This window comes from Gymnoscopelus microlampas, assembly GCF_963454915.1.
Source record: "Gymnoscopelus microlampas genome assembly, chromosome: 4".
In the NCBI taxonomy this organism is placed as follows: domain Eukaryota; kingdom Metazoa; phylum Chordata; class Actinopteri; order Myctophiformes; family Myctophidae; genus Gymnoscopelus; species Gymnoscopelus microlampas.
The window spans coordinates 10,152,337-10,291,882 of NC_139941.1; the positions used below are offsets into that span (position 1 = coordinate 10,152,337).

At 41.4% G+C, this 139,546-nt stretch overlaps 6 protein-coding genes across 6 annotated transcripts; 1 reads left to right on the forward strand and 5 right to left on the reverse strand.

The window, feature by feature from the left end:
• Nucleotides 1-7,553: 7,553 nt before the first annotated feature.
• LOC311044349 (myosin heavy chain, fast skeletal muscle-like) lies at nucleotides 7,554-22,107 on the reverse strand. Its single transcript, XM_084055848.1, has 41 exons — nucleotides 22,085-22,107; nucleotides 21,135-21,176; nucleotides 20,785-21,003; nucleotides 20,551-20,694; nucleotides 20,146-20,302; nucleotides 20,021-20,048; nucleotides 19,815-19,923; nucleotides 19,612-19,704; nucleotides 19,461-19,524; nucleotides 19,223-19,321; nucleotides 19,036-19,139; nucleotides 18,437-18,575; nucleotides 17,585-17,703; nucleotides 16,660-16,809; nucleotides 16,396-16,566; nucleotides 15,931-16,234; nucleotides 15,567-15,631; nucleotides 15,149-15,236; nucleotides 14,813-14,930; nucleotides 14,568-14,691; nucleotides 14,326-14,462; nucleotides 13,690-13,945; nucleotides 13,316-13,558; nucleotides 13,012-13,188; nucleotides 12,777-12,922; nucleotides 12,567-12,657; nucleotides 12,095-12,484; nucleotides 11,869-11,995; nucleotides 11,644-11,762; nucleotides 11,345-11,541; nucleotides 11,069-11,252; nucleotides 10,814-10,979; nucleotides 10,551-10,675; nucleotides 10,110-10,418; nucleotides 9,803-10,006; nucleotides 9,596-9,721; nucleotides 8,888-9,058; nucleotides 8,698-8,802; nucleotides 8,508-8,603; nucleotides 7,751-7,879; nucleotides 7,554-7,646 (listed from the first exon to the last, which is right to left on the reverse strand). Exons 3-41 carry the CDS (start codon nucleotides 20,989-20,991, stop codon nucleotides 7,626-7,628), a joined length of 5,802 nt encoding a protein of 1,933 aa, XP_083911974.1. The 5' UTR covers nucleotides 20,992-21,003; nucleotides 21,135-21,176; nucleotides 22,085-22,107; the 3' UTR covers nucleotides 7,554-7,625.
• Nucleotides 22,108-30,053: 7,946 nt separating this feature from the next.
• On the forward strand, nucleotides 30,054-47,488 carry LOC311044347 (myosin heavy chain, fast skeletal muscle-like). Its single transcript, XM_084055846.1, has 41 exons — nucleotides 30,054-30,076; nucleotides 32,067-32,108; nucleotides 32,237-32,455; nucleotides 32,546-32,689; nucleotides 32,938-33,094; nucleotides 33,193-33,220; nucleotides 33,318-33,426; nucleotides 33,531-33,623; nucleotides 33,711-33,774; nucleotides 33,911-34,009; nucleotides 34,093-34,196; nucleotides 34,658-34,796; nucleotides 36,268-36,386; nucleotides 37,167-37,316; nucleotides 37,410-37,580; nucleotides 38,528-38,831; nucleotides 39,166-39,230; nucleotides 39,563-39,650; nucleotides 39,835-39,952; nucleotides 40,076-40,199; nucleotides 40,305-40,441; nucleotides 40,825-41,080; nucleotides 41,524-41,766; nucleotides 41,894-42,070; nucleotides 42,160-42,305; nucleotides 42,428-42,518; nucleotides 42,600-42,989; nucleotides 43,083-43,209; nucleotides 43,303-43,421; nucleotides 43,524-43,720; nucleotides 43,812-43,995; nucleotides 44,086-44,251; nucleotides 44,399-44,523; nucleotides 44,661-44,969; nucleotides 45,078-45,281; nucleotides 45,363-45,488; nucleotides 46,071-46,241; nucleotides 46,327-46,431; nucleotides 46,527-46,622; nucleotides 47,160-47,288; nucleotides 47,393-47,488. The coding sequence occupies exons 3-41, from the start codon at nucleotides 32,249-32,251 to the stop codon at nucleotides 47,411-47,413; spliced, it is 5,802 nt and encodes a 1,933-aa protein (XP_083911972.1). The 5' UTR covers nucleotides 30,054-30,076; nucleotides 32,067-32,108; nucleotides 32,237-32,248; the 3' UTR covers nucleotides 47,414-47,488.
• Nucleotides 47,489-50,323: 2,835 nt separating this feature from the next.
• On the reverse strand, nucleotides 50,324-67,102 carry LOC311044348 (myosin heavy chain, fast skeletal muscle-like). The gene is made up of 41 exons (XM_084055847.1): nucleotides 67,080-67,102; nucleotides 65,086-65,127; nucleotides 64,750-64,968; nucleotides 64,515-64,658; nucleotides 64,110-64,266; nucleotides 63,984-64,011; nucleotides 63,778-63,886; nucleotides 63,575-63,667; nucleotides 63,424-63,487; nucleotides 63,186-63,284; nucleotides 62,999-63,102; nucleotides 62,399-62,537; nucleotides 61,538-61,656; nucleotides 60,608-60,757; nucleotides 60,344-60,514; nucleotides 59,102-59,405; nucleotides 58,746-58,810; nucleotides 58,326-58,413; nucleotides 58,023-58,140; nucleotides 57,776-57,899; nucleotides 57,534-57,670; nucleotides 56,895-57,150; nucleotides 56,211-56,453; nucleotides 55,907-56,083; nucleotides 55,672-55,817; nucleotides 55,444-55,534; nucleotides 54,973-55,362; nucleotides 54,753-54,879; nucleotides 54,541-54,659; nucleotides 54,242-54,438; nucleotides 53,967-54,150; nucleotides 53,711-53,876; nucleotides 53,441-53,565; nucleotides 52,995-53,303; nucleotides 52,685-52,888; nucleotides 52,478-52,603; nucleotides 51,724-51,894; nucleotides 51,534-51,638; nucleotides 51,339-51,434; nucleotides 50,524-50,652; nucleotides 50,324-50,419 (listed from the first exon to the last, which is right to left on the reverse strand). The coding sequence occupies exons 3-41, from the start codon at nucleotides 64,954-64,956 to the stop codon at nucleotides 50,399-50,401; spliced, it is 5,802 nt and encodes a 1,933-aa protein (XP_083911973.1). The 5' UTR covers nucleotides 64,957-64,968; nucleotides 65,086-65,127; nucleotides 67,080-67,102; the 3' UTR covers nucleotides 50,324-50,398.
• A 9,223-nt stretch (nucleotides 67,103-76,325) lies between these two features.
• LOC311044346 (myosin heavy chain, fast skeletal muscle-like) lies at nucleotides 76,326-92,939 on the reverse strand. Its single transcript, XM_084055845.1, has 41 exons — nucleotides 92,917-92,939; nucleotides 90,926-90,967; nucleotides 90,584-90,802; nucleotides 90,350-90,493; nucleotides 89,945-90,101; nucleotides 89,819-89,846; nucleotides 89,613-89,721; nucleotides 89,410-89,502; nucleotides 89,259-89,322; nucleotides 88,985-89,083; nucleotides 88,798-88,901; nucleotides 88,195-88,333; nucleotides 87,362-87,480; nucleotides 86,435-86,584; nucleotides 86,171-86,341; nucleotides 84,920-85,223; nucleotides 84,557-84,621; nucleotides 84,143-84,230; nucleotides 83,806-83,923; nucleotides 83,561-83,684; nucleotides 83,319-83,455; nucleotides 82,684-82,939; nucleotides 82,310-82,552; nucleotides 82,006-82,182; nucleotides 81,771-81,916; nucleotides 81,557-81,647; nucleotides 81,086-81,475; nucleotides 80,867-80,993; nucleotides 80,648-80,766; nucleotides 80,349-80,545; nucleotides 80,074-80,257; nucleotides 79,818-79,983; nucleotides 79,548-79,672; nucleotides 79,102-79,410; nucleotides 78,795-78,998; nucleotides 78,588-78,713; nucleotides 77,834-78,004; nucleotides 77,644-77,748; nucleotides 77,453-77,548; nucleotides 76,510-76,638; nucleotides 76,326-76,403 (listed from the first exon to the last, which is right to left on the reverse strand). Exons 3-41 carry the CDS (start codon nucleotides 90,788-90,790, stop codon nucleotides 76,383-76,385), a joined length of 5,802 nt encoding a protein of 1,933 aa, XP_083911971.1. The 5' UTR covers nucleotides 90,791-90,802; nucleotides 90,926-90,967; nucleotides 92,917-92,939; the 3' UTR covers nucleotides 76,326-76,382.
• Nucleotides 92,940-103,916: 10,977 nt separating this feature from the next.
• On the reverse strand, nucleotides 103,917-106,845 carry LOC311044469 (uncharacterized protein). Its single transcript, XM_084056078.1, has 3 exons — nucleotides 106,607-106,845; nucleotides 106,018-106,135; nucleotides 103,917-104,881 (listed from the first exon to the last, which is right to left on the reverse strand). Exons 1-3 carry the CDS (start codon nucleotides 106,671-106,673, stop codon nucleotides 104,152-104,154), a joined length of 915 nt encoding a protein of 304 aa, XP_083912204.1. The 5' UTR covers nucleotides 106,674-106,845; the 3' UTR covers nucleotides 103,917-104,151.
• Nucleotides 106,846-115,072: 8,227 nt separating this feature from the next.
• LOC311043928 (uncharacterized protein) lies at nucleotides 115,073-121,219 on the reverse strand (the record flags this gene model as incomplete). Its single annotated transcript, XM_084055352.1, has 4 exons — nucleotides 121,070-121,219; nucleotides 120,597-120,711; nucleotides 115,782-116,095; nucleotides 115,073-115,242 (listed from the first exon to the last, which is right to left on the reverse strand). The coding sequence occupies exons 1-4, from the start codon at nucleotides 121,134-121,136 to the stop codon at nucleotides 115,073-115,075; spliced, it is 666 nt and encodes a 221-aa protein (XP_083911478.1). The 5' UTR covers nucleotides 121,137-121,219.
• Between the last annotated feature and the right edge of the window lie 18,327 nt (nucleotides 121,220-139,546).

The window sequence follows — 139,546 nt, forward strand, 5'->3', positions numbered from 1 at the left end:
ATTTGAATCCTAGAAAGTAACAGTTTTGGACATATGAGGTTTCCACCCGACAGAGACGATATTGAGTCTGTAATTACGAGCACCCCGGAAAGTTTCTGTTCACGAAAACATTTTACAAAATATCTTTAAAATATATTTTTTAATTTCCATTTCTGCTGAAGCAGCAAGCTTAGATCTGCTTCGACTGATTTGATTTTACAGGAATTATTTAATACGACTGCGAAGAGGACACGGACGTTGGGACGAGGTGGACAGAAGAGACTCTGACGGACGCATTTTAAAATTGTGGGAGGCAACTAGTCTCTTCTCAAGAGACTGATAACGTTTGACTTCAGGAACCTTCAAGAAATGTTTAAATCCATAATAGTATCTTACAATAATGCCTGTCCCGTTCGATGTAAGACCGGATAGGTTGCTGTACTGTAGCAGCAGCCGGTAGCCTCTGAGAAGACGAAGAATCCCTCTATGTCACTGGAAGAGTGATGGCTGCCGCTGTACTCTAGTGAACTCTGTTATGAAAATGTTACAAACCTACCAGACCACTAGATGGAGGCTTAAAAGGGGTTTTCACTAATAGAGCTCAACCTTTTCCCCCCGGATCAGGGCCCACTTGAAAATCTCTAAAAGCGTTCACGGCCCACCCGTCTGACCACTTAACACGGCAGCCTTTCGGCTGCCGTGTTAAGTGGTCATTTGTGTGGGAAAACTTTTTTTCCTCCTTTTTTTAAAGAAAAAAATACCATGACATTTTTGGGGTGTGACATCTTTTTCATATTAATGTAATGTTATCATTAAAATCTTAGTGTTTTGCCAAGTATTTGGGGGCTCATTTGCAATACCCTCACGGCCCACAGGTTGGGAACCACTGATCTACCAAGCCAACAAGGCCTCACATCACTCAAACATCAGTTCTCCTGTCTCGTCTGCAAAGCTACACTGTGGTTCTACAGAGTATGAATGATAAAGAGCCGTACACACCGGGAGCGATTTTATTTTTGTGCGATAAATTCAGATTAATTTAAACATGCTGTTTGTGTTATGCGTGGGCCTACGTGCACACTGAACGCCATTAGAAGAAGGCGATGAACCGACGCAATTATGTTTCAAAACATGGTCTATTTTTCAACATGGATAAAATCTTCAACCTTGTATGAATGAGACATTACCGAAATAAAAGTTTGTTGTGACGTAATTGCGTCGCTTCTTTGTATGGTGTATTCGCTCCCAATCTGGGAACCCATTTGTTGAAAAAAAAGAGGAAACAAAAAAAATGTTTTCGTTCGTTTTTGCCTCTGGTGGCGGGCACCACCTCTTTCATTGCGTCGAAACAGGAACTCGGTTTGACTCCTCCCCTTTCTCGTCCACTTCCTCCCGGGTGCTTCTGTGTTTATTCCTACTTAACAACAACACTACGTGTTAAGGGCAGTGGTGCTGACAGATTCTGCTGCTAGCGGAATCTATCTTCAGAGATTAATTCGCTCCTGGTGTGTAACGACATTTAGGCCTCTCTCTCCGGTATGAGTCGAGGTATTTCTGTGTCTAAAAACTTGATTGTATCTTCAGTTTCTTCCACAACATGTGTTACAGAATCCTTGTGAAGGGATTCAGAGACTTGCTTTCATGTGAACGAGTATTATGCTCATGAAATACACTGTCACATACAGAGGATAGTTATTAAAGGAGCACTTCACCCATTTATCTAAATATAATTGGTCCTCACTAATGCTCATTATAAGATGCCATCATTTCTGTCAACTCGCTCAGTTCAGAAACCTGCCTACCAATGACATTATTGGTTGGCAGGTTTGGTCATTTCAAACAAGATTTCTACTCTTGTTTTTGTTTTTCCTTTTTTTCCCCAATTCAGCATGCTAACTTTCCAGGAGCTTGGAATTCCCATTGATGTCATTGGTAGGCAGGTTTCTGAACTCTCCACAGCCCACCAATAAGACACAGAGTGAGTAGACAGCAATGGTGCCTATCTTAATAAGCGTTATGAGGACCACTTACTGTATATGAAGTTGAAAATGAGTGAAGTGCTCCTTTAATGAATTATGTCCACGTAAGTTTTTTTTTCTTTTTTTTCCTGTGGAATTACACCTTACAACACCAAATCAAATAAACTGTATTTAACTTAACGGTCGTGCTGTCTTTATTTGGACAAAAGGGACAGTGTTGCCAAGTCTGCTTATTATAAGCGACTTCAGGCTTGTTTTTCTGTAGAGTCACTTGTACATATTGGTAGTTGTGGGATGTTTTTTTTGGGGCTTGTTTCTGAAGTGTAGTTGCTTATTTGCCTGCTTACTATTGTGGTTCTCAAACATTTTCATGCCAAGGACCCCCAAATGAACATGTACGTATTTGTCCGCGGAACCCCATCTGAAAATATTTTGTGCCAGGTAATGGGATTTAAGATTTGTGTATTTAAATTGTTTCAAAAATATTCCAAATAGGCCTACTTATCTTTGTTTTTCAAGATTCTTTGAAAATAGCAGGCATTCCACATTTTGGTAGAACAAATTCAACCCCATGTTTGTGCCGAATCTGGGTTGAATGAGATCAGTGGAGCTCCCTCTGGTGTTGTGCCTGTGTGCGTTTACTTTATTGAAGTAGTTTGACAGGTACATGGGTGTCTCTGTAGTCTTGAGTATCTTGAAGACCAGGCCCATTGCAAGTTGCTGTGCTCTGTCCTCTGGAATAGGTGAGTTCTAGGTGTGTGGCCAAGTTTGTTTTGAGAGGTCTGAAGCCTTGTTTTTGTGGTGCTATAGTACCATTAGGTGCATGCATAATCAAAATGACATTGGATGAGTGCTTCAGCCCAGCTAGTGTCCTCAGTGTATTCTTACTGACCAACAAGGAGATCCTGCTCAAAAATCTTGTTCTTTGGTTGACTTTCCTGATTGCTTTTGTTTCCATTTTTTCAATGGAAAGATTGTCCTCTAGAATACAACCCAGGTAATTTCTTCTTTCCTTGTGATAACATTGTCACCCACTTTGACCTTGAAGTCAAAGAGGGTAATTCTGGACCCAAAAAGAATGGTTCAGTTTTGCCCAGCTTTAAACATCACAATTCATATGACTAACCCACGCAGTCCTTAACCCATTAAGACCTGGAACGCATCTGTGTCACTTAAGATTTCTTTGGCTATTCAAAAATAGCAGATATACAAGCTCATGGCGCGGCACCGAGGGCTGCGCCATGAGCTTGTAGATCTGCTATTTTTGAAAAATCTTGATTATTATTTTTTTTCCAAAAACTGTTAGGATTTAGAATTTATTTAAGAATCGCCTCAGGTCTCAATGGGTTGTCCTTATACATATTGTGGAGTGTCGCTTGGGGCCCGAGCTAACTGACGTCTCCACCAAGGCGAGCAGAGGGCTGAGGAGAGGTTTCAGCACCAGAGACAGTGCAGAGCACTTGGGCAAGTAGTGGAAGGAAGGTATGTGCCTGTTTTCATCCTCACTCAACTTGATATGATGACACCTCAGGTCTGATTGATTGCCAGAGTGGTGACAGCCTGGTCTGATCAGCCCAACCCTATAAATGTTTGCTGAACCTCACCTCAGATGAAACTCACTCCCTTGGTGAATGGACGCAGGCTCGGGCGGTAAGCTAAAACACACTCCAACATTTGTCCTTATATGGCTTGTTAAGACTGAATAAGACGAATTATGGTTTCTGCTCTCTTCCTAGGCACCATAGGGCACTTCATGGACTAGAGAACTGTTATTGAAATACCCCAATCCGGGAGGAATTTGTGTTATTGTTTTCCCCTACCTGCCTTTGTTAAAGTTTCCCCCCAATAATAGACTGCTGTTTATGTAAATAATGGATTTTATTTATAACGCACTTTACATTTGCAAGAAATCTCAAAGTGCTACAGAAGGCAATTGCATAAGAACAGAAACATCACACCAATAAAAGAAAACAACAACTAGGAAACCAAAAAAAATGTTTTACCTTTAGGCATAAAGCCTAGAGGTACATTACAACCAGCAAAAAATGCTTTGCTAAAAGGTCTTTAGTCCTCTCTTAAAGGAGTCAACCGACTGTGGTGCTCTCAGGTGGACAGGGAGGGCGTTCCACAGTTCGGGGGCAGATTCTCTGAATCTGCTAGTGTGAGTGTGGGGCGGAGTTTTGAAATGTTTCTGAGGTGGAAAAATGAAGTTTTGCAGATATGTTTGATGTGGGATTCAAAGTTCAGATGGGGGTCCATTTTTACTCCCAGGTTAGTGACCACTGATGAGAGGGGAAGTTCCTGTCCGGAGAAGCTGATGCTGGTTATGGGTGATGTTTTTATCTGGTGTGGGGTGCCTATTAGGATTACTAGAAGTTCGGCCGGCTGCGCCGGCCTCACATCTAGCGCCCACGCCCACGTAGCGTCCACGCCCACGTAGCGCCCACGCCCACGTAGAGACCACTTGGCAGCGCCGATCACTGGCGTAGCGTCATGAGGGCTAGTGGGGCCATGGCCCGGTCAGTGAAGATTTGCCAGGAAAATGAATTCTGCTCCGACAACAATAGACACAGCCGCCGGCCGCCAGTGACGTTACTGAAGTGATACATTGGCTGGCCCATTCACACCTTTTACAAAGCTAAAGCTGCCTACTCCTGCCTATCAATGGTCCAAGTGTGACCTGTAAAGTAGCCTAGCGTAGTCTGTAGGAGACATAAGCATGTCCTAAGAGGAGTCCAAAAGAGAATGGATCCTGGGAGTCATGAATTAAATTACAGAGGTGAGTAAATAACTACATGTGCTCAAGTACTGCACTTTACTGGATATCTATCTATCTATCTCTCTATCTCTATCTATCTCTCTCTCTATATATATATATATACATATCTAAATGGCGAAATGGCTGGGGGGAAATGGGCAATATATTATTTAATATTGTTATTTTATTATGAGTATTAATAAGTTCTGATGATTAATTATATCATATGATTATAATATTTGATTAAGATATATGATCTTATAATAATCATGGGGCATGTATAATCATTATCTAATAATCAAATAATAATACAATGAGTCATCACATCTTGTCGGTGGCGGGTGTTATACGGAAATGTGTGACCCTGTACAATCTGGTCAAAATGGCGGCCGTTTGTGTGTTGTTGCGCTCGTACACACACACACACACACACACACACACACACACACACACACACACACACAAGGAATGTGTGTGGAGATGGCGGCTGTTTTTGTGTGTTTGCACAACAGTGCATGTGGACACACGAATGGTGAGTTGGATGCGTCTTTTAATAATCAGAAGACGCACAGTACTGCACACACACACACACACGCACGCACGCACGCACGCACGCACGCACGCACGCGCGCGCGCGCGCGCGCGCGTTGAAGTAATTTCCGTGTGCGCGCGCACACACACACATCTACAAACGGATACGGCGTGTATTGAAATGGGGGCAGCCGGCAGAGGTTCTGAATTGGCATCCAGGGAGTGTGTGCACAGTTTCGCTGCGAGCAAGGCAACGATGCGGGAGATTAGCTATCCACAGACGGACGGACAGGGGGTAAAACATACTCTGGCGCCATGCCTTTCGGCCTGGCGGAGACAATGAAAAAGCTAAAGTAAAGGAAAAGACCATTACTGCAACAAAAGTAGTCAACAAACTATACTATAAAACATTGGGCACATTGTCAAATAATATAAGAAAGAGGCAAACATGTTGAAAATAGCCGATCTGCAAGCTCACAACGCCTCTCAACGTGAGGGTTGTGAGCTTGTAGATCTGCTATTTTCACAATATTGACTTGTGGAACGGAGTCAAACAAAATGGGGGGGTCCCCAGTTCAAATATGATGTGGGGGGGGGGGGGACAGCCACTGCCCTAGTCGGACCGAAATTATCTGAAATTACAACATAATGCAGCCTAAACGTGCGTTGCACGGGGCGGTCCTGCCATTACGTTACATACCACAACATACATCATCTACAATGGACTAACGGAGCAGCAATAATAACATTCACCACACGAATATTGTTGACAAAGTGATTGCACAGCCGCTGCAGGTATGACAACCACGTTAGCGTTAGCTACATGGCAACTATCACAGCGCCCTGTCTGTCGTCGCTGCGACTGACTGATGGCTACAGCCATAGATATATGTAAACACTACAGCAAGCTCTCTGCGATGCCATTGTCTGGAAACTGCTCTTAGCGTGACAGGACCAATGAGAGTGAGCGCTTTCGTTGTTGCTAAGATACGGTGCATGGCACACGGCGTCTCTACCCCATAGCTTGTAGATCTCTCACACATGATTGGCGTAGGCTGCGTTGCCAGGTCTGACTTTGTGTCTAAGCAATGGTCGGCTTATTTTTGCGCGCCTTTGGGCTCGTTCGCATAGTGCGCACGGCAGCGCTTGTTTAGCGTACGTCAGCGCGACGTGGCAACGGACGTGGCAACGTGAAAGGGTGGTCACTTATGATTGGCTGATGAAAAGAAACACCCGGACGTGAATTTTGAGGTGGCGAAGTGATTTGCATAAGTATTGGAGCATAATGCGTTTGATATTAATTGTACATCCTGCAAGTACAGTGATGGGATGCGAAGCAGCTGGTTTGACAGGCAGAATATTGAGGAATTTTAGGGGAAAATGTGGAGTTAGTTGGGCCATGTGTCTGCTTGGCCATTGAGGCGATACACTCGTGTACACTCCATGACTGTGGCCGTCAATTATGGTAGCAAGATTTCGGTTTTTGAACTGTTTAGCTGCAGAAAGTTGTTTTTCATGCACGCCTTTATCTCCTCCATGCAGGTGGTGAGGGTGGATAAGGGCGGTGGTGGAGGTGAGGCTGAGGATGATGATGACGACGACAGAGTGGCAGAGGAGGTTTGGTTGTTTTTTATATACAGTTGTGTGTCATCAGCATAGCAGTGGAAAGATATTCCATGCCTGCTGATTACACGGCCAAGGGGTAGCAGGTACCGGGTGAACAGGGTGGGGCCGAGGACAGATCCCTGGGGGACGCCGCAGGTGACAGGCTGGGTGCGGGATTTTGAACCTCCCAGGGAGACGTATTCTGTCCTGTCGGAAAGGTAGGATTTGAACTAGGGAGGGTTTTTTGAGGAGGGGTGTGAGAATGGCAGTTTTTAGAGCGGAAGGAATGTGGCCGGTCCGGAGGGAAAGGTTGATGATCTTAGTGATGAGGGGACTTATTGCACAGATGCTGGGTTTGACTAGGGTGGTGGGAAGGGGGTCCAGGGCACAGGTAGAGGGCTTCATCCTTCTAACTATGTCCTCAACCTCTTGCTGTGTGGTGTTGGTGAAGCAAGAGAGCGGGTGGGAAATCCCAGACTGTGGAATGGCAGTTGGGACAGGTGAAGTGACGGGCCGGAGAGGAGAGAGCGGATGTTGTCAAGTGACTCTGTGGTTGGTTTTGGTCAGCACTCCTCACAATGTTTATTTGTTTGTGTTTATAAAATGGTATAGTGGACATGCGAGTTGGACCCAGAATTCAAACCTCACAATAAAAAGTATTGAAAAGACAAAGTAATGAATACAAGAAACAGCTAAAAGACTTTTGTTGGCACCTTTATTGAATACAATGGGTCATATTTTATGACTTTGTACGGTGACTTGAATTGGAGAACTTATTCAGCAGCGTCTTTTCCCTGTAACAATAGAAATATCATTTTAGATATTCAACATGACTCTTTAGTTAAATCTTAGTTAAAGATAGTCAACATAATGAACCTTCATATTGAACATGGATTACCTTGGAGTCACGACTTTTAGCTCTCATCTTGTTGACCTGGCCTTCAGCGATGTCTGCACGCTCTTCAGCCTCCTCCAGCTCATTCTGAACCTTTCTGCACTTGGACAGGTGAACGTTGGCTGCTTCCTCCTACAATATGATAGAGATGGTTCAAAGCCTCAATATTTGAAAAGAGAATCTTACAATGATATAGTCGAAACAAGACAATTTCAGGCAATTGTAATGCGTGGTTGTGGCTAATACAGTGGCCCATGCAGCATGTTTATGAGTGAGCCCTGACAGGTTCTCATTGGAACGGCACAATCATGGCTGTTTTCTTGTTCTTCTTTGGCACCCTGAGCCATAAATTGCAGCTTATAGGAAACCAAATCTATTGCTTTCTGTAGTCCATTTTGTACCATTATGCCTGAAACACACTGCCTACATGTGTCTGCAGTATGTGTGCATTGTGGAGCAGCATGCCTTTCCTTTCAGCATCCATCTTACAGTAACAGGTCAGAGCTTCCACAACGCCCATGTGCGCAGTGCAGTGCAGTTCCGCTGTGTGCATGCCATACTGCAGAAACATGGCAAGCTAGAGATTCCATGTGCCGCTTGTGGAAAGCAGCAAGATGGACACTGAAAGATGCTCTGCTGTTGGTCATATTGACATTACATAAATGATTCCTATTATTCATTTGAGTTATTCCATTAGTTAAACTATGACAACAACACTATGCACATGGCGACCACAAAAAAATGTGTATATTTGTCTTACCGCTTCCTCAGCCTGCCTCTTGTAGCCCTTCACCTTCATCTGCAGTTTGTCTACCAGATCCTGAAGCCTGCTAAGATTCTTCTTGTCCTCTTCAGTCTGAAGTGAGAGTGAATTTATAACATTAGTTATGTTCATGCAATCTATTCATTTAGATGATGATGGTTATTTAAGTGAACATGATATACAGTACCTGGTATGTCAGCTCCTTCACTCTCCTCTCGTACTTGCGGACACCTTTAATAGCGTCTGCACCGCCTCTCTGTGCAGATTCAACCTCTCCCTCCAGATCCCGCACCTTCACAATGGAATTATGCACTGTGAAATAATGTCCTCTTATTTCATTGACTATAATCCGTGTTGAAGTGAACTACGTATCTTACCCTAGACTCCAGTTTCTGGAGCTGCTTCTTGCCTCCCTTCATAGCCAGGTTCTCAGCCTCATCCAGGCGGTGCTGCAGGTCCTTGACTGTGACCTCCAGGTTCTTCTTCATCCTCTCCAAGTGAGAACTAGTGTCCTGCTCCTTCTTAAGCTCCTCGGCCATCATAGCAGCCTGGAAAGTATTTTTTGTATAATATTAGATGAAATATACTTATAATATAATATATACTAAAATTATGCTGCATCACACAACATACTTGCCAAGAAAATCACAATATACAAACATGGTACATAGATTAAAATAGCTCATTAAAATTATATTAAACAGGCAATAAACAGACACTAGTGTCATAAGACCAGAAGGAAACAAACTAAGTAAATATCTTTATGGAGGATGGAATGAATAGATTCTTGTACCAGTTCAGTCTGCACTGTAGCATTCTGAACCATCTGCCTGAAGCCAGCACCTCAGAATGCTGGGTTCAGAATGTACTTTGTCTCCCTGAGCACATATTTCTGATATAAAGAAAATAGTGATGTTCCTTTTTCCCTATGATCTTCATCATGGCTGTTTGAATAAGATAAGTTTAGTATTTAATTCTAAAATACATCCTCTGTTGTAGCCTATAGAGCAAAGGTGTTCAACATCTGCATGCCATGAGTGAAATGTATTGTATTGTATTGTATTGGGGCGGTCATCGTAACTTACATCAGTGATGGCTTTCTTGGCCTTCTCCTCAGCATTCCTTGCTTCTGAAACACTGTCATCCACTTCGCCTTGGACCTGGATCAGGTCAGCTTCAAGTTTCTTCTTGGTGCCCATAAGGCTTGTGTTCTAAAATAAAGATGCAGTTTAGCAATGCAAGTATGCATTACTTGTATGTTAAATATGTTGAGAGTTTTTCCATTGACTTACCTGGGAGTGCAACAGGCCAGCACGTTCACTAGCATCTACTAGTTCTTGTTCAGCCACTTTGCGGCCTCTCTCTGTCTGTTCCAGAGCCACTCTCAGCTCATCGATCTCAGAAACCATGAGGCCGTTCCTACGCTCCACCATGGCAGCTTGCTCCTTCATATCTTCTTGGCCTCTGAGAGCATCGTCAAGGTGCAGTTGGGCATCCTAAAATAAATCACATTTGAGGTGGTCACGTTAAGAGAAACAGAATGTGACTTGTTCAGAGCAGTTCCATTATATGAATGTGTCTAACTACTATGTTTTGCACCTTAAGCGTTCCCTGGACGTTCCTCAGCTGCTTCTGGGCCTCAGCAGCCTGGCGGTTGGAGTGACTCAGCTGAACCTCCATCTCGTTCAGGTCTCCCTCCATCTTCTTCTTGATTCTCAGGGCATCGTTTCTGCTCCTGACCTCAGAGTCCAGAGTGCCCTGCATGGAGTCAATCACCCTCTGGCTGTTCCTCTTGATCCCCTCCATCTCTTCATCCTTCTCTGCCAGCTTTCTGTCGACCTCGCCCTTGATCTGGTTGAGTTCCAGCTGGACACGAAGAATCTTGGACTCCTCGTGCTCCAGAGTACCCTAAAATGAAATACAGGATCAAAAGGTTGTAGGACCTTTTAATGTAACATCGATCATACTGCTACACGGTCTGAATATAAAACTTATTGGAAGAAATCTAAAATATAGACTTGTAGAACATAGAAGATTTACCTCAGCTTCCTCCAGGGCTGTCTGGATCTCTGACTTCTCTGTCTCCGTCTGTTTCTTGGATTTCTCCAGCTCATGGATGCTCTTTCCAGTCTCACCAATCTGTTCAGTCAGGTCTGAGATCTCCTCTGCAGTTGATTGAAAATAATGAATGAGGAACTTTCCAATCAGCAACTATTTTGTATTTGAATTTGAATAAAGTTGTAGCTTGATCTTGAATACTTAATTATTTCAATTTTTTCCTGTTATTGAAAGATAAAACTCACGTTGCAGGTTCTTGTTCTCACGCTTCATGGTCTCCAGGTGGTCCAGAGACTCCTCATAGGAATTCTTCATTTTAAACATCTCAGTGCTGAGAGAACGAGCCTCTTTCTGAGCTCCCTCCAGCTCGGCCTGGCCCTCTTCATATTTCTGCTTCCAATCTGCCAAGACCTGCACAGCATTTGTAATGAAATGTGTCATTTACCCCACTTAAAGGAGGCAAGAATTATTTTGTTTTCGAATAATGTATGTCAAAGCACCTTATCAAAGTTCCTCTGTTTCTTGTCAAGGTTGGCAGCCAAACCATTGGCCCTCTCAACATCAATCATGAGGTCTTCCACTTCACCCTGGAGTCTCTGTTTGGTTTTCTCCAGAGAGGCGCACTTGGAATTCGTAGCCTCGATTTGCTCCTCAGCTTCCTGAAGACGCTGGGCGAGCTTCTTCCTGTTGATCAGTTTTGAATGGAATCAAATTATTGTGAGCAATATTTTCTATAGTGACTGGTACCTGATGGTGTAAAAACACTGATCACTTACTTAGCTTCCTCCAGCTCCTCAGTGCGTTGGACAGCATCAGTCTCATACTTGCTCCTCCACTGACACACCTCAGCGTTGGCCTTGGACATTCCACGCTGCAGCTCCGCCTTGGCCTCCTGCTCCTCCTCAAACTGCTCCCTCAGAAGGTCACAGTCATGGCGAGCTGATTGCACACCATGAGCAAGGGCATTCTTTGCCTGTCAAAAGGAAAATGCCAAAATAATGTCAGCTGGATACAATTACAAAAAGACAATTACAAGCCTATTTGTAAAAAATAAAATAAAAAAGCTGTTCCTTACCTTAACCTCCTCTTCAACGTGTCTCTTCAACTCCTCAATCTGTTGGGTGAAGGCCTGCTTGCCTCTGGTGAGCTGAGAGACGAGAGCTTCTTTCTCCTCAAGTTGACGACCAAACTCACCTAGTTAGAAATTTGAATATTAGTTTAATCAAAGCATTATCTCTAATTATGGAATTATGGAAATGGAAAGTATCATTGGCTAGTAGACTTTACGATGAACATTTACCATTTTCCGTCAACAGTCTTGCTCTCTGAGCTCCAATATCATTTATCTGGCGAACATTCTCATCACTCTTGGCCTTGATTTCACTGAGTTGGTCTTCAAGGGTGCGGCACATCTTCTCAAGATTTCCCTGTTGATTAACATTAGACATATTCAGTCACTGTGTTTTTCTGATTGCTTCATTGAACAATTATTTTGTCTAGAATTACACACAAGCATTCTATTCTACCTTTGCCTTAGCAACCGCTTCCATGTTGCTGGACAGGTCATCGATCTCCATCTTGTATTCACTCTTCTCCTTCTCCAGTTTCTGCTTGACACGCTGGAGGTTGTCTATCTGTTCACCCAGTTCAGCCACGCTGTCGGCCTGTTTCTTACGGAGGCCAGAGGCGGTGGCCTCATGCTGCAGGGTGGACTCTTCGAGGTCACGACGCAGCTTCTGGAACTCAGCCTCGCGCTTCTTATTCATCTCGATCTGAGCAGAGGTGGCTCCACCGGCCTCCTCCAGCCTCTCGCTGATCTCCTCAAGTTCCCTGGAGAGGTCAGCTCTCTGCTTCTCAACCTTGGCACGAGCGGCACGCTCTGCCTCGATCTCCTCCTCCAGTTCTTCAATACGAGCCTTTCAAATGAATGAACATAATTATTAAAATCCTGATTTACTTATCATCAATGATTTTAAATAAGATGAAAAAAAGAAATACCTGGAGTTCTTTGATCTTCTTCTGCAGCTGGGCCCCCAAAGATTGCTCATCCTCAATCTTACTCAGAAGCTGGCTTACTTCAAAGTCCTTCCTGTGGAATACAGTACATGATATTTTAGTGGTAGTTTTTCTCTGTGGCATTCCATATTATTATTAATATGTATTATTATTATTATTATTATTAATTATTCATAACGTGGTCCACATTACTTCTTTATCTTCTCATCAGACTGCTGCTTGTCATTCTCCAGATCCATGATGGATTCCTGGGCCAGTTTCAGATCACCCTCAAGCTTTCTCTTGGCTCTCTCAAGGTCCATGCGGAGCTTCTTCTCTTGCTCCAGAGAACCCTCCAACTGCACAACAATATATTTTTCTTATTACTCAGAACAACAATAAACATAAGGTATAAGTTCAAAACATCCAATTGACTTGATGAACTCACATCGTCAACTTGCTGCTCCAGCTTGGTCTTGGCCTTGGTCAGAGTGTTGACTTTGTCTTCCTCTGCCTGCAGGTCATCAAGAGTCTGCTGATGTGCCTCTTGGAGGGCTTTCTTTTCCTTGGTCAGCTTAGCAAGACCTTCATCCTGAGAGGCCATCTCCTCAGTCAGGTTCTTCACCTGAATGACAAGAATGAATGGATCATTATAGTTATATAACTTGATAAGACGGCTAGAGTGTATAATCGTGAATGGATCATTATTGTTCTATAACTTGATAAGACGGCTAGAGTGTATAATGTTGAACCTTGTTTTCAGTGGCGTGTTTCTCCTTCTCCACTTTGGCCAAGGTGAGCTCCAGGTCATCAATGTCCTTCTTGAGCTCAGAGCATTCATCTTCCAGCTTCCTCTTCTTGGCAGTCAGCTCCGCATTGATCTCCTCCTCGTCCTCCAGTCTCTCGGTTGTCTCTTTGACCTTTGCCTCCAACTGGATCTTACTTTTAATAAGACCCTCACATCTCTCCTCAGCATCATTCAATGCTTCATCTCCCTGTTTGTCAATGAAAGTTAGGGAACATGTCGGCATTTGTTAACATTAACACAAGGGACATTAACTAACTGAACAAGCTGGTGAAAAAGGCAGCCCTTATCATTGTTTCCTGTACAAGTGTAGCTACTTACTGATGCCGCTGACTGTTGAAGGTTATTTTTCTCCTGCACCACAGCCACCAGTTTCTCTTCCAGTGTCTTCTTTGTGGCCAGGGCAGCAGCCAGGTCAACCTTCATCTTCTCATAGTTCTCCTTCATGTTCTGCAGCTCCTTCTCAGTCTCAGCGCTTTGCAGGAGAGGCTTGATCTTGAAGTACAGCGACATCCATGGCCAGTTCTTCACATTGCAGAATGAGCGCACGTTGAACTGGATGGTGAAAATGGCCTCTCTGTGGAAAACAGTTTCAATGGATCATGATTGAGCTGCAGATCGAGGGTTTCCATGTAATATGACTGCAGGCTGTTATTATAGCTGTTATTATTGTGTCATAGTTGTCACTATTGTTGTCGTTATTATTGCTGTTGGTGTTATTGTTGTTGCCCCCCCGGCAAGGTAAATGCAGATGGCCGCCCACCCGCCTGGTTCTGCTCGAGGTTTCTTCTCCTGTTTAAGGGGAGTTTTTTCCTTGCCACCGTCACCAAAAGCTTGTTCGGCACCTTTTGCTATTTTATTCTAGTGATTTGACACTTTACATTTCTTTTATTCAACAGAAATGACAACGTTTACTCACAAATTGTATTTAATATTGAATTGATGTTTTCAAAGTACCTCCTAGCCATCATCTTGACAAACTCCTTCCTCATGACGTAAGCTCGTGCGAGAGCCTGAGTCATGGTGACCAGAGAAAACAGCTTTTCATCTCGCATCTCCTCCAGCGTACCCAGCAGACCAGCTTTGAAGAACACCTGAATACAATGTTACAAACACTGAGCATTGAGCAACTAAACAACCGTAAAATCTACTTTTAGTCCTCTCTGGATAATGTTAAACCAGATTGGGAGTGTGTTTACCTTGGTGTGTCCAAACTTGAACTCATCTTGAGGTACGTCAATGGACCCAAGCAGCTTCTCAGAGGCTTTCTTGTTGTCCATGAACGCGCCATCGGGACATGCGCTGGCATTCAGTACTTTGTACCTGTTTTGTAAAAGTTCATGGTAATTTTGTGCTGACGTTCAGTACTTTGTACCTGTTTTGTAAAAGTGTCATTTTGTGTTAATAGGTGTAACTAAAAGCTGCTGGAAAAAGGAATGAATACCTCTGCTTGAAGTCAGCATAGGGGATTCTGCTGGGGAAGCCCTTTCTACAAATCCTGATGCCTTCCAGCACACCGTTACACCTCAGCTGGTGGATGACCAGGAAGTTCTCCATCAGGCCTGTAAAGATGTTGCTTCATTATTATTTTTTATTTTTTTGCGTACATTTTTATCCTAAGATTTTGTAACCCCATTTTTTACACCCAGTGCCAATTTTCTATGTAATCCTGGGCACTACCTCTTCATTATTATTAGGACAAAATAGTTACACACTGGCCAAAGTTGCATTAAATGACCACCTCACAATCATTGTTTAAATATTTATTTTCTGTATTTACCTGGAGTCTTGGACTCGTTGGGAATCAGGCAACGCACAAAGTGAGGATGAGTGCTCCTCAGGTTGGTCATCAGCATCCCCAAGTTCGCCTATTGAGTAAGGAGACATAAAAGAGCCAATTAGGCTTATTATTAGTCAAAAGTTATACAATATTGTACTTTTTCCTCCACTACAATTATTTGAACTCTAGATAATAGTTACTTTACATATTTAGATTTGTCTAAAACATACATTAACCACTTAAGCCCTATCTTAAACTTCAGCCATTCAAAGATATCTACAAGCTCACAACTATGTTTAATTGTTTAATACCAACATGAAAAGACATGTCTATTTCTTACATGTACATAATGTTGATAATAATAATGCTTAATTCTTACAGGAATATAATATTGATAATAATGAATAAATATTCTTACCCTGAAAGCACTAGACACAGTCTGCATGGAACCACCCTTCTTCTTGCCTCCCTTCTTGTTGGGGTCTGTTTATATTCGTTAGAATCATCAAATCAAAGTTTATCTATATAGCACATTTTCAACGACCAAGGTCAAACCAAAGTGCTGAACAAGAACATTTAAAAAGCAGGCAAACAGAGCAGAGGAAAACAAATGAAAGCAAAAGAAAATAATTAAAGGAAGGCAAACTAATTAAACAAACAGTTTTACAGAATGAAAACGCCTCCCTTCTTTCTGTTTATACTAAGTATTGATATAACAATACCCTCAGGCTCAGGAGGGGGATAGAACACATTATATTATATTATTATATTAATAAACATACCTTCAGGCTCAGGGGGAGGATAGAACACAGCCAGCAGTTTAACTGTAGACTTCTGGTACAGCTGAATGACTGAGTCGTTCAGGGGATCCTTGTTCTTCTCAAGCCAGCCTGTGATGCTGTAGTCCACAGTTCCAGCGTAGTGAACCAGGGAGAAGTGGGACTCGCCCTTGCCTTTGCCAGGCTTGGGCTTCTCAAAGGCTTTACACTTTCCAAGATGTGTGCCATGCAACTTGTCGTTGAAAGTCTTGTCTGAAGCCTTTGGGAACATGCACTCCTCTTCAAGGATGGAGAAGATGCCCAAGGGCTATGTAAAGGAGACAAAAGAGTCAAAATTTAAATATGGTGCCAATGACCCAAAAAATATTATCATCAGTCATTATCCAGAAATAACACACCGCTGAATTCAGTGATTGATCAATCAGAATCAAGCATTCAACCAAGCCGTGTAATAAAATATAACAATACCTTCTCAATGAGCTCAATGCAGACAGCCAAGTCCATGCCGAAGTCAATGAGATCCCAGGGAATTCCTTCCTTCTTGTACTCTTCTTGCTCCAGAACAAACATGGTATGGTTGAAAAACTGTTGCAGTTTCTCATTGGTGAAGTTGATACACAGCTGCTCCAGGGTGTTGAACTGTGAGTGGAAATATCATTAGCCCAATCTCTTGTAATAGTGTAATTGTGACAAAAATAATGAGTCTCCCATTTAGAACAAGTCCATGCTTACATCAAAGATTTCAAAACCAGCGATGTCCAGCACACCAATGTAGTAGTTTCTCTGCTGCTTGGTGTCCAACATCTCGTTGATCCTAATGACCATCCACAAGAACTCCTTCTCATAGATGGACTTGGCCAAGGCACCGACTGAGTTCATTACCTAAGGGAATAGGAACGTTATTAGTAGGGGTGTGAATTATACAATTTACAATTTAGGCATTTAGCAGGCGCTCTTAATCCAGAGTGATTTACAGTAAGCAAGGAAAACACAAGGTAATACATCAAATGCATAGCAATATTAATCTAGGATCATAGGTAAACCAAGAAACTATCATCAGTCTAAACAGTATAATAAAAAAATGCAATCATCTGTAAATTGAAACTATACATACACACCATAGAATGCCAGGTCTACAAATAAACCTGGTATCTGTCTACATAACATGCTATCTAAATTACATAGTCTTTGGATAAACCTGCAAGGTCGTCAAGGCTAGGGCAACTGCTACGGCAAGGGCTACAGCAAGTGCAACAGGCTAAGGTGGAGTCTGAAGAGGTGAGTCTTCAGATTACGGCGGAAGATTGGGAGTGAGTCTGCCGTTCTGACTGCAATGGGGAGTTTGTTCCACAGTTTGGGAGCCAGAAGGGAGAAGAGTCTGTCCCGGGTGTTTTAGAGAAGATTCTGACAGTTTCCCTGTGTTAGCTAATCTGAGTGAGCGGGAGGGGTTGTATGGTTGGATACACAATGTGTAGTGTTTTTTTTTTTACAGGTACTGTATAACAATAATGTTCAAATAATATGTCAGCGGTGCATCGATATTTTTTGTAGGATCTTCATATATTAAATAAGTAAATAGAAATTAAACTGAATAATGTTGGAGGATCATTTTAATTTCAGAAGATGTTTTAACATGGAAATAATGTAATGTACTCACCTGTGGCACAGTCTGTCCCTTAGTGACATACTCGTTTCCAACCTTCACTCTGGGGTAGCAATACGCCTTAAGCATCTCTGCTGAGTTTATGCCCAACAGGTAGCAAATCTTGTCAGCCTCTGAAATGTCCATACAATTTGCAATTTTCAATTTAGGCATTTAGCAGACGCTCTTAATCCAGAGACCGATTTACAGTAAGCAAGGTAAACACGAGGTAATACGTCAAATGCATAGAGATAGTAATCTAAGATCATAGGTAAACCGAATAATCATCACTCTAAACGGTATAATATATATATATTTTTTTTTATCCCACGATTTTTTAAACCAGTGCCAAATTTCTAAGATGTAAACCTGGGCCCAGTAGGACGTAGCGCGTGGAAGGAACACGTTATTCTAACCTGTTCCTTTCCCCTCCATCAGGCCCGACTGACCAGGGGAAGGCAGTATAGAGACCAGGACTACTGCATGTTTTTTGTGAGGGTGTCTAGCCTAGGGGGACACGGGGAGAACATGCAAACTCCATACAGAAAGGCCCTTTAGCCCAACCCCACTAGGGTATGGGCAATGGAGGAGAGGACACGCACGCCCCCCCCTCCCCCCTCGAACCCAGGAACTTCTAGCTGTGAGGCGAAAGCACTACAGACTGCGCCACCGTAAGTATAATATAAATAAATAAAATAATGGAAATATATTGGAAATATACTTAGCTTAGTTCATTTTGAATATAAGTAAATACAATACTTCCGACAAAGTATGCATTATTTTCATTTACATTTTCCTTAGTTGAAGATTTAGCTCACCCTCTGTGATAAGGAATAATAATAATAATAATAATAAATATCAGCTCACCCTCTGTGCCGTCAGGTTCTGCCTGTTCTTCACGCTGCTTCTGTTTGAACTTCAAGACCCCATGATGCATCACTGCACCGGTGAGCTTGTAGATTAACTGTTTTTCCTCACCGTTGAAGCCCAGGATGTCAATAGCCTCCTGATGTTTTCAAAAGATTGAGATTAAACATTAGATTAACAAACATAATTTAAAACTATGTACAACTCAACAGTTAACAATCCAACCTACAGTATAAGTGTATACATTGTATCTGCTCATTTCTAAAGTGACAACTTAGGACTTTTAAGACCTATAAAATAAATAATTTCAAGACCATTACTGCGTCCAAAATAATCAACCAAACTATTCTATACAAATTGTCAAACATTGGCCAAATTGTCGAACATTATCTAAGAAAGAGGTAAAGAATGTGAAAACATGTACTGTAGATCGGCTATTTTCACAATATGTATCTGTGGAACCGAGTCAAACTAAATGTAATGCCTCAACTACAATTCCAAAGTGCTTGTCAACCACTGCTTTATAAAAAAAATTTGCAGAGCAACTGACTGCAGTGCACAGTGAGTATTATTAGAAAGATTAAAATATGTTCACTAACATCAGTAGCTTCCAGCTCCACTTTGTCATCAATGCTGGCCACAGTGATCACACCCATGCTGATCAATGGGAAGTCGTAGGGGTTGGAGGTGATCAGACACATTTCTTAAAAGGGATTAAAAAAGGGTGAACATGTGTTTTTATTCATTCATTTATGTACTCACTGCATCAACAGTAATTCCACTTACCAATAATCTCAGGTTTGTGGTTGGTCATCATCTGGAAAAAGATGTGGTAACCTCTCTCTGCAGAAAGCTGGTAGGTCACTCTAGACTTCTCCAGCAGATCTATATGGGTTGTACATAACTCATAATAATAATAATAATAATAATAATAATAACATTTATATGGGTTGTACATAACTCAAAATGTAATCCTCAAATGATTGCATACTGTACATAATTCTTCTGTGAACTTCATACTTACATGTCTCAATATCAGCACTGGCCAGTTTACCCGTTGTGCCGAAATGGATTCTGATGAATTTACCCTGTTTGATAAAGCACAATTTGTTTCATCCCTCTACATTGTGGAATCATTTCAGGTTTTCTCATAAAATGTCATTATTTATACTTACAAAGCGAGAGGAGTTGTCATTCCTAATAGTCTTGGCATTACCATAGGACTCCAGCAAGGGATTGGCTGCAATAATCTGATCCTCCAGTGACCCCTAGAATGTTTTAGACATCGCCCAATTTAAAATTTGGTCAGAATAATGTTTTATTGAATTGCTATATTGTATATAAATGCTTCATGATCAAAAACATTTGCTGCAAATACCTTGATTTTACCGCTATCGGCCGCACATTTTTCTCCACCAGAACTAGCTGTTGCAAAGTACTGGATGACACGCTTGGTGTTCACAGTCTTTCCAGCACCGGATTCTCCACTGGTTATAAATGCATACATTCAGAGAAATGCAGTTAGTGAATTTGTACACAATGTTCCTTTTTTAATGTCTAGTAGATGGGCTTGATGAAACTTACGTGATCAGGACAGACTGGTTCTCTTTATCTGTAAAATGTAAAGCAAACTTTTAGTCACGGATACAGCACAAAACCATTATACTGTAGTTATATATATTTTTAAAATTTTCCTGACTAGTACGTACCCATCAGCATGAACTGATAGGCGTTGTCAGAGACAGAGAAGATGTGGGGTGGAGCCTCAATACGCTTCTTGCCTCTGTAGGCATTTACAACCTCCTGGTCGTACACTGGGAGCCACTTGTAGGGGTTCACAGTTGCACAAAACAAGCCAGAGTAGGTCTGAAGGGGAGAAGAGAGAGAACCTTAACATCATACAACACTGAGCATGCCACATATCTGGGACAACGGATCACTAGAGCTGGGATTACAGTCACGAGTTGCAAGTGGCATCAACTGATGAGCAAGTTAACTTCAGAAGAGTTTTACTATGGTTTTCTCTTGATGATATAACTTGTACTCTGTATTTTTCTTTCTTTGCTATCGACAGGTGCAATACCGTACTGTTCTCAGTTTGTGGAAAACCTTACATAGATCATCCATGCTGCATAACGCTCTTTGAGGTTATACAGGACGGTGGCTTCAGTGAGGTGGGTCATCATGGCCATGTCCTCAATTTTGTCGTACTTGGGAGGGTTCATAGGGGTGACATCAGCCTCAGGCACAGTTCTTTCCTAAAAAAGAAAAAAAAGCACAACTTCAGAATGTATTGTGATAACAGTGGTACTGTTCCACTATTTGATTTTAAATACACCTCTACTTACCACCTTATCCAAGAGCGTTTCCACGGTGACTTTGGCACCGTCCTTCTTTATAATTTTACACTTGAGGTACAGCTCAGCCTTATCGGCCACATATGCTGCCGTTTTGGCATCAAAGGGCGCACTTTGAGACTCCATTCTCTCCTTCTCTGGCTTACGGAGATAAATGGCGGCCTTGCCATACTGCTCCATCTCTGCGTCCGTACTCATGGTGGCGGCTTTCTGTAGACAGACAGATACAGTAGATGGTGTTGATGCCTTTGCGGACTTCAGATCTGAGCAGATAATTGTAGGACAGAATTCTTATGGTTATAGCTTATTGTAGGTTTATTATAAAAATTATGAACACTCACTTTTCCCCTCTACCAGTAGCAGTGGAACCTTGTGTGCAACCCCTAAGAGTGAAAACAACACATCAATTTGAGGACATTGGCATGAGTTGAATGATTGAATACAATTTATAATCATGAATTAAATTAGATTATATGAATCCTAATGTTCATTCTGGCCACACATCACTTCATAAGAGAGACATTTAAAAATGTCTCATAAGTTCCACATCTGAAAACAGTGATCCACTTCAATATTATTGCATGCATTGAAATGAGATGATGCTTGCCCATTCAGTTCTTTTCGTTTGTTTGTTTGTTATTTGCTTATTCCTAATTTCACCCAAGTAATCTTTTTGTCATTACAGCCATGTTTCTTGTTTTTATTTATTTATACTGAAGCAATGCTAGATTTATTTCTTACACTTTAATTCCATGGTATGAATTAAGGTTACATTTGTAAGTGGGCAGACTAGCCAAACTGTACTCAATAAAAAATATTGTTACTTTAAAATAATAACTCTAGTAGATGTAAAAGTACTCTTCCAAATAATTATTAAGAGTAAGAAAGTATCTGGTAAAACACATACAGTGCAAATTATTATTTGAATAATCATAACATAATTGAAATGTCTAAATAAAAATGAATGAACACAATTAATTTCCAATCTGGCCTAAACCATATCACTAGGATATAAATAAAATAAAACACAATCAATCATTTAAATCTGTACTGTACAATATAACATCAATTATTCTCTCCACTCATGATTTGGCGTCTGTAACCTCGGACCATGTCTGTAGCTATGTGGCACCACTGCATGTAGGTAGTCATTTTAAAAATGAATAGCTTTGTCTAATAAATGTATATGACTATGAATAGCTAACACCTCTAAAACATTTATACGACTATGAATAGCTAACATCTCTAAAACATTTATATGACTATGAAGGAGAGATGAAGTCTCACTCACCAACAAATAGAACTCTGAACTCCTCTGCAATGGGTCCATGTCAACCATCTCAGCATGCCTTATATTAGGTGTTAATTGCATGCTACGCAGAAAGTAAAAGTAGGATCTGCCTTTCAAGGTCCTTTCATTCCTGTTGTAGCCATTAAAAATCTATCTATTAAATCTATTAATACATTTGTAAAATTATACTTCCAAACTCACATGATACTGTTAGTGCTTAGTGCTTACATACTGTACATAGTGGTTTATTTCCATGTCAGTGGCAATGGTATAAAAATAGTATAATTGGCAGGGTGGTGGGTGCTGGGTTTCATTACAGCATATGTTTTCAGATACATTATTTGGAACATATTAATATTCTGTGAGGAAAGCAAAAGTAAATACTCAAATACTGTCCTTGTGTATAATTTTGAGTTGTCATTTCCATTGTATGCTACTTCATACTTCCACTCCACTCATTTTGAGGAGGACACTTCACACAATTTGACAGCTTTAGTTACTTTATGGGGCTTTTGATGTTTTTGTAGTCAGGGTCACAGTTCAAATGTTTATGAGTTGTTATGAAGTAGTTCACCCACAAAATTGCTTATTTTCTATCAATTACACACCCCATGAAGCCTTGAATTCATGCCATTTTTTTTTTATCTTGTCGCATCCCTGAGCCAATTTGATGACAAATTATTGGCTTGACAAATATGGCACTGGCGTAACAGGTTAAGTAGGGCCACTGTCACTTAATCCGTAACCGGCCCATAAAAAAGTGTCTCGCTTAACATTATTTCCATTCCTTGTACTCATCACATTTCATTTCTCCATTACATTTCACCATAAATACATTCATTAACAGACTCTGCCCTGGATAATTGCACACACAGCTTCTCTCTTCTCTCACACAGCTGATACAGTCCAAGTTTGTTGTCACAGCTTGCCTATCAAATCCAGCAGTAGTAGCTAAAACCCAAATCTAGTGGGTTTAATGAATAGACTATAGTCAGGGCTGAGCACAGAACTAGCTGGGCCCCTAAAAAAGGTGAAAAGTGACTGAGCCTACCGCCTAGGGGTAGTTAACCCAAAAAACTCAAAGGACAACTTTGTTTTTTTACAACAAGGGTTATTTTATTAGTTTGTAATGATAATAATTAAAAGATGAGTGTTAAAAGAAAATCATGTATTGCTTTCTATCGTTTTTTAATGATTTAGTGATTTCTAACTGGGGGGCGGGGGCATTTGATCCATTTGTAAATAGTCATGAACGCAGCCGCCAACTTTGTACGCACAGCCCCACTAGGACAAGGAAGAGATGCCACCCTACATTTTTCTAATCAGCCTCAGATTCACATTTTGGCCTATTTATAGGCCTATACCTATTTATAGGCCTATTTATAGGCCAAAACGTGAATCTGCTATGTGTGAATCTTACTATGTATTTTTCATTATTATTATGTTATTTTCAAAAGGCAGACAATTAATGTCAACAAGGTCCAATGACCTCGTTGACATTTGTGAAACCACACAGTGCAACCCTCAGTGATTAGCACCCATCAGGGGATCGATTATACTGGAGATAAATATTCTGTGACTACTTGAAAAAGGTATAAGAAACTTGAAAAATTGCTGGCACAGTTCGCACTGAATGTTGTTTCAATGTTGCTTCAGTTGCAACTTTTTTTACTGCTGCCAAACAGCGCTCCCATGTAAAATATATCTTGAATCTCAATGGGACTCAATAATATTAATAACTAGGAAAAAGTGCTAGGATCAGTTACTGTAGGTTATTGTGGCCTCCTGGTGGCGCTATAATAGGCCAATATGAAAAGGGTGCAATTTCTTCCTCTGCCTTTCATGGCAATCGGACGCTGCGTTCATGATTTGAGGCATTTTGTTCAAAACGAGCCACTCGTAGGCCTACTTTAGATGGCAATCTCAGCCAATCAGGATGGAATATGAAAAATCAGATAGATCCGTCTTGATCACATGACTATAGAGATAATGTGTACCGATTTGCGTGATTTTTGTACAAAATCTGTAGGCGCAATATAAACAAAATGTTTTGCAAAAGTCTGCCTCCTGGTGGCGCTAAAATGCTATTTTGAAAAATGTGGAGCAGAGGTTTTGTTCTGACATCCATTGAGTGTGCATGCACAGTTTCGCTTCGATCGGGCCAACGGTTAGCTGTTCACGGAACCGGGTCAGGATTTCACTTGGCCTGTCTGTGGCAGACAGTGTGCATCCCGCATTGCACTATACTGTACAGTCGTCAAAGGACCCACAAATAGTAGCAGAAGACTTCTGCTACTGTGTGTGTGTGTGTGTGTGTGTGTGTGTGTGTGGGCGTGTGTGCGTGCGTGCGTGCGTGCGCACGCGATTACATGACAGAGTCTGTATGGTGAAATGTAATGTGATGAGTACAAGGAATGGAAATAACGTTGGGTGAGACACTTTTTATGGGCCAGTCAAGGATTAAGTGACAGTGGCCCCACTTAACCTATTAAGCCAGTGCCATAATATTTGTTTTTGTCGCATTCCTAAATTATTGGCTCAGGAATGTGACAAAAACAAAATAAATCCTTCAAAAAGCATTGTGTTTATGTGTGAATGATTTCAAAAGTGGGTTCAGTTCTATCAAATAAGTATTTTTTAATTCTTATTTATTTATCATTATTCAAAACTAGAAAAAGTGCTCCTCGGAGCATAGATCTCCGCCAGGTCACTGCAATCAGGCGCTGCGTTCATGATTTGCGGCACTTTGTTCAAAACGGGCCACTTCTGCAAACTTTAGATGTCAATCTTAGCCAATCAGGATGGGATATGAAAAATCAAATCAGATTTGTCTTGATCACAAGACTAGAGATCATGTGTACCGATTTGCGTGACATTTGGATAAAATGTGAAGGAGTAACTATGTGTTTTACATAAGTTGGCCTCCTGGTGGTGCTATAAAAGGCGGATGTGCAAAATGCAGGTCAAAGTTCTTCCTTGGCACATATAAAGTTTTACACAGATCGATGCAGGTAAAAACACAAATCGGCCTGATATAGCACCACCATGAGGCTGATCCTCGACCAATCCTGCAAACTTTGGAAGCCAATCTTAGCCAATCAGGATGAAATATGGAAAATGGGACAGATCTGTGTTAATCACGTGGTTATAGAGATACTGTGTACCGATTTGCGTGATTTTTGGACAAAATCTGTAGGAGCAATATAAAAAAGTCAAAAATCTGCCTCATGGTGGTGCTATGACAGGCTGATCTGAAAAATGTGGGGCAGAGGTTCGGAATTGGCATCCAGGGAGTGTGTGCACAGTGTCAGTGCGATTAGGCCAACGCTGCCGGAGATTATCTGCTCACAGACAGACGGACACACGAACGGACAGGGTGCAAAACATAGTCTCTGCCATGCCATGGCAATCTTATCCAATCAGAAGAGAGAACTCACACAGGATGCGAATTAAACAAGTGGAGTTGGAAGTGATGAAACTTAAACTGGAACACTATAACGTTGAAGCTGATAAATGGGCATTCTCTTCATTTGGTCAGAATTTATTGGTCAGAATTTATTAGAGAGAATAGCCCCTTGAGATGAAGCATCTCGTTTTAGAGGGGGTCCTATACACATACACATACATAAAACATTACTGACATACAGTACAAGTACACAATACAGTACAAGTACACACAAATGCTGAAATTGGCAACCCACCTGCAGTGACACAATACTTTTTGAAGGTTTTGTTTTTGCCATCCGTGTGTCAGATCATCAACAACTGCCAAATAAATAAATCCACAAGCTTCATCATCATCATCATCACTTGTTGATGATGATGAAGCTTGTGGATGTTGAAGCTGAAAAACGAAAAGACAAATAATACTGACCAAGGAATATCTAAACTGTCTGAATTAGACACATATTGTGTTCTTTACTTTAGTAAAGTTTGCACAACCTTTCTGTTATTGTTGACTCTCATTATGTCACTGTCAAAACGCAGAGCGCTCATTCTCCCAATTAACAATTAAAATGAATTAAAACCTCATGGGACAGGATAGACTAAATGTTTGGATAATGTTATGCATTGAAGTTTATACATATAGGACACGTTTAGAACACTTTTACAGTTTTATAAGTATTTTAGATATTGATCATTTACAGTAGATATTGATAATACATGGTAGGTATTGATTACTGGATGTATTGATCATTAGTCAAATCAGAATCCAAAAATAAGAACTGAACTCTGTGTTGATGATATTATTGATGAGAATGTTCCTTGTTTGTGATCGCCCCCCCCCCCCTAAATTGTAATAAGATCTGCTCCCCTGCTCATGATTACATATAAATCATTACTTAGTATAAATGATTGCATGTCATCAGTGTTTCCCATTCATTTCATAGACTGTGGCAGCCCACCATTGTCTAATTTGGGTGGACCCGGGTCCACCCATCACCTCAGACCACCACAGAGGGTTTAGGTCCACCCATCACCTCAGACCCCCCTATAGGGTCTAGGTCCACCCATCACCTCAGATCACCCTAGGGTCCAGGTCCACCCATCACAGGGACACAGTGATGTCATAATGATTGTAACACATTCATTATCACACATTATAAATGATTACATAAAAAAACTAGAAAAAGTGCTCCTTGGAGCACAGGTCTCCGCCAGGTCAGGTAGGTTATTGTGGCCTCCTGGTGGCACTATAATAGGCCAATGTTTAAAGGGTGCCATTTGTTCTTAGGCCTTGCACGACAATCGGACACTGCATTCATGATTTGAGGCATTTTGTGGGGGAAAAAAATGTTTTGCTAAATTAGACCTGCTGGTGGTGCTATGACAGGCCAATGTTAAAAGGGTGGCATTTGTTCCTCAACATAGTGTGAGTGTGTGTGCAAAGTTTGACCGCAATCGGACTTTTGTTCAAAACAAGCCACTACTGCAAACTTTAGATGTCAATCTTAGCCAATGAGGATGGAATATGAAAAATCAAACACATTCGTCTTGATAACATGACTATGGACATCATGTGTACCGATTTGCGTGAAATTTGGATAAAATCTGAAGGAGTAATATAAAAAGTATTGTTTTACTTAAGTGGGCCTCCTGGTGGCGCTATTAAAGGCAAATGTAAAAAATGCAGGGCAAAGGTTTTTCCTTGACCTCTAGGGAGTGCGCATACAATGTTTTACACAGATCGGTGCAGTTATAGGGAAAAACATGAATCGGCCTGTTATAGCGCCACCATGAGGCTGATTTGAAAATGTTCAAGTGGCATTTCTTCCTCTGCATAGTGGTAATATGCGTGCAAAATTTCACGGAAATGACATGCTGTGTTCATGATTTGAGGCATTTTGTTGAAAACGGAGCACTCCTGCAAACTTTGGAAGCCATTTTTAGCCAATCAGGATGGAATATGAAACATCTGAAAGATCAGTTTTGTTTAATGACTATAGAGATACTGTGTACCGATTTGCGAGATTTTTGGACAAAATCTGTAGGAGTACTGTCAAAAAAATATGTTTTGCACAAATCGGCCTCCTGGTGGCGCTATAAAAAGCCCATGTGAAAAATTTGGGGCAGAAGTTCGGAATTGGCATCCAGGGAGTGTGTGTGCACAGTTTCGCTGCGATCAAGCCAACGGTGGCGGAGATTAGTTGGTCACAGACGGACACACGGACGGACGGAGAAATTACTTATTTTCTATCAGTTACATGCCCCATGAAGCCTTGAATTCATAGCATTGTTTTAGTTTTTGTCGCGTTCCTGAGCCAATAATTTAGCAATGCGACAAAAACAAATAGTATGGCACTGGTTAAACGGGTTAACTAGGGGCACTGTCACTTAATCCTTGACTGGCCCATAAAAAAAGTGTCTCACCCAACGTTATTTCCATTCCTTGTACTCATCACATTACATTTCACCATAAATACAGACTCTGCCATGTATAATTGCACACGGACACACACACACACACACACACACACACACACACACACACACACACACACACACACACACACACACACACACACACACACACACACACACACACACACACACACACACACACACACAGCTTGCCTAAGGTAGTCCATCATGACCAAGGATGACTTCTGCTACTATTTGTGGGTCCTTTGACGACTGTACAGTATAGTGCAAAGCGGGATGCACACTGTCTGTCACAGACAGGCCAAGTGAAATCCTGACCCGGTGGGGCCTGGTGCCGACTTGGTCAACTTCCTTCCTCTGACTTCAAGGAGTCAACTTGCCAGTTGGACTCCCTGTTGGCAGAGTCCACACCAGGAGGAGCGGTCGACAGTGGCATCCTCAAGGATGCAGGCTTGATTCCACACTTCTTTAGGACACACACACACACATGTGTGCATGCGTCGGTGCGTCTACAGATTTTGTACAAACATCACGCAAATTGGTACACATTATCTCTATTGTCATATGATCAAGACGGATCTGTCCGATTTTTCATATTCCATCCTGATTGGCTAAGATTGCCATCTAAATTACGAGTGGCTCGGTTTGAACAAAATGCCTCAAATCATGAACGCAGCGTCCGATTGCCATGAAAGGCAGAGGAAAAAATTGCACCCTTTTCATATTGGCCTATTATAGCGCCACCAGGAGGCCACAATAACCTAACTGACCTGGTGGAGACCTGTGCTTTGAGGAGCACTTTTTCTAGTTATTATTATTATTGAGTACCATTGAGATTCAAGATATATTTTACATAGGAGCCCTGTTTGGGGAGCAGCAGTAAAAAAAAAAATTGCAACTGAAACAACATGGTGTGTGCATATAAGATAATCCTATAAAATAATCTGATTAATAAAGAAGTGTGTGAGGCAACCAGATTTCCAAATGCTCTAAATTCTTGCTCTAAAACTCCTGTCTGGAGCCAGCTTAAAGATATAGCTCACCCACTTTTTTTTTTCTTTTTTCTATCAATTGCTAACCCCATAAAATCATGGAGAATTTGTTTTTGTTGCATTCCTGATCCATTGACCAATATTACAATATTTATAAGTATTTAAAGTAAATAGGAGGCCAATCTTAACAAGAGCATTACTATATTTAAACGATTTGCTTATAACCTGGACAGTAGTAGGTATCCCAGAGAAATGTTTTGGAGTTTATACTTTTTATAATATTTGGTTTTGCCTTGGCCTGCTATTTACTTGAATGAAATGTGATGAGTAGTGATGAGTAGGAATGGAAATAACGTTAGGTGAGACACTTTTTTTATGGGCCGGTTAAGGATTAAGTGACAGTGGCCCTACTTAACCTGTTACGCCAGTGCCATACTATTTGTCAAGCCAATAATTTGTCATTAAATTGTCTCAGGGATGCGACAAGAACAAAAAAAAATGCCATGAATTCAAGGCTTAATGGAGTGTGTAATTGATAGAAAATGAATTAGAAAAGTAATTTCTTGGGTGAACTACTCCTTAACAACTCATACATTTCAACTGTGACCCTGACTACAAAAAAAATCAAAACCCCCATAAAGTATAAAGCTGTCAAATTTAGTGAAGTGAGTGCAAGTATGAAGTAGCACACAATGGAAATGACCATTCAAAATGATACTCAAGTACAGTATTTGAGGATTTACCTATTTACTTTCCTGCACTGGATATTAACATGTTCCAAATAATGTATCTGAAAAGACATGCTGTAATGACCAAATTAAGAAACCCAGCACCCACCACCCTGCCAATTATACTATTTTTATACCATTGCCACTGACATGGACATAAACCACTATGCAAGCACTAAGCACTAACAAGTATCATGTGAGTGTTGGAAGTATAATTTTACAAGTTTATTAATAGGTTTAATAGATAGATTTTTTATGGCTACAACAGGAATGAAAAGACCTTGAAAGGAAACTCCTACTTTTACTTTCTGCGTAGCATGCAATGAACACCTAATATAAGGCACGCTGAGATGGTCCCATTGCAGAGGAGTTCAGAGTTCTATTTGTTGGTGAGTGAGACTTCATCTCTCCTTCATAGTCATATAAATGTTTTAGAGGTGTTAGCTATTCATTCATAGTTATATAAATGTTTTAGAGGTGTTAGCTATTCATAGTCATATAAATGTATTAGACACAGCTATTCATTTTTAAAATGACTCAGTACATAGTGCCACATAGCTACAGACATGATCCGAGGTTACAGACGCCGAATCATGAGTGGAGAGAATAATTGATGTTATATTGTACAGTACAGATTTAAATGATTGATTGTGTATTATTGTATTTATATCCTAGTGATATGGTTTAGGCCAGATTGGAAATCATTTTTTATTTAGACATTTCAATTATGTTATGATTATTCAAATAATAATTTGCAAAGTATGTGTTTTACCAGATACTTTCTTACTCTTAATAATTATTTGGAAGAGTACTTTTACATCTACTAGAGTTATTATTTTAAAGTAACACAATTTTTGATTTGAGTACAGTTTGGCTAGTCTGCCCACTTACGAATGTAACCTTAATTGTGGCGAGAGAGTATGTTTTACCCCCTGTCCGTCCGTCCGTGTATCCTATCCTGTCCGTGTGTTAGCAACTAATCTCCGGCACCGTTGGCCCGGTCGCTGCGAAACTGTGCAAACCCACTCCCTGGATGCCAATTCAGAACCTCTGCCCCACATTTTTCACATGGGCCTGTCAGCGCCACCAGGAGGCCGATTTGTGCAAAACCCATTTTTTCCCATTACTCCTACAGCTTTTATCCAAACGTCATGCAAATTGGTACACAGTATCTCTATAGTCATATGATCAACCCGGATCTGTTCGATTTCCCATATTCCATCGTCATTGGCTAAGGTTGGCTTCCAAAGTTTGCAGGATTGGTCCGTTTTGAACAAACTGCCTCAAATCATGAACACAGCTTGCCATTTCCATAAAATTGCACACGCACATTCCCACTAGGCCGAGGAAGAAATGCCACTTGAGAAATTTCAAATCAGCCTCATGGTGGCGCTATAACAGGCCAATTTGCATTTTTAACTATAACTGCACCGATCTGCGTGAAACTTTGCACACACACTACCTAGAGGCCAAGGGAAAACAGCTGCACTGCATTTTTCACATCTGCTTTTTACAGCGCCACCAGGAGGCCGACTTATGTAAAATACATTTTTGGATATTATTCCTTCAGATTCTGTCCAAAAATCACGCAAATCGATACACAGTATCTATATAATCATGTCATCAAGACAAATGTGTCTGATATTTCATATTCCATCCTAATTGGCTAACATTGGCTTCCAAAGTTTGCAGGATAGGTCCGTTTTGAACAAAATGCCTGTACGCAGCGATTTCCGTGAAATTTCGCACGCACATTCCCACTAGGCCGAGGAAAAAATGCCACCCTTTTCACATTGGTCTGTTATAGCGCCACCAGCAGGTCTAATTTCACAAAAAACAAAATTGGAACAAAATGCCTCAAATCATGAATGCAGTGTCCGATTGCCGTCAAAGGCCTAATAACAAATGGCACCCTTTTCACATTGGCCTATTATAGCGCCACCAGGAGGCCACAATAACCTACCTGACCTGGTGGACTTGTGCTTCGAGGAGCACTTTTTCTAGTTCATACAATCAAATTGAAGTGTAAGAAAGAAATCTAGCATTGCTTCAATACAAACAAAAAAAGAAACATGGCTGTAATGACAAAAAGATTACTTGGGTGAAATTAGGAATAAGCAAATAACAAACAAACAAACGAAAAGAACTGAATGGGCAAGCATCCTCTCATTTTAATGCATGCAATAATATTGAAGTGGATCACTGTTTTCAGATGTGGAACTTATGAGACATTTTTAAATGTCTCTCTTATGAAGTGGTGTGTGGCCAGAATGAACATTAGGATTCATATAATCTAATTTAATTCATGATTATAAATTGTATTAAATTGTTCAACTCATGTTAATGTCCTCAAAATGATGTGTTTTTTTTCACTCTTAGGGGTTGCACACAAGGTTCCACTGCTACTGGTAGAGGGGAAAAGTGAGTGTTCATAATTTTCTAATAAACCTACAATAAGCTGTAACCATAAGAATAGTCCTACAATTATCTGCTCAGATCTGAAGTCCGCAAAGGCATCAACACCATCTACTGTATCTGTCTGTCTACAGAAAGCCGCCACCATGAGTACGGACGCAGAGATGGAGCAGTATGGCAAGGCCGCCATTTATCTCCGTAAGCCAGAGAAGGAGAGAATGGAGTCTCAAAGTGCGCCCTTTGATGCCAAAACGGCAGCATATGTGGCCGATAAGGCTGAGCTGTACCTTAAGTGTAAAATTATAAAGAAGGACGGTGCCAAAGTCACTGTGGAAACGCTCTTGGATAAGGTGGTAAGTAGAGGTGTATTTAAAATCAAATAGTGGAACAGTACCACTGTTATCACAATACATTCTGAAGTTGTGTTTTTTTTTCTTTTTTAGGAAAGAACTGTGCCTGAGGCTGATGTCACCCCTATGAACCCTCCCAAGTACGACAAAATTGAGGACATGGCCATGATGACCCACCTCACTGAAGCCACCGTCCTGTATAACCTCAAAGAGCGTTATGCAGCATGGATGATCTATGTAAGGTTTTCCACATACTGAGAACAGTACGGTATTGCACCTGCCGATAGCAAAGAAAGAAAAATACAGAGTACAAGTTGTATCATCAAGAGAAAACCATAGAAAAACTCTTCTGAAGTTAACTTGCTCATCTGTTGATGCCACTTGCAACTCGTGACTGTAATCCCAGCTCTAGTGATCCGTTGTCCCAGATATGTGGCATGCTCAGTGTTGTATGATGTTAAGGTTCTCTCTCTTCTCCCCTTCAGACCTACTCTGGCTTGTTTTGTGCAACTGTGAACCCCTACAAGTGGCTCCCAGTGTACGACCAGGAGGTTGTAAATGCCTACAGAGGCAAGAAGCGTATTGAGGCTCCACCCCACATCTTCTCTGTCTCTGACAACGCCTATCAGTTCATGCTGATGGGTACGTACTAGTCAGGAAAATGTAAACAAATGTATATAACTACAGTATAATGGTTTTGTGCTGTATCCGTGACTAAAAGTTTGCTTTACATTTTACAGATAAAGAGAACCAGTCTGTCCTGATCACGTAAGTTTCATCAAGCCCATCTACTAGGCATTAAAAAAGGAACATTGTGTACAAATTCCCTAACTGCATTTCTCTGAATGTATGCATTTATAACCAGTGGAGAATCCGGTGCTGGAAAGACTGTGAACACCAAGCGTGTCATCCAGTACTTTGCAACAGCTAGTTCTGGTGGAGAGAAATGTGCGGCCGATAGCGGTAAAATCAAGGTATACAGGTTTTTAACATTAACAAATAAATAATTTTATATAGCAATTCAATTAAAAAGAATTCTGACCAAATTTTAAATTGGGCGATGTCTAAAACATTCTAGGGGTCACTGGAGGATCAGATTATTGCAGCCAATCCCTTGCTGGAGTCATATGGTAATGCCAAGACTATTAGGAATGACAACTCCTCTCGCTTTGTAAGTATAAATAATGAAATTTTTTGAGAAAACCTGAAATGGTTCCACAATGTAGAGGGATGAAACAAATTGTGCTTTATCAAACAGGGTAAATTCATCAGAATCCATTTCGGCACAACGGGTAAACTGGCCAGTGCTGATATTGAGACATGTAAGTATGAAGTTCACAGACGAATTATGTACAGTATGCAATCATTTGAGGATTACATTTTGAGTTATGTACAACCCATATAAATGTTATTATTATTATTATTATTATTATTATGAGTTATGTACATCCCACATAGATCTGCTGGAGAAGTCTAGAGTGACCTACCAGCTTTCTGCAGAGAGAGGTTACCACATCTTTTTCCAGATGATGACCAACCACAAACCTGAGATTATTGGTAAGTGGAATTACTGTTGATGCAGTGAGAACATAAATGAATGAATAAAAACACATGTTCACCCTTTTTTAATCCCTTTTAAGAAATGTGTCTGATCACCTCCAACCCCTACGACTTCCCATTGATCAGCATGGGTGTGATCACTGTGGCCAGCATTGATGACAAAGTGGAGCTGGAAGCTACTGATGTTAGTGAACATATTTTAATATTTCTAATACTCACTGTGCACTGTAGTCAGTTGCTCTGCAAAATGTATTTTATAAAGCAGTGGTTGACAAGCACTTTGGAATTGTAGCAGTTGAGGCATTACATTTAGTTTGACTCGGTTCCACAGATACATATTGTGAAAATAGCCGATCTACAGTACATGTTTTCACATTCTTTACCTCTTTCTTAGATAATATTCGACAATTTGGCCAATGTTTGACAATTTGTATAGAATAGTTTGGTTGATTATTTTGGACGCAGTAATGGTCTTGAAATTATTTATTTTATAGGTCTTAAAAGTCCTAAATTGTCACTTTAGAAATGAGCAGATACAATGTATACACTTATACTGTATGTTGGATTGTTAACTGTTGAGTTGTACATAGTTTTAAATTATGTTTGTTAATCTAATGTTTAATCTCAATCTTTTGAAAACATCAGGAGGCTATTGACATCCTGGGCTTCAACGGTGAGGAAAAAGCGTTAATCTACAAGCTCACCGGTGCAGTGATGCATCATGGGGTCTTGAAGTTCAAACAGAAGCAGCGTGAAGAACAGGCAGAACCTGACGGCACAGAGGGTGAGCTGATATTTATTATTATTATTATTATTCATTATCACAGAGGGTGAGCTAAATCTTCAACTAAGGAAAATGTAAATGAAAATAATGCATACTTTGTCGCAAGTATTGTATTTACTTATATTCAAAATGAACTAAGTTAAGTATATTTCCAATATATTTCCATTATTTTATTTATTTATATTATACTTACGGTGGCACGGTGATGCAGTCTGTAGTGCTGTCGCCTCACAGCTAGAAGTTCCTGGGTTCGAGGGGGGAGGGGGGGGGGGGCGTGCGTGTCCTCTCCTCCATTGCCCATACCCTAGTGGGGTTGGGCTAAAGGGCCTTTCTGTATGGAGTTTGCATGTTCTCCCCGTGTCCCCCTAGGCTAGACACCCTCACAAAAAACATGCAGTAGTCCTGGTCTCTATACTGCCTTCCCCTGGTCTGTCGGGCCTGATGGAAGGGAAAGGAACAGGTTGGAACTAGAGAAAGTGCTCCTCGGAGCACAGGTCTCCGCCAGGTCAGGTACGATATTGTGGCCTCCTGGTGGCGCTATAATAGGCCAATGTGAAAAGGGTGCCATTTATTCTTCAATCGGACACTGCATTCATGATTTGAGGCATTTTGTTACAAAAATGTGTTTTGCTAAATTAGACCTGCTGGTGGCGCTATAACAGGCCAATGTGAAAAAGGGTGGCATTTCTTCCTTGGCCTAGTGGGAATGTGCGTGTGAAATTTCACGGAAATCGCAAGCTGCGTTCATGATTTGAGGCATTTTGTTCAAAACGGAACAATCCTGCAAACTTTGGAAGCAAACCTTAGCCAATGAGGATGGAATATGGGAAATCGGACAGATCAGTGTTGATCACATGACTATAGAGATACTGTGTACCGATTTGCATGACGTTTGGATAAAATCTGTAGGAGTAATGTAAAAAAAATGGGTTTTGCACAAATCGGCCTCCAGGTGGCGCTATAACAGGCCCATGTGAAAAATTTGAGGCAGAGGTTCTGAATTGGCATCCAGGGAGTGTGTGTGCACAGTTTCGCAGTGACCGGGCCAACGGTGCCAGAGATTAGCTGGTAACACACGGACACACAGACACACGGACACACGGACACACGGACACACAGACACACGGACACACGGACACACGGACGGAGGGTAAAACATACTCTCTCGCCATGCCTTTCGGCCTGGCGGAGACAATAACGTGTTCCTTTCCACGCGCTACGTCCTACTGGGCCCAGGTTTACATCTTAGAAAATTGGCACTGGTTTAAAAAATCTTGGGATAAAAAAAAAATATATATATTATACTGTTTAGAGTGATGATTATTCGGTTTACCTATGATCTTAGATTACTATCTCTATGCATTTGACGTATTACCTCGTGTTTACCTTGCTTACTGTAAATCGGTCTCTGGATTTAAGAGCGTCTGCTAAATGCCTAAATTGTAAATTGCAAATTGTATGGACATTTCAGAGGCTGACAAGATTTGCTACCTGTTGGGCATAAACTCAGCAGAGATGCTTAAGGCGTATTGCTACCCCAGAGTGAAGGTTGGAAACGAGTATGTCACTAAGGGACAGACTGTGCCACAGGTGAGTACATTACATTATTTCCATGTTAAAACATCTTCTGAAATTAAAATGATCCTCCAACATTATTCAGATTAATTTCTATTTACTTATTGAATATATGAAGAGCCTACAAAAAAATATCGATGCACCGCTGACATATTATTTGAACATTATTGTTATACAGTACCTGTAAAAAAAACCCACTACACATTGTGTATCCAACCATACAACCCCTCCCGCTCACTCAGATTAGCTAACACAGGGAAACTGTCAGAATCTTCTCTAAAACACCCGGGACAGACTCTTCTCCCTTCTGGCTCCCAAACTGTGGAAAAAACTCCCCATTGCAGTCAGAACTGCAATGGGGACTCACTCCCAATCTTTCGCCGTAATCTGAAGACTCACCTCTTCAGACTCCACCTTAGCCTGTTGCACTTGCTGTAGCCCTTGTCGTAGCAGTTGCCCTAGCCTTGACGACCTTGCAGGTTTATCCAAACACTATGTAATTTAAATAGCATGTTATGTAGACAGATACCAGGTTTATTTGTAGACCTGGCATTCTATGGTGTGTATGTATAGTTTCAATTTACAGATGATTGCATTTTTTTATTATACTGTTTAGACTGATGATAGTTTCTTGGTTTACCTATGATCCTAGATTAATATTGCTATGCATTTGATGTATTACCTCGTGTTTTCCTTGCTTACTGTAAATCACTCTGGATTAAGAGCGTCTGCTAAATGCCTAAATTGTAAATTGTATAATTCACACCCCTACTAATAATGTTCCTATTCCCTTAGGTAATGAACTCAGTCGGTGCCTTGGCCAAGTCCATCTATGAGAAGGAGTTCTTGTGGATGGTCATTAGGATCAACGAGATGTTGGACACCAAGCAGCAGAGAAACTACTACATTGGTGTGCTGGACATCGCTGGTTTTGAAATCTTTGATGTAAGCATGGACTTGTTCTAAATGGGAGACTCATTATTTTTGTCACAATTACACTATTACAAGAGATTGGGCTAATGATATTTCCACTCACAGTTCAACACCCTGGAGCAGCTGTGTATCAACTTCACCAATGAGAAACTGCAACAGTTTTTCAACCACACCATGTTTGTTCTGGAGCAAGAAGAGTACAAGAAGGAAGGAATTCCCTGGGATCTCATTGACTTCGGCATGGACTTGGCTGTCTGCATTGAGCTCATTGAGAAGGTATTGTTATATTTTATTACACGGCTTGGTTGAATGCTTGATTCTGATTGATCAATCACTGAATTCAGCGGTGTGTTATTTCTGGATAATGACCGATGATAACAGACCGCTGTCTAATCAAAGGCTCAGAGCACCCATGCTCGGCTTCACCTTGGGATTTAATCATCCTGTCGGGGGTTATTTCTCGACAACGACCGGCGTGCCGTAGATTATCCCTTGCATATCCTATATTAAAATTGTCCTAGAGGGCGGGCCGGTCGACGGACGTCACAAACTTAACATGCAGACCTGCAAGATGCACCGTTGCTCCGATCCGCACCAAACTTGGCACCAACACCTGTCAGGGGTCTGGACCACGTGTGCTATAGGCGCACCATTGCTCCGCCCCCTCTGTATTCATATTGGCTGGGGTTTAAACAGCCATAACTCCAGTTCCCAGCATGCTAAAGGCCCCAAACCTGGTAGGTGCTCTTATATGGCTAATAGGGACAGGCTGTAATTGCTTAAGCCCCGCCCCCTCTGTGTTCCTAATGGCTCGGAACAGCCATAACTCCAGTTCCCAGCAATTATTATTATACTATTATATATCATCATGGACTTGGCTGTCTGCATTGAGCTGATTAAGAAGGTATCCAATTATCATTAAACTAGTATATGTTATCATGGACTTGGCTGTCTGCATTGAGCTGATTAAGAAGGTATCCAATTATTATTAAACTAGTATATGTTAACATGGACTTGGCTGTCTGCATTGAGCTGATTAAGAAGGTATACAATTATTATTATACTATTATATGTTATCATGGACTTGGCTGTCTGCATTGAGCTCATTGAGAAGGTCTACAATTATGTTGTACTTTAATGGAAGTGATGTTAATATTTATTTTTGTCATTGGCACCATGTTTTGATTTTTGTCTCTTTTGTCTCTTTTGTCTCCTTTACAAAGCCCTTGGGCATCTTCTCCATCCTTGAAGAGGAGTGCATGTTCCCAAAGGCTTCAGACAAGACTTTCAACGACAAGTTGCATGGCACACATCTTGGAAAGTGTAAAGCCTTTGAGAAGCCCAAGCCTGGCAAAGGCAAGGGTGAGGCCCACTTCTCCCTGGTTCACTACGCTGGAACTGTGGACTACAGCATCACAGGCTGGCTTGAGAAGAACAAGGATCCCCTGAACGACTCAGTCATTCAGCTGTACCAGAAGTCTACAGTTAAACTGCTGGCTGTGTTCTATCCTCCCCCTGAGCCTGAAGGTATGTTTATTAATATAATAATATAATATAATGTGTTCTATCCACCTCCTGAGCCTTAAGGTATGTTTATTAATATAATAATATAATATAATGTGTTCTATCCACCTCCTGAGCCTGAGGGTATTGTTATATCAATACTATAAACAGAAAGGAGGGAGGCATGTTTAATTAGTTTGCCTTCCTTTAATTATTTTCTTTTGCTTTCATTTGTTTTCCTCTGCTCTGTTTGCCTGCTTTTTAAATGTTCTTGTTCAGCACTTTGGTTTGACCTTGGTCGTTGAAAATGTGCTATATAGATAAACTTTGATTTGATGATTCTAACGAATATAAACAGACCCCAACAAGAAGGGAGGCAAGAAGAAGGGTGGTTCCATGCAGACTGTGTCTAGTGCTTTCAGGGTAAGAATATTTATTCATTATTATCAATATTATATTCCTGTAAGAATTAAGCATTATTATTATCAACATTATGTACATGTAAGAAATAGACACGTCTTTTCATGTTGGTGTTAAACAATTAAACAAAGTTGTGAGCTTGTAGATATCTTTGAATGGCTGAAGTTTAAGATAGGGCTTAAGTGGTTAATGTTTGTTTTAGAAAAATCTAAATATGTAAAGTAACTAGTATCTAAAGAGTTCAAATGATTGCATTGGAGGAAAAAGTACAATATTGTGTCACTTTTTACTAATAATAAGCCTAATTGTCTCTTTTATGTCTCCTTACTCAATAGGCGAACTTGGGGATGCTGATGACCAACCTGAGGAGCACTCATCCTCACTTTGTGCGTTGCCTGATTCCCAACGAGTCCAAGACTCCAGGTAAACACAGAAAATATATATCATTATATCATTATTATTATATATTTGATTCCAAACGATTCCAAGACTCAGGTAAATACAGAAAAAAAATATTTAAACAATGATTGTGAGGTGGTCATTTAATGCAATTTTGGGCAGTGTGTAACTATTTTGTCCTAATAATAATGAAGCAACATCTTTACAGGCCTGATGGAGAACTTCCTGGTCATCCACCAGCTGAGGTGTAACGGTGTGCTGGAAGGCATCAGGATTTGTAGAAAGGGTTTCCCCAGCAGAATCCCCTATGCTGACTTCAAGCAGAGGTATTCATTCCCTTTTCCAGCAGCTTTTAGTTACACCTATTAACACAAAATGACCCACTTTTACAAAACAGGTACAAAGTACTGAACGTCAGCACAAAATGACCATGAACTTTTACAAAACAGGTACAAAGTACTGAATGCCAGCGCATGTCCCGATGGCGCGTTCATGGACAACAAGAAAGCCTCTGAGAAGCTGCTTGGGTCCATTGACGTACCTCAAGATGAGTTCAAGTTTGGACACACCAAGGTAAACACACTCCAAATCTGGTTTAACATTATCCAGAGAGGACTAAAAGTAGATTTTACGGTTGTTTAGTTGCTCAATGCTCAGTGTTTGTAACATTGTATTCAGGTGTTCTTCAAAGCTGGTCTGCTGGGTACGCTGGAGGAGATGCGAGATGAAAAGCTGTTTTCTCTGGTCACCATGACTCAGGCTCTCGCACGAGCTTACGTCATGAGGAAGGAGTTTGTCAAGATGATGGCTAGGAGGTACTTTGAAAACATTAATTCAATATTAAATACAATTTGTGAGTAAACGTTGTCATTTCTGTTGAATAAAAGAAATGTAAAGTGTCAAATCACTAGAATAAAATAGCAAAATTTGCCGAACAAGCTTTTAGTGACGGTGGCAAGGAAAAAACTCCCCTTAAACAGGAGAAGAAACCTCGAGCAGAACCAGGCTCTAGGGTGGGCAGCCATCTGCATTTACCTTACCGGGGGGCAACAACAATAACACCAACACCAATAATAACAACAACAATAGTGACAACTATGACACAATAATAACAGCTATAATAACAGCCTGCAGTCGTATTACATGGAAACCCTCGATCTGCAGCTCAATCATGATCCATTGAAACTATTTTCCACAGAGAGGCCATTTTCACCATCCAGTTCAACGTGCGCTCATTCTGCAATGTGAAGAACTGGCCATGGATGTCGCTGTACTTCAAGATCAAGCCTCTCCTGCAGAGCGCTGAGACTGAGAAGGAGCTGCAGAACATGAAGGAGAACTATGAGAAGATGAAGGTTGACCTGGCTGCTGCCCTGGCCACGAAGAAGACACTGGAAGAGAAACTGGTGGCTGTGGTGCAGGAGAAAAATAACCTTCAACAGTCAGCGGCATCAGTAAGTAGCTACACTTGTACAGGAAATGTTGCTAAAATGTCCTATTGCTTATGATCTTAAATCTGTTATCTAATGTAGAATGGAGATGTAAACCATGGCAGAGAATGCCTGGAGGTCGAACGGCAGTTGACATCATTGTATAGCTACATGGCTACCAGCACAAAAGGCCTGACCCAATTTGTCGTTCTCCTGTGGGAAGGTTGAATCTGCATATGCTAATGCTCCTCCACCCACGCACTACTATAGTATATCCTTTTGGAGGAGGTTGATAGCCTCCAGCTTCTTCCTTGTACTCATCTCCGCCACCGCCTCCGTACCGTCCAGACTCTAACCATGATCAGGGCTTCCTTTTTCACCAGCTTGTTCAGTTAGTTAATGTCCCTTGTGTTAATGTTAACAAATGCCGACATGTTCCCTAACTTATCTTTTTCATTGACAACCAGGGAGATGAAGCATTGAATGATGCTGAGGAGAGATGTGAGGGTCTTATCAAAAGTAAGATCCAGTTGGAGGCAAAGGTCAAAGAGACAACCGAGAGACTGGAGGATGAGGAGGAGATCAATGCGGAGCTGACTGCCAAGAAGAGGAAGCTGGAAGATGAATGCTCTGAGCTCAAGAAGGACATTGATGACCTGGAGCTCACCTTGGCCAAAGTGGAGAAGGAGAAACACGCCACTGAAAACAAGGTTCAACATTATACACTCTAGCCGTCTTATCAAGTTATAGAACAATAATGATCCATTCATGATTATATACTCTAGCCGGCTTATCAAGTTATAGAACAATAATGATCCATTCATTCATGTCATTCAGGTGAAGAACCTGACTGAGGAAATGGCCTCTCAGGACGAAGGTCTTGCTAAGCTGACCAAGGAAAAGAAAGCCCTCCAAGAGGCACATCAGCAGACTCTTGATGACCTGCAGGCAGAGGAAGACAAAGTCAACACTCTGACCAAGGCCAAGACCAAGCTGGAGCAGCAAGTTGACGATGTGAGTTCATCAAGTCAATTGCATGTTTTGAACTTATACCTTATGTTTATTGTTGTTCTGAGTAATAAGAAAAATATATTGTTGTGCAGTTGGAGGGTTCTCTGGAGCAAGAGAAGAAGCTCCGCATGGACCTTGAGAGAGCCAAGAGAAAGCTTGAGGGTGATCTGAAACTGGCCCAGGAATCCATAATGGATCTGGAGAATGACAAGCAGCAGTCTGATGAGAAGATAAAGAAGTAATGTGGAACACGTTATGAATAATTCATGATAATAATAATAATAATAATACATATTAATAATAATATGGAATGCCACAGAGAAAAACTACCACTAAAATATCATGTACTGTATTCCACAGGAAGGACTTTGAAGTAAGCCAGCTTCTGAGTAAGATTGAGGATGAGCAATCTTTGGGGGCCCAGCTGCAGAAGAAGATCAAAGAACTCCAGGTATTTCTTTTTTTCATCTTATTTAAAATCATTGATGATAAGTAAATCAGGATATAATAGTTATGTTCATTAATTTGAAAGGCTCGTATTGAAGAACTGGAGGAGGAGATCGAGGCAGAGCGTGCCGCTCGTGCCAAGGTTGAGAAACAGAGAGCTGACCTCTCCAGGGAACTTGAGGAGATCAGCGAGAGGCTGGAGGAGGCCGGTGGAGCCACCTCTGCTCAGATCGAGATGAATAAGAAGCGTGAGGCTGAGTTCCAGAAGCTGCGTCGTGACCTCGAAGAGTCCACCCTGCAGCATGAGGCCACTGCCTCTGGCCTCCGTAAGAAACAGGCCGACAGCGTGGCTGAACTGGGTGAACAGATCGACAACCTCCAGCGTGTCAAGCAGAAACTGGAGAAGGAGAAGAGTGAATACAAGATGGAGATCGATGACCTGTCCAGCAACATGGAAGCGGTTGCTAAGGCAAAGGTAGAATAGAATGCTTGTGTATAATTCTTGTCAAAATACTTGAACCAATCAGAAAAAAAACATTGACTGAATATGTCCAATGGTAATCAACAGGGAAATCTTGAGAAGATGTGCCGCACCCTTGAGGACCAACTCAGTGAAATCAAGGCCAAGAGTGATGAGAATGTTCGCCAGATAAATGATATTGGAGCTCAGAGAGCAAGACTGTTGACAGAAAATGGTAAATGTTCATCGTAGAGTCTACTAGCCTTGAGCAAATTCCATAATTAGAGATAATGCTTTGATTAAACTAATATTACATTTTTTTAATTAGGTGAGTTTGGTCGTCAACTTGAGGAGAAAGAAGCTCTCGTCTCTCAGCTCACCAGAGGCAAGCAGGCCTTCACCCAACAGATTGAGGAGTTGAAGAGACATGTTGAAGAGGAGGTTAAGGTAAGGAACAGCTTTTTATTTATTTATTTTACAAATAGGCTTGTAATTGTCTTTTTGTAATTGTATCCAGCTGACATTATTTTGGCATTTTCCTTTTGACAGGCAAAGAATGCCCTTGCTCATGGTGTGCAATCAGCTCGCCATGACTGTGACCTTCTGAGGGAGCAGTTTGAGGAGGAGCAGGAGGCCAAGGCTGAACTGCAGCGTGGAATGTCCAAGGCCAACGCTGAGGTGTGTCAGTGGAGGAGCAAGTATGAGACTGATGCTGTCCAACGCACTGAGGAGCTGGAGGAAGCTAAGTAAGTGATCAGCGTTTTACACCATCAGGTACCACTCACTATAGAAAATATTGCTCACAATAATTTGATTCCATTCAAAACTGATCAACAGGAAGAAGCTCGCCCAGCGTCTTCAGGAAGCTGAGGAGCAAATCGAGGCTACGAATTCCAAGTGCGCCTCTCTGGAGAAAACCAAACAGAGACTCCAGGGTGAAGTGGAAGACCTCATGATTGACGTTGAGAGGGCCAATGGTTTGGCTGCCAACCTTGACAAGAAACAGAGGAACTTTGATAAGGTGCTTTGACATACATTATTTTAAAACAAAAATAATTATTGCCTCCTTTAAGTGGGGTAAATGACACATTTTATTACAAATGCTGTGCAGGTCTTGGCAGAATGGAAGCAGAAATATGAAGAGGGCCAGGCCGAGCTGGAGGGAGCTCAGAAAGAGGCTCGTTCTCTCAGCACTGAGATGTTTAAAATGAAGAATTCCTATGAGGAGTCTCTGGACCACCTGGAGACCATGAAGCGTGAGAACAAGAACCTGCAACGTGAGTTTTATTTTATACTTTCAATAACAGTGATTTTTTTTTTAAATAATTAAGTATTCAAGATCAAGCTACAACGTTATTCAAATGCAAATACAAAATAGTTGCTGATTTGAAAGTTCCTCATTCATTATTTTCAATCAACTGCAGAGGAGATCTCAGACCTGACTGAACAGATTGGTGAGACTGGAAAGAGCATCCATGAGCTGGAGAAATCCAAGAAACAGACGGAGACAGAGAAGTCAGAGATCCAGACAGCCTTGGAGGAAGCTGAGGTAAATCTTTTAGGTTCTACATGTCTTTATTTTAGATTTATTTCAATACGTTATATATTCAAACAGTGTAGCAGTATGATCGATGGTACTGTACATGAAAAGGTCCTACAACCTTTTGATCCTGTATTTCATTTTAGGGTACTCTGGAGCACGAGGAGTCCAAGATTCTTCGTGTCCAGCTGGAACTCAACCAGATCAAGGGTGAGGTTGACAGAAAGCTGGCAGAGAAGGATGAAGAGATGGAGGGGATCAAGAGGAACAGCCAGAGGGTGATTGACTCCATGCAGGGCACTCTGGACTCTGAGGTCAGGAGCAGAAACGATGCCCTGAGAATCAAGAAGAAGATGGAGGGAGACCTGAACGAGATGGAAGTTCAGCTGAGTCACTCCAACCGCCAGGCTGCTGAGGCCCAGAAGCAGCTGAGGAACGTCCAGGGAACTCTTAAGGTGCAAAACATAGTAGTTAGAAACATATTCAAATAATGGAACTGCTCTGAACAAGTCAAATTCTGATGTTTTTCTTAACGTGACCACCTCAAATGTGATTTATTTTAGGATGCCCAACTGCACCTTGACGATGCTCTCAGAGGCCAAGAAGATATGAAGGAGCAAGCTGCCATGGTGGAACGTAGGAACGGCCTCATGGTTTCTGAGATCGATGAGCTGAGAGTGGCTCTGGAACAGACAGAGAGAGGCCGCAAAGTGGCTGAACAAGAACTAGTAGATGCTAGTGAACGTGCTGGCCTGTTGCACTCCCAGGTAAGTCAATGGAAAAACTCTCAATATATTTAACATACCAGTAATGTATACTTGCATTGCTAAACTGAATCTTTATTTTAGAACACAAGCCTTATGGGCACCAAGAAGAAACTTGAAGCTGACCTGATCCAGGTCCAAGGTGAAGTGGATGACAGTGTTTCAGAAGCAAGGAATGCTGAGGAGAAGGCCAAGAAAGCCATCACTGATGTAAGTTAGGATGACCGCCCCTTATCCAATATACCAGGACAATTAGACAACCTTATGGCATGCTTAATGTAAACATACAATACAATACATTTCGCTCATGGCATGCAGATGTTGAACACCTTTGCAATAGGCTACAACAAAGGATGTATTTTAGAATTAAATACCAAACATATCTTATTCAAACAGCCATGATGAAGATCATAGGGAAAAAAGGAACATCACTATTTTCTTTATATCAGAAATATGTGCTCAGGGAGACAAAGTACATTCTGAACCCAGCATTCTGAGGTACTGGCTTCAGGCAGATGGTTCAGAATGCTACAGTGCAGACTGAACTGGTACAAGAATCTATTCATTCCATCCTCCATAAAGATATTTACTTAGTTTATTTCCTTCTGGTCTTATGACACTAGTATCCGTTTATTACCTGTTTATTATAATTTGAATGAGCTATTTTAATCTATGTACCATGTTTGTATATTGTGATTTTCTTGGCAAATATGTTGTTTTATGCATATAGTTCTTTCCGTGCGGGTGAATGAAGTATATTTCATCTTATGTTATACAAAAAATACTTTCCAGGCTGCTATGATGGCCGAGGAGCTTAAAAAGGAGCAGGACACTAGTTCTCACTTGGAGAGGATGAAGAAGAACCTGGAGGTCACAGTGAAGGACCTGCAGCACCGCCTGGATGAGGCTGAGAACCTGGCTATGAAGGGAGGCAAGAAGCAGCTCCAGAAACTGGAGTCTAGGGTAAGATACGTAGTTCACTTCAACACGGCTTATAGTCAATGAAATAAGAAGACATTATTTCACAGTGCATAATTCCATTGTGAAGGTGCGGGATCTGGAGGGAGAGGTTGAATCTGCACAGAGAGGCGGAGCAGACGCTATTAAAGGTGTCCGCAAGTACGAGAGGAGAGTGAAGGAGCTGACATACCAGGTACTGTATATCATGTTCACTTAAATAACCATCATGCCACTAAATGAATAGATTGCATGAACATAACTAATGTTATAAATTCACTCTCACTTCAGACTGAAGAGGACAAGAAGAATCTTGGCAGGCTTCAGGATCTGGTAGACAAACTGCAGATGAAGGTGAAGGGCTACAAGAGGCAGGCTGAGGAAGCGGTAAGACAAATATACATCTTTAGTTGTGGTCGCCATGTGCATAGTGTTGTTGTCATAGTTTAACTAATGGAATAGCCTCGATCTCCAGGCTTTTATTTTCCTTCGCGTTTTGCTAAAAAATAAGAGCTTGGACCAGCCTGTTGACATTCCTGGAATAGGAAGTGGTTGATTTCCCCAACCAACCAGAGTGCAGTGGGCGTCTCTCCAAATGTTGTGGCGTCACATACTGCAGACGCATGCAGGCAGTGTGTTTCAGGCATAATGGTAAAAGTACATTTACAAAATGGACTGGAGGAATTTTGTTTCCTATAAGCTGCAATTTATGGCTCGGGGTGCCAAACAAGAACAAGAAAACAGCCATGATTGTGCCGTTCCAATGAGAACCTGTCAGGGCTCACTCATAAACATGCTGCATGGGCCACTGTATTAGCCACAACCACACTTTACAATTGCCTGAAATTGTCTTGTTTCGACTATATCATTGTAAGATTCTCTTTTCAAATATTGAGGCTTTGAACCATCTCTATCATATTGTAGGAGGAAGCAGCCAACGTTCACCTGTCCAAGTGCAGAAAGGTTCAGAATGAGCTGGAGGAGGCTGAAGAGCGTGCAGACATCGCTGAAGGCCAGGTCAACAAGATGAGAGCTAAAAGTCGTGACTCCAAGGTAATCCATGTTCAATATGAAGGTTCATTATGTTGACTATCTTTAGCTAAGATTTAACTAAAGATTCATGTTGAATATCTAAAAATATATTCCTATTGTTACAGGGAAAAGACGCTGCTGAATAAGTTCTCCAATTCAAGTCACCGTACAAAGTCATAAAATATGATCCATTGTATTCAATAAAGGTGCCAACAAAAGTATTTTAGCTGTTTCTTGTATTCATTACTTTGTCTTTTCAATACTTTTTATTGTGAGGTTTGAATTCTGGGACCAACTCACATGTCCACTATACCATTTTATAAACACAAACAAATAAATATGTATAAGGACAATTATCTTAAGGACTGCGTGGGTGTGTCATATGAATTGTGATGTTTAAAGCTGGGCAAAACTGAATCCATTCTTTTTGGTCCAGAATGAACCTCTTTGACTTCACGGTCAAAGTGGGTGACAATGTTATCACAAGGAAAGAAGAAATTACCTACCTGGGTTAGAGGACAATCTTTCCAGTAAAGAAAATGTCAACAAAAGTAATCAGGGAAGTCAACCAAAGAACAAGATTTTTGAGCAGGATCTCCTCGTTGGTCAACAGGAATACATTGAGGACACTAGCTGGAGCACTCATCCAATGTCATTTTGATTATGCATGCACCTCATTGTACTATAGCACCACCACAAAGGCATTAAAAACAAGGCTTCAGACCTCTCAAAAAAAAACTTGGCCTCACACCTAGAACTCACCTAACCTAGAGGACAGAGTACAGCAACTTAAAATGGGCCTGGTCTTCAAGTTACTCAAGATTACAGGGACACCCATGTACCTGTCAAACTACTTCAATAAAGTAAAAGACACCCACAGGCACAAACAGACATCAAAAAGTTTGACTCCTTAGTTACTATGATATTCGGCATAGTAGTGTATATCTGTCTGCCATTTAATGTCACTATGAATTGAGGACAAAAAGACCCCATTTGAAACAAGCCATTGTGCTTTCATGGGCTTTTTAATCCTATTTAGTTGACCTTGTATTTGAACCCTCCTTCAAAACCGCCATAAAAGAGCACCTGTCAGCAATTTGTAACTGGCCCTAGTAAAGTGTAAGCTTAATACCAGAAATTATAACCCCCAACTTGTTACCGTACATACAGTTCATTGCTACTACTGTTGATGATGTGTTGAATATTATTGTGTATTATTGTATGTCTTTAAATGTCGCGATGAATTGAATACACAGGACCCAGGCGTGCCTAACTTTGACATTGCCTGCAGGAGCACAAAAGCCTCCTGCTACCTACAAGTAGCAGTTAACCAATATCTTTCTTTATCAATATCTAAGCTATAATGATTATAACATTGGCACGGCAGCCTGCTAATTCTGTACGAATAAATCCTTCAAAAAGCATTATGTTTGTGTGTGGATTATTTCAAAAGTGGGTTCAGTTCAAGTCTTTTTTAATTCTTATTTATTTATCGTTATTCAAAACTAGAAAAAGTGCTCCTCGGAGCACAGATCTCCGCCAGGTCACCGCAATCAGGCGCTGCGTTCATGATTTGCGGCATTTCGCGAGATCATGTGTACCGATTTGCGTGAAATTTGGATAAAATGTGAAGGAGTAACTGTGTTTTACATAAGTTGGCCTCCCGGTGGTGCTATAAAAGGCAGATGTGCAAAATGAAAGTCAAAGGTTTTTCCTTGGCGCATATAAAGTTTTACACAGATCGGTGCAGGTAAAAACACGAATCGGCCTGATATAGCACCACCATGAGGTTGACCCTCGGCCTAGTGGTAATGTGCGTGCAAACTTTCACGGAAATTGCATCCTGCGTTCATGATTTGAGGCATTTTGTTCAAAACGGACTAATCCTGCAAACTTTGGAAGCCAATCTTAGCCAATCAGGATGAAATTATGGAAAATGGGACAGATCTGTGTTGAACACGTGACTACAGAGATACTGTGTACCGATGTGCGTGATTTTTGGACAAAATCTGTAGGAGCAATATTAAAAAAGTCAAAAATCTGCCTCATGGTGGTGCTATGACAGGCTGATCTGAAAAATGTGGGGCAGAGGTTCGGAAATTGGCATCCAGGGAGAGTGTGCACAGTTTCAGTGCGATTTTGCCAACGCTGCCAGAGATTATCTGCTCACAGACAGACGGACACACGAACGGACAGGGTGCAAAACATAGTCTCTGCCATGCCATGGCAATCTTATCCAATCAGAAGAGAGAACTCACACAGGATGCGAATTAAACAAGTGGAGTTGGAAGTGATGAAACTTAAACTGGAACACTTTGAAGCTGATAAATGGGCATTCTCTTCACACACTACTATGCCGAATATCATAGAGTCACACTTTTTGATGTCTGTTTGTGCCTGTGTGTGTCTGTGTCTTACTTTATTGAAGTAGTTTGACAGGTACATGGGTGTCCCTGTAATCTTGAGTAACTTGAAGACCAGGCCCATTGCAAGTTGCTGTACTCTGTCCTCTAGGTTAGGTGAGTTCTAGGTGTGAGGCCAAGTTTTTTATGAGAGGTCTGAAGGCTTGTTTTTAATGCCTTTGTGGTGCTATAGTACCATGAGGTGCATGCATAATCAAAATTACATTGGATGAGTGCTCCAGCTAGTGTCCTCAGTGTATTCCTGTTGACCAACGAGGAGATCCTGCTCAAAAATCTTGTTCTTTGGTTGACTTTCCTGATTACTTTTGTTGTCATTTTTTTTTACTGGAAAGATTGTCCTCTAAAATACAACCCAGGAAGGTAATTTCTTCTTTCCTTGTGATAACATTGTCACCCACTTTGACCGTGAAGTCAAAGAGGTTCATTCTGGACCCAAAAAGAATGGATTCAGTTTTTCCCAGCTTTAAACATCACTATTCATATGACACACCCATGCAGTCCTTAAGATAATTGTCCTTATACATATTTATTTGTTTGTGTTTATAAAATGGTATGTGAGTTGGACCCAGAATTCAAACCTCACAATAAAAAGTATTGAAAAGACAAAGAAATGAATACAAGAAACAGCTAAAATACTTTTGTTGGCACCTTTATTGAATACAATGGATCATATTTTATGACTTTGTACGGTGACTTGAATTGGAGAACTTATTCAGCAGCGTCTTTTCCCTGTAACAATAGGAATATATTTTTAGATATTCAACATGAATCTTTAGTTAAATCTTAGTTAAAGATAGTCAACATAATGAACCTTCATATTGAACATGGATTACCTTGGAGTCACGACTTTTAGCTCTCATCTTGTTGACCTGGCCTTCAGCGATGTCTGCACGCTCTTCAGCCTCCTCCAGCTCATTCTGAACCTTTCTGCACTTGGACAGGTGAACGTTGGCTGCTTCCTCCTACAATATGATAGAGATGGTTCAAAGCCTCAATATTTGAAAAGAGAATCTTACAATGATATAGTCGAAACAAGACAATTTCAGGCAATTGAAAACATGGCTGTTTTCTTCTTGTTTGGCACCCCGAGCCATAAATTGCATATTATAGGAAACAACATTTCTCTAGTCCATTTTGTAAATGTACTTCTACCATTATGCCTGAAACACACTGCCTGCAGTAAGTGTGCATTGTGGAGCAGCATGCCTTTCCTTTCAGCATCCATGTTACAATAACAGGTCAGAGCTTCCACAACGCCCATGTGTGCAGTGCAGTGCAGTTCCGCTGTGTGCATGCCATACTGCAGAAACATGGCAAGCTAGAGATTCCATGTGCCGCTTGTGGAAAGTAGCAAGATGGACTCTGAAAAATGCTCTGCTGTTGGTCGTATTGACATTACTTAACTGATTCCTATTATTCCTTTTAGTTATTCCATAAGATTTGGAGCGACGCCCACTGCACTCTGGTTGGTTGGGGAAATCAACCACTTCCTATTCCAGGAACGTCAACAGGCTGGTCCAGGCTCTCATTTTTGAGCAAAACGCGAAGGAAAATAAAAGCCTGGAGATCGGGGCTATTCCATTAGTTAAACTATGACAACAACACTATGCACATGGCGACCACAACTAAAGATGTATATTTGTCTTACCGCTTCCTCAGCCTGCCTCTTGTAGCCCTTCACCTTCATCTGCAGTTTGTCTACCAGATCCTGAAGCCTGCCAAGATTCTTCTTGTCCTCTTCAGTCTGAAGTGAGAGTGAATTTATAACATTAGTTATGTTCATGCAATCTATTCATTTAGTCAGTGGCATGATGGTTATTTAAGTGAACATGATATACAGTACCTGGTATGTCAGCTCCTTCACTCTCCTCTCGTACTTGCGGACACCTTTAATAGCATCTGCACCGCCTCTCTGTGCAGATTCAACCTCTCCCTCCAGTTCCCGCACCTTCACAATGGAATTATGCACTGTGAAATAATGTCTTCTTATTTCATTGACTATAAGCCGTGTTGAAGTGAACTACGTATCTTACCCTAGACTCCAGTTTCTGGAGCTGCTTCTTGCCTCCCTTCATAGCCAGGTTCTCAGCCTCGTCCAGGCGGTGCTGCAGGTCCTTGACTGTGACCTCCAGGTTCTTCTTCATCCTCTCCAAGTGAGAACTAGTGTCCTGCTCCTTTTTAAGCTCCTCGGCCATCATAGCAGCCTGGAAAGTATTTTTTGTATAATATAAGATGAAATATACTTCATTCACCCGCAAGGAAAAAACTTATGCTGCATCACACAACATACTTGCCAAGAAAATCACAATATACAAACATGGTACATAGATTAAAATAGCTCATTCAAATTATAATAAACAGGTAATAAACAGATACTAGTGTCATAAGACCAGAAGTAAACAAACTAGGTAAATATCTTTATGGAGGATGGAATAAATAGATTCTTGTACCAGTTCAGTCTGCACTGTAGCATTCTGAACCATCTGCCTGAAGCCAGCACCTCAGAATGCTGGGTTCAGAATGTACTTTGTCTCCCTGAGCACATATTTCTGATATAAAGACTGAAAATAGTGATGTTCTTTTTTTTTATCTTAATCATGGCTGTTTGAATAAGATATGTTTAGTATTTAATTCTGAAATACATCCTTTGTTGTAGCCTATTGCAAAGGTGTTCAACATCTGCATGCCATGAGCGAAATGTATTGTATTGTATGTTTACATTAAGCATGCCATAAGGTTGTCTAATTGTCCTGGTATATTGGATAAGGGGCGGTCATCCTAACTTACATCAGTGATGGCTTTCTTGGCCTTGTCCTCAGCATTCCTTGCTTCTGAAACACTGTCATCCACTTCGCCTTGGACCTGGATCAGGTCAGCTTCAAGTTTCTTCTTGGTGCCCATAAGGCTTGTGTTCTAACATAAAGATTCAGTTTAGCAATGCAAGTATGCATTACTGGTATGTTAAATATATTGAGAGTTTTTCCATTGACTTACCTGGGAGTGCAACAGGCCAGCACGTTCACTAGCATCTACTAGTTCTTGTTCAGCCACTTTGCGGCCTCTCTCTGTCTGTTCCAGAGCCACTCTCAGCTCATCGATCTCAGAAACCATGAGGCCGTTTCTACGTTCCACCATGGCAGCTTGCTCCTTCATATCTTCTTGGCCTCTGAGAGCATCGTCAAGGTGCAGTTGGGCATCCTAAAATAAATCACATGAGGTGGTCACGTTAAGAAAAACATCAGAATTTGACTTGTTCAGAGCAGTTCCATTATTTGAATATGTTTCTAACTACTATGTTCTGCACCTTAAGAGTTCCCTGGACGTTCCTCAGCTGCTTCTGGGCCTCAGCAGCCTGGCGGTTGGAGTGGCTCAGCTGAACTTCCATCTCGTTCAGGTCTCCCTCCATCTTCTTCTTGATCCTCAGGGCATCGTTTCTGCTCCTGACCTCAGAGTCCAGAGTGCCCTGCATGGAGTCAATCACCCTCTGGCTGTTCCTCTTGATCCCCTCCATCTCTTCATCCTTCTCTGCCAGCTTTCTGTCGACCTCACCCTTGATCTGGTTGAGTTCCAGCTGGACACGAAGAATCTTGGACTCCTCGTGCTCCAGAGTACCCTAAAATGAAATACAGGATCAAAAGGTTGTAGGACCTTTTCATGTACAGTACCATCGATCATACTGCTACACTGTTTGAATATATAACGTATTGAAATAAATCTAAAATATAGACATGTAGAACCTAAAAGATTTACCTCAGCTTCCTCCAAGGCTGTCTGGATCTCTGACTTCTCTGTCTCCGTCTGTTTCTTGGATTTCTCCAGCTCATGGATGCTCTTTCCAGTCTCACCAATCTGTTCAGTCAGGTCTGAGATCTCCTCTGCAGTTGATTGAAAATAATGAATGAGGAACTTTCAAATCAGCAACTATTTTGTATTTGCATTTGAATAAAGTTGTAGCTTGATCTTGAATACTTCATTATTAAAAAAAAATCACTGTTATTGAAAGTATAAAATAAAACTCACGTTGCAGGTTCTTGTTCTCACGCTTCATGGTCTCCAGGTGGTCCAGAGACTCCTCATAGGAATTCTTCATTTTAAACATCTCAGTGCTGAGAGAACGAGCCTCTTTCTGAGCTCCCTCCAGCTCGGCCTGGCCCTCTTCATATTTCTGCTTCCATTCTGCCAAGACCTGCACAGCATTTGTAATAAAATGTGTCATTTACCCCACTTAAAGGAGGCAATCATTATTTTTGTTTTAAAATAATGTATGTCAAAGCACCTTATCAAAGTTCCTCTGTTTCTTGTCAAGGTTGGCAGCCAAACCATTGGCCCTCTCAACGTCAATCATGAGGTCTTCCACTTCACCCTGGAGTCTCTGTTTGGTTTTCTCCAGAGAGGCGCACTTGGAATTCGTAGCCTCGATTTGCTCCTCAGCTTCCTGAAGACGCTGGGCGAGCTTCTTCCTGTTGATCAGTTTTGAATGGAATCAAATTATTGTGAGCAATATTTTCTATAGTGAGTGGTACCTGATGGTGTAAAACGCTGATCACTTACTTAGCTTCCTCCAGCTCCTCAGTGCGTTGGACAGCATCAGTCTCATACTTGCTCCTCCACTGACACACCTCAGCGTTGGCCTTGGACATTCCACGCTGCAGTTCAGCCTTGGCCTCCTGCTCCTCCTCAAACTGCTCCCTCAGAAGGTCACAGTCATGGCGAGCTGATTGCACACCATGAGCAAGGGCATTCTTTGCCTGTCAAAAGGAAAATGCCAAAATAATGTCAGCTGGATACAATTACAAAAAGACAATTACAAGCCTATTTGTAAAATAAATAAATAAAAAGCTGTTCCTTACCTTAACCTCCTCTTCAACATGTCTCTTCAACTCCTCAATCTGTTGGGTGAAGGCCTGCTTGCCTCTGGTGAGCTGAGAGACGAGAGCTTCTTTCTCCTCAAGTTGACGACCAAACTCACCTAATTAAAAAAATGTAATATTAGTTTAATCAAAGCATTATCTCTAATTATGGAATTTGCTCAAGGCTAGTAGACTCTACGATGAACATTTACCATTTTCTGTCAACAGTCTTGCTCTCTGAGCTCCAATATCATTTATCTGGCGAACATTCTCATCACTCTTGGCCTTGATTTCACTGAGTTGGTCCTCAAGGGTGCGGCACATCTTCTCAAGATTTCCCTGTTGATTAACATTGGACATATTCAGTCAATGTTTTTTTTCTGATTGGTTCAAGTATTTTGACAAGAATTATACACAAGCATTCTATTCTACCTTTGCCTTAGCAACCGCTTCCATGTTGCTGGACAGGTCATCGATCTCCATCTTGTATTCACTCTTCTCCTTCTCCAGTTTCTGCTTGACACGCTGGAGGTTGTCGATCTGTTCACCCAGTTCAGCCACGCTGTCGGCCTGTTTCTTACGGAGGCCAGAGGCAGTGGCCTCATGCTGCAGGGTGGACTCTTCGAGGTCACGACGCAGCTTCTGGAACTCAGCCTCACGCTTCTTATTCATCTCGATCTGAGCAGAGGTGGCTCCACCGGCCTCCTCCAGCCTCTCGCTGATCTCCTCAAGTTCCCTGGAGAGGTCAGCTCTCTGTTTCTCAACCTTGGCACGAGCGGCACGCTCTGCCTCGATCTCCTCCTCCAGTTCTTCAATACGAGCCTTTCAAATTAATGAACATAACTATTATATCCTGATTTACTTATCATCAATGATTTTAAATAAGATGAAAAAAAGAAATACCTGGAGTTCTTTGATCTTCTTCTGCAGCTGGGCCCCCAAAGATTGCTCATCCTCAATCTTACTCAGAAGCTGGCTTACTTCAAAGTCCTTCCTGTGGAATACAGTACATGATATTTTAGTGGTAGTTTTTCTCTGTGGCATTCCATATTATTATTAATATTTATTATTATTATTATTATTATTATTATCATTATTATCATGAATTATTCATAACGTGGTCCACGTTACTTCTTTATCTTCTCATCAGACTGCTGCTTGTCATTCTCCAGATCCATGATGGATTCCTGGGCCAGTTTCAGATCACCCTCAAGCTTTCTCTTGGCTCTCTCAAGGTCCATGCGGAGCTTCTTCTCTTGCTCCAGAGAACCCTCCAACTGCACAACAATATATTTTTCTTATTACTCAGAACAACAATAAACATAAGGTATAAGTTCAAAACATCCAATTGACTTGATGAACTCACATCGTCAACTTGCTGCTCCAGCTTAGTCTTGGCCTTGGTCAGAGTGTTGACTTTGTCTTCCTCTGCCTGCAGGTCATCAAGAGTCTGCTGATGTGCCTCTTGGAGGGCTTTCTTTTCCTTGGTCAGCTTAGCAAGACCTTCGTCCTGAGAGGCCATCTCCTCAGTCAGGTTCTTCACCTGAATGACATGAATGAATGGATCATTATTGTTCTATAACTTGATAAGACGGCTAGAGTATATAATCATGAATGGATCATTATTGTTCTATAACTTGATAAGACGGCTAGAGTGTATAATGTTGAACCTTGTTTTCAGTGGCGTGTTTCTCCTTCTCCACTTTGGCCAAGGTGAGCTCCAGGTCATCAATGTCCTTCTTGAGCTCAGAGCATTCATCTTCCAGCTTCCTCTTCTTGGCAGTCAGCTCCGCATTGATCTCCTCCTCATCCTCCAGTCTCTCGGTTGTCTCTTTGACCTTTGCCTCCAACTGGATCTTGCTTTTAATAAGACCCTCACATCTCTCCTCAGCATCATTCAATGCTTCATCTCCCTGGTTGTCAATGAAAAAGATAAGTTAGGGAACATGTCGGCATTTGTTAACATTAACACAAGGGACATTAACTAACTGAACAAGCTGGTGAAAAAGGAAGCCCTGATCATGGTTAGAGCCTGGACGGTACGGAGGCGGTGGCGGAGATGAGGACAAGGAAGAAGCTGGAGGCTGTCAACCTCCTCCAAAAGGATATACTATAGTAGTGCGTGGTTGAGTAGCAGTGGCATATGCAGATTCAACCTTCCCACAGGAGAACAACAAATTGGGTCAGGCCTTTGTGCTGGTAGCCATGTAGCTATACAATGATGCCAACTGCCGTTCGACCTCCAGGCATTCTCTGCCATGGTCTACATCTCCATTCTACATTAGATAACAGATTTAAGATCATAAGCAATAGGACATTTTAGCAACATTTCCTGTACACGTGTAGCTACTTACTGATGCCGCTGACTGTTGAAGGTTATTTTTCTCCTGCACCACAGCCACCAGTTTCTCTTCCAGTGTCTTCTTCGTGGCCAGGGCAGCAGCCAGGTCAACCTTCATCTTCTCATAGTTCTCCTTCATGTTCTGCAGCTCCTTCTCAGTCTCAGCGCTCTGCAGGAGAGGCTTGATCTTGAAGTACAGCGACATCCATGGCCAGTTCTTCACATTGCAGAATGAGCGCACGTTGAACTGGATGGTGAAAATGGCCTCTCTGTGGAAAACAGTTTCAATGGATCATGATTGAGCTGCAGGTCGAGGGTTTCCATGTAATACGACTGCAGGCTGTTATTATAGCTGTTATTATTGTGTCATAGTTGTCACTATTGTTGTCGTTATTATTGCTGTTGGTGTTATTGTTGTTGCCCCCCGCCAAGGTAAATGCAGATGGCCGCCCACCCTAGAGCCTGGTTCTGCTCGAGGTTTCTTCTCTTGTTTAAGGGGAGTTTTTTCCTTGCCACCGTCACTAAAAGCTTGTTCGGCAAATTTTGCTATTTTATTCTAGTGATTTGACACTTTACATTTCTTTTATTCAACAGAAATGACAACGTTTACTCACAAATTGTACTTAATATTGAATTGATGTTTTCAAAGTACCTCCTAGCCATCATCTTGACAAACTCCTTCCTCATGACGTAAGCTCGTGCGAGAGCCTGAGTCATGGTGACCAGAGAAAACAGCTTTTCATCTCGCATCTCCTCCAGCGTACCCAGCAGACCAGCTTTGAAGAACACCTGAATACAATGTTACAAACACTGAGCATTGAGCAACTAAACAACCGTAAAATCTACTTTTAGTCCTCTCTGGATAATGTTAAACCAGATTGGGAGTGTGTTTACCTTGGTGTGTCCAAACTTGAACTCATCTTGAGGTACGTCAATGGACCCAAGCAGCTTCTCAGAGGCTTTCTTGTTGTCCATGAACGCGCCATCGGGACATGCGCTGGCATTCAGTACTTTGTACCTGTTTTGTAAAAGTTCATGGTCATTTTGTGCTGATGTTCATTACTTTGTACCTGTTTTGTAAAAGTGGGTCATTTTGTGTTAATAGGTGTAACTAAAAGCTGCTGGAAAAGGGAATGAATACCTCTGCTTGAAGTCGGCATAGGGGATTCTGCTGGGGAAACCCTTTCTACAAATCCTGATGCCCTCCAGCACACCGTTACACCTCAGCTGGTGGATGACCAGGAAGTTCTCCATCAGGCCTGTAAAGATGTTGCTTCATTATTATTAGGACAAAATAGTTACACACTGGCCAAAATTGCATTAAATGACCACCTCACAATCATTGTTTAAATATTTTTTTTTCTGTATTTACCTGAGTCTTGGAATCGTTGGGAATCAAATATATAATAATAATAATATAATGATATATATTTTCTGTGTTTACCTGGAGTCTTGGACTCGTTGGGAATCAGGCAACGCACAAAGTGAGGATGAGTGCTCCTCAGGTTGGTCATCAGCATCCCCAAGTTCGCCTATTGAGTAAGGAGACATAAAAGAGACAATTAGGCTTATTATTAGTAAAAAGTGACACAATATTGTACTTCTTCCTCCAATACAATTATTTGAACTTTTTAGATACTAGTTACTTTACATATTTAGATTTTTCTAAAACAAACATTAACCACTTAAGCCCTATCTTAAACGTCAGCCATTCAAAGATATGTACAAGCTCACAACTTTGTTTAATTGTTTAACACCAACATGAAAAGACGTGTCTATTTCTTACATGTACATAATGTTGATAATAATAATGCTTAATTCTTACAGGAATATAATATTGATAATAATGAATAAATATTCTTACCCTGAAAGCACTAGACACAGTCTGCATGGAACCACCCTTCTTCTTGCCTCCCTTCTTGTTGGGGTCTGTTTATATTCGTTAAAATCATCAAATCAAAGTTTATCTATATAGCACATTTTCAACGACCAAGGTCAAACCAAAGTGCTGAACAAGAACATTTAAAAAGCAGGCAAACAGAGCAGAGGAAAACAAATGAAAGCAAAAGAAAATAATTAAAGGAAGGCAAACTAATTAAACAGTTGTACAGAATGAAAATGCCTCCCTTCTTCCTGTTTATAGTATTGATATAACAATACCCTCAGGCTCAGGAGGGGGATAGAACACATTATATTATATTATTATATTAATAAACATACCTTCAGGCTCAGGGGGAGGATAGAACACAGCCAGCAGTTTAACTGTAGACTTCTGGTACAGCTGAATGACTGAGTCGTTCAGGGGATCCTTGTTCTTCTCAAGCCAGCCTGTGATGCTGTAGTCCACAGTTCCAGCGTAGTGAACCAGGGAGAAGTGGGACTCACCCTTGCCTTTGCCAGGCTTGGGCTTCTCAAAGGCTTTACACTTTCCAAGATGTGTGCCATGCAACTTGTCGTTGAAAGTCTTGTCTGAAGCCTTTGGGAACATGCACTCCTCTTCAAGGATGGAGAAGATGCCCAAGGGCTTTGTAAAGGAGACAAAAGAGACAAAAATCAAAACATGGTGCCAATGACAAAAATAAATATTAACATCACTTCCATTAAAGTACAACATAATTGTAGACCTTCTCAATGAGCTCAATGCAGACAGCCAAGTCCATGATAACATATAATAGTATAATAATAATTGTATACCTTCTTAATCAGCTCAATGCAGACAGCCAAGTCCATGATAACATATACTAGTTTAATAATAATTGGATACCTTCTTAATCAGCTCAATGCAGACAGCCAAGTCCATGATAACATATACTAGTTTAATGATAATTGGATACCTTCTTAATCAGCTCAATGCAGACAGCCAAGTCCATGATGATATATAATAGTATAATAATAATTGCTGGGAACTGGAGTTATGGCTGTTCCGAGCCATTAGGAACACAGAGGGGGCGGGGCTTAAGCAATTACAGCCTGTCCCTATTAGCCATATAAGAGCACCTACCAGGTTTGGGGCCTTTAGCATGCTGGGAACTGGAGTTATGGCTGTTTAAACCCCAGCCAATATGAATGCAGAGGGGGCGGAGCAATGGTGCGCCTATAGCACACGTGGTCCAGACCCCTGACAGGTGTTGGTGCCAAGTTTGGTGCGGATCGGAGCAACGGTGCATCTTGCAGGTCTGCATGTTAAGTTTGTGACGTCCGTCGACCGGCCCGCCCTCTAGGACAATTTTAATATAGGATATGCAAGGGATAATCTACGGCACGCCGGTCGTTGTCGAGAAATAACCCCCGACAGGATGATTAAATCCCAAGGTGAAGCCGAGCATGGGTGCTCTGAGCCTTTGATTAGACAGCGGTCTGTTATCATCGGTCATTATCCAGAAATAACACACCGCTGAATTCAGTGATTGATCAATCAGAATCAAGCATTCAACCAAGCCGTGTAATAAAATATAACAATACCTTCTCAATGAGCTCAATGCAGACAGCCAAGTCCATGCCGAAGTCAATGAGATCCCAGGGAATTCCTTCCTTCTTGTACTCTTCTTGCTCCAGAACAAACATGGTGTGGTTGAAAAACTGTTGCAGTTTCTCATTGGTGAAGTTGATACACAGCTGCTCCAGGGTGTTGAACTGTGAGTGGAAATATCATTAGCCCAATCTCTTGTAATAGTGTAATTGTGACAAAAATAATGAGTCTCCCATTTAGAACAAGTCCATGCTTACATCAAAGATTTCAAAACCAGCGATGTCCAGCACACCAATGTAGTAGTTTCTCTGCTGCTTGGTGTCCAACATCTCATTGATCCTAATGACCATCCACAAGAACTCCTTCTCATAGATGGACTTGGCCAAGGCACCGACTGAGTTCATTACCTAAGGGAATAGGAACATTATTAGTAGTGGTGTGAATTAAACAATTTAAAATTTAGGCATTTAGCAGGCGCTCTTAATTTCAGAGTGATTTACAGTAAGCAAGGAAAACACGAGGTAATACATCAAATGCATAGCAATATTAATCTAGGATCATAGGTAAACCAAGAAACTATCATCAGTCTAAGCAGTATAATAAAAAAATGCAATCATCTGTAAATTGAAACTATACATACACACCATAGAATGCCAGGTCTACAAATAAACCTGGTATCTGTCTACATAACATGCTATCTAACATAGTCTTTGGATAAACCTGCAAGGTCGTCAAGGCTAGGGCAACTGCTACGGCAAGGGCTACAGCAAGTGCAACAGGCTAAGGTGGAGTCTGAAGAGGTGAGTCTTCAGATTACGGCGGAAGATTGGGACTGAGTCCCCATTGCAGTTCTGACTGCAATGGGGAGTTTTTTCCACAGTTTGGGAGCCAGAAGGGAGAAGAGTCTGTCCCGGGTGTTTTAGAGAAGATTCTGACAGTTTCCCTGTGTTAGCTAATCTGAGTGAGCGGGAGGGGTTGTATGGTTGGATACACAATGTGTAGTGTTTTTTTTTACAGGTACTGTATAACAATAATGTTCAAATAATACAGTATGTCAGCGGTGCATCGATATTTTTTGTAGGCTCTTCATATATTAAATAAGTAAATAGAAATAATTCTGAATAATGTTGGAGGATCATTTTAATTTCAGAAGATGTTTTAACATGGAAATAATGTAATGTACTCACCTGTGGCACAGTCTGTCCCTTAGTGACATACTCGTTTCCAACCTTCACTCTGGGGTAGCAATACGCCTTAAGCATCTCTGCTGAGTTTATGCCCAACAGGTAGCAAATCTTGTCAGCCTCTGAAATGTCCATACAATTTGCAATTTACAATTTAGGCATTTAGCAGACGCTCTTAATCCAGAGAGCGATTTACAGTAAGCAAGGTAAACACGAGGTAATACGTCAAATCCATAGAGATAGTAATCTAAGATCATAGGTAAACCGAATAATCATCACTCTAAACAGTATAATATATATATATTTTTTTTATCCCACGATTTTTTAAACCAGTGCCAATTTTCTAAGATGTAAACCTGGGCCCAGTAGGACGTAGCGCGTGGAAGGAACACGTTATTCCAACCTGTTCCTTTCCCCTCCATCAGGCCCGACTGACCAGGGGAAGGCAGTATAGAGACCAGGACTACTGCATGTTTTTTGTGAGGGTGTCTAGCCTAGGGGGACACGGGGAGAACATGCAAACTCCATACAGAAAGGCCCTTTAGCCCAACCCCACTAGGGTATCGGCAATGGAGGAGAGGACACGCACGCCCCCCCCCCCCCTCCCCCCTCGAACCCAGGAACTTCTAGCTGTGAGGCGACAGCACTACAGACTGCGTCACCGTGCCACCGTAAGTATAATATAAATAAATAAAATAATGGAAATATATTGGAAATATACTTAACTTAGTTCATTTTGAATATAAGTAAATACAATACTTGCGACAAAGTATGCATTATTTTCATTTACATTTTCCTTAGTTGAAGATTTAGCTCACCCTCTGTGATAATGAATAATAATAATAATAATAAATATCAGCTCACCCTCTGTGCCGTCAGGTTCTGCCTGTTCTTCACGCTGCTTCTGTTTGAACTTCAAGACCCCATGATGCATCACTGCACCGGTGAGCTTGTAGATTAACGCTTTTTCCTCGCCGTTGAAGCCCAGGATGTCAATAGCCTCCTGATGTATTCAAAAGATTGAGATTAAACATTAGATTAACAAACATAATTTAAAACTATGTACAACTCAACAGTTAACAATCCAACATACAGTATAAGTGTATACATTGTATCTGCTCATTTCTAAAGTGACAATTTAGGACTTTTAAGACCTATAAAATAAATAATTTCAAGACCATTACTGCGTCCAAAATAATCAACCAAACTATTCTATACAAATTGTCAAACATTGGCCAAATTGTCAAATATTATCTAAGAAAGAGGTAAAGAATGTGAAAACATATACTGTAGATCGGCTATTTTCACAATATGTATCTGTGGAACCGAGTCAAACTAAATGTAATGCCTCAACTGCTACAATTCCAAAGTGCTTGTCAACCACTGCTTTATAAAATACATTTTGCAGAGCAACTGACTGCAGTGCACAGTGAGTATTAGAAAGATTAAAATATGTTCACTAACATCAGTAGCTTCCAGCTCCACTTTGTCATCAATGCTGGCCACAGTGATCACACCCATGCTGATCAATGGGAAGTCGTAGGGGTTGGAGGTGATCAGACACATTTCTTAAAAGGGATTAAAAAAGGGTGAACATGTGTTTTTATTCATTCATTTATGTTCTCACTGCATCAACAGTAATTCCACTTACCAATAATCTCAGGTTTGTGGTTGGTCATCATCTGGAAAAAGATGTGGTAACCTCTCTCTGCAGAAAGCTGGTAGGTCACTCTAGACTTCTCCAGCAGATCTATGTGGGATGTACATAACTCATAATAATAATAATAATAATAATAATAATAACATTTATATGGGTTGTACATAACTCAAAATGTAATCCTCAAATGATTGCATACTGTACATAATTCGTCTGTGAACTTCATACTTACATGTCTCAATATCAGCACTGGCCAGTTTACCCGTTGTGCCAAAATGGATTCTGATGAATTTACCCTGTTTGATAAAGCACAATTTGTTTCATCCCTCTACATTGTGGAATCATTGCAGGTTTTCTCATAAAATGTCATTATTTATACTTACAAAGCGAGAGGAGTTGTCATTCCTAATAGTCTTGGCATTACCATATGACTCCAGCAAGGGATTGGCTGCAATAATCTGATCCTCCAGTGACCCCTAGAATGTTTTAGACATCGCCCGATATAAAATTTGGTCAGAATAATGTTTTATTGAATTGCTATATTGTATATAAATGCTTCATGATCAAAAATATTTGCTGCAAATACCTTGATTTTACCGCTATCGGCCGCACATTTTTCTCCACCAGAACTAGCTGTTGCAAAGTACTGGATGACACGCTTGGTGTTCACAGTCTTTCCAGCACCGGATTCTCCACTGGTTATAAATGCATACATTCAGAGAAATGCAGTTAGTGAATTTGTACACAATGTTCCTTTTTTAATGTCTAGTAGATGGGCTTGATGAAACTTACGTGATCAGGACAGACTGGTTCTCTTTATCTGTAAAATGTAAAGCAAACTTTTAGTCACGGATACAGCACAAAACCATTATACTGTAGTTACATATTTTTTTTTACATTTTCCTGACTAGTACGTACCCATCAGCATGAACTGATAGGCGTTGTCAGAGACAGAGAAGATGTGGGGTGGAGCCTCAATACGCTTCTTGCCTCTGTAGGCATTTACAACCTCCTGGTCGTACACTGGGAGCCACTTGTAGGGGTTCACAGTTGCACAAAACAAGCCAGAGTAGGTCTGAAGGGGAGAAGATAGAGAACCTTAACATCATACAACACTGAGCATGCCACATATCTGGGACAACGGATCACTAGAGCTGGGATTACAGTCACGAGTTGCAAGTGGCATCAACTGATGAGCAAGTTAACTTCAGAAGAGTTTTACCATGGTTTTCATTTTATGATACAACTTGTACTCTGTATTTTTCTATCTTTGCTATCGACAGGTGCAATACCGTACTGTTCTCAGTTTGTGGAAAACCTTACATAGATCATCCATGCTGCATAACGCTCTTTGAGGTTATACAGGACGGTGGCTTCAGTGAGGTGGGTCATCATGGCCATGTCCTCAATTTTGTCGTACTTGGGAGGGTTCATAGGAGTGACATCAGCCTCAGGCACAGTTCTTTCCTAAAAAAGAAAAAAAAAACACAACTTCAGAATGCATTGTGATAACAGTGGTACTGTTCCACTATTTGATTTTAGATACACCTCTACTTACCACCTTATCCAAGAGTGTTTCCACGGTGACTTTGGCACCGTCCTTCTTTATAATTTTACACTTGAGGTACAGCTCAGCCTTATCGGCCACATATGCTGCCGTTTTGGCATCAAAGGGCGCACTTTGAGACTCCATTCTCTCCTTCTCTGGCTTACGGAGATAAATGGCGGCCTTGCCATACTGCTCCATCTCTGCGTCCGTACTCATGGTGGCGGCTTTCTGTGGACAGACAAATAGATGGTGTTGATGCCTTTGCGGACTTGAGATCTGAGCAGATAGGACTATTCTTATGGTTATAGCTTATTCTAGGTTTATTAGAAAATTATGAACACTCACTTTTCCCCTCTACCAGTAGCAGTGGAACCTTGTGTGCAACCCCTAAGAGTGAAAACAACACATCATTTTGAGGACATTAACATGAGTTGAATGATTGAATACAATTTATAATCATGAATTAAATTAGATTATATGAATCCTAATGTTCATTCTGGCCACACACCACTTCATAAGAGAGACATTTAAAAATGTCTCATAAGTTCCACATCTGAAAACAGTGATCCACTTCAATATTATTACATGCATTGAAATGAGATGATGCTTGCCCATTCAGTTCTTTTGGTTTGTTTGTTTGGTATTTGCTTATTCCTCACCCAAGTAATCTTTTTGTCATTACAGCCATGTTTCTTGTTTTTTTTTATTTCATTGCATGAACTAGAAAAAGTGCTCCTCGAAGCACAAGTCTCCGCCAGGTCAGGTAGGTTATTGTGGCCTCCTGGTGGCGCTATAATAGGCCAATGTGAAAAGGGTGCCATTTGTTATTAGGCCTTTCACGGCAATCGGACGCTGCATTCATGATTTGAGGCATTTTGTTCCAAAAAAATATTTTGTGAAATTAGACCTGCTGGTGGCGCTATAACAGACCAATGTGAAAAGGGTGGCGTTTGTTCCTCGGCCTAGTGGGAATGTGCGTCCAAAATTTCACGGAAATCGCACACTGCGTACAGGCATTTTGTTCAAAACTGACCTATCCTGCAAACTTCAGAAGCCAATGTTAGCCAATTAGGATGGAATATGAAATATCGGACACATCTGTCTTGATGACATGACTACAGAGATACTATGTACCGATTTGCGTGATTTTTGGACAGAATCTGAAGGAATAATATCCAAAAAATGTATTTTACATAAGTCGGCCTCCTGGTGGCGCTGTAAAAAAAGCAGATGTGAAAAATGCAGTGCAGATGTATTTCCTTGGCCTCTAGGTAGTGTGTGTGCAAAGTTTCACACAGATCGGTGCAGTTATAGTTAAAAATGCAAATTGGCCTGTTATAGCGCCACAATGAGACTGATTTGAAATTTTTCAAGTGGCATTTCTTCCTCGGCCTAGTGGGAATGTGCGTGTGCAATTTTATGGAAATGGCAAGCTGTGTTCATGATTTGAGGCAGTTTGTTCAAAACGGACCAATCCTGCAAACTTTGGAAGCCAACCTTAGCCAATGACAGATCCGGGTTGATCACATGACTATAGAGATACTGTGTACCAATTGCATGACGTTTGGATAAAAGCTGTAGGAGTAATGGGAAAAAATGGGTTCTGCACAAATCGGCCTCCTGGTGGCGCTATGACAGGCCCATGTGAAAAATGTGGGTCAGAGGTTCGGAATTGGCATCCAGGGAGTGGGTGTGCACAGTTTCGCAGCGACCGGGCCAACGGTGCCGGAGATTAGTTGCTAACACACGGACAGGATAGGACACACGGACGGACGGACAGGGGGTAGAACATACTCTCTCTTCACAATTAAGGTTACATTCGTAAGTGGGCAGACTAGCCAAACTGTACTCAAATAAAAAATGATGTTACTTTAAAATAATAACTCTAGTAGATGTAAAAGTACTCTTCCAAATAATTATTAAGAGTTAGAAAGTATCTGGTAAAACACATACAATGCAAATTATTATTTGAATAATCATAACATAATTGAATAATCATAAATAAAAAAAATGAATGAACAAAATGAATTTCCAATCTGGCCTAAACCATATCACTAGGATATAAATACAATAATACACAATCAATCATTTAAATCTGTACTGTACAATATAACATCAATTATTCTCTCCACTCATGATTCGGCGTCTGTAACCTCGGATCATGTCTGTAGCTATGTGGCACTATGTACTGAGTCATTTAAAAAATGAATAGCTGTGTCTAATACATTTATATGACTATGAATGTAACACCTCTAAAACATGTATATAACTACAGTATGAATAGCTAACACCTCTAAAACATTTGTATGACTAAGAAGGAGAGATGAAGTCTCACTCACCAACAAATAGAACTCTGAACTCCTCTGCAATGGGTCCATCTCAACCATCTCAGCATGCCTTATATTAGGTGTTCATTGCATGCTACGCAGAAAGTAAAAGTAGGAGTTGCCTTTCAAGGTCTTTTCATTCCTGTTGTAGCCATAAAAAATCTATCTATTAAACCTATTAATAAACTTGTAAAATTATACTTCCAACACTCACATGATACTTGTTAGTGCTTAGTGCTTACATAGTGGTTTATGTCCATGGCAGTGGCAATGGTATAAAAATAGTATAATTGGCAGGGTGCTGGGTTTCTTAATTTGGTCATTACAGCATGTCTTTTCAGATACATTATTTGGAACATGTTAATATCCAGTGCAGTAAAGTAAATGGGTAAATATTCAAATACTGTACTTGAGTATCATTTTGAATTGTCATTTCCATTGTGTGCTACTTCATACTTGCACTCCACTCATTTTGAGGAGGACACTTCACTACATTTGACAGCTTTAGCTACTTTATGGGGGTTTTGATGTTTTTGTAGTCAGGGTCACAGTTCAAATGTTTATGAGTTGTTAAGGAGTCGTTCACCCAAGAAATTACTTATTTTCTATCAATTACACACCCCATGAAGCCTTGAATTTGTGTCATTTTTTTGGTTCTTGTCGCATCCCTGGGCCAATTTAATGACACATTATTGGCTTGACAAATAGTATGGCACTGGCGTAACAGGTTAAGTAGGGGCACTGTCACTTAATCCGTAACCGGCCCATAAAAAAGTGTCTCGCCTAACGTTATTTCCATTCCTACTCATCACTACTCATCACATTTCATTTCTCCATTACATTTCACCATACTGTAAATACATTCATCAACAGACTCTGCCCTGGATAATTGCACACACAGCTTCTCTCTTCTCTCACACAGCTGATACAGTCCAAGTTTGTTGTCACAGCTTGCCTATCAAATCAAGCAGATACAAAGTAGCTAAAACCCAAATCTAGTGGGTTTAATGAATAGACTATAGTCAGGGCTGAGCACAGAACTAGCTGGGACCCTAAAAAAGGTGAAAAGTGACTGAGCCCTACCGCCTAAAAAAACTCTGATCCAATATTGCAATATTGAATTAATTGAAGTAAATAGGAGGCCAACGCAAAACTAAATATTATAAAAAAGTATAAACTCCAAAACATGTCTCTGGGATGCCTACTACTGTCCAAGTTATAAGCAAATCGTTTAAATATAGTATTGCTCTTGTTAAGATTGGCCTCCTATTTACTTTAAATAATTATAAATATTGGAATATTGGTCAATGGATCAGGAATGCAACAACAACTAATTCTCCATGATTTTATGGGGTGAGCAATTGATAGAAAAGAATGTGGGTGAGCTTTAAGCTGGCTCCAGATTATCTTACATCCTCACACAATGTTGTTTCAGTTGCAACTTTTTTTTTTACTGCTGCTCCCTAAACAGGGCTCCTATGTAAAATATATCTTGAATCTCAATGGGACTCAATAATAATAATAACAACTAGAAAAAGCTGCTCCTCAAAGCACAGGTCTCCACCAGGTCAGTTAGGTTATTATGGCCTCCTGGTGGCGCTATAATAGGCCACTATGAAAAGGGTGCAATTTTTCCCTGTGCCTTTCACGGCAATCGGACGCTACGTTCATGATTTGACACATTTTGTTCAAAACGAACCACTTTATAATTTAGATGGCAATCTTAGCCAATCAGGATGGAATAGGAAAAATCGGACAGATCCGTCTTGATCACATGACAATAGAGACAATTTGAACCAATTTACGCGATGTTTGTACAAAATCTGTAGGCGCAATATAAAAAAATGTGTTTTCCAAAAGTCCGCCTCCTGGTAGTGCTAAAAGGCTGTTCTGAAAAATGTGGAGCAGAGGTTTTGCTCTGGCATCCAAGGAGTGTGCTTGCACAGTTTCGCTTCGATTGGACGGACGGACGGACGGACGGACAGGGGGCAAAACATAGTCTCGGCCACGCCTACGGCCCTGCGGAGACAATATTGACACATCACATATGATCACACACTACAGGATTTTCAGGCTTGCCGGAGCAACGCAAGCACAGCACCTCGACGTAAACAACGCACGGATGCACCGACGCACCGACGCATGCACACACACACTCTATACACAGCCATGCTGTAGAAGTGTGTGTGTCCTAAAGAAGTGTGGAATCAAGCCTGCATCCTTGAGGATGCCACTGTCGATCGCTCCTCCTGGTGTGGACTCTGCCAACAGGGAGTCCAACTGGCAAGTTGACTCCTTGAAGTCAGAGGAAGGAAGTTAACCAAGTCTGCACCAGGCCCCACCGGGTCAGGATTTCACTTGGCCTGTATGTGGCAGACAGTGTGCATCCCGCTTTGCACTATACTGTACAGTCGTCAAAGGACCCACAAATAGTAGCAGAAGTCATCCTTGGTCATGATGGACTACCTCAGGCAAAGTGTGTGTGTGTGTGTGTGTGTGTGTGTGTGTGTGTGTGTGTGTGTGTGTGTGTGCGCGCGCGCGCGCATGCGCGCATGTGCAATTATACATGGCAGAGTCTGTATTTATGGTGAAATGTAATGTGATGAGTACAAGAAATGGAAATAACGTTAGGTGAGACACTTTTTTATGGGCCAGTCAAGGATTAAGTGACAGTGCCCCTAGTTAACCCGTTAAGCCAGTGCCATACTATTTGTTTTTGTCACATTGCTAAATTATTGGCTCAGGAATGCGACAAAAACTAAAACAATGCTATGAATTCAAGGCTTCATGGGGCGTGTAACTGATAGAAAATAAGTAATTTCTTGGGTGAACTACTCCTTTAACAACTTTGCTAAATAAATGATCACACACACAATCAGAGTTCTTCATAACATTAATATTAATTGTGTAGTTATTCCACGCCTCCAACGCCTGTGGAATTATTATGATTATTGTTACTGCTGGCATCAGGTCATTGTTTATTTTTGTGTATTTGTCCTTCTAGTGACATGTCTCTTGGGGGAGCTCTATGTGTGTTCTATGTGTTGTAAGTTTCCAATTAGTTGACACTTGTTACAGCTGTGTGTTTTTTGTAATCAAGTATGTTTGTGACACCTGTTGTGCTGGAGAAGAGGGCAGCAGCACTCACTCATTCCACTGTGAGAGAGCAGGAGGAGGGAAGGAGAGTTTAACAGAAAGAAAGACATTTAAGTAAAATAGAAGAAAGTAAAGTGAAATAAAAGAATGTAAAGAAGCAGTGGCGTCAGTTCAGCAAAAGCTAAGGTATGGCAGCATGCACGCGACCTCATGCACGCGCGCTGCGTGCGCGTGCATGAGGTCACCCCGCGCGCGCGCGAAATTTTTGTGCGGTTCTGGGCGGGTTGGGTTCGTTTTTTTCCAGTTTCTGGTTACTTTATTTCGGTTTTAGGGTTAGGATTCGGGTTAGGTTAGGGTTATGTTATTTAAGTCTTATTTTTGCCTGATTTTCCCGATTTATTATCAAAAAAGTACTTCTTTTTTTTTTCTTCCCTGGAGCCAGGGTATGGCAGCTGCAATAGCCTGCCATACCCAATTGACGCCCCTGTAAAGAAGAGAAAAGCAAAGGTTTTGCAGAAAGACTGAAGTGTCCAAGTCGACCCCACCCCCATTCGTGTGCAAGCAGGCAAAGTGGTCAGTAACTGTTGTTAATCTTATTATTGAAAGTCACACATTTTATGTAAAATGTCTGAATGCCCAAGTTGATGTTTTGTTTTTTGTCTTTTCTGTATGTACTGTCAGTTCTACGATGTTTTCAAATGAATAAACACCAGTACAAGGAACCTGAGTCTTACATGCGTCGGATGGGAGTTACAATTATTATTATCTGTGTATTTCCTGCTTATTTAGGATTTTATCAGAGTGGTAGGCCAACATAGACAGAAAGGGGCAGCTGCATCTGCTTGTTAGAGGGATGTAGGTCATAAATTCCTTAAAGTTACTTATCTCTCAAGGAGGAGAGAGAGAGACGCTCAAATGACATGCCTATGTTATGGGGGATGATAGGTAGTCGAAGCGTGCTACTGTATTTGAGGAGAAAGTCACATGACATCCGAGGGGTGGTGGCATCTCTTGTGTCCTGGTGAAACTTTGGGGAGAGAAGTTAGTTTCAAGGAGACCCTGGAGAGATCAGTAGTGAGTAGAAAAGAACTTGATACACACTGATTCATTGTCATATATGCTGATATGTTTATTGTTTGAATTGTTATTGTGTGAATTCATGTCAGTAATATTGTCATTGTTGTTTCTGTGTTTCAATATTTTTGTAGGTTTAGAACCTGACCTGACCTGACCTGGTTAAAGATCTTGCTAGTGGGATGTGAGCCTACTAGTTAGACTGAACTAGGTGTCTGACCCGGCTAGACTTGTTGGTAGAAAGCGAGCCTACTGGCAAGTCGTAGTTAAGCTAAGAGAGTGGTTTAACTGGCCGCTTAGTAGCACAAGTTGGCTGCTACTGTAGGTGTGTTAATGTATGTTTGTATTTGTGTTAGTAAATAAAAAACATCAAAGACACAGGTTTGAGTAGGTCTGAGTATTATCTACTTTATTTCTATTTCCTGGGACTCCGAGCCTTACGAGGGCCGTACGCACAATCGCACATGTAGTGTGCGCCGGGTTGGAAATTCGTACATTAATATCCATCTGAATGGAAGTCAGTCAGCCATGTTTGTGAAAAAGTTTTTTTTATTTTATAATTTACCATAAGTCATTTTTTATGTAATCATTTATAATGTGCGATAATGAATGTGTTACAATCAAATGACATCACTGTGTCCCTGTGATGGGTGGACCTGGACCCTCTAGGGTGATCTGAGGTGATGGGTGGACCTAGACCCTCTAGGGTGGTCTGAGGTGATGGGTGGACCTATACCATCATGGGTCTGTTGTGATGGGTGGACCTGGACCTTCTAGGGTGGTCTGAGGTGATGGGTGGACCTAGACCATCTATGGGTCTGGGGTGATGGGTGGACCTGGACCGTCTAGGGTGGTCTGAGGTGATGGGTGGACCTATACCATCATGGGTCTGTGGTGATGGGTGGACCTGGACCTTCTAGGGTGGTCTGAGGTGATGGGTGGACCTAGACCATCTATGGGTCTGGGGTGATGGGTGGACCTGGACCTTCTAGGGTGATCTGAGGTGATGGGTGGACCTAGACCCACTAGGGTGGTCCGGGGTTATGGGTGGACCTAAACCCTCTATGGTGGTCTGAGGTGATGATGGGTCATGGGTGATGATGTTTGGGTGGACCAAATTAGACAATGGTGGGCTGCCACAGTCTATGAAATGAATGGGAAACACTGATGACATGCAATCATTTATACTAAGTAATGATTTATATGTAATCATGAGCAGGGGAGCAGATCTTATTACAATTTAGGGGGGGTCACAAACAAGGAACATTCTCATCAATAATATCATCAACACAGAGTTCAGTTCTTATTTTTGGATTCTGATTTGACTAATCGTTACACTGTATCTCTATAGTCACGTGATTAACACAGATCTGTCCCATTTTCCATAATTTCATCCTGATTGGCTAAGGCTTCCAAAGTTTGCAGGATTGGTCCGTTTTGAACAAAATGCCTCAAATCATGAACGCAGGATGCAATTTCCGTGAAATTTTGCACGCACATTCCCACTAGGATCTACCGAGGATCAGCCTCATGGTGGTGCTATATCAGGCCGATTCTTGTTTTTACCTGCACCGATCTGTGTTTATATGCTCCAAGGAAAAACCTTTGACCTGCATTTTGCACATCTGCCTTTTATAGCACCACCAGGAGGCCAATTTATGTAAAACACATAGTTACTCCTTCACATTTTATCCAAATTTCACGCAAATCGGTACACATGATCTCTAGTCTTGTGATCAAGACAAATCTGTTTGATTTTTCATATCCCATCCTGATTGGCTAAGATTGACATCTAAAGTTTGCAGAAGTGGCCCGTTTTTAACAAAATGCCGCAAATCATGAACGCAGCGCCTGATTGCGGTGACCTGGCGGAGATCTGTGCTCCGAGGAGCACTTTTTCTAGTTTTGAATAACGATAAATAAATAAGAATTAAAAAATACTTATTTAATATAACTGAACCCCCTTATGAAATCATTCACACATAAACACAATGCTTTTTGAAGGATTTATTTGTACAGAATTAGCAGGCTGCCGTGCCAATGTTATAATCATTATAGCTTAGATATTGATAAAGAAAGATATTGGTTAACTGCTACTTGTAGGTAGCAGGAGGCTTTTGTGCTCCTGTAGTCAATGTCAAAGTTAGGCACGCCTGGGTTCTGTGTATTCAATTCATCGCGATATTTAAAGACATACAATAATATTCAAGACATCATCAACACTAGTAGCAATGAACTGTACAGTAACAAGTTGGGGGGTCATTTCTGGTATTAAGCTTACACTTTACTAGGACCAGTTACAAATTGCTGATAGGTGCTCTTTTATGGCAGTTTTGAAGGAGGGTTCAAATACAAGGTCAACTAAATAGGATTAAAAAGCCCATGAAAGCACAATGGCTTGTTTCAAATGGGGTTTTTTGTCCTCAATTCATATTGACATTAAATGACAGACAGTATACACTACTATGCCGATTATCATAGTAACTAAGGAGTCACACTTTTTGATGTCTGTTTGTGCCTGTGTGTGTCTTTTACTTTATTGAAGTAGTTTGACAGGTACATGGGTGTCCCTGTAATCCTGAGTAACTTGAAGACCAGGCCCATTGCAAGTTGCTGTACTCTGTCCTCTAGGTTAGGTGAGTTCTAGGTATGAGGCCAAGTTTGTTTTGAGAGGTCTGAAGCCTTGTTTTTAATGCCTTTGTGGTGCTATAGTACCATGAGGTCCATGCATAATCAAAATTACATTGGATGAGTGCTCCAGCTAGTGTCCTCAGTGTATTCCTGTTGACCAACGAGGAGATCCTGCTCAAAAATCGTGTTCTTTGGTTGACTTTCCTGATTACTTTTGTTGACATTTTTTTTACTGGAAAGATTTTCCTCTAAAATACAACCCAGGTAGGTAATTTCTTCTTTCGTTGTGATAAAATTGTCACCCACTTTGACCGTGAAGTCAAAGAGGTTCATTCTGGACCCAAAAAGAATGGATTCAGTTTTGCCCAGCTTTAAACATCACAATTCATATGACACACCCACACAGTCCTTAAGATAATTGTCCTTATACATATTTATTTGTTGTGTTTATAAAATGGTATAGTGGACATGTGAGTTGGACCCAGAAATCTTATTACAATTTAGGGGGGGTCACAAACAAGGAACATTCTCATCAATAATATCATCAACACAGAGTTCAGTTCTTATTTTTGGATTCTGATTTGACTAATCGTTACACTGTATCTCTATAGTCACGTGATTAACACAGATCTGTCCCATTTTCCATAATTTCATCCTGATTGGCTAAGGCTTCCAAAGTTTGCAGGATTGGTCCGTTTTGAACAAAATGCCTCAAATCATGAACGCAGGATGCAATTTCCGTGAAATTTTGCACGCACATTCCCACTAGGATCTACCGAGGATCAGCCTCATGGTGGTGCTATATCAGGCCGATTCTTGTTTTTACCTGCACCGATCTGTGTTTATATGCTCCAAGGAAAAACCTTTGACCTGCATTTTGCACATCTGCCTTTTATAGCACCACCAGGAGGCCAATTTATGTAAAACACATAGTTACTCCTTCACATTTTATCCAAATTTCACGCAAATCGGTACACATGATCTCTAGTCTTGTGATCAAGACAAATCTGTTTGATTTTTCATATCCCATCCTGATTGGCTAAGATTGACATCTAAAGTTTGCAGAAGTGGCCCGTTTTTAACAAAATGCCGCAAATCATGAACGCAGCGCCTGATTGCGGTGACCTGGCGGAGATCTGTGCTCCGAGGAGCACTTTTTCTAGTTTTGAATAACGATAAATAAATAAGAATTAAAAAATACTTATTTAATATAACTGAACCCCCTTATGAAATCATTCACACATAAACACAATGCTTTTTGAAGGATTTATTTGTACAGAATTAGCAGGCTGCCGTGCCAATGTTATAATCATTATAGCTTAGATATTGATAAAGAAAGATATTGGTTAACTGCTACTTGTAGGTAGCAGGAGGCTTTTGTGCTCCTGTAGTCAATGTCAAAGTTAGGCACGCCTGGGTTCTGTGTATTCAATTCATCGCGATATTTAAAGACATACAATAATATTCAAGACATCATCAACACTAGTAGCAATGAACTGTACAGTAACAAGTTGGGGGGTCATTTCTGGTATTAAGCTTACACTTTACTAGGACCAGTTACAAATTGCTGATAGGTGCTCTTTTATGGCAGTTTTGAAGGAGGGTTCAAATACAAGGTCAACTAAATAGGATTAAAAAGCCCATGAAAGCACAATGGCTTGTTTCAAATGGGTTTTTTTGTCCTCAATTCATATTGACATTAAATGACAGACAGTATACACTACTATGCCGATTATCATAGTAACTAAGGAGTCACACTTTTTGATGTCTGTTTGTGCCTGTGTGTGTCTTTTACTTTATTGAAGTAGTTTGACAGGTACATGGGTGTCCCTGTAATCCTGAGTAACTTGAAGACCAGGCCCATTGCAAGTTGCTGTACTCTGTCCTCTAGGTTAGGTGAGTTCTAGGTATGAGGCCAAGTTTGTTTTGAGAGGTCTGAAGCCTTGTTTTTAATGCCTTTGTGGTGCTATAGTACCATGAGGTCCATGCATAATCAAAATTACATTGGATGAGTGCTCCAGCTAGTGTCCTCAGTGTATTCCTGTTGACCAACGAGGAGATCCTGCTCAAAAATCGTGTTCTTTGGTTGACTTTCCTGATTACTTTTGTTGACATTTTTTTTACTGGAAAGATTTTCCTCTAAAATACAACCCAGGTAGGTAATTTCTTCTTTCGTTGTGATAAAATTGTCACCCACTTTGACCGTGAAGTCAAAGAGGTTCATTCTGGACCCAAAAAGAATGGATTCAGTTTTGCCCAGCTTTAAACATCACAATTCATATGACACACCCACACAGTCCTTAAGATAATTGTCCTTATACATATTTATTTGTTGTGTTTATAAAATGGTATAGTGGACATGTGAGTTGGACCCAGAATTCAAACCTCACAATAAAAAGTATTGGAAAGACAAAGTAATGAATACAAGAAACAGCTAAAATACTTTTGTTGCCACCTTTATTGAATACAATGGATCATATTTTATGACTTTGTACGTGACTTGAATTGGAGAACTTATTCAGCAGCGTCTTTTCCCTGTAACAATAGGAATATAATTTTAGATATTCAACATGAATCTTTAGTTAAATCTTAAATCTTAAAAAGATAGTCAACATAATGAACCTTCATATTGAACATGTACCTTGGAGTCACGACTTTTAGCTCTCATCTTGTTGACCTGGCCTTCAGCGATGTCAGCACGCTCTTCAGCCTCCTCCAGCTCATTCTGAACCTTTCTGCACTTGGACAGGTGAACGTTGGCTGCTTCCTCCTACAATATGATAGAGATGGTTCAAAGCCTCAACATTTGAAAAGAGAATCTTACAATGATATAGTCAAAACAATACAATTTCAGGCAATTGTAAAGTGTGGTTGTGGCTAATACAGTGGCCCATGCAGCATGTTTATGAGTGAGCCCTGACAGGTTCTCATTGGAACGGCACAATCATGGCTGTTTTCTTGTTCTTGTTTGGCACCCCGAGCCATAAATTGCAGCTTATAGGAAACAACATTTCTCTAGTCCATTTTGTAAATGTACTTTTACGATTATGCCTGAAACACACTGCCTGCATGTGTCTGCATTAGGCTATGTGTGCATTGTGGAGCAGCATGCCTTTCCTTTCAGCATCCATGTTACAGTAACAGGTCGACAGTGCAGTTCCGCTGTGTGCATGCCATACTGCAGAAACATGGCAAGCTAGGGATTCCATGTGCCGCTTGTGGAAAGTAGCAAAATGGACTCTGAAAAATGCTCTGCTGTTGGTCAAAATCAAAAGAGAAGCCACCGGATCCCAATAGTTCACCGATCTGTGCTCCCGCCGACGCGCCCCTCCTGCCCCCCAATGTGCAGCATTGACAGCCCTGACGCCACAGCATTTGGAACGACGCCCACTGCACTCTGGTTGGTTTGGGAAATCAACCACTTCCTATTCCAGGAACGTCAACAGGCTGGTCCAGGCTCTTATTTTAGAGCAAAACGCGAAGGAAAATAAAAGCCTGGAGATCGGGGCTATTCCATATAGTTAAACTATGACAACAACACTATGCACATGGCGACCACAACTAAAGATGTATATTTGTCTTACCGCTTCCTCAGCCTGCCTCTTGTAGCCCTTCACCTTCATCTGCAGTTTGTCTACCAGATCCTGAAGCCTGCCAAGATTCTTCTTGTCCTCTTCAGTCTGAAGTGAGAGTGAATATATAACATTAGTTATGTTCATGCAATCTATTAATTTGGTGGCATGATGGTTATTTAAGTGAACATTATATACAGTACCTGGTATGTCAGCTCCTTCACTCTCCTCTCGTACTTGCGGACACCTTTAATAGCGTCTGCTCCACCTCTCTGTGCAGATTCAACCTCTCCCTCCAGATCCCGCACCTTCACAATTGAATTATGCACTGTGAAATAATGTCTTCTTATTTCATTGACTATAAGCCATGTTGAAGTGAACTATGTATCTTACCCTAGACTCCAGTTTCTGGAGCTGCTTCTTGCCTCCCTTCATAGCCAGGTTCTCAGCCTCGTCCAGGCGGTGTTGCAGGTCCTTGACTGTGACCTCCAGGTTCTTCTTCATCCTCTCCAAGTGAGAACTAGTGTCCTGCTCCTTTTTAAGCTCCTCGGCCATCATAGCAGCCTGGAAAGTAATTTTTGTATAATATAAGATGAAATATACTTCACCCGCAAGGAAAAAAATATGCTGCATCACACAACATACTTGCCAAGAAAATCACAATGTACAAACATGGTACATAGATTGAAATAGCTCATTAAAATTATATTACAGGTAATAAACAGATACTAGTGTCATAAGACCAGAAGGAGTCAAACTAAGTAAATATATTTATGGAGGATGGAATGAATAGATTCTTGTACCAGTCTGCAATTTAGCATTCTGAACCATCTGCCTGAAGCCAGCACCTCAGAATGCTGGGTTCAGAATGTACTGTACTTTGTCTCCCTGAGCACATATTTCTGATATAAAGACTGAAAATAGTGATGTTCCATTTTCCCCTATGATCTTCATCATGGCTGTTTAAATAATATAAGTTTAGTATTTAATTCTAAAATACATCCTCTGTTGTAGCCTATAGAGCAAAGGTGTTCAACATCTGCATGCCATGAGCGAAATGTATTGTATTGTATGTTTACATTAAGCATGCCATAAGGTTGTCTAATTGTCCTGGTATATTGGATAAGGGGCGGTCATCCTAACTTACATCAGTGATGGCTTTCTTGGCCTTCTCCTCAGCATTCCTTGCTTCTGAAACACTGTCATCCACTTCGCCTTGGACCTGGATCAGGTCAGCTTCAAGTTTCTTCTTGGTGCCCGTAAGGCTTGTGTTCTAAAATAAAGATTCAGTTTAGCAATGCAAGTATGCATTACTTGTATGTTAAATATGTTGAGAGTTTTTCCATTGACTTACCTGGGAGTGCAACAGGCCAGCACGTTCACTAGCATCTACTAGTTCTTGTTCAGCCACTTTGCGGCCTCTCTCTGTCTGTTCCAGAGCCACTCTCAGCTCATCGATCTCAGAAACCATGAGGCCGTTCCTACGCTCCACCATGGCAGCTTGCTCCTTCATATCTTCTTGGCCTCTGAGAGCATCGTCAAGGTGCAGTTGGGCATCCTAAAATAAATCACATTTGAGGTGGTCACGTTAAGAGAAACAGAATGTGACTTGTTCAGAGCAGTTCCATTATATGAATGTGTCTAACTACTATGTTTTGCACCTTAAGAGTTCCCTGGACGTTCCTCAGCTGCTTCTGGGCCTCAGCAGCCTGGCGGTTGGAGTGACTCAGCTGAACCTCCATCTCGTTCAGGTCTCCCTCCATCTTCTTCTTGATCCTCAGGGCATCGTTTCTGCTCCTGACCTCAGAGTCCAGAGTGCCCTGCATGGAGTCAATCACCCTCTGGCTGTTCCTCTTGATCCCCTCCATCTCTTCATCCTTCTCTGCCAGCTTTCTGTCAACCTCACCCTTGATCTGGTTGAGTTCCAGCTGGACACGAAGAATCTTGGACTCCTCGTGCTCCAGAGTACCCTAAAATGAAATACAGGATCAAAAGGTTGTAGGACCTTTTCATGTACAGTACCATCGATCATACTGCTACACTGTTTGAATATATAACGTATTGAAATAAATCTAAAATATAGACATGTAGAACCTAAAAGATTTACCTCAGCTTCCTCCAAGGCTGTCTGGATCTCTGACTTCTCTGTCTCCGTCTGTTTCTTGGATTTCTCCAGCTCATGGATGCTCTTTCCAGTCTCACCAATCTGTTCAGTCAGGTCTGAGATCTCCTCTGCAGTTGATTGAAAATAATGAATGAGGAACTTTCAAATCAGCAACTATTTTGTATTTGCATTTGAATAAAGTTGTAGCTTGATCTTGAATACTTAATTATTTAAAAAAAATCACTGTTATTGAAAGTATAAAATAAAACTCACGTTGCAGGTTCTTGTTCTCACGCTTCATGGTCTCCAGGTGGTCCAGAGACTCCTCATAGGAATTCTTCATTTTAAACATCTCAGTGCTGAGAGAACGAGCCTCTTTCTGAGCTCCCTCCAGCTCGGCCTGGCCCTCTTCATATTTCTGCTTCCATTCTGCCAAGACCTGCACAGCATTTGTAATAAAATGTGTCATTTACCACACTTAAAGGAGGCAATGTTTTTTTTTGTTTTAAAGTAATGTATGTCAAAGCACCTTATCAAAGTTCCTCTGTTTCTTGTCAAGGTTGGCAGCCAAACCATTGGCCCTCTCAACGTCAATCATGAGGTCTTCCACTTCACCCTGGAGTCTCTGTTTGGTTTTCTCCAGAGAGGCGCTCTTGGAATTCGTAGCCTCGATTTGCTCCTCAGCTTCCTGAAGACGCTGGGCGAGCTTCTTCCTGTTGATCAGTTTTGAATGGAATCAAATTATTGTGAGCAATATTTTCTATAGTGAGTGGTACCTGATGGTGTAAAACGCTGATCACTTACTTAGCTTCCTCCAGCTCCTCAGTGCGTTGGACAGCATCAGTCTCATACTTGCTCCTCCACTGACACACCTCAGCGTTGGCCTTGGACATTCCACGCTGCAGCTCAGCCTTGGCCTCCTGCTCCTCCTCAAACTGCTCCCTCAGAAGGTCACAGTCATGGCGAGCTGATTGCACACCATGAGCAAGGGCATTCTTTGCCTGTCAAAAGGAAAATGCCAAAATAATGTCAGCTGGATACAATTACAAAAAGACAATTACAAGCCTATTTGTAAAAAAAATAATTAAAAAGCTGTTCCTTACCTTAACCTCCTCTTCAACGTGTCTCTTCAACTCCTCAATCTGTTGGGTGAAGGCCTGCTTGCCTCTGGTGAGCTGAGAGACGAGAGCTTCTTTCTCCTCAAGTTGACGACCAAACTCACCTAGTTAGAAAATGTAATATTAGTTTAATCAAGGTATTATCTCTAATTATGGAATTTGCTCAAGCATCATTGGCTAGTAGACTTTACGATGAACATTTACCATTTTCCGTCAACAGTCTTGCTCTCTGAGCTCCAATATCATTTATCTGGCGAACATTCTCATCACTCTTGGCCTTGATTTCACTGAGTTGGTCCTCAAGGGTGCGGCACATCTTCTCAAGATTTCCCTGTTGATTAACATTGGACATATTCAGTCACTGTTTTTTTCTGATTGGTTCAAGTATTTTGACAAAAATTATACACAAACATTCTATGCTACCTTTGCCTTAGCAACCGCTTCCATGTTGCTGGACAGGTCATCGATCTCCATCTTGTATTCACTCTTCTCCTTCTCCAGTTTCTGCTTGACACGCTGGAGGTTGTCGATCTGTTCACCCAGTTCAGCCACGCTGTCGGCCTGTTTCTTACGGAGGCCAGAGGCGGTGGCCTCATGCTGCAGGGTGGACTCTTCGAGGTCACGACGCAGCTTCTGGAACTCAGCCTCACGCTTCTTATTCATCTCGATCTGAGCAGAGGTGGCTCCACCGGCCTCCTCCAGCCTCTCGCTGATCTCCTCGAGTTCCCTGGAAAGGTCAGCTCTCTGCTTCTCAACCTTGGCACGAGCGGCACGCTCTGCCTCGATCTCCTCCTCCAGTTCTTCAATACGAGCCTTTCAAATTAATGAACATAACTATTATATCCTGATTTACTTATCATCAATGATTTTAAATAAGATGAAAAAAAGAAATACCTGGAGTTCTTTGATCTTCTTCTGCAGCTGGGCCCCCAAAGATTGCTCATCCTCAATCTTACTCAGAAGCTGGCTTACTTCAAAGTCCTTCCTGTGGAGTACAGTACATGATATTTTAGTGGTAGTTTTTTCTCTGTGGCATTCCATATTATTATTAATATTCATTATTATTATTATTATTATCATGAATTATTCATAACGTGGTCCACATTACTTCTTTATCTTCTCATCAGACTGCTGCTTGTCATTCTCCAGATCCATTATGGATTCCTGGGCCAGTTTCAGATCACCCTCAAGCTTTCTCTTGGCTCTCTCAAGGTCCATGCGGAGCTTCTTCTCTTGCTCCAGAGAACCCTCCAACTGCACAACAATATATTTTTCTTATTACTCAGAACAACAATAAACATAAGGTATAAGTTCAAAACATCCAATTGACTTGATGAACTCACATCGTCAACTTGCTGCTCCAGCTTGGTCTTGGCCTTGGTCAGAGTGTTGACTTTGTCTTCCTCTGCCTGCAGGTCATCAAGAGTCTGCTGATGTGCCTCTTGGAGGGCTTTCTTTTCCTTGGTCAGCTTAGCAAGACCTTCATCCTGAGAGGCCATCTCCTCAGTCAGGTTCTTCACCTGAATGACAAGAATGAATGGATCATTATAGTTCTATAACTTGATAAGACGGCTAGAGTGTATAATCGTGAATGGATCATTATTGTTCTATAACTTGATAAGACGGCTAGAGTGTATAATGTTGAACCTTGTTTTCAGTGGCGTGTTTCTCCTTCTCCACTTTGGCCAAGGTGAGCTCCAGGTCATCAATGTCCTTCTTGAGCTCAGAGCATTCATCTTCCAGCTTCCTCTTCTTGGCAGTCAGCTCCGCATTGATCTCCTCCTCGTCCTCCAGTCTCTCGGTTGTCTCTTTGACCTTTGCCTCCAACTGGATCTTACTTTTAATAAGACCCTCACATCTCTCCTCAGCATCATTCAATGCTTCATCTCCCTGTTTGTCAATGAAAGTTAGGGAACATGTCGGCATTTGTTAACATTAACACAAGGGACATTAACTAACTGAACAAGCTGGTGAAAAAGGCAGCCCTTATCATTGTTTCCTGTACAAGTGTAGCTACTTACTGATGCCGCTGACTGTTGAAGGTTATTTTTCTCCTGCACCACAGCCACCAGTTTCTCTTCCAGTGTCTTCTTTGTGGCCAGGGCAGCAGCCAGGTCAACCTTCATCTTCTCATAGTTCTCCTTCATGTTCTGCAGCTCCTTCTCAGTCTCAGCGCTTTGCAGGAGAGGCTTGATCTTGAAGTACAGCGACATCCATGGCCAGTTCTTCACATTGCAGAATGAGCGCACGTTGAACTGGATGGTGAAAATGGCCTCTCTGTGGAAAACAGTTTCAATCGATCACGATTGAGCTGCAGATCGAGGGTTTCCATGTAATATGACTGCAGGCTGTTATTATAGCTGTTATTATTGTGTCATAGTTGTCACTATTGTTGTCGTTATTATTGCTGTTGGTGTTATTGTTGTTGCCCCCCGGCAAGGTAAATGCAGATGGCCGCCAACCCGCCTGGTTCTGCTCGAGGTTTCTTCTCCTGTTTAAGGGGAGTTTTTTCCTTGCCACCGTTACCAAAAGCTTGTTCGGCACCTTTTGCTATTTTATTCTAGTGATTTGACACTTTACATTTCTTTTATTCAACAGAAATGACAACGTTTACTCAAAAATTGTATTTAATATTGAATTGATGTTTTCAAAGTACCTCCTAGCCATCATCTTGACAAACTCCTTCCTCATGACGTAAGCTCGTGCGAGAGCCTGAGTCATGGTGACCAGAGAAAACAGCTTTTCATCTCGCATCTCCTCCAGCGTACCCAGCAGACCAGCTTTGAAGAACACCTGAATACAATGTTACAAACACTGAGCATTGAGCAACTAAACAACCGTAAAATCTACTTTTAGTCCTCTCTGGATAATGTTAAACCAGATTGGGAGTGTGTTTACCTTGGTGTGTCCAAACTTGAACTCATCTTGAGGTACGTCAATGGACCCAAGCAGCTTCTCAGAGGCTTTCTTGTTGTCCATGAACGCGCCATCGGGACATGCGCTGGCATTCAGTACTTTGTACCTGTTTTGTAAAAGTTCATAGTAATTTTGTGCTGACGTTCAGTACTTTGTACCTGTTTTGTAAAAGTGTCATTTTGTGTTAATAGGTGTAACTAAAAGCTGCTGGAAAAAGGAATGAATACCTCTGCTTGAAGTCAGCATAGGGGATTCTGCTGGGGAAACCCTTTCTACAAATCCTGATGCCCTCCAGCACACCGTTACACCTCAGCTGGTGGATGACCAGGAAGTTCTCCATCAGGCCTGTAAAGATGTTGCTTCATTATTATTTTTTATTTTTTTGCGTACATTTTTATCCTAAGATTTTGTAAGTGTAACCCCATTTTTTACACCCAGTGCCAATTTTCTATGTAATCCTGGGCACTACCTCTTCATTTAGGACAAAATAGTTACACACTGGCCAAAGTTGCATTAAATGACCACCTCACAATCATTGTTTAAATATTTATTTTCTGTATTTACCTGGAGTCTTGGACTCGTTGGGAATCAGGCAACGCACAAAGTGAGGATGAGTGCTCCTCAGGTTGGTCATCAGCATCCCCAAGTTCGCCTATTGAGTAAGGAGACATAAAAGAGCCAATTAGGCTTATTATTAGTCAAACGTTATACAATATTGTACTTTTTCCTCCACTACAATTATTTGAACTCTTTAGATAATAGTTACTTTACATATTTAGATTTGTTTAAAACATACATTAACCACTTAATCTTAAACTTCAGCCATTCAAAGACATCTACAAGCTCACAACTATGTTTAATTGTTTAATACCAACATGAAAAGACGTGTCTATTTCTTACATGTACATAATGTTGATAATAATAATGCTTCATTCTTACAGGAATATAATATTGATAATAATGAATAAATATTCTTACCCTGAAAGCACTAGACACAGTCTGCATGGAACCACCCTTCTTCTTGCCTCCCTTCTTGTTGGGGTCTGTTTATATTCGTTAGAATCATCAAATCAAAGTTTATCTATATAGCACATTTTCAACGACCAAGGTCAAACCAACCAAGTGCTGAACAAGAACATTTAAAAAGCAGGCAAACAGAGCAGAGGAAAACAAATGAAAGCAAAAGAAAATAATTAAAGGAAGGCAAACTAATTAAACAAACAGTTTTACAGAATGAAAATGCCTCCCTTCTTTCTGTTTATAGTATTGATATAACAATACCCTCAGGCTCAGGAGGGGGATAGAACACATTATATTATATTATTATATTAATAAACATACCTTCAGGCTCAGGGGGAGGATAGAACACAGCCAGCAGTTTAACTGTAGACTTCTGGTACAGCTGAATGACTGAGTCGTTCAGGGGATCCTTGTTCTTCTCAAGCCAGCCTGTGATGCTGTAGTCCACAGTTCCAGCGTAGTGAACCAGGGAGAAGTGGGACTCACCCTTGCCTTTGCCAGGCTTGGGCTTCTCAAAGGCTTTACACTTTCCAAGATGTGTGCCATGCAACTTGTCGTTGAAAGTCTTGTCTGAAGCCTTTGGGAACATGCACTCCTCTTCAAGGATGGAGAAGATGCCCAGGGGCTTTGTAAAGGAGACAAAAGAGACAAAAGAGACAAAAATCAAAACATGGTGCCAATGACAAAAATAAATATTAACATCACTTCCACTAAAGTACAACATAATTGTAGACCTTCTCAATGAGCTCAATGCAGACAGCCAAGTCCATGATAACATATAATAGTATAATAATAATTGTATAGCTTGTTAATCAGCTCAATGCAGACAGCCAAGTCCATGATAACATATACTAGTTTAATAATAATTGGATACCATCTTAATCAGCTCAATGCAGACAGCCAAGTCCATGATAACATATACTGGTTTAATAATAATTGGATACCTTCTTAATCAGCTCAATGCAGACAGCCAAGTCCATGATGATATATAATAGTATAATAATAATTGCTGGGAACTGGAGTTATGGCTGTTCCGAGCCATTAGGAACACAGAGGGGGCGGGGCTTAAGCAATTACAGCCTGTCCCTATTAGCCATATAAGAGCACCTACCAGGTTTGGGGCCTTTAGCATGCTGGGAACTGGAGTTATGGCTGTTTAAACCCCAGCCAATATGAATACAGAGGGGGCGGAGCAATGGTGCGCCTATAGCACACGTGGTCCAGACCCCTGACAGGTGTTGGTGCCAAGTTTGGTGCGGATCCGAGCAACGGTGCATCTTGCAGGTCTGCATGTTAAGTTTGTGACGTCCGTCGACCGGCCCGCCCTCTAGGACAATTTTAATATAGGATATGCAAGGGATAATCTACGGCACGCCGGTCGTTGTCGAGAAATAACCCCCGACAGGATGATTAAATCCCAAGGTGAAGCCGAGCATGGGTGCTCTGAGCCTTTGATTAGACAGCGGTCTGTTATCATCGGTCATTATCCAGAAATAACACACCGCTGAATTCAGTGATTGATCAATCAGAATCAAGCATTCAACCAAGCCGTGTAATAAAATATAACAATACCTTCTCAATGAGCTCAATGCAGACAGCCAAGTCCATGCCGAAGTCAATGAGATCCCAGGGAATTCCTTCCTTCTTGTACTCTTCTTGCTCCAGAACAAACATGGTGTGGTTGAAAAACTGTTGCAGTTTCTCATTGGTGAAGTTGATACACAGCTGCTCCAGGGTGTTGAACTGTGAGTGGAAATATCATTAGCCCAATCTCTTGTAATAGTGTAATTGTGACAAAAATAATGAGTCTCCCATTTAGAACAAGTCCATGCTTACATCAAAGATTTCAAAACCAGCGATGTCCAGCACACCAATGTAGTAGTTTCTCTGCTGCTTGGTGTCCAACATCTCGTTGATCCTAATGACCATCCACAAGAACTCCTTCTCATAGATGGACTTGGCCAAGGCACCGACTGAGTTCATTACCTAAGGGAATAGGAACGTTATTAGTAGGGGTGTGAATTATACAATTTACAATTTAGGCATTTAGCAGACGCTCTTAATCCAGACTGATTTACAGTAAGCAAGGAAAACACAAGGTAATACATCAAATGCATAGCAATATTCATCTAGGATCATAGGTAAACCAAGAAACTATCATCAGTCTAAACAGTATAATAAAAAAATGCAATCATCTGTAAATTGAAACTATACATACACACCATAGAATGCCAGGTCTACAAATAAACCTGGTATCTGTCTACATAACGTGCTATTTAAATTACATAGTCTTTGGATAAACCTGCAAGGTCGTCAAGGCTAGGGCAACTGCTACGGCAAGGGCTACAGCAAGTGCAACAGGCTAAGGTGGAGTCTGAAGAGGTGAGTCTTCAGATTACGGCGGAAGATTGGGAGTGAGTCCCCATTGCAGTTCTGACTGCAATGGGGAGTTTTTTCCACAGTTTGGGAGCCAGAAGGGAGAAGAGTCTGTCCCGGGTGTTTTAGAGAAGATTCTGACAGTTTCCTAATCTGCTAATCTGAGTGAGCGGGAGGGGTTGTATGGTTGGATACACAATGTGCAGTGTTTTTTTTTTACAGGTACTGTATAACAATAATGTTCAAATAATATGTCAGCGGTGCATCGATATTTTTTGTAGGCTCTTCATATATTCAATAAGTAAATAGAAATGAATCTGAATAATGTTGGAGGATCATTTTAATTTCAGAAAATGTTTTAACATGGAAATAATGTAATGTACTCACCTGTGGCACAGTCTGTCCCTTAGTGACATACTCGTTTCCAACCTTCACTCTGGGGTAGCAATACGCCTTAAGCATCTCTGCTGAGTTTATGCCCAACAGGTAGCAAATCTTGTCAGCCTCTGAAATGTCCATACAATTTGCAATTTACAATTTAGGCATTTAGCAGACGCTCTTAAATCCAGAGACCGATTTACAGTAAGCAAGGTAAACACGAGGTAATACGTCAAATGCATAGAGATAGTAATCTAAGATCATAGGTAAACCGAATAATCATCACTCTAAACAGTATAATATAAATATTTTTTTTTTATCCCCAGTGCCAATTTTCTAAGATGTAAACCTGGGCCCAGTAGGACGTAGCGCGTGGAAGGAACACGTTATTCCAACCTGTTCCTTTCCCTCCATCAGGCCCGACTGACCAGGGGAAGGCAGTATAGAGACCAGGACTACTGCATGTTTTTTGTGAGGGTGTCTAGCCTAGGGGGACACAGGGAGAACATGCAAACTCCATACAGAAAGGCCCTTTAGCCCAACCCCACTAGGGTATGGGCAATGGCGGAGAGGACACGCACGCCCCCCCCCCCCCTCCTCGAACCCAGGAACTTCTAGCTGTGAGGCGACAGCACTACAGACTGCGCCACCGTGCCTCCGTAAGTATAATATAAATAAATAAAATAATGGAAATATATTGGAAATATACTTAGCTTAGTTCATTTTGAATATAAGTAAATACAATACTTGCGACAAAGTATGCATTATTTTCATTTACATTTTCCCTCTGTGATAATGAATAATAATAATAATAATAATAATAATAATAAATATCAGCTCACCCTCTGTGCCGTCAGGTTCTGCCTGTTCTTCACGCTGCTTCTGTTTGAACTTCAAGACCCCATGATGCATCACTGCACCGGTGAGCTTGTAGATTAACTGTTTTTCCTCACCGTTGAAGCCCAGGATGTCAATAGCCTCCTGATGTTTTCAAAAGATTGAGATTAAACATTAGATTAACAAACATAATTTAAAACTATGTACAACTCAACAGTTAACAATCCAACATACAGTATAAGTGTATACATTGTATCTGCTCATTTCTAAAGTGACAACTTAGGACTTTTAAGACCTATGAAATAAATAATTTCAAGACCATTACTGCGTCCAAAATAATCAACCAAACTATTCTATACAAATTGTCAAACATTGGCCAAATTGTCGAATATTATCTAAGAAAGAGGTAAAGAATGTGAAAACATGTACTGTAGATCGGCTATTTTCACAATATGTATCTGTGGAACCGAGTCAAACTAAATGTAATGCCTCAACTACTACAATTCCAAAGTGCTTGTCAACCACTGCTTTATAAAATACATTTTGCAGAGCAACTGACTGCAGTGCACAGTGAGTATTATTAGAAAGATTAAAATATGTTCACTAACATCAGTAGCTTCCAGCTCCACTTTGTCATCAATGCTGGCCACAGTGATCACACCCATGCTGATCAATGGGAAGTCGTAGGGGTTGGAGGTGATCAGACACATTTCTTAAAAGGGATTAAAAAAGGGTGAACATGTGTTTTTATTCATTCATTTATGTTCTCACTGCATCAACAGTAATTCCACTTACCAATAATCTCAGGTTTGTGGTTGGTCATCATCTGGAAAAAGATGTGGTAACCTCTCTCTGCAGAAAGCTGGTAGGTCACTCTAGACTTCTCCAGCAGATCTATGTGGGATGTACATAACTCATAATAATAATAATAATAATAATAATAATAATAATAATAATAATAATAATAATAATAATAATAATAACATTTATATGGGTTGTACATAACTCAAAATGTAATCCTCAAATGATTGCATACTGTACATAATTCGTCTGTGAACTTCATACTTACATGTCTCAATATCAGCACTGGCCAGTTTACCCGTTGTGCCGAAATGGATTCTGATGAATTTACCCTGTTTGATAAAGCACAATTTGTTTCATCCCTCTACATTGTGGAACCATTTCAGGTTTTCTCATAAAATGTCATTATTTATACTTACAAAGCGAGAGGAGTTGTCATTCCTAATAGTCTTGGCATTACCATATGACTCCAGCAAGGGATTGGCTGCAATAATCTGATCCTCCAGTGACCCCTAGAATGTTTTAGACATCGCCCAATTTAAAATTTGGTCAGAATAATGTTTTATTGAATTGCTATATTGTATATAAATGCTTCATGATCAAAAACATTTGCTGCAAATACCTTGATTTTACCGCTATCGGCCGCACATTTTTCTCCACCAGAACTAGCTGTTGCAAAGTACTGGATGACACGCTTGGTGTTCACAGTCTTTCCAGCACCGGATTCTCCACTGGTTATAAATGCATACATTCAGAGAAATGCAGTTAGTGAATTTGTACACAATGTTCCTTTTTTAATGTCTAGTAGATGGGCTTGATGAAACTTACGTGATCAGGACAGACTGGTTCTCTTTATCTGTAAAATGTAAAGCAAACTTTTAGTCACGGATACAGCACAAAACCATTATACTGTAGTTATATACATTTGTTTACATTTTCCTGACTAGTACGTACCCATCAGCATGAACTGATAGGCGTTGTCAGAGACAGAGAAGATGTGGGGTGGAGCCTCAATACGCTTCTTGCCTCTGTAGGCATTTACAACCTCCTGGTCGTACACTGGGAGCCACTTGTAGGGGTTCACAGTTGCACAAAACAAGCCAGAGTAGGTCTGAAGGGGAGAAGAGAGAGAACCTTAACATCATACAACACTGAGCATGCCACATATCTGGGACAACGGATCACTAGAGCTGGGATTACAGTCACGAGTTGCAAGTGGCATCAACTGATGAGCAAGTTAACTTCAGAAGAGTTTTACTATGGTTTTCATTTTATGATACAACTTGTACTCTGTATTTTTCTTTCTTTGCTATCGACAGGTGCAATACCGTACTGTTCTCAGTTTGTGGAAAACCTTACATAGATCATCCATGCTGCATAACGCTCTTTGAGGTTATACAGGACGGTGGCTTCAGTGAGGTGGGTCATCATGGCCATGTCCTCAATTTTGTCATACTTGGGAGGGTTCATAGGAGTGACATCAGCCTCAGGCACAGTTCTTTCCTAAAAAAGAAAAAAAAACACAACTTCAGAATGTATTGTGATAACAGTGGTACTGTTCCACTATTTGATTTTAGATACACCTCTACTTACCACCTTATCCAAGAGCGTTTCCACGGTGACTTTGTCACCATCCTTCTTTATAATTTTACACTTGAGGTACAGCTCAGCCTTATCGGCCACATATGCTGCCGTTTTGGCATCAAAGGGCGCACTTTGAGACTCCATTCTCTCCTTCTCTGGCTTACGGAGATAAATGGCGGCCTTGCCATACTGCTCCATCTCTGCGTCCGTACTCATGGTGGCGGCTTTCTGTAGACAGACAAATAGATGGTGTTGATGCCTTTGCAGACTTGAGATCTGAGCAGATAATTGTAGGACTATTCTTATGGTTATAGCTTATTCTAGGTTTATTAGAAAATTATGAACACTCACTTTTCCCCTCTACCAGTAGCAGTGGAACCTTGTGTGCAACCCCTAAGAGTGAAAACAACACATCATTTTGAGGACATTAACATGAGTTGAATGATTGAATACAATTTATAATCATGAATTAAATTAGATTATATGAATCCCAATGTTCATTCTGGCCACACATCACTTCTTAAGAGAGACATTTAAAAATGTCTCATAAGTTCCACATCTGAAAACAGTGATCCACTTCAATATTATTGCATGCATTGAAATGAGAGGATGCTTGCCCATTCAGTTCTTTTCGTTTGTTTGTTTGGTATTTGCTTATTCCTAATTTCACCCAAGTAATCTTTTTGTCATTACAGCCATGTTTCTTGTTTTTTTTTATTTCATTGTATGAACTAGAAAAAGTGCTCCTCGAAGCACAAGTCTCCGCCAGGTCAGGTAGGTTATTGTGGCCTCCTGGTGGCGCTATAATAGGCCAATGTGAAAAGGGTGCCATTTGTTATTAGGCCTTTCACGGCAATCGGACGCTGCATTCATGATTTGAGGTATTTTGTTCCCAAAAAATATTTTGTGAAATTAGACCTGCTGGTGGCGCTATAACAGACCAATGTGAAAAGGGTGGCGTTTGTTCCTCGGCCTAGTGGGAATGTGCGTCCAACATTTCATGGAAATCGCACACTGCGTACAGTCATTTTGTTCAAAACTGACCTATCCTGCAAACTTCGGAAGCCAATGTTAGCCAATTAGGATGGAATATGAAATATCGGACACATCTGTCTTGATGACATGACTATAGAGATACTGTGTACCGATTTGCGTGATTTTTGGACAGAATCTGAAGGAATAATATCCAAAAATGTATTTTACATAAGTCGGCCTCCTGGTGGCGCTGTAAAAAAAGCATATGTGAAAAATGCAGTGCAGATGTATTTCCTTGGCCTCTAGGTAGTGTGTGTGCAAAGTTTCACGCAGATCGGTGCAGTTATAGTTAAAAATGCAAATTGGCCTGTTATAGCGCCACAATGAGACTGATTTGAAAATTTTCAAGTGGCATTTCTTCCTCGGCCTAGTGGGAATGTGCGTGTGCAATTGTATGGAAATGGCAAGCTGTGTCCATGATTTGAGGCAGTTTGTTCAAAACGGACCAATCCTGCAAACTTTGGAAGCCAACCTTAGCCAATGACAGATCCGGGTTGATCACATGACTATAGAGATACTGTGTACCAATTGCATGACGCTTGGATAAAAGCTGTAGGAGTAATGGGAAAAAATGGGTTTTGCACAAATCGGCCTCCTGGTGGCGCTATGACAGGCCCATGTGAAAAATGTGGGTCAGAGGTTCGGAATTGGCATCCAGGGAGTGGGTGTGCACAGTTTCGCAGCGACCGGGCCAACGGTGCCGGAGATTAGTTTTTAACACACGGACAGGATAGGATACACGGACGGACGGACAGGGGGTAGAACATACTCTCTCTTCACAATTAAGGTTACATTCGTAAGTGGGCAGACTAGCCAAACTGTACTCAAATCAAAAATTGTGTTACTTTAAAATAATAACTCTAGTAGATGTACAAGTACTCTTCCAAATAATTATTAAGAGTAAGAAAGTATCTGGTAAAACACATACAATGCAAATTATTATTTGAATAATCATAACATAATTGAAATGTCTAAATAAAAATGAATGAACAAAATTAATTTCCAATCTGGCCTAAACCATATCACTAGGATATAAATACAATAATGCACAATCAATCATTTAAATTTGTACCGTACAATATAACATCAATTATTCTCTCCACTCATGATTCGGCATCTGTAACCTCGGATCATGTCTGTAGCTATGTGGCACTATGTACTGAGTCATTTAAAAAATGAATAGCTGTGTCTAATACATTTATATGACTATGAATAGCTAACACCTCTAAAACATTTATATAACTATGAATAGCTAACATCTCTAAAACATTTATATGACTAAGAAGAAGAGATGAATTCTCACTCACCAACAAATAGAACTCTGAACTCCTCTGCAATGGGTCCATGTCAACCATCTCAGCGTGCCTTATATTAGGTGTTCATTGCATGCTACGCAGAAAGTAAAAGTAGGATTTGCCTTTCAAGGTCCTTTCATTCCTGTTGTAGCCATAAAAAATCTATCTATTAAACCTATTAATAAACTTGTAAAATTATACTTCCAACACTCACATGATACTTGTTAGTGCTTAGTGCTTACATAGTGGTTTATGTCCATGTCGGTGGCAATGTTATAAAAATAGTATAATTGGCAGGGTGGTGGGTGCTGGGTTTCTTAATTTGGTCATTACAGCATGTCTTTTCAGATACATTATTTGGAACATGTTAATATCCAGTGCAGGAAAGTAAATAGGTAAATACTCAAATACTGTACTTGAGTATCATTTTGAATTGTCATTTCCAATGTGTGCTACTTCATACTTGCACTCCACTCACTTTGAGGAGGACACTTCACTAAATTTGACAGCTTTAGCTACTTTATGGAGGTTTTGATGTTTTTTGCAGTCAGGGCCACAGTTCAAATGTTTATGAGTTGTTAAGGAGTAGTTCACCCAAGAAATTACTTATTTTCTATCAATTACACACCCCATGAAGCCTTGAATTTGTGTCATTTTTTTGGTTCTTGTCGCATCCTTGAGCCAATTTAATGACAAATTATTGGCTTGACAAATAGTATGGCACTGGCGTAACAGGTTAAGTAGGGCCACTGTCACTTAATCCTTAACCGGCCCATAAAAAAGTGTCTCACCTAACGTTATTTCCATTCCTCCTCATCACTACTCATCACATTTCATTTCTCCATTACATTTCACCATAAATACATTCATTAACAGATTCTGCCCTGGATAATTGCACACGCAGCTTCTCTCTTCTCTCACACAGCTGATACAGTCCAAGTTTGTTGTCACAGCTTGCCTATCAAATCAAGCAGATACAAAGTAGCTAAAAACCCAAATAGTCGGTTTAATGGATAGACTATAGTCAGGGCTGAGCACAGAAATAGCTGGGACCCTAAAAGGGTAAAAAGTGACTGAGCCCTAGCGCCAAGGGGTAGTTAACCCAAAAAACTCTGATCCAATATTCTAATATTTCATTAATTGAAGTAAATAGGAGGCCAAGGCAAAATTATATAAATGATTATAAAAAGTATAAACTCCAAAACATTTAAATACAGTATTGCTCTTGTTAAGATTGGCCTCCTATTTACTTTAAATAATTATAAATATTCAATGGATCATGAATGCGTCAAAAACTAATTCTCCATGATTTTATGGGGTGAGAAATTGATAGAAAATAGAAGATGTACTCCTTTAAGCTGGCCCAGACAGGAGTGGAAATCTGGTTGCCTCACACACAACAGGAGAATCTTATCAGATACTACTAATAATAATAATAACTAGAAAAAGTGCTCCTCCGAGCACAGGTCTCCACCAGGTCAGGTAGGTTATTGTGGCCTCCTGGTGGCCCTATAATACTGAAAATGTGAAAATGGTGCCATTTCTTCCTCGACCTTTCACGGCAATCGGACGCTGCATTCATGATTTGAGGCATTTTGTTAGAAAATCGGCCTGCTGGTGCCCCTGTAAAACTGTTATGTGAAAAGGGTGGCATTTCTTCCTCGGCCTAGTGGGAATGTGTCACGGCATTCGCACACTGTGTTCATGTGATTTAAGGCATTTTGTTCAAAACGAACCACTCGTACTTTAGATGTCAATCTTAGCCAGTCAGGATGGAATATGAAAAATCTGACGGATCCGTCTTGATCACATGACAATAGAGATAATGTGTACCGATTTGCGTGATGTTTTGAAAATATCTGTAGGCGCAATATGAAAAAAATTGTTTTGCAAAAGTCTGCCTGTGGCGCTATAAAAGGTCAGGATTTCACTTGGCCTGTCTGTGGCAGATAGTGTGCATCCCGCATTGCAGGACCCACAAATAGTAGCAGATGTGATGTCATGACTACTTCAGTGTGTGTGTGTGTGTGTGTGTGTGTGTGTGTGTGTGTGTGTGTGTGTGTGTGTGTGTGTGTGTGTGTGTGTGTGTGTGTGTGTGTGTGTGTGTGTGTGCGTGCGTGCGTGCGCAATTATACATGGCAGAGTCTGTATTTATGGTGAAATGTGATGAGTACAAGGAATGGAAATAATGTTGGGTGAGACACTTTTTTTATGGGCCAGTCAAGGATTAAGTAACAGTGCCCCTACTTAACCTATTAAGCCAGTGCCATAATATTTGTTTTTCTCGCATTCCTAAGCCAATAATTTGTCATCAAATTATTGGCTCACGAATGCGACATTTGAACTGTGACCCTGACTGCAAAAACATAAAAAAGTAACTAAAGCTGTTATATTTAGTGAAGTGTCATGCTCAAAATGAGTGGAGTGGAAGTATGAAGTACTGTAGCATACAATGGAACTCAAAATAATACTCAAGTACAGTATTTGAGTATTTACTTATTTACTTCACTCACTGAATATTAACATATTCCAAATAATGTATCTGAAAAGACAAGCTGTAATGACCAAATGAAGAAACCCAGAACCCACCACCCTGCCAATTATACTATTTTTGTACCATTGCCACTGACATGGACATAACTATAAGCACTAACACATATACATATCATGTGAGTGTTGGAAGTATAATTGTACAAGTTTATTAATAGATTTAATAGATACATTTTAATGACTACAACAGGAATGAAATAATGAAAGGCAACTCCTAATTTAACTTTTCTGCGTAGCATGCAATGAACACGTAATATAAGGCATGCTGAGATGGTTGACATGGACCCATTGCAGAGGAGTTCAGAGTTCCATTTGGTGGTGAGAGAGACTGCATCTCTCCTTCATAGTCATATAAATGCTTTAGAGATGTTAGCTATTCATAGTCAGCCTATTAGACACAGCTATTCATTTTTAAAATGACTCCGTACATAGTGCTGCATAGCTACTGACATGATCCAAGGTTACAGACACCGAATCATGAGTGGACAGAATAATTGATGTTATGTTGTACAGATTTGAATGATTGATTGTGTATTATTTTATTTTTATCCTAGTGATATGGTTAAGGCCAGATTGGAATTTCATTTTTATCAAGACATTTCAATTATGACATTTAATTACTACTTGACCTCACACCTAGAACTCACCTAACCCCTGCTCATTATAGGGTGGGATGGCTCAGGGTAGAGGACAGAGTACAGCATCTTGCAATGGGCCAGGTCTACAAGATACTCAAGACCACAGAGACACCCATGTACCTGTCAAACTACTTCAATAACATTAAAGATGTTCAACCCAGATTTGGCACAAACATGGGGTTGAAATGTGGAATGCCCTACCAACAGACATAAAAAATTGTGACTCCTTAGTTACCTTCCTTCAAAACCGCTATAAAAGAGCACCTGTCTGCAATTTGTAACTGGTCCTATTAAAGTGTAAGTTTTATTGTGTTTATATGTCTTTAAATGTCTCGATGAATTTAATACACAGGACCCAGGCAAGCCTAACTTTAATGTTGACTGCAGGAGCACAAAAAACTCCTACTACCTACAAGTAGCAGTTAACCAATATCTTTCTTTATCAACATATGCTATAATGATTATAACATTGGCACGGCGGCCTGCTAATTCTGTACAAATAAATCCTTCAAAAAGCATCGTGTTCATGTGTTTATGTGTGATACATCTGAGATGATACATCTGTTACAATTTCACATTACACATTACAATTAACTGAAATTGTAATGTGCGGTTGTGGCTCATACAGTGGCTCATGCAGCATGTTCATCATGAGCAGGGCCGGTCATAGCCGGCTGTAATAGGGTGGGCAAGGATCTAACTAGTATCATCAGTTTATCTATCTAACCCGTATCGTCTGTCTGTCTGTCTGTCTGTCTGTCTGTCTGTCTGTAGAGGGACACATTTTGACAAATTCACAAAATTTGTCAAAATTCATAAATTATTTTTCCTGTTATTCAAAATATACCAAAAATAGCATATCTACAAGCTCACAATGCATTGCAACGTGTTGTGAGCTTGTAGATATTTTTGCTATTTACGACAAAGTATAACTCTTTTTGTTTAACCCATTTAGACCTGCTGTAACCTATACGTTGTTATACCTTTGAATCCGGGAGCCACCTCTAGTTGTTGCTATACATATAGCAACATCTTTTTTTTTTCCCAGTAAGAATTTGAACGTTCTCAGAAAACTTAGGTTAGGTTTTAGAAGGCGTTTTTAGAATCGGCCTCAGGTATACATGGGTTAAAGTAACAGTTGGAAACCATGGTGGGTTGTACTGTCGTTTCCATCAGGTGGTCTTGTTTTGATGGCGTGTCCCACTGTTCCTTAGGTGAGTGAGTGAGTGAGTGAGTGAGTGAGTGAGTGAGTGAGTGAGTGAGTGAGTGAGTGTAGGCAGGGTGAGAAAGTACAGCGTTGTGTCCTCCCCTGCATGGGGAGATGGGGAGGAAGTGACTGGCTGAGGTTATACAATAAAGCCCTGGGTTTTCCCCTACGCATGGTCACATAGTCACAGCCCCCAACCTTATGGTTAACAGCTGGTCTCACGCAAACCCAGTGGTGGAAAAAGTACTCACATTTCTTACTTAAGTAAAAGTATCAGTACTGCAATGTTGAAATGCTCTTTTACAAGTAAAAGTCTGGGTAATCAAAGTTTACTTGAGTAAAAGTACAAAAGTATTCGTATCGAAACATACTTAAAGTAGGAAAGTAAAAGCACTCATTATGCAGAATGTCTCTTTTCACAAGTTTTAAATTGTATAAAAATCTTTTGAAAATTGCAGATCTACAAGCTCACAATGCGTCGCATCGCGACGCATTGTGAGCTTGTAGAGTTTAAATGGGGCTGAAGTGGTTAATGTATGTTTTGTAATAATAATCAAAATCTACAAAGTAACAAGTGACTAAAGTTTTCAAATAATTGTAGTGGAGTAAAAGTACAATATTTGCCTCTGAGATATAGTGGAGTAGAAGTAAAAGTATTGAAAATTGTAAATATTCCAGTAAAGTAAAAAATACCAAAAAATGGTACAGTACTTCAGTAAATGTACTTAGTTACTTTACACCACTGTGCAAACCTTACTCAAGTATTCTGTTATGGTATAGCTTGCTAGATTTACAATACATCGTGTGTGTTAATGCTAATGCTGCGGTGAGTTGAGAGGAGCAAGTGAGAGTTTTCATTTTTCCCCGACTGACAATACATTTTACATTTCATTTCATGTGTTTGTTTGTTTGAGCACATAATATGGATATTCATTAATAAGGACCACAGTGGAAAGTCCCCAGGACTTTTTTGTGTTATCCTTTTAGCCTTAAAGTCTGAATGTACCTCGTGCTGTTTACATTTCTGACTAATAACGTATTCAATCAATCAATCAAAACATGCAGTAAAATACATAAACAGAGGGAGAAATAAAATGATCGGAGCGGGAAGGGGCAGGTATAGATATGTTTCAAACTTCCTCCTATGCTTTTTTCCAGCACTCTGGTGCTATGTATTCATTATTTTCCGCACATTTTTAGCAGGGGTCCATATGGTGGCTTACAGGTCTGTAACTCTGAGAGCATACACATGGAACCAAATGGACCCTTAGAGATCTGTAACACTGAGAGCATACACATGGAACCAAATGGACCCTTAGAGATCTGTAACACTGAGAGCGTACACATGGAACCAAATGGACCCTTACAGGTCTGTAACTCTGAGAGTGTCCAAATGGAACCAAATAGACCCTTACGGGACAGAATTTGGGGTCCCAAAGATTTAATAAATGGTATCAAATGGGGGACCGTGGCCTAATGCATATCAAACTTTTTAAAAATTCCAAAGGTTGACAATCATTTCAGTTGCGTATACTGTAAGGCACAGCTTGTACTGTATTTCCCTGTGTGTGTGTGTGTGTGTGTGTGTGTGTGTGTGTGTGTGTGTGTGTGTGTGTGTGTGTGTGTGTGTGTGTGTGTGTGTGTGTGTGTGTGTGTGTGTGTGTGTGTGTGTGTGTGTGTTAATGCTAATGCTGTGGTGAGTTGTAAGGAGCAAGTGAGAGTTTTCATTTTCCCCCCGACTGACAACCTGACCACAAAACGCCTACTGATTCCAACTGACATACACACACACACACACACACACACACACACACACACACACACACACACACACACACACACACACACACACACACACACACACACACACGCACTTGCCATGCACGCAGGAACGCACGCACACAAACACAATTGTGCTATTCAAAAGAGATAGCCATCTCAAAGGGACTCACCTGGTTAAATAAAGGAGAATAATAATCCTACTATAAATGTGCTAAATCTATGTCTGTGTGTATGTCTGTCTGTCTGTATGTATGCATGCATGTGTGTATGTTCTGTAGGCCTATGTTTGTGTGTATGTTCTGTAGGCCTGTGTGTGTGTGTGTGTGTGTGTGTGTGTGTGTGTGTGTGTGTGTGTGTGTGTGTGTGTGTGTGTGTGTGTGTGTGTGTGTGTGTGTGTGTGTGTGTGTGTGTGTGTGTGTGTGTGTGTGTGTGCGCGTGTGTGCGCGTGCGCGCGCGCGTGTGTGTATTTCACGTACCTGAAGAACCGATATATGGGACCGATTGACTTCAAACTCGGCCTGCGAATCGCAGAGGACCCGAGGGAGTAGATATGTAGACTCATAGGATGATGATGAGCCTATGATGACAAGCGACACGTTGTCGGCTTGTAGATTGGCTATTTTCGCTATTTTGAACATGTTTGAAATTGTTTGAATTTTATTTTATACTTTAGGGATGCTAGGTTGAATTACTGTACACACAATCTGGGAACCCTGCATGGTGGTGCCTCTGGGGCAGAGCATAGGAGCGATTTTCAACGTAGCGGGAGCGGATTAAAAAAATGGTAGAATCAAACTCGTAGCGAGGACCCCCTTCCGCTCCAAGCCACTCCGTTCGGGGCCTTTCATAGTCCACTTCCTCCTGGGTGCTTCGATCTGTGTTTGTTCCCACTAACAACAACACCACATGTTTAAGGCAGTGGTGCTGTTAGCAGAATCTGTCCTGAGAGATTAATGTAAACATGACCTTGATGTTGACCCCTCTTCCTCTGTTGTCTCCGCCAGGCCGAAAGCCATGGCGAGAGAGTATGTTTTGCACCCTGTCCGTCCGTCCGTCCGTCCGTCCGTTCGTCCGTCCGTCCGTCCGTCCGTCCGTCCGTCCGTCCTTCCGTGTGTGTGTCCGTCTGTGAACAGCTAATCTCCAACACCGTTGGCTTGATCGCAGCGAAACTGTGCACACACACTCCCTGGATGTCAATGCAGAACCTTTACCCCAAATCTTTCACATGGGCCTGTTATAGCGCCACCAGGAGGCCACTTTTTCCAAAACATTTTTTTTTACAGTACTCCTACAGAGTTTGTCCAAACATCATGCAAATCGGTACACAGTATCTCTATCATTAAACAAAACCTGGTGTTTCAGATTTTTCATATTCCATCCTGATTGGCTAAAAATGGCTTCCAAAGTTTGCAGGAGTGCTCCGTTTTGAACAAAATGCCTCAAATCATGATCACAGCATGCAATTTCCCTGAAATTCTGCACGCAAATTCCCACTATGCCGAGGAAGAAATGCCACTTCAAATTTTTCAAATCAGCCTCATGGTGGCGCTATAACAGGCCGATTCGTGTTTTTACCGGTCTGTATAAAACTTTGTATGCGCACTCCCTAGAGGTCAAGGAAAAACCTTTGCCCTGCATTTTTCACATCTGCCTTTTATAGCGCCACCAAGAGGCTGACTTATGTAAAACATTTTTTTAAATATTACTCCTTCCCATTTTATCCAAATTTCACGCAAATCGGTACACATGATCTCTATAGTCATGTGATCAAGACGGATCTGTTTGATTTTTCATATTCCATCCTGATTGGCTAAGATTAACATCTAAAGTTTGCAGTAGTGCCTTGTTTGGAACAAAATTCTGCAAATCATGAACGCAGCGTCTGATTGCGGTGAAACTTTCCACGCACATTCACACTATGTTGAGGAACAAATGCCACCCTTTTAACATTGGCCTGTTGTAGCGCCACCAGCAGGTCAAATTTAGCAAAACACATTTTTATAACAAAATGCCTCAAATCATGAATGCAGTGTCCGATTGCCATGCATGGCCTAGGAAGAAATGCCACCCTTTTCACATTTGCCTATTATAGTGCCACCAGGAGGCCAAAATAACCTACCTGACCTGGCGGAGACCTGTGCTCCGAGGAGCACTTTTTCAAATCCTACAATCTTGTATCTTGTGGACTCACAGGCCTCACATGAAAGTGTCAGCACTCAGGCAGGGGAAGTATATCTGGCTCTGAGAGTGGCTGCATGCTTTTTCATGTCAAGGACCCCCAAATTGATTGAAGTATTTGGCCGCGGACCCCCATCTGAAAATATGTTGTGCAAGTGACCCCCATGAAGCAAAGATTTGCATTAAAATGTTCACTAATGTTCAATAATTTTGAAAAATAGCAGATCTACTAGCTGTAAGCTTGTATATCTGCAATTTTTTTAATAGCCAAAGTATAAAAGTATTCTTTGAGACAGAATGTGCCTAACTTTTGCAATATTACGCAAGTGAAAGTGAAAGATGAAAGTAATCAATATCCATCTTTCATGATCAATATGTTCAGTATGACTGGAAGCAGATGGTCAGAAGGATCAATCTCTCTCTGTTGCATCCCATAGCTCTCCATGAAATTAACTTAAAAATGCATCAAGTGTTTTTAGTCATAGTTCTAAGAGTTTTATGAGAGTTTCTTTCTTTCTTTCTTTCTTTCTTTCTTTCTTTTTTCTTTTTTTTTTTTTGAGTGAATGCTGCATCCTGTTACAGGTTTGTTTTATAAGATCAGAAAGGAGTGTGTGCTTAGCAGACTAGTTATTAGGACACACACACACACACACACACACACACACACACACACACACACACACACACACACACACACACACACACACACACACACACACACACACACACACACACACACACAGCAGAAGGTTCAGGAAATACATATTGTGGTCAACATTGCAGTACTATGCAGGTGGCGTGGGGGGGGGGGGTACTCTTACGAGCATTATAATGAAGAAAAAAAAAGGTTTTCCGTCAGTCAGTCTGCATGGTGTTATATTTGTTCATATATATTTGTATTATATTTGTGTCACAGTGCATGCATGGCAACACTGGTTGTGTTATTGCTTGCACATGTATATGCACTGTATATGTGTATTTGCACGTACAGTATATAAGAATCATGCATGCATATAATGTCCCTCAAATGCTTCTGCACCTTTATTGAAAGCACATTAGACTTTGGTTATTTCCTATCAGTTTGCATGGTGTTATATTTGTGTCACAGTGCACTACATGGCAAAATTGTTGTGTTATTGCATGCAAATGTATGCACTGTATTATTTGCATGCACAGTATGTAAGAATCATGCATGCATATAATGTCCCTCAAATGCTTCTGCACCGTTATTAAAGGCACATTAGACTTTGGGTATTTCCTATCAGTTTGCATGGTGGTATATTTGTGTCGCACTTGCGTGCATGGCGACGCTGTTGTGTTATTGGTGTGGTTAATCAGAGGGACAGATGCGAGGAAACAAGTGTCATAGCTTCTATGAAAAAGCCCCCCTGCTACTATGAAAGGCCCCCTGCCTTCTTTGAACCACCACACACTGCTCTTTACCTAGAAACTCTGTCTGGGCAAAGGTCAGGTACATATGTTAGCTCCAGTGTTGCAACCATGGGTCTATGAAAACAAGCCCCAGGTCAGTTAAACTTTATTGTCTGATGTTGTTTACGAGCTGTTGGTTCTCAAAACATTTTCATGAGGACCCCCTGAATTAATATGTATTTGGCCGGGGACCCCAATCTGAAAATATGTTGTGCCAGGGACCCCCGTAAAAGAATTGTGTTTCAAAAACATTCCAATTTTTTTTCAAGGTTTTAAAAATATATAGCAAATCTACAAGCCCACAGCGCATCGTGACATGTTGTGAGCTTGGAGATCGGCTATTTTCAAAGGGCCGGCGCACATAGTGTTAAAGTGGTTAAACTGAAACAAGCCCAAATAAGCAACTACACTTTACATGAACATGACGACATGTTGCATCAGACAAGGTCTCCGGTCCGTGAACAAAAATATCCGATTTACAAGCATTGTGAGCCAGTAGATCGGCTATATTTCAGCAACACCCTTGTGCGATGAAGAACTCAGGCTTCAGTGTCTGAGTGTCTTGAAATCATTCTAATATATATTGTGTGTGTGTGTGTGTGTGTGTGTGTGTGTGTGTGTGTGTGTGTGTTTATATATATATATATATATATATATATATATATATATATATATATATATATATATATATATATATATACATATATATATATACATACATACACACACACTCAGGCTTCAGTGTCTGAGTGTCTTGAAATCATTTTAATATATATTGTGTGTGCGTGCGTGTGTGTGTGTGTGTGTGTAAATATATATATATATATATATATATATATATATATATATATATATATATATATATATATATATATATAAACAGGTTTGAATCACACGTCGACTTTGACATTGAGGTAGGCCTATACCGGAACTAAAACAATGTGAGAGTTGAGTTCTGTTAGGGTCAGGCCTTGTTAGTATGGTTATGTTTAGACATTTAAAATGGTCTGCCATAAGCATTATATATATGTAAACAATCATGCATGGTCAAACCACACGCAGGCTTTTCTATTTGGACACCTATGGTATGGTGTCAGTCACTCTGTCTCACTCTTGTTTTATAGCTGCCTGTGTTTTTTTTGTCCATTGGTTGTAGCTTTGTCTTTGTGACCTTTTGTAAACATTGTTAATGCTCTTTGCACAAAACAGTACTCTTACACATTGAATCCATTATTTGTGCCCGCTTTATTGATTATACGCCACATGTTCAACACCCATATACCCAGTCATTGTATTTCACTATACATTATGTTACATACTCTCTCTACCCCTAGAACCTTAAGGTTTCCTAACAGTTATATTTAACACCAAGTTGAAAGTGTGACTAAATAACTACATTGATCCATTGGAACACAAGGTTCATGAGCTGAAAAAACATATTATTCACTCTCCCCTCATCTTTTACCCTGATCCTTCTGCCATCCTCCCCTTTACCCCAAACACCTTTTCTAACATCTCCCCTGAACCCCCTTCTTCCATTCTGTCTTCCCACTCTCTGCACATTCTCATGCATGTTGCTGACCCCCCAGCATTGAGGGTCTTAGGTGGTCCAGATGTTCCCAGCCCCCCAGCATTGATGGTGTTAGGGGGTGCGGATGTTCCTAACCCCCCAGCATTGGTCTTAGGTGCAGCAGTTGTTGGCAGCCCCCCAGCATTGATGGTACCAGGTGGTGCAGATGTTCCTACCCCCCCAGCATTGGTGGTCTTAGGTGGTGCAGATGTTTCCAGCCCCCCAGCATTGGTGGTCTTAGGTGGTGCAGATGTCCCCAGCCCCCCAGCATTGGTGGTCTTAGGTGGTGCTGATGTTGCCAGCCCCCCAGCATTGGTGGTCTTAGGTGGTGCTGATGTTGCCAGCCCCCCAGCATTGGTGGTCTTAGGTGGTGCAGTTGTTGGCAGGCCGCCAGCATTGGTGGTCTTAGGTGGTGCAGTTGTTGGCAGGCCGCCAGCATTGGTGGTCTTAGGTGGTGGTGCAGTTGTTGGCAGCCCCCCAGCATTGGTGGTCTTAGGTGCAGCAGTTGTTAGCAGCCCCCCAGCATTGGGTCGGTTCCTCGCGTCCACCTTCTTCATGGTGCTTTTGGCCCACGCGTTGTTTGGGTCGGAGCAGATCCTCTTCCCTGACGAGGTGTTGAACCTGCAATGGAATTCAGTAAGGTAAAATGAGTCCCATCAAATGAATGAGGTGATTTTTTATGGAATTTTGGCTGTGATTGTTCCCTAGTAAATAAGAATGAAAAGGCTCCATGCTCAGACCTGGTGGCTCGAAACGTGACTAAAGTAACTTGCATTTGGGAACAGCAATGTGCAGATTTTTTATTCTTGTATACTGTTTAACTTCTTTTGATCCAGCAGCACCCAGCCTAGGTCTGGGATGTGTGTGTGTTTTAGCTGTTTATCAGCTTCTCTCTCAATGTGATTGTTCCCTAGCCATGAAATTGGGGAGGAAAGTGTGATTTTCAATGAAGTTCGGGATTTATGAGTTACATCCATCTATATCCACTGCATTTGACTGTGTGAGATGCTTTTGTTACGTTGGGTTTGTTAACTACTAGATTTGTACCGTAGAAGTCTATGGTAAATATTGTCGTTGACAAATCCCATGTAACGTTTTTGTTCAATCTGAGTATTTTTCAAAAAAGGGAGTTTATGGTACAGTATGATGAAAACGGACATCTAAAGGGTTCATTTTTTATTGTGATGAATAAAGTCATGTATAATGTAAACAAAACCCTAACCGCTTCATGAAAAAATATAAACAAAATTGGGAAAATAATATTGATCTTTTATAATTACATTTTTTTTTAAAGCAAGGCATACATGTCATTTATCTGGAGTGCATATGGCTAAAGTGTGTTGTGTTTGTATGTTATATGTTTTGTATATTGTACAGTATCTCCTATATGGAATAAGCAAACTACCTGTAAATGAATAGTGCATTAGTTATGGAACTGTACAAAATGCAGACAGTGCAGAACACATGCACGGTTTCATTACAAATGTGCCTTCATTAATGTTTCTGCAGGGGTTAGGGTTAGACAAAGCTAGTGTGGTTTAAGTTAGGGTTTAATTTGAAAACCACAAGGCCTGCGATTGATGATAAGTGTAATAATAATAATAATAATAATAATAATAATAATAATAATAATAATAATAATGGAATAATAATAATAATAATAATAATAATAATAATAATGGAATCAATAAAAACAGTGAAACAGGGGTGTTTGCAAATATCAGGTTGTACAGGCCTGAGTTGCAGAGAACACTTACACTATGGCACGGGCGGCACATGGTCCTGAACGCTGGACGTAGTAGCCTTGTATTCGGTCAGCATGGACCTTGGTGGAGGACCACTGGAGACAACAGTTACTGACCACCGGTCCATGAGCTGCATGGGTCAGAGAGAGAGAGAGAGAGAGAGAGAGAGAGAGAGAGAGAGAGAGAGAGAGAGAGAGAGAGAGAGAGAGAGAGAGAGAGAGAGAGAGAGAGAGAGAGAGAGAGAGAGAGAGAGAGAGAGAGAGAGAGAGAGAGAGAGAGAGAGAGAGAGAGAGAGAGAGAGAGAGAGAGAGAGAGAGATATGTATAACGACTTAAACCCTTTTTAAGATCTTGTGACATGATGGCGTTGCACAGTGAAAATAGAAGATCTGCTATAGCTCACAACACGTCACCTTGTGATGCGTTGTGGGCTTTTAGATCTGCTGTTTGGCAATGCAACATTTTGAACATTTGTATTTTGGAAAATAGTGTTGCCAGGTTGAAAGTGATTAATTTGCCTCAGATTTCACAGTACCGGTACTTGAAACAAGCTGGCTGGAGTGTGTAGTGTGTGTACAAAACACATTAGTATTAAAACTCACTTGTAGAGACGGAGTCCAGGCATGTTGCGAGGATGAGGATGGTGGCCGACACCAGGCTGACCTTCATCTCTGTATGGATGTAGGATCACTGCTGTAGAAAGTAACCAGTAACCACCAGTCTTGACCAGCACCAACACAGGCTGAGCAGCTCACACTAAATTAAAACGAAATTGTTTGTGACCAAAACAAATACTGACACAGAAGATGTAATGGTTCTAGTTATGAGACGGTCGCTGCAGTTTCTCTTTACATTGTGACTGTCAACGTTTTGCTCTGTGGTCTTATACGAGTCAGGTCCTTCCTCTTCACTCAATCACACACACGCACGCACACACACACACATACACATAGGCGCGCGCGCGCGCGCACACACACACACACACACACACACACACACACACACACACACACACACACACACACACACGCGCACAATACATATGCACACATGCATGCACACAAACACAAACACACACGCACCCACACACACACACAATGTGCCACACTGTGGGGAGGAAACTGTGTGTGTAGAAGGTGGAAGGTTGTGCAGAAAACAGACAGACACACTGACAGAGGTGTATCTCAGGTTCTTTGACTAAATAAGACGTATTGTACATTCATGCTTCACAATCATATTTCACGGCAGAAGGACTACAAGTTGGAGTTTTTTTATAAGGTTTTTAAAAGTCCAGAAAATGTCCCATGTTTAAGCTTAAAATGATTATAATTAATCGTCAACAGTTGGTCACTGTAGAAATGTTTTTCTCAGCTTTAATGTGAGCAGCTTGTGGAAGATAACCTGACCTCAATGTCAGGCAGTGTTGCCAGATTGTGTGAGAGAAATAAGCAACCAGGTCTATGAAAACAAGCCCAATAGAAGCGACTATACGTAGGCCACATGAGCACTTTAAACTTATATGCAGCGGCTATTTGAAAATAGCCGATCCACATGATCACAACGTGTCACGATACGACGCGTTGTGAGCTTGTAAATCTGCTATTTTCAAAATAATCTTGAAAAAAAAAGGTAAAAATTTGGGTTATTTATTGAAACATTTTAACAACGCAAATCTGGTATGGGGGTCCCTGGAACAAAACATGTTTATGGGGGTCCGTGGGCAAATTCATATTAATTTGGGGGTCCTTGCTTGACATGAAATTGTTCGAGAACCACTGGTTTAAACAACATCAGGAAGCAATAAGTAAAAATAAGCAACTACACTTTAGAAACAACTAGCCCAAATAAACAGCTACACCTTAGAAACAAGCCCAAATAAACAGCTACACTTTGGAAACAAGCCCAAATAAACAGCTTCACTTTAGACACAAGCACGAAAAAATGCAACCCTCAACTAGCAATATTTACAAGCAACTTTACAGAAAAACATGCTCAAAGTCGCGTATAATAAGCAGACATGTTAAGGATGTCAGGGTACATCCAGTCACTTTGTCTCTTCTAAGAACACAAAGGTGTCTCAATGGTTTGATGAGTGATTAATGTAACATTCAGATACAGTAAGAAACATAATACATTGTATTAATCAGGTATGATGGGTAATTAATGTAAAATTCAGATACAGTAGGAAACATAATACAATGTATTAATCAGGTATCTTTTGTAAACATTGTTAATGCTCTTTGCACAACACCGTACTCTTACACATTGCATCCATTATTTGTTCTCCCTTTATTTATTATACGCCACATGTTAAACACCCTATATGTACCCACTTATTTTATTTCATTACATTATGTTACATATTCTCTCTACCCCTAGAACCTTAAGAGTTCCTAACAGTTATATTTAACACCAAGTTGAAAGTGTGACTAAATAACTACATTGATCCATTGGAACACAAGGTTCATGATCGAGCTGAAACAAGAAAGAATGACATAGATGTCATGATGGACAGCGCAGGACCCCCCCCCCCCCCAAAAAAAAGAAAATAGTTTTGGGGGTACAAAAGCATGGGATGAAAAAAAAAAAAAAAAAAAAAAAAGGAGGTCCGCGGTCGTCCCCCCCCCTTAGGGGTCCCTGGAGACCCTTGGGGGTCCCTGGGGGTGACCTACAGACACGGCGAAGGAAAACTGTAAAGCCACAGCCATGCGATGTTGCACATGAACTCTGCAGCCGCACTGAGCAGAGATGCTCATAGGCCTGCGTCCTGCGTCGCTGACGCACAATATTGTGAAAGGACGCATTCATGACACCGTCGTGCCGTCGTGGCGTCGCACTAGAGTTGTCACCAACAACAGAGAAAAATATAAAAACCAGAAAAAGTGCTCCTCGGAGCACAGGTCTCCGCCAGGTCAGGTAGGTTATTGTGGGCCAGCAATTTTCGGAATTCGCCAATCAGGATGGAATATAAAAAATTTGACAGATCCATCTTGATCACTTGACTATAGAGATCATGTGTACTGATTTGCATGTTTGGACAAAATTAAAAGTAATATAAAAAAGAAACATCTGCCTCCTGGTGGCGCTATAATAGGGCAATGTTAAAAGGGTGGCGTTTGTTCTTCAACGTAGTGCAAATGTGCGTGCAAAGTTCCACCACAATTGGACGCTGTGTTCATGATTTGCGGCATTTTGTTCAAAGCGGGCCACTCCTGCAAACTTTAGATGTCAATGTTAGCCAATCACGATGGAATATGAAATATCAAACAGATGCATCTTGATCACATGACTATAGAGATCATGTGTACCGATTTGCGTGAAATTTGGAAAAAATGTGAAGGCTTAATCTAAAAAAAAAAAAGTTTTACATAAGTCGGCCTCCTGGTGGCGCTATAAAAGGCTAATGTGAAAAATGCAGGGCAGATATTTTTCCTTGGCCTCTAGGGAGTATGTGTGCAAAGTTTCACGCAGATCGGTGCAGATAGTTAAAAACACAAATCTGCCTTTTATAGCGCCACCATGAGGCTGATTTGAACATTTTCAAATGGCATTTCTTCCTCGGCCTAGTGGGAACATGCGTGTTAAATTTCACATAAATCACAAGCTGCGTTCATGATTTGAGGCATTTAGTTCAAAATGGACCAATCCTGCAAACTTTGGAAGCCAACCTTAGCCAATCAGGATGGAATATGGAAAATCAGGCAGATCTGTGTTGATCACATGACTATAGAGATACTGTGCACCGATTTGCGTGATGTTTGGATAAAATCTGTAGGAGTACTGTCCAAAAATGTCTTTTGCACAAATCAGCCTCCTGGTGGCGCTATAAAAGGCCCATGTGAAAAATTTGGGGCAGAGGTTCTGCTCTGGCATCCAGGGAGTGTGTGTGCACAGTTTCACTGCGATCAAGCCAACGGTGCCAGAGATTAGCTGTTCACAGACACACGGACACACACACACACACAGACACACGGACGGACAGGGGGTAAAACATACTCTCTCGCCATGCCTTCGGCCTGGCGGAGACAATAATTTGCGATAAAATTATTAGTGCACGATAAGTATCGGCCCGATAATTATCGGTTCGATATCAGGAATTATGACGTCATCACGATAAAACCGATAACATTAATAATAGCTCCGATAATATATAATATTTGTCAACTGTGATCTGCATGGACTCTCAGTTAGACACCGTTGTACTGGAGAAGTATAACTCTCGGTTAGACACCGTTGTACTGGAGAAGTATAACTCTCGGTTAGACACCGTTGTACTGGAGAAGTATAACTCTCGGTTAGACACCGTTGTACTGGAGAAGTATAACTCTCGGTTAGACACCGTTGTACTGGAGAAGTATAACTCTCGGTTAGACACCGTTGTAGTGTTGTGCTAGTGGTGTGCTAGTTACTGAAAACCAGTGACTAGTTACCATTACTAGTTACTTGTCATGTAAAAGTAACTCAGTTACTTTACTAGTTACTTACACCAAAAAGTAATGCGTTACTGTGAAAAGTAACTTTGAAGTTACTTTAAAAAAGAAAGGGCTCCCATTATTGCCCTTATAGCCTTCATTTCAGTACTGTTATTGCATTGGAGAATAATACAATCTGTTGATCAACTTGACATGCATTTGCATCACTGAACTCTGCTAAGCAATGTGGTCAATACCAGGGGTTACGATATAGGATTGTAACCTGCTGGTCCCAATGTCCGGAATGAATCAAATGTATCAGACATCTGATAAAAAATACCGGTCATAACTATATTTAAGCATTAATTACAATTAAGCAGGTGCGTAAATACAGCCTAACACTTAGGCCTACAGCATTATATTTTGGATTGAGCTATTTGAACATCAACCATGATGAACGAGTAATATACACATTTTATATACAGTAGCAGGGTCATCTTGCACAAATACATTAATTACCTACACTTGTGCCTGGCAATGTCCTTCTCACCCATTGACTTGCATGTTAAATGATGGCGTTTCCCCTTAAAAAATAATCGATCATTTCAGGAGCAAGAGTTTAAAAATCTATTCTAAATCTAGTCAACAAGGCCTGCAGTAGGCTATGCACTGGACAAATATGCATGACATTATTTCAATACACTAAAAACCAGTGGTGGAAAGTAACTAAGTACATTTACTCAAGTACTGTACTTATAAGTACAATTTTGAGGTATCTGTACTTTACTTGAGTATTTCCAATTTCCAATACTTTTACTACTACTCCACTACATCTCAGAGGCAACTATTGTACTTTTACTCCACTACATGTATTTGAAAACTTTAGTTACTAGTTACTTTTCAGATATAAATTATGATATAATGAAACATACATTAACCACTTTAACCCTATTTTATACCTAGCCGGTCTACAAGCTCACAACGCGTCGCATCGCGACCCGTTGTGAGCTTGAAGATCTGCTATTTTCAAATATTTAGTACTTTTACTTTTGGTACTTTAAGTGCATTTTGATGCCAATACTTTTGTACTTTTACTCAAGTAAATTTTGAATTCTGGACTTTTACTTGTAACAAGAGTATTTCTATATTGCAGTATTGGTACTTTTACTTAAGTAAAGAATTTGAGTACTTTTTCCACCACTGCTAAAAACATGGGAAATGTTAGAGGGAGTAATAGCCACGGATACACGACGGTCGACTGTCACGACCGTCATGGATGAACTTCAACCTAGTGTTTGCACTTTCTCCATTTATGACCCGTACATCTACATAAACGTTCATATTTCAAAGATAAAGTGCTTATCCCATGGCGACGGAGGTTACATGTATATATGGGCTCTCAAAAGTACCTGTATCATCCGTATTGTTCAATAAAAAGCATTTTAATCTGATCGGTGGCCATATGCTTTTAACAGAGTGACCCTATCGGTTGGTAGGTGTATTGCACTCGAATACATTATGAAAAAATGGCCACTAATCGGATTACAATGCTTTTCATTGAACAATAGTATAGTTCAGCTTGGGAAAAGCAGCCTTTAACGGGTTTGGGTACGTGGTTCATAATCACCATTGCGTTATCGTGGTTATCTCTCTCTCTCTCTCTCTCTCTCTCTCTCTCTCTCTCTCTGGACCTCACTGTCCATGAAAAGAATGTCGGGGACTCGGGGCTCCCGAAAATTATCTCGCAGAATCGCTGCTGCGCTGAAAATAGCAGATCTACAAGCTCACAACGCGTAGTGATGGGACCTGTTGTGAGCTTGTAGATCTGCTATTTTCAAATAGCCAACGCAGCCATGCAGATCTGCAAGCCTAACCGAATGACTGTTAAAGCAGTTTGTTTAAATTACTTTATAAAATGTTATATTTTCACAGGGATTATTTATTAGTGTAGATATACATTTTGGAGTGGATATATGTGTCCAGATGCCTGTCAGACCGTCTGCTCCGCAGGTCTAGAATGGAATAAACGGGCGCAGCCAACGTCAACAATTGGTCTCGACCAGACGTGAGATCTCAGCGTAAAGTAGGATGAAGCCCACGTCAGGATATATTGATAAATGCCGAAAGGTGCGGTGATATCGCCGTACGTTCATTATTCGGGCTACACCGCGTTGATAAATGAGGGCCACTGTGCCTTAACTCCGCCAGACAGCTTTTTGTGTATTTACTATGAATATCGCCCCTATACTTAAGGCTGACAAATAACGTAATACACATCCATTCTCTCTCTACGTCCTGCGTGTCTGGAGGATGTTGGGTCTTTTGAGCAATTGAGCCAATGTGTATTCTCAGAATCCCATTTCACACTCGAGTGTGAAATGTGTCTGTCTGTGTCCCTCATTCACAGAACCGGTTTATTGACATAAGCGCACAATATAAACACCACACACATGTCCTGGCCTGAGTGGCCTCGTTCTCTTCATGTTTGATTCTTGAGACAGCAGAGAGGCAGCAATGGCACCAGCGTAAAAAAAAAAGTTTGTCCAGAGCAAACTCAGCGACGCGAGGACGCCTAAACGAACGGTCGCCTAAACCACTTTCAGGGCAAGCTGCTTCAGGCTGCAGCATCAGTCCTGCTTGGTAAAATAAAGGCTGAACTCAGTGGACATTGGACAATATTTTGCAATAGGCCTACTCGCGTATAAAGATTTCCCGCTTTCCAAACGGGAACTAGTTGCAGTTTGTATTCGATTCATGGAGGATGGAGGACTCATCAAAGAGCGGGCAGTGGAATTTATTGACACCGCGGATTTGACTGCACGGTGCATCACAAAGCGCTCCTAAAATAAACCTTTCCGAGCGCACTTTATGTACACTGCAATTCTCACTGGCTAAATGTAGTGCTTTGCACTCTGTAGCCTAACAAAGCATCCCTGGATATTAGCAATACATTGCCAGCTTTGTTTTTGTGTATCAAGTGGTCCCCCCCCCCCTTTTTCTCTCTCATGTAGCCTACTGGTGCAACGATATGCTTGTGGTTCAAGAAAGTACAAAATAAAAGTCTTTGAGTCGTTGTCATGGTTAATAATTTACCAATCATCTACCAACTATTGTAGGCTACCCGTGTCTAAGCTAAAACATAAACATGTAGGTCGCCTACATAGGCTACTTTGGTAAATAAATCTGGTTATTTGAAGAGGAGGTTATTCAACTCTCCAGCTGTCTATCTGCGACTCTCTCCCCCCCGCCGCCCCTTGCGCTTCAACTACATGCAAAAAGGCCGTTCGCAGCTCGCGATGCTTAAATGAAGAAATGTGCACAGAAAATCATCTAAAACTATGCTAAATAAACCCCAAATAAAAATCAAAAATAAAAGCGGGGCTTTATTGTGGCTTAAATAGATTCAAGTCAACACTTATTAATGTTTTGGTGCATTCTATAATTTAATACAAAATTCTGATGCCTCCATAGTCTATAGTCTACATGTCTACTCAGTGGTGGAAAGTAACTAAGTACATTTACTAAAGTACTGTACTTGAGTACAGTTTTGAGGTATTTGTACTTTACTTGAGTATTTCCAATTTACAATACTTTTACTTCTACTCCACTACATCTCAGAGGCAAATATTGCACTTTTACTCTACATTTAGTTGAAAACTTTAGTTACTAGTTACTTTTCAGATATAAACTATGATATAATGAAATATACATTAACCACTTTAGCCCTATTTCATACCTATAGGCTATTTGAAAATAGCAGATCTACAAGCTCACAACGCGTCGCATCGCGACGCCTTGTGAGCTTGTAGATCGGCTATTTTCAAATATTTGTAGATCGGCTATTTTCAAATATTTAGTACTTTTACTTTTGGTACTTTAAGTACATTTTGATGCCAATACTTTTGTACTTTTACTCAAGTACATTTTTAATTCTGGACTTTTACTTGTAACGGAGTATTTTTATATTGCAGTATTGGTACTTTTACTTAAGTAAAGAATTTGAGTACTTTTTCCACCACTGTGTCTACTTCTCTGCAGTGCCTGAGTGCCTGTGACAACAGGCAGCCGTTCCAAATTTTTCGGAGCAAAGAGGGGGCGTCTCCCTGCATGAATCCAAGTTGCAGCAACCAATCGGTGTTTGGAGCAAAGAGGGGGCGTCTCCCTGCATGAATCCAAGTTGCAGCAACCAATCGGTGGCAACCAGACCCTTTTTTAGCAAGCCGGCCCACTTTTTCCCACAAACAGAGAGTCCCTGACCAAATCACGCCCCGTTACGCCCCTTTTTCGCCTAAGCCACCTCCTCTCTTTATAAGCCTGCAGAGGTTACATCCCACATACCTCAGACGCCTTTCATCTCTCTCCATAGAGGACAGCTCGCTTCGCTTGAGCTGTCCTAAAAATATTGTTCACTCTCCCCTCATCTTTTACCCTGATCCTATTGCCATCCTCCCCTTTACCCCAAACACCTTTTCTATCACTTCCCCTGAACCCCCTTCTTCCATTCTGTTTTCCCACTCTCTGCATATTCTCATGCGTGTTGCTGACCCCCCAGCATTGATGTTCTTAGCTGCAGCAGTTGTTGGGAGGCCCGCCGGTCCCCCAGCATTGATGGTCCTAGGTGGTGCAGGTGTTCCCAGCCCCCCAGCATTGATGGTCTTAGGTGGTGCAGATGTTATCAGAGCGGCTGTGGCTCAGGAGGTAGTGCAGGTAATCCAGGGATCCATGGGTCGGTGGTTCGAATTCCGGCACCTCCTGTCCACATCTCGAAGTGTCCTTGGGCAAGACACTGAACCCTACATTGCCTCCAATGAATCGGTCGGCACTAGCTTACCACCATTAATGAGTTAAAAGTGAGGACGCTGGTGTTGAAGTGCTTTGAGTAAGTTTGAGTTAACCTCGCGTCACCAGTCTTTCCACCTCGGAGGAAAGCCTGGTATGCGTTACTAAAGACCCGTGTGATGCGGTCTAGGCCACGCCTACTGAAAAAAATAAATAATAATAATCGTCTTTCCGGATTGTCGCGATCCCCAATCCCTATTTAAATGGAATAGAATTTCCCCGTGGGATAATACAGACGCTAAATAGTTTCCGGAAAATACACTCACATTTATCTTAAAAAAAAATAAAATAAGCTAAACTACGACGCATCAAGGATTTTATTAGGACGGACCTATTTTGGGGTGACGTCTTTCCGGATTGTGCGATCCGGTCACCTGATGACGCGGATGACGCGCATGGTGACGTAGTGCTACTTCCGCTCCCGACCGGATCATAGACCCGAAAAGCTTTGCTTCCCAGGCTAATAGTTTGAGTACTTAGAAAAGTGCCATAAAAATGCAATTCATTATTATTATTATTATCAGACTCCCAGCATTGGTGGTCTTAGGTGGTGCAGATGTTGCTAGCCCCAAAGCGTTGATGGTCTTAGGTGGTGCAGATGTTGCTAGCCCCCCAGCATTGATGGTATTAGGTGGTGCAGATGTTGCTAGCCCCCCAGCATTGGTGGTCTTAGGTGGTGCAGATGTTATCAGCCCCCCAGTGTTTATGGTATTAGGTGGTGCAGATGTTGACAGCCCCCCAGCATTGGGTCGGTTCCTCGCGTCCACCTTCTTCATGGTGCTTTTGGCCCACGCGTTGTTTGGGTCGGAGCAGATCCTCTTCCCTGACGAGGTGTTGAACCTGCAATGGAATTCAGTAAGGTCAAATGTGTCCTATCAAATAAATGAGGTGATTTTTTTAATGGAATTCTGCCTTGTTCTAGTATTTAAGAATAAAAGGCTCCAGGCTCTTCCTCAAACCTGGGGGCTCGAAACGTTACTGAAGTAAACTTTAAGCATTTGGGAGCAATGTGCAGATTTTTTTATTTTTAGCGGCGCTAGCCGCTCTATACCTTTAGGTATAGAGCGGATATTAGCCCTCTATGCCTGGCTTTTGCGTCAACGTTCTGATTGGTCAGGCTCGCCAACGTTCTGATTGGTCAGGTGCGCCAACGTTCTGATTGGTCACTATTCATGACATCACTATGTTACTATTCATGACATCACTATGATGTCATGAATATAGAATTAGATGTCTATATAAACAATGACTAAATAAACAATGAGTAATATCTAGAAATATTTAATAATTTCATTTTATTATTCATTTGGCTAAAGTCTCCTTCTAGGTAAGTTATTTAAAGTTAGATCCTCAATTTAACTTTATCTGTCCAAGATTCTTCCCAATATGACGAATAGAAAGAGAAAGATACAAGAACGTAATGTTCAAATACAATCTTTGAATGATGAACAGACGAAGGGTGAATGTATAGAAAGTCTGAGTTCGGGGATCCAGTCATCCGTTATGCGAGAATGGTTTGACAAAGGAGATCTAGTGTCCAAGAGTCCTTTCTTTCAGCAGCCGAAAAACGTAGTCATCGACCCAAAAATTAGGTCAAAGAGTGATGTTATCCCAGAGGAAACAAGCAATTTCATTGACCCTATAATTTCAAAGGATATCACAGAAATAATGATGTCCTATAAGTTCAAATATATATTAGCCCTCTATACCTGGCTTTTGCGTCAACGTTCTGATTGGTCAGGCTCGCCAAGGTTCTGATTGGTCAGGTCCGTCAACGTTCTGATTGGTCAGGTCCGTCAACGTTCTGATTGGTCACTATTCATGACATCACTATGATGTCATGAATAGTGCTAATAAAGAGAAAGATACAAGAACGTAATGTTCAAATACAATCTTTGAATGATGAACAGACGAAGGGTGAAGTAATAGAAAGTCTGAGTTTGGGGATCCTTTCATCCGTTATGCGAGAATGGTTTGACAAAGGAGATCTAGTGTCCAAGAGTCCTTTCATTCGGCAGCCGAAAAACGCAGTCATTGACCCAAAAATGATCTCAAAGAGTGATGTTATCCCCGAGGATACAAACAATGTCATTGACCCTATGACTTCGCTTGTAGTAATAGAAAGTCTGAGCTCGGGGATCCCGTCATCCGTTATGAGAGAATGGTTTAATATCTAGGAAACAGTCCCAGCAGGGAAGGTACTATTTTTTAGCGGCGCTGGCGCCGCTCTATACATAGTATAGAGCGGTCCTGCTCTATACCTGGCTTTTCCATCAACGTTCTGATTGGTCAGGTCTGTCAACGTTCTGATTGGTCAGGCCCGCCAAGGTTCTGATTGGTCAGGTCCGTCAACGTTCTGATTGGTCAGGCCCGTTGAGGTTCCTGCTCTATACCTGACTTTGTCCGTGTTCACCGTCAACGTTCTGATTGGTCAGACCCATCAACGCTCTGATTGGTCAGACCCGTCAACGAAGTGATTGGTCAAGCTTCACATGACACATGGCTATAAACTCATTATAAACACATATCGATGACATAATGTATTGAAAGGCGCCGCTACCTTCACACAGGGTGTGATTTTTATATATTGTTTAACTTCTTTTGATCCATCACCCAGCCTAGGTGTGGGATGTGTGTGTCCTTTAGCTGTGTATCAGCCTCTCTCTCAATGTGACATGCTAATGCGTGAGCTGTGATTAGAGTATGAATGTGTGACGTAATGACCAGCAGCGCTGTGAATGGGGAATAGAAAGCTGATGTTCACATCAGCTGACTGACAGATGATTACAGATGAGGCGTGCAAGACTTCAGTGTCCTGCATGAACTAACGTTATGCTTCATTTATGGAACTGTACAAAATGCAGACAGTGCAGAACACATACACTGTTTGTCATTACAAATGTGCCTTCATTAATGTTTCTGCAGGGGTTAGAGACAAAGCTGGTGTAGTGAGGCCTGCTATTGATTTGTATCATGCACATATATATATATATAATATAATAATAATATCAATAACAATAATAATAATAACTAGAAAATGTGCTCCTCGGAGCACAACTCTCCGCCAGAAGACTTGTGTTGGGAATGTTGGGAATGTTCTATTTGTATAAGTGTCCTATCCGTCCTGTCTGTATAAGTGTCCTATCCCTCCTGTCTGTGTAGCCAATCAGATCACAGTATTTCACAGTATTGTCACGTGTCTCCCACTCGGTCACCGTATGGACCGAGTGGGAGTGAGCGAGTGGCCGGATTTTCGGTATTGGAATCTGGCTTATGACTCTTTCAAAGTGACACATGTATTTATAGGCCGCTATCCGTCCTGTCTATGTAAGTGTCCTATCCGTCCTGTCTGTGTAAGTGTCCTCTTCCGTCCTGTCTGTGTAAGTGTCCTATCCCTCCTGTCTGTATAAGTGTCCTATCCGTCCTGTCTATGTAAGTGTCCTATTCGTCCTGTCTGTGTAAGTGTTCTATCCGTCCTGTCTGTATAAGTGTCCTATCCGTCCTGTCTGTATAAGTGTCCTATCCCTCCTGTCTGTATAAGTGTCCTATCCCTCCTGTCTGTGTAAGTGTCATATCCCTCCTGTCTATATAAGTGTCCTATCTGTCCTATCTGTCCAATTATGTATCCTACTATCCTATCCTACTATAATTCTAGTAACCTCTGTCCGTTTGTTTGTAGTGGTAGGTGAAGCTACCCGGTTCTCCTCAGTGGCTGGACCAATTGCTCTGATTTTGCACACAGCCATTGACCATTACCATCTGAACTTAACTGTGAAGCCCGTTTTTCAATTTCATCAAATCTCGGCTTCTTATTAGCGCTTTTGTGTCAAAGAATGTCGTCCCATAGCTGGGGCTGCCCAGCTATGGGACGAACTTCCTCCCGGGTTGCCAGATCATGTGCGCATATCCCCCCACGGATGCGTCGACCGGGTATGGTCTAGTCCTATCTAATTGTTACAGTATCCACCATTTCTCAGCCATTTCGTGATGGTTCCTGTCTTACCTCATTTTGAAAGTGGCACGGACACTTTCAAAATGACGCCATGTATTTATAGACCACTATGCGTCACTAGCCAATCAGATCACAGTATTTCACCGTATTGTCACGTGTCACGTGAGGCTTGACCAATCGGTGTGTCATATTTAGAAAGTGAAAACAATACTCTCCTGGCGGAGAGTAATAATAATACAAAATAAACAAACAAAAACAAAATAAAATCAATTTCAGAAAAAAACACACCAAAACTAGAAAAAGTGCTCCTCGGAGCACAGGTCTCCGCCAGGTCAGGTATAGGTTATTGTGGCCTCCTGGTGGCGCTATAATAGGCCAATGTGAAAAGGGTGACATTTGCTCCTCAACATAGTGTGAATGTGCGTGCAGTTTGACCACAATCGGACGCTGCGTTCATGATTTGCGGCATTTTGTTCAAAACAAGCCACTACTGCAAACTTTAGATGTCAATCTTAGTCAATCAGGATGGAATATGAAAAATCAAACACATCCATCTTGATCACATGACTATAGAGATCATGTGTACCGATTTGCGTGAAATTTGGATAAAATCGGAAGGAGTAATATAAAAAAAAAAGTTTTATATAAGTCGGCCTCCTGGTGGCGCTATAAAAGGCAGATGTGAAAATGCAGGGCAAAGGTTTTTCCTTGACCTCTAGGGAGTGCGCTTACAAAGTTTTACACAGATCGGTGCAATTATAGGTAAAAACACGAATCGGCCTGTTATAGCGCCACCATGAGGCTGATTTGAACATTTTCAAGTGGCATTTCTTGGAAATATCCGTGCAAAATTTCGAGGAAATTGCATGCTGTGTTTATGATTTGAGGCATTTTGTTCAAAACGGAGCACTCCTACAAACTTTGGAAGCCATTTTTAGCCAATCAGGATGTAATATGAAAAATCTGAAAGACCCGTTTCGTTTAATGACTATAGAGATACTGTGTACCGATTTGCGAGATTTTTGGACAAAATCTGTAGGAGTACTGTCAAAAAATGTTTTGCACAAATCAGCCTCCTGGTGGCGCTAAAAAAGGCCCATGTGGGGCAGAGGTTCTGCTGTGGCATCCAGGGAGTGTGTGTGCACAGTTTCACTGCGAGCAAGCCAACGGTGCCGGAGATTAGCTGTCCACAGACAGAATGACGGACGGACACACGGACACACGGACGGACAGGGGGCAAAACATACTCTCTTGCCATGCCTTTCGGCCTGGCGGAGACAAAAAGGCTGAGACTATGGGGGAAAGAAATCTATAAAAACAGTGGAACAGTAAAACAGGGGTGTGTGCAAATACCAGGTTGTACAGGCCTGAGTTGCAGGGAACACGTACACTATGGCACGGACGGGACATGGTCCTGAACTCTGGACGTAGTAGCCTTGTATTCGGTCAGCATGGACCCTGGTGGAGGACCACTGGTCACAACAGCTAACCACCGGTCCATGAGCTGCATGGGTCAGAGAGAGAGAGAGAGAGAGAGAGAGAGAAAGAAAGAGAGAGAATGTATCACCACTTAAGCCCTTTTTAAGATCTTGTGACGTGATAGCGTTGCACAGTGAAAATTCTGTAGCAGATCTGCTATAGCTCACAATGCTTCACCTTGTGATGCATTGTGGGCTTTTAGATCTGCTGTTTGGCAATGCATTTTGAACATTTGTATTTTGGAAAAATAGTGTTACCAGGTTGAAAGTGATTAATATGCCTCAGATTTCACAGTAGTAGTTGAAAACAAGCTGGCTGTAGTGAGAAATGTAGTGTGTAGTGTGCGTGTGTGTGTGTCCAAAACACATTAGAGTAAAACTTACTCATAGAGACAAAGTCCAGGCATGTTGCGAGGATGAGGATGGTGGACGGCACCAGACTGACCTTCATCTCTGTATGGATGTAGGATCACTACTGTAGAAACCAGTACCCACCAGTCTAGACCAGTACCAACACAGGCTGAGCAGCTCACACTAAATGTGTTTTGTGACCAAAGAAAATATACTGACACAGAAGATCGATGCATTTCCTCTTTACATTGTGACTGCCATAGTTTTGCATAGTTTCTGTGGTCTTATACGAGTCAAGTCCTTCCTCTTCACTTAATCACGCACACACACGCACACACATGCACACGCACGCAAGCGCGCACGTGTCTGCACACACACACACGCTCACAATACACATGCACGCACGCACGCATGCACACACACACACACACACACACACACACACACACACACACACACACACACACACACACACACACACACACACACACACACACACACACACACTACATGTAAATGAATAGATAGTGTATTAGTTCAGTCAGAAACACTCACGTCAAAGTAGATTTAACCATTTATTACAAATGGAATACAGTTAAGCTTAGCGTTAAAGACTCCGCTCTTGGAGATATTCTCTGTATTTTTGTCGAAGCAGCCTGCTAAGCAAAATCATGGAATGCTAAGCAAAACCCCATAGGGATACAATATCAACAACAAGCAATACATTGACATATTAGTTTGAATTAGCAGATATAAATGATAATTACAAGTATTTGAGCCTATGCCAGACTCTAATCAAAAGGTGGAGGCTGGGGTGGAGGAGGTAGCTAGCAGAAATGAATCAGTCAGCAAGACCAACAGAGACCTAGCGAATATGAAGCCGTATTTAAAGGAACCTCTTTGCTAATGCGTGAGCTGTGATTAGAGTATGAATGTGTGACGTAATGACCAGCAGCGCTGTGAATGGGGAATAGAAAGCTGATGTTCACATCAGCTGACTGACAGACGATTACAGATGAGGCGTGCAAGACTTCCGTGTCCTGCATGAACTAATGCTATGCTTCATTTATGGAACTGTACAAAATGCAGACGGTGCAGAACACATACACTGTTTGTCATTACGAATGTGCCTTCATTAATGTTTCTGCAGGGGTTAGAGACAAAGCTAGTGTGGTGAGGCCTGCCATTGATTTGTATCATGTACAAAAGGTATTAAGTTTAAATTAACTATAATATAATAAGGGTAATAATAATAATAATAATAATAGTAATAATAATAATGTGCATTTAAAGTAATTGCAAAATAACATATTTTTTTAATTTTTCAGTAAATTTAAAAATACTTTGACTTTTCAATGAATTGGAATAAAAACCTAATTTTAAAATATCATCTAGTTGTCATATAGTCTATTTCTAGATATTTAATTGGCTTAATATTTACTGAAAGCTTACAAAATGTCAGTTACTGTATGTACTATGGGTGGGTGGTCCTGTATTTAAATGTAGAGTGTTGATTATATGGTTCAAATCATATTGTAATTGACCACATACCTGTAGAGGGACAAAGAATATGAATGTTAGTATTGACTAGTATGCACAGGACAATACTAGAGCACATGAAGCTGAGTGAAAACACATACAGGAAAAAATATATACAATTTAAATGGTCTTTTAAATAAATAAAACACAATAAAACGTTACTTTATTGCTTTATTTACAGAGAATACAATGCATGAGTCAGAGCAGGTTGTGTGTGTGTGTGTGTGTGTGTGTGTGTGTGTGTGTGTGTGTGTGTGTGTGTGTGTGTGTGTGTGTGTGTGTGTGTGTGTGTGTGTGTGTGTGTGTGTGTGTGTGTGTGTGTGTGTGTGTGTGTGTGTGTGTGTGTGGGTGGGTGGGTGTGGGTGTGGACACAGTGTTTGTAGGTCATGCTAACACCTCTATCTACGTCTGTCACATCACTGTCAACATACTAGTTCCTGTTCTGGTTCATTATAGATGGAAACAGTAACAAAATGTTCAATTCATCTATCAAAATAATGGGTGGGAGAGTGATAAAAAGCAGATCTACAAGCTCACAACACGCAGCATTGCAATGCATTATGAGGATGTACATTTGCTATTTTCACTGTTCGACTGAAGATGAAGTGAGTGGTTAATGTTCAAAATGGCAGCATGCAATTGGTTTAAGATAATCCTTGGTGCAAAAACCCTGTGTGTGTGTGTGTGTGTGTGTGTGTGTGTGTGTGTGTGTGTGTGTGTGTGTGTGTGTGTGTGTGTGTGTGTGTGTGTGTGTGTGTGTGTGTGTGTGTGTGTGTGTGTGTGTGTGTGTGTGTGTGTGTATTTGCGTGCATGCCTGACATCACATGGGGAGTGGGCATTGGGCAGTGATGATGATAAATCATTGTCCAATTTTCAGTACTTTTACATCTACTCCACTACATCTCAGAGGCAAATATTGTACTATTACTCCACTACAATTATTTCAAAAAGTTACTACTTAATTTGTAGATTTTACAAAACATACATTAACTACTTCAGCCCTATATACATTTCAGCCATTTGAAAATAGCCGATCTACAAGCTCACAAGGCGTCGCGATGTGACGCATTGTGAGCTTGTAGATCTGCTATTTTCAAAAGATTTCTATCCATTTTACCCATTTGAAAACTTGTGAAATTACTTCTGCATAATGAGTACTTTCTACTTTTGGTTAAGTACATTTTGATACCAATACGTTGGTACAGTACTTTTACTCAAGTAAATTTTGAATTCCGAACTTTTACTTTTTTACAGACTATTTCTACATTACATTATTGATACTTTTACTTAAGTAAAATATTATTTTTCCACCACTACCATTCACATGAAAACATTGTTTGCATCACATGCTCCAACACCAATTAGAAAGTAAGAGAAACATATACATACTTATATATACTTTAGGATGTGAAATAGATTATAGACTCTGGGGTATATAATGTTATTAACACTAGTTTATCAAATGTAATATAAGAGACATAATACAAATATTCATATTAATGACAACATCCAAAACTAGTGGATGAAATAACAGATAAAATATCACATCCTCCATTCTATACAAACATTAGATGTATACACATACTATATACGTTATAAGGCAGGGGTCTTCAGCGTTTTTCAGGCCAGGGACCCCCTTAGCCAACAGATAGATGAAGCAGGGACCCCCTTAGCCGACAGATAGATGAAGCAACATATTGTATAAAATGTGTATTTTCACACATTTAACCACATTAAACTTGACCTTCGGCCCTGTACTTGGTATGCTCTTTTCCCCCTCTCTACAGCAAACGTATTTGCCGAAAATAGATCTACAAGCTCACAACGTGTCGTACTGTGACTTGTGAGCTTGTAGATCTGCTGTTTTTGGCAAAAGTCCATCAGATTAGGGATGCTAGCTAGGTTCAAGTGGTTAATGTAAAAAGAAGTTCCTATCAGACAAAGATTTGGTGGCCCCCCTCTAACTCTGAGGACCCCCTAGGGGTCCCGGACCACCTGTTGAAGACCCCTGGTACAGACAGTAGATCTATAAACAGACAATAATAGAAGCGTTTTGCAAGGATTTCCTATAGAAGATCAAAGGTGCACTTCACCCATTTCCCAACCATATATTCATATAATTGTTCCTCACTAATGCTCATTATAATATGGCTCCATTTCTGTCTATTCACTCTGTGTCTCATTGGTGGACTGTGGACAGTTCAGAAACCTGCCTACCAGTGACATCATCGATGGGGAATCCAAGCTAATAGAAACTACAGCCTTCTTCCTGTAAAGTTATCATGCTGAAATAGAAGCCACTGTTCTCACATTAATAAAACATTATAATGAAAATGAAAACAACTGTCCACAGCCTATGAGACATATTATAATGAGCATTAATGAGCGACAATTATATGAAGATACGGTTGAAAATGGCTGAAGTGTTCCTTTAAAAGGAGATCAATTTCTTTGTACAACCTTCGGTGGTTTTGTTGACCTTGGCATAGAGCACCGAAGTCTGACGTAATTTACACATCCTTTGTTTGTCTACCTGGTTCGCGGTTTTCCACCCCCATTCTGAATCCCCATAGACGTATTTAATATCGCGTCAAATAAGAACTGTGTTCCAAAAATAAACAAATGATGGTTTTACTCTTATGGATATGAAGCATCAACTGACGGTGAGAAAACGCTAATGTTACTTCCGCCGAATTAGTTACATTTTCGCCAGAAACAGACTGTATCAAATATAAGTGACTGACTATCATAAACGATACAGAACCTCCTCCCTGACAATATCGCAGAGACAGTTTGTTTATTTTTGGACCACAATTCTTATATGAGACGATTCTATGATGACTCAATGTTATTCTCCATAGCAAAATTACTTTACGAACCTGGGGATGAACAAGTGACGTCAGGACTTCGGTGGTCTATAGAGGTCGTTTTAAGCAGTAGTTCTCAAACCTTTTCATGTCTAAGACCCCCAGATACATATATTTGGCCGTGGACCCCCATCTGAAAATATATACTTTTTTGAATATAGCAAATCTACAAGCTCACAACGCTTTCACACTTGACGCGTTGTGAGCTTGTACATCTGCAATTTTCAAATAGCAAATAGGGATTAAGGTGGTTAAACTGATTTTGATGCTATATTAACACACTTTGCTGGGGACCCTCTGGAACCCCCCTCAAGGACCCCTTTGAGAACCACTGGTTTTAAGAACGAGGTTTGACGGTAGCGTAGGTCACCTCAGCTTCATAATTTTCATCAGCGTGTGTCTTGGCTCCTCCCCCCACCGCAGCCCTCGTCTGATTGGTGTGGACGACAGACGCGTAGGTCAGGCTGTCATCAGGGTCGTTGTGATTGGCCGATGGACCGGGTTGGCTCGCTGCTGCTGCTGTGCTGTGATTGGTTGAGGTCAGGGGAACGGCGTCCTGGGGGGGCGTGGTCTTCTTCTTTACCAAGAAGTAGATGGCCAGCGCTGTTGCCATGACTACTAGGACCACACCCACCACAACGATCACCACGGTGACTGCTGCTGTGGAGAGGAGGGTCATTTGTTACATTTGGACACTAAACTGAATTAAATTAACTACTCTTCTTTGTACAAACAACGTTGTGTTGTCTACACATCTATAAACAGGCTTTATGCACAGCTGCCATATTATAAAAGAAATTGGGCCTCTTCCTTACTTTGTTCACAGGTGTTAACAATTATACTAATGGAGGCTCTGTTCCATTCTGGTCAAACAGAGTCAGGGTGCTGATATTGTTGCATTGGCTCACTGGAAACGCTCTGCTACACCAGTGGGTCTCAAAGTGTGGTCCAGATGGTTCCTTGTGGTCTGTAACTCTGAAAGTGTACAAATCGAACCAAATGGACCCTTACAGGTGTAACTCTGAGAGTGTACACATGGCACCAAATGAACCCTTAGGCTACGGGTCCATTTGGTTCCATTTGTACACTCTCAGAGTTATGGGGTTCCTTGAAATTAAACGGTTTGAGAACCACTGTGCTACACTAAATGGAACAGAGCCTTCATCAGTATCATTGGTAAGACCTGTGAAGGAAGTAAGGAAGGGGCCAGATTTCTTTCCAATATGGCTGCTGTTGCATAGAGCCTTTTACGCAAACCTCCTGTATCTCGAGAACCGTTCGAGGGAGTGTGGTGGCCGGCATGAATTCAGTCGGATTAGGGTACTCTGACAACGGGTACAATGGCGGGTACAATAGGTATTGTATTTATAACAGAGGTGCATGTGATCCCACTGGGCATCGATACCAACATTGTCGGCCTGTTAGTCTAATAAATGTGCAAAATCTGTGTGTGTGTGTGTGTGTCCTGGGCATGACGTTAAACTGCCCCGTTGTAACTACCACCGTTAATGTAGTAGGTGCACATTTAAGATGCATTCCCGTGAGCAGCTAGGGAACAGGGAAGAGAGGTGGTGTAACTAACTACCACCCGGCAGTGGATAAAGACCCGGTGGCCTTCTAGCGGTGTGTCCGCTAGCTGAGGAACAACAATGGATGGACGTTTGGGCTCATGGGAGCAGCTACGGAGAGCGCTTTGACACCGGGCGGCAGTGCGGGAGTGGACTGGGAACTATGTTTCCTCTGGTGGTCCAGCCTGGGATATGCCCACGGACTGGTTGTTAGAGCGGGTTTCGACAACTTCGACAGGCAGGAGGGCTGGCAGAGTGTTTTGCTGTCTCTGCTATGATCGTCAGCCGCCATGCGGAGACACTGCCGCTGGTGCCCATGGAGGGCTGGGTCACATGAATATGCTTGTTGTATCATGAGGACAGTATGCTGTAACCTTGCTGCACCGTAATATTTGTGTCCTTGTATACATTTCCTTTTGTGTGGACAAATTATTAAAATGTGTGTGCGTGTGTGCGTGTGTGCTTGCATGAGTGCGTGCGTGTGTGTGTGTGTGTGTGTGTGTGTGTGTGTGTGTGCGAGCGCGCGTCAGTGTTAATTATGCCAGCAAATTTTGGTTTCAGGCATAGTCTTTAGAATAAAATCCCATTTAGTTTTAGTCGGTGGCTATTTTAGTCTACTGAAATGTTAAATGTGTAGTCTAAATAGTAGTAGTGTAGTGTGGTTATATAGGCAAGCACACTAATTATGGATCGCTTAAAAAAAAACACATGTTTTAAATAAAATCTATATAAAAAGTCTCGATACATCACATTGGCCCGTAGGCCTGTATGGGGTCAGTTGTAATTTAACCTCTTAAGCCTCACCACCCGTTTCCCCACAATAACAGAAAACAGAAAAGACACTAAAATAGAGCCCTGAGGGACTCTGCTCAACCGTGTGGGGTTTAAGTGGTTAATATGTAAGCTCAGTTGTAACATGGAGTTAGTAAACTCCACATCCCCTACCTGGTGGTTGTTGGGTGATGGAGGCAGTCGTAGGATCAGGTGGAGGCTTGGTTGTTTGTTTCGATGGTTGTTTGGTGATGGAGGCAGTCGTAGGATCAGGTGGAGGCTTGGTTGTTTGTTTCGATGGTTGTTTGGTGGTGGAGGCAGTCGTAGGATCAGGTGGAGGCTTGGTTGTTTGTTTCGATGGTTGTTTGGTGGTGGAGGCAGTCGTAGGATCAGGTGGAGGCTTGGTTGTTTGTTTCGATGGTTGTTTGGTGGTGGAGGCAGTCGTAGGATCAGGTGGAGGCTTGGTTGGTTGTGTCGGTGTCTTCACGGCTCCTGGGAAAACAATGTTTATCTTCACGTCTCCATCCCGAGCCACCTGACATGTGTTCAGGTCGTGTTGGCTGCCGGTCAGAGTGATAGGACATCCACGTCTATGAGAGTTTTTTGTCAGGGTACCGTCCTTATTCATCCAGCTCAAAGTGTGACGATCACAGTTGTTTCCAAACAGTGAACATGTCAGTGTCTGTTCTGCCCCACTGTTTCTTCTGGTGATGTCCAGTACAAACAGAGTGATTAGTTTATCGTCTCCAGTTTTTCTCTGGGGTTTTTCATTGGTCCATTGTTGACAGGTATAAAGACCAACATCTTCAGCTGTGACATCTTTAACAGTCAGAGAGCAGTTAGACTCCAAACTCATTCTGCTTGCTTTAGATTGGTGTAGTTTACTATGAATTTTACCATCCAAAGCCACAGTAACAGTTGCGTGGCTTGTAGAATAAAGCCACGTAGTTGACACACAACTATGTCCAGGTAACACGTTAGATGGCAGAGTGACAGTGTCTCCAGATCTCTTGTACAGGTCGACTCGGTCCTGTAGAGAGTTGTCGACTCCAAGCAGCAGAATTAAAACCAGTTGAATCCCTTTGATTCCAGACATTCTGATCTGAACTTTATCTGTTTTGGTGTCTCTTTGTCTCTGTCTGTCTCTCTGAGCCGTCTGCTGTTTCTGTTTCTGTGTCTGTCTCTATGTCTCTCTGAGCTGTCTCTGTGTCTGTCTCTCTATGGGGTCTCACTGTCCGTGTGTCTGTGTGTGTGTGTGTGTGTGTGTGTGTGTGTGTGTGTGTGTGTGTGTGTGTGTGTGTGTGTGTGTGTGTGTGTGTGTGTGTGTGTGTGTGTGTGTGTGTGTGTGTGTGTGTGTGTGTGTGTGTGTGTGTGTGAGTGTGTCAGTGAGGCTGACTGGTAACCAGGCTGAAGTGTTGTGGTTGAAGTCAGTTCCTCATTCATTCAGTCATTCTGCTGAGTGTTTCCTGTGAACACCTTCAGTTCACATGCAGTTCACAGTTCATTCGTCTCTGTATTTTAGAGACTTTAAGCCTCAACAGTACAACTTGGTGTGTAAGTTATACTGTTTGTAGGATCAACAGCTCTTTGTACTATAATGTATCTAGGAGTCAGATAGCCTAATCCTCCTTAGTCTCGAGTGCCTCAAACCTTTCATATACGTTATTAGAATGCCTTATTCTTGCAAAATCAATTACAATAGTGCCAAACCTCAAATGAAATATGTATGTGCACCATTTGTAATCACATATAAAAGACAAGAAAAAGATGTATTTAGACGATCTGTTGCTTGGATGCATAATATCATAAACATGATACAAATTCAAACTGATTGTTTTGTCACAAATATATACATTTGCTGCACTATTGATAATGTACCTGTTCCTTCAACGTATCTTCTTATTTCTGCATAGTAGACACACACACACACACACACACACACACACACACACACACACACACACACACACACACACACACACACACACACACACACTACAAGTTGATGATCAAATCGACCACTTCTGTAATTTGGTCACTTCTCTATTCTTCTTCTCTCTACTTCACTTCTTACTTGACCACAATGGAAACAAAGCCCCCCTAGGGCTAATAAAGTATTCAATCAATCTCTTATTTGATCTTGAATAAAAAGATTTAAAAATTCTAGTTAAAAGACACAAATTCTAAAGTTTTTCAAAAGAATTCCATAAAGAAAAAAAAGAAAGAAAAGAAAAGATCTACAAGCTCACAACACGTTGCATTGCGACATGTTGTGAGCCTGTAGATCGGATATTTTCACTAGTTTGGGTCTCGAGCTCAAAAGTTTGGGAACCTCTGCTATAGATTATCATGCTGGGGCCTTTTATTGTCTCCACCAGGCCGAAAGGCACGGCGAGAGTATGTTTTACTCCCTGTCTGTCCGTCCGTGTGTGTGTCCGTCCATATTCCATCGTCATTGGCTAAGGTTGGCTTCCAAAGTTTGCAGGATTGGTCCGTTTTCAACAAAATGCCTCAAATCATGAATGCTGCTTGCGATTTCCGTGAAATTTGACACGCACATTCCCACTAGGCTGAGGAAGAAATGGCACCCTTTGCCTTTTCACATTGGCCTGTTATAGCGCCACCAGGGGGCCACAATAACCTACCTGACCTGGCGGAGACCTGTGCTCTGTCTAAACAAACCAACATACAGTATAAGTGTATACAGGGTATCTGCACATTTATAAAGTGACAATTTCATGACTTTTAAGACCTGTTTAATGCCAAATTGGTCCAATTGTCAAACATTCTGTAAGAAAGAGGCAAACATTGTGAAAATAGCCGAAGTTGTGAGCTTGTAGATCGGCTATTTACACAATATTTATCTGTGGAACTGAGTAAAAACTAAATGTAACGCCTACAGTTTCAAGTGCTTAGGGTGGGGGTGGGGGGGGTGTCCCCGTCCCCAGTTCAAATAGGCTATGCTTATTTTGGGGCAGGACGAGGGGCAGCGGCCTGAAAAGTTTGGGAACCCAATTGATTTAGGCCACCGCTTGCCCCAACAATGGCACATAACGTCAGATAAATACAAAATACGGTAACTGCCCCCCCACCCCCCTCCTCCCACATAACATTATTTATAAAGCCACCCATCCACACATTCATATGATACATAGCATTCAGTAGGAGCCCCCACCCCAGCCCTCCCTACCCTACAACACAAGAGAGAAACAGAGTGTCTAAATGTGAAGAACATATGCATTGAAGAACAGAATTTTAGGGAAAATGTTAAAATGATAATTGATAATCACCTGGGACCCCAAATGGTAACAGGAAAAGTGGGCACCTCGATATAAAATTGTCTCTTTTTCCCAAATTGTCAAGCTATGTAAAGTTTACATGATTAGTTCAAATAAATGGAGACTTCACCACACAGAATGGATGCAATGATGTTTATTACAATAATGTAATTAAAGTAATTTGGTAAGCATCAAGAGTCAACATGAATTAACAATTTGGCGCGGGCCCATCGAAGGAGAATCGATCTGTAGCCTCAGATCAGATCCTGCCTGATGAAAGGCAGGGTGCTCCGAACCCCGCCCAAAAGGAAAAGGTGAAATGGAATACATACCTGAGAAATAATTATATACAAACATGGATCGGGTGAGGTTTCCAGGAAGAGACTAGTCTCGCGTCACCAGACTACTATTCCACAATCTCTTAATGCTATATAGAGTCTGGAACTCCACTTCCCGAAAGCTGTGTAACGGAAGTTGTTCAGACCGGAAAGACATTCGACCAATCACGACGCGGTGCCCGCGGACCTGTAGTCCCAGTGGAAACAGAACCGAGGCGGAAGCATAGTCATAGGAGCGGTAGATTCATGTTATTTGTGCGAGGATTGTTTATCACAGAAAACCGAGAAAGGTATCATGGAATTAACGTCGAAAAAACTGTGAAAGAAGACACTAGTAGACATAAACAATGTTTATGAGATTCGTTGATTCCAGTCGGACTCCTTTGCGCCACTGCACAATGCTAAAACGGAAATGGGTAGGGGAGGGGCATCCGCTTTCCCCTTACACATTATCAGAGCTTCCGAGTCCCAGACTGTATGCCGGAAACATTTGTAAATTGTGGGAGGCAACAGTCTGGTAACGCGAGACTAGGAAGAGACAGGACATCTGACCTTCAGCACCGAGGTTTCTAGAGGGAGAGACAAAAGACTGACACCTGCTGTAGTTGAACCTTCACGGCTGAAGGTTCGCAAGTGATATTAAAATCCTCCTGCTGCTTATTGGAGCCATCACGACTGAAGGCTCGCAGGAGGTTATGCTCCTGCCATTATGGGACCCTTCACGACTAAAGGGTCGAAGGAGATAATGGTTGCTCCTACTGATTCAAGGAGCCCTCACAATTGAGGCTCGCAGGAGATGAGTGTTTAACAGAATGACGAGAAATGAGAAGATAATGACCTGATGCTTTTGACTAGCCAGTGAAAGGCTAGCTGGGTAGAGGATTCAAATTAACTGAAGCATGTTTGTAATGAGAATGTCACCTATTGATGTAGGTGAGCTCCCGGCGGAGGTCTCCTGTGTGAAGGAGGCACGGAATGATGAAGGATGGTATGAACAGGATGTGTGAGAATCCTATGAGAGAGAAAGAAGATTAAAGAGCTCATGACAGGGTTGGTGAGCCACCCGAACCCCCCGAAACGTTATGACTGTGCCCGGCTGCGCTTTGCTGGTCAGCATGTTTCTTTTTAGCCTTAGCCTTGCCTCTGTGTAGAGGCGAACCATCGGACGCTACATCGGGCTGAGGCTAAGCTATCTCCAGTGTATTTAAAAGGAGATTGACGAGTTGAGGATGGGTCAAGCCCGGTTGCCGTGATCATTGGACAGGGTAGCGATTAATCTATCGTCGGGCCATGCAGAAAACTCTGCTGCAGCGAGCCGGTTGATGCGGCGACTAGGCGTGGTGGAGACACGGGACTCAGTGTCTGACATCGCAGCTGTGCTACTGTACCTGATCTGAACAGATAGCATGAGAGAGTTAGGGAAGGAGGAGGCATGTTTTAAAGGAACACTGTCATGAGCTGAACTGATCTGATTGGAACAGAGCCAAATAGGGAAATTGGGTTGATGGGAGAGGAATGTTATGAGTAACAGTTCGTTCAGTCTCTCTGTTGAACTGTCGTTAATAAAAAGAACTCCTATAACATGCTTGAACATTTGCCAATTAAGGTCTAATATTTCTACAATTGTCACGATCTGGTGGTGTGGTGAGGACCCAAATGCAGACAGCCAGGCAGAGTAGTGTTCAAAACCCAAGATTGGGATTTTATCACAGTCAAACATACAGACAGAGGATGTGACACAAACAATGATCCGACAAGCACTGACTGGGGAACAAGACTAATATACACATGAGGGCTGATTACACATGAGATACAGCTGGAGAAGACAACATACAGTAGAACCAGAACAACTAGAACACAACATAGAAATACAACACCTAGACAGGCAGAGTCTGAGACTGTGACAACAATTGCTACACATTGCTACACAACAGTCGCTTAATGAGGCAATGTCCCGACGCGAGGTGGTCACAGCGGGCCCTCATGAACGCGCATGTGCGCGGTTATTAGTGGTTTCTGATACTTTTTTTGCGGGTTTGTGATGGATTTCGGGTACATAAACAACGGTTTTGTAACAATGTTAAGGGGCACACCCAGGTTTATTTTTTAATTCATAATAAAAAAATCACACCTGTGTGAAGGTAGCGGCGCCTTTGATACATTTTGTCATCAATAAGTGTTTATAATGTGTTTATAGCCACGTGTCACGTGAAGCTTGACCAATCACTTTGTTGACGTGTCTGACCAATCAGAACGTTGACGCAAAAGCCAGGTATAGAGGGCTAATATCCGCTCTATACCTAAAGGTATAGAGCGGCTAGCGGCTAAAAATGTATATCTTTTTTTTTTTTTTTTTTTTTTGGGTGGGGAGGTGCCCCTAACGTCATGGGCCCCAACGCAACCGCGTTGTCTGCGTGACGGTAGTGACGCCCCTGCTACACAACCTGTTTATCCATTCATTCTGGGCATAAGCAAGAAGTTGAAGGATACATTTAGGTCTGATAATGATGTACCCACATCACATCATGTATACTTTACATTACTTAACTATCATTCACTACCACGGACGTAATTATTATTTTTTTTTCAATTACCAATTCTGCCACTAATCGTGTTCCGCGAGCCGCACTGTTTTGAAAGGGCTGCTACATGATAAGGAAATGTCACGGATGGAATATTTTTTCTCTGAGCAACACACACACGTACTCTGTGTGTTTACAAACAGTCGACCAAGCGATCATAAGGGATGTACATTTTCTGTGGCCAGCTGAAAACGTAAGAGAAGCGAGCATCTTTGGCGAGAAATGGTGTATTCCCATGGGGCTGCATGAGAAGGGGCCGAGCCGGTTGGAATGTTTGTTGTCTGGGCGACACACACACGTACCCTGTGTGTTTACAAACGATAGGACATGCGATCATAATCAATATATATATTTTTGTGACCTGTTGAAAGTTAAAAATAAAAACGAAAATTAACGGATATTGTGTAACAGGGTGGGGCATACATTCTCTATTTTCATTGTTCCCATCTTGCATCGTTCCCAAGTAGGACGGTGGGCACAGGTCTAGTCACATGAATGCACAACACATACAATACATTTTTATTTTATGTAGAGTTCATGAGCTCCGGCACCTAATAATTTACAAATTAAGCACGCATAGCGGCACGTTGTGACCTTGTAGATTGGCTATTTTCACTGCTTTTGTGCGACACTCTTGTATTATGTAGAGCAGTGGTTCTCAACCTGTGGTCCGCGAGCCCCCCTCTAACCAATATCATTGGTTATGCTGATTAGACACAGTTTCGGGCAGAGCAGCAGCAAGCAGCACTGTTGCTACTGCTATAGGCTAAGCTGAAAAAAATCTTACCAAAAACGCTTACAATAAGCGAACATGACAACACCGAGCCACATTCCATTCACTGTGTTCCGTTCACCGCAACACAACAGAACCACTTCAGAGACACGACGACATCATTTACGCGCGTTTACACACAAAACATTCTTACGGATCTCTCTGTGTTCCTGTGTGTGTGTGTGTGTGTGTGTGTGTGTGTGTGTGTGTGTGTGTGTGTGTGTGTGGGTGTGTTTGCAACGGGACCCGGGGGTTCCGTGGCGGGTGGGGGGGGGGGGTTGCCCGTGGGGAGGGGTGACCGCGACGGGTGCCGTGATTGCCCCTAAACCGCTTACAATAAGCGAACATGACAACACCGAGCACGTGAACTGAAGGTTTTCACCGGAAAGACTCAGCAGAATGTCATGTAATGAATGAGGAAATTACTTTAAGCACAACACTTCAGCCTGGTTTCCAGTCAGCCTCACTGACACACTGACACTCACGGACGGGACACAGGCAGAGACACAGACCGCTCAAAGAGAAAGATTGAGAGACAAAGAGACACCAAAACAGAGAACGTTCAGATCAGAATGGGTGGGATCAAATGGATTCAACTGGTTTTAATTCTGCTGCTTGGAGTCGACAACTCTCTACTGGACCCTGTTGAGCTTTACACAAGATCTGGAGACACTGTCAATCTGCCATGTAACCCGTTACCTGGATATCCTGGCTGTTTGACGATTACGTGGCTTTACGCAAAAGGTATTGTCACTGTTGCTGTGGCTGAGCGTGGTTTGATTAAATGGACGAATCTACACGGATCTATAGCACACAGACTGAGATCGGAGCCCAACTGCTCTCTGACTGTTAAAAACGTCACAGCTGAAGATTTTGGTTCATATACCTGTCAAACATTTATTAACGGAAACCAACACGGAAACATGGATCAACAGAGTCATCTGTTTATATTGGACATCACCACAGGAAACAGAGGGAGAGAACAGACATTGAAATTTTCTCTGCATGAATACAATAGAAGATGTGCAGGTCTCACTGTGAGCTGGATAAAAGAGGACGGTGGGCCTAACCAGGTAGAAAACACTAAGGATACCGCATGTTCTAGCACTCTGACCATCGACAAACGCGACTCGACCAAGAAGTTCACATGTCAGGTTAAGACTGCCGAAGGAGAACTGAAGACATCCATTGACTTCATGAAGACACCGACACAAACAACCAAGCCTCCACCTGATGCTACAACCGCCTCCTCCTCCTCCTCCTCCCTCCAGACAGCCTGCTCTGATCATCTCTACGTGGTAGTGACAGTGGTTCTGATCATCTCTACGTGGTAGTGACAGTGGTTCTGATCATCTCTACGTGGTAGTGACAGTGGTTCTGATCATCTCTACGTGGTAGTGACGGTGGTTCTGATCATCTCTACGTGGTAGTGACGGTTTGAGTGGTAGGAACGGGGGCCATCTTCCTCATGCTCCTCTCTGTGATTCTCATCAGCAGACAAACCTCCACCGAGACCCCAACCATCCATCCCAACGCTGTAGACCACTGAAGCAGCGGATGTTTTCCCTCTACACCAGCCTCTACAACCTGTTTTCCCTCTACACCAGCAGTCCCCAACCTTTTATCCCTCGACACCAGCGGTTCTCAACCTTTTTTCCCCTTCACACCTGCCGTCCCAAACCTGTTTTCCCTCTACACCAGACATTTTAAACCTTTTTTCCCCTCCACACCAGCATTTTTTGACCTGCTTTCCCTCTGCACCAGCAGTTTCAACATATTTCCCAACAGTGGTTTTCAACCTGTTTTTCCTCTACACCATCAGGTTAGCCGTTTTCAACATGTTTTCCCTCTACACCAGCTGTCCTCGACCTTTTGTCCCTCGACACCAGCAAATCCCAACATACCCAGGGGGCAAAGGGTACCCCCCTGCATTTGCCCTGCCATAAAAGGTTGGCCACCAGAAATAATATCTATGACCCAGTAGGATCACAACCTATATGGACAACCCGGTCAATTTTTTGCTGGAAATCCAATATGGCCGCCTCAATATTGGCCCCAATCAGAAAATAGCTTTGGCGATAACTTTTGAACCAGATGGGCTAGAAATGTAAACTTGGTGTCTATTTCATGGTTTCAGAGCATGAGAAACTCAATGGAATACTTATTGTTATGATTAGGTGTGTCTGGACCTTTACTTTGCATATTTCCAAGATGGACGCCACCCGAAAATGAGTTTTACTATGACTTTTACAGTGACAGCTAACTGTTATGGCAAAAAGTCTGCTTTTTAAGCAATATGAACACATTTGGTCAGTTTGAGCTTTCATTTCTATGTTGTCAATATGGCTGCAGTCATAAATAATGTATGGTATTCCATTTTTGCTCAGATTCTATCTATAGTTGTGGGGATGATTGCAGTGAAAAATCTGAGAAAAAGCCCACAATGTATCTTATGTATCATTTTAATAAACTAACTACAATATAAACAGACACATGCACACTCCAAGACTTGCCAAAAACTTCAACTTTAGGGCTATACAAATTAACATAGTGGTATGCATTCAAGTAACATAACAAACTATAGACTACTTAGTGACAAACAGAGTAAAAGCGGATTTGAGGTTGCCTACAAAAGGTTCATTTTGACCCCTATGGTGCTGTCTTGCCTGCTTCTAAAGCCAATGATACTATGGTACAATGCTATTCACTGTCACTGTTGTCATGTGTTGCACTGATCCTGCTGCATCGTGTCTCCAGTCCCTGGCAACAGCATCCTAAGTAGCATGGAATTAACTTCTTTGCACAGGAACAGTTTTTCTGGCAGCCTTTGATACAGCTGCATTATATTGCCTTGTTCATTGACACAGGCCAGGCTGGCTCGGTAGATGCAAGGGGGACTGCATTGCTATCCAGGCGAGGCGTCCAGAGATGGCAGTCCTAGGAGAGCAGCTGCTGCTTTTTCAGGAATCATTGAATGGGCAACCAACTGCAGTCCTCTGGGCAACCTTCCTGGAGATGTCAGATATTCTCCAAAGGTTTATCTACTACGATCGGGAAGGTGACTGGACAGGACATCTCTGTGAATCAGCAAGAATGCTACCCTACCTCACTGCAGCAGGCCACTACAAGTACGGGCAGCAATCTTTACCTCTGTATTTGGCTGAGATGAAGAAACTACCAGAAACAGCTTCAGAGGTACATGAAGCACTGATGGCAGGTGTATTTGTTGGCAGACGAGCAGATGGCAGCCACAACAGTGTTGCTCTTGACATGCTACTGGAGCAGACCTATAATGCTGATGCCAAAGAAGCAAGCGGTCTGGATGGCATTACACTCAGCCCTGCTGCCCGGACAAAATGGGTCTACACAAAACCACTCACTGCAGCTGTCTCTGCAGAGCTCAAGTCTATGCTTCACCTCCACTCCTCCAACCCACACCATGAGTCTGGTCAGAGTCGTGTAACCCGGGATGCAGAGATGGTAGTCAAGGTCATGCCAGCAGTGGAGACTAACCCATTTACAGTGAGCACATCATCCATGATAAACATATCTACAGGACAGTGTGCTGATTCCACAGTCAAGGACGACTTGATGAGTGTGAAAGAACTGGGTCTGAAGGCACTGTGTGAATCACTGTCCAGTGATCAGAAGAAGACAAGCATAATGAAGCTTAACACTTTCCACACTCAAAACACAAAATCCAAAAAATCGAAGGGGAAAACCTGAGCACCTGGCAAGAGCAATGAAATGACTGCCCTCCTGCGCATGACCCAAATCATAGCCAGTGGTGGAGATGATGGCAAAGAGCATCCCACAAAATATAGTAATAATCTATATGATAAATATAAAGCGATGATTATTATAGAGTAATATATGTCATATACACTATATATAGGCTATATATAATATGAGCATAGTTTCATACATTTTGCGCAGCCTCTTCCTCCCATCTGTACCTTTCAAAGATAGATGTTTTTGTCTATATTTAAATTGATTAATGTTTTTACTGTACTTCCTCCTCTAATTCATTCCATATAGTTACACCATATGAAGAGACGCACATCATTTTCAGATTAGTTCGCATTACATGTCTTTTAAAGTTCAGTGGTCTCCTGAGGTCGTACCCCCCCCTCCTTATCCAGAAATATGTTTTGCACGTTTACAGGTAGCTGGTGTGGGCGTTAGAGGTCCTTGATCATCACTTCGGGTGGGTTGGCATAAAGAACGTATGTCCAGTCGTGAAGGTTACATCATACAAAGGTTTATTTAGAAGAGAAGTTACAGTCTAGCAGGCAGCATAAGTAGCTATTATGTGGTCCCAAATATATCTCTCTTCTCTCCCCTGCGTGGCCCTAATATATCGTTTCAGGGGCTCCTGACTCGGGGAACCTCCCTATCTCCTCCTTCTCAAATCTGCTGTCTCATGCAATGATATCCATTTGTTGCTTTCAGTTGTCTCAGCGGACAACAGAAAGCACACAAACATGTTGATGTTCCCCCTTTGCCAATATGTTAATGAGATTAGCCTGATCTTCACCTCTGTACTCATTTTGCATGTATTCTAGTGGTGACTTTTGCCCTAGTTCCCTGTCTTCTGGCTAATCATCTTCCCTTCCAATTAACATTGCCTCATTCCCTTCCAATTAACATATAATGATCATATAATGACATTTCATGCATAATGATATTTCAGATTACATTCACTGAGTGTCTCGGTATGATGAATGGTGGTTGCTGGTCTCCTTGGTTTGGTTCATTGAGGCTGACATCTGTGCTGCTCTCTGACATAAAAATT

Excerpts from the sequence above, each read along its gene's own strand:
- LOC311044346 (XM_084055845.1), bottom strand. The coding sequence starts at position 90,790 with ATGAGTACGGACGCAGAGATGGAGCAGTATGGCAAGGCCGCCATTTAT. Across the intron at positions 79,673-79,817 it reads TGAGAACAAGAACCTGCAAC|AGGAGATCTCAGACCTGACT; the intron begins GTGAGTTTTATT and ends AATCAACTGCAG. Across the intron at positions 76,404-76,509 it reads CTAAAAGTCGTGACTCCAAG|GGAAAAGACGCTGCTGAATA; the intron begins GTACATGTTCAA and ends CTATTGTTACAG.
- LOC311044348 (XM_084055847.1), bottom strand. The coding sequence starts at position 64,956 with ATGAGTACGGACGCAGAGATGGAGCAGTATGGCAAGGCCGCCATTTAT. Across the intron at positions 63,285-63,423 it reads CAGTGCTGATATTGAGACAT|ATCTGCTGGAGAAGTCTAGA; the intron begins GTAAGTATGAAG and ends CATCCCACATAG. Across the intron at positions 62,538-62,998 it reads TGGAGCTGGAAGCTACTGAT|GAGGCTATTGACATCCTGGG; the intron begins GTTAGTGAACAT and ends TGAATACATCAG.
- LOC311044347 (XM_084055846.1), top strand. The coding sequence starts at position 32,249 with ATGAGTACGGACGCAGAGATGGAGCAGTATGGCAAGGCCGCCATTTAT. Across the intron at positions 33,427-33,530 it reads CCGATAGCGGTAAAATCAAG|GGGTCACTGGAGGATCAGAT; the intron begins GTATACAGGTTT and ends AAAACATTCTAG. Across the intron at positions 39,953-40,075 it reads TATGCTGACTTCAAGCAGAG|GTACAAAGTACTGAATGCCA; the intron begins GTATTCATTCCC and ends TTTACAAAACAG.
- LOC311044469 (XM_084056078.1), bottom strand. The coding sequence starts at position 106,673 with ATGAAGGTCAGCCTGGTGTCGGCCACCATCCTCATCCTCGCAACATGC. Across the intron at positions 106,136-106,606 it reads CCTGGACTCCGTCTCTACAA|CTCATGGACCGGTGGTCAGT; the intron begins GTGAGTTTTAAT and ends TGACCCATGCAG. Across the intron at positions 104,882-106,017 it reads TGTGCCGCCCGTGCCATAGT|GTTCAACACCTCGTCAGGGA; the intron begins GTAAGTGTTCTC and ends ATTCCATTGCAG.
- LOC311044349 (XM_084055848.1), bottom strand. The coding sequence starts at position 20,991 with ATGAGTACGGACGCAGAGATGGAGCAGTATGGCAAGGCCGCCATTTAT. Across the intron at positions 19,705-19,814 it reads CCGATAGCGGTAAAATCAAG|GGGTCACTGGAGGATCAGAT; the intron begins GTATTTGCAGCA and ends AAAACATTCTAG. Across the intron at positions 13,946-14,325 it reads GTCAAGATGATGGCTAGGAG|AGAGGCCATTTTCACCATCC; the intron begins GTACTTTGAAAA and ends TGTTTTCCACAG.